General features: G+C 42.4%; 4 protein-coding genes across 8 annotated transcripts; 1 reads left to right on the top strand and 3 right to left on the bottom strand.

Annotated features, from left to right (window-relative positions):
• Positions 1–77,084: 77,084 nt before the first annotated feature.
• Positions 77,085–83,599, bottom strand: LOC121539486 (pinin). The gene is made up of 9 exons (XM_041848013.1): positions 83,430–83,599; positions 82,786–82,857; positions 82,615–82,692; positions 81,688–81,763; positions 81,503–81,597; positions 81,317–81,392; positions 79,416–79,571; positions 79,091–79,229; positions 77,085–78,969 (listed from the first exon to the last, which is right to left on the bottom strand). The coding sequence occupies exons 1-9, from the start codon at positions 83,540–83,542 to the stop codon at positions 77,693–77,695; spliced, it is 2,082 nt and encodes a 693-aa protein (XP_041703947.1). The 5' UTR covers positions 83,543–83,599; the 3' UTR covers positions 77,085–77,692.
• Positions 83,600–87,565: 3,966 nt separating this feature from the next.
• LOC121538859 (gem-associated protein 2) lies at positions 87,566–91,638 on the bottom strand. Of its 2 annotated transcripts, none has more exons than XM_041847034.1 (10): positions 91,327–91,638; positions 91,142–91,226; positions 89,244–89,333; positions 89,099–89,158; positions 88,897–89,010; positions 88,743–88,787; positions 88,550–88,618; positions 88,363–88,473; positions 88,124–88,182; positions 87,566–88,036 (listed from the first exon to the last, which is right to left on the bottom strand). In XM_041847034.1, the coding sequence occupies exons 1-10, from the start codon at positions 91,452–91,454 to the stop codon at positions 87,997–87,999; spliced, it is 801 nt and encodes a 266-aa protein (XP_041702968.1). In that variant the 5' UTR covers positions 91,455–91,638; the 3' UTR covers positions 87,566–87,996. The 2 variants fall into 2 exon arrangements, with proteins under 2 accessions (XP_041702968.1, XP_041702969.1); XM_041847035.1 differs by having other exon boundaries at positions 91,336–91,638.
• A 349-nt stretch (positions 91,639–91,987) lies between these two features.
• LOC121539485 (melanoma inhibitory activity protein 2-like) lies at positions 91,988–118,543 on the top strand. Of its 4 annotated transcripts, XM_041848009.1 has the most exons (26): positions 91,988–92,234; positions 92,413–92,499; positions 92,650–92,912; positions 96,162–96,418; positions 101,265–101,396; positions 101,507–101,617; positions 101,757–101,828; positions 101,966–102,076; positions 102,228–102,299; positions 102,446–102,550; positions 104,388–104,510; positions 106,414–106,525; positions 106,728–106,774; positions 106,860–106,950; positions 107,226–107,364; positions 107,749–107,850; positions 108,081–108,141; positions 108,256–108,291; positions 109,590–109,657; positions 109,789–109,868; positions 110,150–110,287; positions 110,749–110,877; positions 112,948–113,091; positions 114,459–114,508; positions 117,073–117,277; positions 117,504–118,543. In XM_041848009.1, the coding sequence occupies exons 3-26, from the start codon at positions 92,762–92,764 to the stop codon at positions 117,665–117,667; spliced, it is 2,700 nt and encodes an 899-aa protein (XP_041703943.1). In that variant the 5' UTR covers positions 91,988–92,234; positions 92,413–92,499; positions 92,650–92,761; the 3' UTR covers positions 117,668–118,543. The 4 variants fall into 4 exon arrangements, with proteins under 4 accessions (XP_041703943.1, XP_041703944.1, XP_041703945.1 ...); XM_041848010.1 differs by lacking the exon at positions 110,749–110,877; XM_041848011.2 differs by lacking the exons at positions 91,988–92,234; positions 92,413–92,499; positions 92,650–92,912 and adding an exon at positions 95,303–95,977.
• Positions 118,544–123,310: 4,767 nt separating this feature from the next.
• Positions 123,311–133,038, bottom strand: LOC121538858 (F-box only protein 33-like). The gene is made up of 4 exons (XM_041847033.2): positions 132,500–133,038; positions 131,452–131,562; positions 130,408–131,075; positions 123,311–125,961 (listed from the first exon to the last, which is right to left on the bottom strand). The coding sequence occupies exons 1-4, from the start codon at positions 132,925–132,927 to the stop codon at positions 125,696–125,698; spliced, it is 1,473 nt and encodes a 490-aa protein (XP_041702967.2). The 5' UTR covers positions 132,928–133,038; the 3' UTR covers positions 123,311–125,695.
• Positions 133,039–144,179: the final 11,141 nt, after the last annotated feature.

The raw sequence follows: 144,179 nt of genomic DNA, 5'->3' as shown, positions 1-144,179 counted from the left end.
TGCTGCAAATATGTTGCAAATTGGCCAAAGGTTTGCCACAAGCCTGTTTTTTCGGTAAGGGTGGAGGAAAAAGGAATCAAGTCTCAACTCTGATTCCTGGCAGTACTGTGGGTATGGAAGGGAACACAGAGAATGGAGTTCACAAGCACCGATGAAGCCCTGAACAGGCTGCAGGAAACCTTTCCAGTTGAAGGAGAGCCCAGTGCCCTGAGGAGAGGCAGAGGCGGGAAAAAATAGATAAGCACACTAGGCTACATACAGTGATGCCCAAGACCAGCTTATCATAAGTTGAGACAACATTCTTTCCCCCTCCTCCCAATACAATCTAGACCAGGGGTACTCAACTACTATTTGAGATGGTCCATTGACACAAATTTCCTAGGTGGCAAAGGTCCGGATAGATATCGTCCTTTATCGGCCCTGTGGTACAGCGTAGTAACAAACATAGTCGTCTACGACTTAGGAAACATGTTGTTATATAAAATGTACATTAAATACATTAAATGAGATGAATAATAATTACAACTTCTTTCGAATGTAAACATGTGCAACACTGCATCAACATTGCTGAAGAACAAAAGTGGTTGCATAATTGTCTTTGCAAAAAGTGCACTGTGAACCATTGTACATGGGCCTTGAATTATTATTTTTATTTTTAATTAAAATAAAGTACATGTTTTCTGGAGAACAAATGAGAGTTGAACAAAAATAAGAATCTGAATGCACAGAACGTCGCTGTGGGCTATGCAATATTCATGAATAAGTCACTCTGGGCCTTGCCCTGCATTAATGAGAGAAATGACACTTTCTGTCTCCTGCCAATGCTTTGAACTTTGGCACAAACGGTGTGAGAGCAACTCTGAGACACTGGTGCAGGTGTTCTTTGGTGAGCCGGGTGCTGTATTTGTTTTTAATGAAGTTCATTGTGAAGAAGGCTGATTCACAGCTGTATGTGGAGCCAAACATGGTCAGGATGTCTAGTGCCAGTTTCTTGAGAACAGGGGCATCAGCTGCAGGCACCATCTTTCCCCAGAAAGTGACAGGGTAACAATTACCAGCCTGCTCCTTCAAAGCCACATTTTCTTGCAGCTCAATCAACTCCATTTGCTGTGATGCAACATCTACCCATATGAAGATCTGTTTTGCTTCTTCTGACAACTTTGTCACATTTGTGACCAAGAAGGGGTTCTGGATGTGCAGCAGCAGTTATTTTCATCAAAGTCATCAAAGCGAGCCTTGAAGTTACCCATCAGCTTCTGGATGAAATCAACATGTTTGGGAACATCTTTGTCTCCCTGCGTTTGCACCAGAAGATTGGGGAAGTGGACAGGTTCTCCCTGGAGATGTCACACACTGTGTTGTCCCGTCCCTGCAGCTTAACATTCAGTTGATTAAGGAATGATGTCTGTCAAAAATGCAACTTTCCATCTTCTCATCTTCCAAAAACTCAGTTCCCTTGTCACTATTTTGCTCTGATAAGAAAGCTTTGATTTCCCCTTGAATGACCCAAAAGCGTTCCAAAACCCTGCCTTTGCTGAGCCATCTGACATTGTTGTGAAGTAGTAAGTCATCAAAACTGGCATTGACCTCTGTCAGAATGCCTCATTGCAGGCGGTGTTGTAGGGATGATGTTGCTCTCAAAAAGTTGATCAGTTTCATCATTACTGTCATGACCTCAGAATACTATTTTCCCAGAGTGGCACACAGGACAGATTGATGGATGATGCAGTGATATGATGTCAGGTCAGGGTGGTCCTCTTTCAAACGTGCAAGCAGTCCCCTCCCTCTTTCTATCATGGCTGGAGCTCCATCTGTGGTTATGGAAACCATTGACTTCAGATCTATCCCCCTTTTTGTCAGCATCCCTTTGATGCCCTCATGGATATCCTCTCCCCGCGTGTGTGCTTCTAGATTTGTTAAGCCCAACAGCTCCTCACAGAATTTCTTCTTTGTTTAATTATAAGATCAGACAAAAACCAGAAGCTGGGCATTATTGGTGTTGTCTGTTGATTAATCCACAGCTAATAAAATGCATGGTGCATTCTGAATGGCCTCATCAAGTTGTGAAGTGAAATCTTCAGCTAATATTTCAGTTCTCCTCATTGCTGTGGAATCTTCACACATGCATTATTTTACCATCTCAGCATCTGAAAATTGTTTTTTGTGTTTTCCCCAAACCCAAGCTATCCTCAGTGAACACACCATTGCACGTTGTTGGGCTGTCAGGGAATTGACAAGGACTTTGGTGGACCTCTCGTATTGGGATTTGAGTTGGTTAATCTTGTTTGTTCTCACCTCCGTGTGCAGGGGATACGTCTGATCAAATTGACTATGCCTGGTGTCATAATGGCGCTTAACATTGGCACTTTTCTCGAGAGCTACAGACTCACTGGATATCAGGCACATTGGTTTTGTGCTAGTTGAGGGGAGAATGAATAAATATTGTTCTGTCCACTAGTCTTTGAATATACGGTTTTCAGTCAACTTTTTATTTTTTTGGAACAAGCCATTTTAACAAAGATACTGATAACTAAGCTCCTTCTATCTGTGATATTTACAGTTGAACCGCTGTCAAATCTTTCTGTTTCTTTCTGCCTGCTTGTCCCAAGGTTCCGTGGAGGATGTTTGGATTAATGTGATTGGGTAAGACACAGCCTCTTGTATTTGCATATAACCACGCGATTGGATTAGACGGGGCACTAGTAGAGGCGGGCGTTGCTTCGAGAGAGAGAGCGAGAAAGAAAGAGAGGTTGCTGAGTTAAAGAGGCCGCTGCGCCTGGTAGATTTTTTTAAAGCTGTCTAAAAAATAATGTATTGACTTGTACATAACAAAATGCGATGTTGTCCGGATTGATCCTTCTCTGGGTCCGGACCCTGCGGTCCGCCAGTTGAGTTTGGCTGATCTAGACTCTATTCTCCCCAAGTAACTGTTCCCCTCTAGGAAAAAACAATATCATTATTCAATGCCAATGAGATACATGGTCACTGAAAAGACAATATAAAAGAGGAAATATAGTATGTAAGTCAATAACTGTCAATACAGTGTATTCGGAAAGTATTCAGACCACATTTTCCACATTTTGTTATGTTACAGCCTTATTCTAAAATGAATTAAATTAACATTTTTCCTCATTCATCTACACACAATACCCCATAATGACAAAGCAAAAACAGGTTTTTTTTATATTTTTTGCAAATGTATTAATAATTTGAATATAAATATGTGTATGAGGGAATGGGTGTGCGGAGGAATGGGGTGTATGTTGTGTGTGAATGAAGGAGAATGGATGAGTAAGTGCATGCGTAGAGGGGTGTGGGTGTGTCTGAGAAGAGGGGAGGGAGGGAGGAAAAGGGCGGTTGGGAAAACCTTGGCTTGGGTGGGTAAGGGGGAGTAAGGATGGGAGTTAGGGATAATCTTGGCTTGGGTGGGCTAAAGGGGGGAGAACAGGGAGTGGGTGATGGAGAGGAATGGATTTGGTTTGGTAGAAAGTGAAGGAAGGACTTAATATACTACAATGTAATTGTATTTGATTTTATTATTCATGACTTGTAAATCCGTTTTTAAATGAATAAGAGTTCTGGACAGATAGGAAAAGATGTCAAATTATTATAATTCCTTGCTTGTCATTACAACTAAGACTTAATGGTGGTTATTGGTGAGAATGGAGAGGGACTACAGTGCCTTGCAAAAGTATTCATCCCCCTTGCCGTTTTTCCTATTTTGTTGCATTACAACCTGTAATTTAAATTGATTTTTATTTGGATTTCATGTAATGGACATATTGTCCAAATTGGTGAAGTGAAAAAAATAACTTGTTTCAAAGAATTCTAAAAAATAAATAACGGAAAAGTGGTGCATGCATATGTATTCACCCCCTTTACTATGAAGCCCCTAAATAAGATCTGGTGCAACCAATTACCTTCAGAAGTCACATAATTAGTTAAATAAAGTCCACCTGTGTGCAATCTAAGTGTCACATAATCTGTCAAATGATCTCAGTATATATACACCTGTTCTGAAAGGCCCAGAGTCTGCAACACCACTAAGCAAGGGGCACCACCAAGCAAGCGGCACCATGAAGACCAACAGCTCTCCAAACTGGTCAGGGACAAAGTTGTGGAGAAGTACAGATCAGGGTTGGGTTATAAAAAAATATCAGAAACTTTGAACATGCCACGGAGCACCATTAAATCCATTATTAAAAAATGGAATGAATATGGCACCACAACAAACCTGCCAAGAGAGGGCCGCCCACCAAAACTCACGGACCAGGCAAGGAGGGCATTAATCAGAGAGGCAACAAAGAGACCAAAGATAACCGTGAAGGAGCTGCAAAGCTCCACAACGGAGATTTGAGTATCTGTCCATAGGACCACTTTAAGCCGTACACTCCACAGAGCTGGGCTTTGCGGAAGAGTGGCCAGAAAAAAGCCATTGCTTAAAGAAAAAAAATAAGCAAACACATTTGGTGTTCGCCAAAAACATGTGGGAGACTCCCCAAACATATGAAATAAGGTACTCTGGTCAGATGAGACTAAAATTGAGCTTTTTGGCCATCAAGGAAAACGCTATGTCTGGCGCAAACGCAACACCTCTCATCACCCCGAGAACACCACAGTGAAGCATGGTGGTGGCAGCATCATGCTGTGGGGAAGTTTTTCATCGGCAGGGACTGGGAAACTGGTTAGAATTGAAGGAATTATGGATGCCGCTAAATACAGGGAAATTCTTGAGGGAAACCTGTTTCAGTCTTCCAGATATTTGAGACTGGGACAGAGGTTCACCTTCCAGCAGGACAATGACCCTAAGCATACTGCTAAAGCAACACTTGAGTGGTTTAAGGGGAAACATTTCAATGTCTTGGAATGGCCAAGTCAAAGCCCAGACCTCAATCCAATTGAGAATCTGTGGTATGACTTAAAGATTGCTGTACACCAGCGGAACCCATCCAACTTGAAGGAGCTGGAGCAGTTATGCCTTGAAGAATGGGCAAAAATCCCAGTGGCTAGATGTGCCAAGCTTATAGAGACATACCCCAAGAGACTTGCAGCTGTAATTGCTGCTAAAGGTGGCTCTACAAAGTATTGACTTTGGGGGGGGGGTGAATAGCTATGCACGCTCAAGTTTTCTGTTTTTGTTGTCTTATTTCTTGTTTGTCTTACCCAAAAAAATATTTGGCATTTCAAAGTGGTAGGCATGATGTGTAAATCAAATGATACAAACCCCCAAAAAATCAATTTTAATTCCAGGTTGTTAGGCAACAAAATAGGAAAAATGCCAAGGGGGGTGAATAGTTTCGCAAGCCACTGTATATCCGGGGGATTGGGATGGGCTGACTGGGAGGGCATCAGATGCTTCTCTGAGGTCTGAGTGGGGCCGCCACTCATCCCATTTCAGTATCTCGGAGGACCCACTCACCGCAAGTAGACCCTCACCAGCCACTATATTTTAATTTAAGTTATAAGGTAATACAAACCAACCACACTACTTAACCCTCCCGTTGTCCTAGGGTCAAAATGACCCGCCACTGTGTTGAACCAACTTTATTTAATTTTTATATTTTGGGGATCATTTGTGAGAAGGAGGCAGTGAGACTTTAAAGAAAGTATCGCTGCCTCCTTCTCACAAATGATCCCAAAAATATAAAAATTAAATAAACTTGGTTCAACACAGTGGCGGGTCATTTTGACCCTAGGACAACGGGAGGGTTAAATGGAAGAAGTTTGGAACCACCAAGACTCTTCCTAGAGCTGGCCGCCCAGCCAAACTGGGCAATCGGGGGAGAAGGCCATTTGTCAAGGAGGTGACCAAGAACCCGATGGTCACTCTGACAGAGCTCCAGAGTTCCTCTGTGGAGATGGAAGAACCTTCCAGAAGAACAACCATCTCTGCAGCACTCCACCAATCAGGCCTTTATGATAGAGTGGCCAGACGGAAGCCACTCCTCAGCAAAAGGCACATGACAGCCCTCTTGGAGTTTGCCAAAAGGCATCTAAGAGAAACAAGATTCTCTGGTCTGATGAAACCAAGATTGAACTCTTTGGCCTGAAAGCCAAGCGTCACGTCTGGAGGAAACCTGGCACCGTCCCTACGGTGAAGCATGTTGTTAGCAGCATCATGCTGTGTGGATGTATTTCAGTGGCAGGAACTGGGAGACTAGTCAGGATCGAGGGAAAGATTAATGGAGCAAAGTACAGAGAGATCATTGATGAAAACTGATCCAGAGCGCTCAGGACCTCAGACTGGGGCGAAGGTTCACTTTCCAACAGGACAATGATGCTAAGCACACAGCCACGACAACGCAGGAGTGGCTTTGGGACAAGTCTCTAAATGTCCTTGAATGGCCCAGCCAGAGCCCAGACTTGAACCCGATCAAACATCTCTGGAGAGACCTGAAAATAGCTGTGCAGCGACGCTCCCCATCCAACCTGACAGAGCTTGAGAGGATCTGCAGAGAAGAATGGGAGAAACTCCCCAAATACAGGTGTGCCAAGCTTGTAGTGTCATACCCAAGAAGTAGTATTAAGCAGGGGTGTAGGCATCCTGATCAATAAGCATAAACCATTTTCCCTTATATCCCAGCACATGGACCAAGAAGGCGGTTTTCTAATGTTGAATTGTACCATTCATGGTGAAAAGTATACATTGATTTCATTATATATCCCACCAGGGGCATATCTGGTGTTTTTAGATAGAGTTCACACTATATTAGATTAAATCCAGACTGGAACTATTATTTTAGCAGGTTACCTAAATCATACATTCGTTAAGCATGGCAGTCGTAGTAATAAAAAAGGTATATTTAGGGAGCCTCCAAAGAGGATGAAAAATATAATCTCTACAAATAATTTACAGGACACCTGGAGATTACATTTTACATTTTAGTCATTTAGCAGACGCTCTTATCCAGAGCGACTTACAGTTAGTGAGTGCATACATGTTTTTTGTTTGTTTTGTTTTTTCATACTATTCCCAACTACAAAAGACTATTCATTTTTTTCTCAAAGTAAGAAAAGCTATTCAATAATTGGCTACACTTTTATTTCCAAAAATGCACTCAACAATTTACTTGACTCTAAAATTAATGATATAATGCTATCGGATCATTCTCCGGTATCATGCTTAATTACACCTTTAGATAATACAGTTAGTGACAGAATTGAAAGAATAAACAGAGTGCATTTATTAAATACGTAAACGAAAAAAGTAAAGCCTTTACCAACATGATTAATGACCATTTTAAAAGCTTCTATGAAAATGTAAATAAATCAGAATTAAACAATAGTTGGATCCTATAGCCTTCTTAGACTAAATAACCCTGAAGCAATTATCAGCAGACAAAAAATAATTATTAAAAACAGAGATCACCCAAAAAGTAATACTAGACACTGTTTAAATATTCACACAGAGAAAAGCACCAGGAATGGATGGCTTTCCCATAGAATTATATTCAAAATGTTTGGACAAAGGGGCGCCCCTATTTACACAAATGACAACACTGATCACTCAATTCAGTACTTCCCAGTTCCATGTTTCAAACAGTTATTTCAGTTATATTAAAACCAGGACAAACTGGAGAGTCCCCTACTGAATAGAGTCCCATAAGTTTAATAAACTGTGACAATGAAATAATAACAAAGCTTATAAGCAATAGAATGGCAAAAGTATTAACAGAATTGATACATATCAATCAAACAGGGTTTATAAAAAATGTACACTTACAAACAAATACAAGAACATGTTTCAGTTGAACACAATACACAGAAAATAAGATATAGATTTATCAATAATGGCAGTTGATGCCGAAAAGGCTTTCGGCCGTCTTGGAATTGCCTTTTCTATTCAAATCTTTGGAAACTTTAAATTTTCCAGCTGAAATTATAAATGTAATACAAATATTATATAAATGTCCTAAAGCAAAAATATATATTAATAATACATTATCTGATTAAATTGCTTTAGAAAGGGGTACAATACAGGGATGTCCCCTCTACCCCCTCATGTTTGTACTGGCAATTGAACCGCTTGCAGAAAAAATTTGACAGGACCCAAACGTAACAGGTATCAATATTAGTAAACATGAATATAAACTAAACTCATTTGCAGATGATCTCCTGATATACAGTGGGGGAAAAAAGTCTTTAGTCAGCCACCAATTGTGCAAGTTCTCCCACTTAAAAAGATGAGAGAGGCCTGTAATTTTCATCATAGGTACACGTCAACTATGACAGACAAATTGAGAAAAAAGAATCCAGAAAATCACATTGTAGGATTTTTAATGAATTTATTTGCAAATTATGGTGGAAAATAAGTATTTGGTCACCTACAAACAAGCAAGAGGAGATCTGCATGGAGGAATGGGCCAAAATACCAGCAACAGTGTGTGAAAACCTTGTGAAGACTTACAGAAAATGTTTGACCTGTGTCATTGCCAACAAAGGGTATATAACAAAGTATTGAGAAACTTTTGTTATTGACCAAATACTTACAGTGGGGAAAAAAAGTATTTAGTCAGCCACCAATTGTGCAAGTTTTCCCACTTAAAAAGATGAGAGAGGCCTGTAATTTTCATCATAGGTACACGTCAACTATGACAGACAAATTGAGAAAACAAAATCCAGAAAATCACATTGTAGGATTTTTAATGAATTTATTTGCAAATTATGGTGGAAAATAAGTATTTGGTCACCTACAAACAAGCAAGATTTCTGGCTCTCACAGACCTGTAACTTCTTCTTTAAGAGGCTCCTCTGTCCTCCACTCGTTACCTGTATTAATGGCACCTGTTTGAACTTGTTATCAGTATAAAAGACACCTGTCCACAACCTCAAACAGTCACACTCCAAACTCCACTATGGCCAAGACCAAAGAGCTGTCAAAGGACACCAGAAACAAAATTGTAGACCTGCACCAGGCTGGGAAGACTGAATCTGCAATAGGTAAGCAGCTTGGTTTGAAGAAATCAACTGTGGGAGCAATTATTAGGAAATGGAAGACATACAAGACCACTGCTAATCTCCCTCGATCTGGGGCTCCACGCAAGATCTCACCCCGTGGGGTCAAAATGATCAGAAGAACAGTGAGCAAAAATCCCAGAACCACACAGGGGGACCTAGTGAATGACCTGCAGAGAGCTGGGACCAAAGTAACAAAGCCTACCATCAGTAACACACTACGCCGCCAGGGACTCAAATCCTGCAGTGCAAGACGTGTCCCCCTGCTTAAGCCAGTACATGTCCAGGCCCGTCTGAAGTTTGCTAGAGTGCATTTGGATGATCCAGAAGAGGATTGGGAGAATGTCATATGGTCAGATGAAACCAAAATAGAACTTTTTGGTAAAAACTCAACTCGTCGTGTTTGGAGGACAAAGAATGCTGAGTTGCATCCAAAGAACACCATACCTACTGTGAAGCATTGGGATGGAAACATCATGCTTTGGGGCTGTTTTTCTGCAAAGGGACCAGGACGACTGATCCGTGTAAAGGAAAAATGAATGGGGCCATGTATCGTGAGATTTTGAGTGAAAACCTCCTTCCATCAGCAAGGGCATTGAAGATGAAACGTGGCTGGGTCTTTCAGCATGACAATGATCCCAAACACACCGCCCGGGCAACGAAGGAGTGGCTTCGTAAGAAGCATTTCAAGGTCCTGGAGTGGCCTAGCCAGTCTCCAGATCTCAACCCCATAGAAAATCTTTGGAGGGAATTGAAAGTCCGTGTTGCCCAGCGACAGCCCCAAAACATCACTGCTCTAGAGGAGTTCTGCATGGAGGAATGGGCCAAAATACCAGCAACAGTGTGTGAAAACCTTGTGAAGACTTACAGAAAACGTTTGACCTGTGTCATTGCCAACAAAGGGTATATAACAAAGTATTGAGAAACTTTTGTTATTGACCAAATACTTATTTTCCACCATAATTTGCAAATAAATTCATTAAAAATCCTACAATGTGATTTTCTGGATTCTTTTTTCTCAATAGTTGACGTGTACCTATGATGAAAATTACAGGCCTCTCTCATCTTTTTAAGTGGGAGAACTTGCACAATTGGTGGCTGACTAAATACTTTTTTCCCCACTGTATTTCCCACCATAATTTGCAAATAAATTCATTAAAAATCCTACAATGTGATTTTCTGGAGAAAAAAATTCTCACTTTGTCTGTCATAGTTGACGTGTACCTATGATGAAAATTACAGGCCTCTCTCATCTTTTTAAGTGGGAGAACTTGCACAATTGGTGGCTGACTAAATACTTTTTTTCCCCACTGTACCTGACCAATATTGAAAACTCAATGCCCCCTTTGTTAAAAATATTTTCAGAATACTAAAAAATCTCAGGACATCAAATTCAAGTGGAAAAAAATTATAATAATGGCAAGTGGACCATTAAAAAAATATGAAATACTTAGGATGCTTAATAAGTAACAACAAACACATATACAGTGGGGAGAACAAGTATTTGATACTCTGCCGATTGTGCAGGTTTTCCTACTTACAAAGCATGTAGAGGTCTGTAATTTTTTATCATAGGTACACTTCAACTGTGAGAGATGGGATCTAAAACAAAAATCCAGAAAATCACATTGTATGATTTTTAAGTAATTCATTTGCATTTTATTGCATGACATTAGTATTTGATACATCAGAAAAGCAGAACTTAATATTTGGTACAGAAACCTTTGTTTGCAATTACAGAGATCATACGTTTCCTGTAGGTCTTGACCAGGTTTGCACACACTGCAGTAGGGATTTTGGCCCACTCCTCCATACAGACCTTCTCCAGATCCTTCAGGTTTCGGGGCTGACTTTCAGCTCCCTCCAAAGATTTTCTATTGGATTCAGGTCTGGAGACTGGCTAGTCCACTCCAAGACCTTGAGATGCTTCTTACGGAGCCACTCCTTAGTTGCCCTGGCTGTGTTTCAGGTCGTTGTCATGCTAGGAAGACCCAGCCACGAACCATCTTCGAATGCTCTTACTGAGGGAAGGAGGTTGTTGGCCAAGATCTCGCGATACATGGCCCCATCCATCATCCCCTCAATACGGTGCAGTCGTCCTGTCCCCTTTGCAGAAAAGCATCCCCAAAGAATGATGCTTCACGGTTGGGATGGTGTTCTTGGGGTTGTACTTCACGTCATTGACCAGGTCCTGCCGTGTAGTTCTGGGCTGATCCCTCACCTTCCTCATGATCATTGATGCCCCACGAGGTGAGATCTTGCATGGAGCCCCAGACCGAGGGTGATTGACCGTCATCTTGAACTTCTTCAATTTTCTACTAATTGTGCCAACAGTTGTTGCCTTCTCACCAAGCTGCTTGCCTTTTGTCCTGTAGCCCATCCCATTCTTGTGCAGGTGTACAATTTTATCCCTGATGTCCTTACACAGCTCTCTGGTCTTGGCCATTGTGGAGAGGTTGGAGTCTGTTTGTTTGATTGAGTGTGTGGACAGGTGTCTTTTATGCAGGTAACGAGTTCAAACAGGTGCAGTTAATACAGGTAATGAGTGGAGAACAGGAGGGCTTCTTAAAGAAAAACAAACAGGTCTGTGAGAGCCGGAATTCTTACTGGTTGGTAGGTGATCAAATACTTATGTCATGCAATAAAATGCCAATTAATTACTTAAAAATCATAGAATGTGATTTTCTGGATTTTTGTTTTAGATTCCGTCTCTCACAGTTGAAGTGTACCTATGATAAAAATTACAGACCTCTACATGCTTTGTAAGTAGGAAAACCTGCAAAATCGGCAGTGTGTCAAATACTTGTTCTCCCCACTGTATAAAGATAACTTTATTCCATTACTTAACAATATGAAAGCCGATTTAATTTAATTGAATAATCTTCCCATAAATCTTACAGGTAGAATAAACCTCTTCAGAATGGCATGGCTCCCAAAGTTTTTGTATTTATTTCCGGTAATACCAATTACCCCACCGAAGACAGTCTTTTAAAAAGTATCCTCGGTCAAAACAGACTTTAAATGGGCAAATAAAATTAATAGAATAAAAATGTATTAATAATCCTGAATTAATTGTGAATAATGATGAGTGAGAAAGTCACAGAGGTTCAAAGATCATACCCCCAAGACATGCTAACCTCTCACCATTACCAATAACGGGAGGTTAGCATGTCTTGGGGGTATGATCTTTGACCTTCTGTAACTTTCTCACTCATCATTATTCACGAATCATTCAGGATTATTATCCATAATCATCATAGCATCCACATTAATGTAGAAGTGTCCTCCTCAAACCACGTGGGGGTTTGAGGAGGACATCATTTTAATCATCAATGAGCATATGTCCTTATTGACTGTTTTGAAGAATTTGAATAATATTTATTTTTGTGCGACAGGCCGGAGGGATTCTTATTACAGCCAATGAGCACACTGTTTATTAAGAAATCAAGAAATGTCAAGAAATGCTCTGTAATTTTGAGCTTTGTGTTAATCTTACATGATATTTACCAAGAGATTATTCGGAAATCTGATGGGTTGTTTGTTAATGTCTCAACTCATCAGCAGTGGTCAGAGGGCAAACATAGAGCAGGTGGCACCAAGATAACCTACGACAGCACAATAGATTGAACAATAGCCCAAACAGAGATGCTGGTTAGCGATTTTGCTTTCATATTGTTTACTATAGCGCGTAGTAAGCCATTGCAATCTGCTTGGAGATTTACACAGCTTTTCAAGCTCGAGCTGTAGCCACCTCATTCCCATTCTCTGGGCTACTCATTGTGTGCAGGCAGCTTTGCAGCTTTGTATTGTGTATTGTGTGGTTTATTGTTCTCTGAAAATAATTGAGTTTTGGTCAGTCTCTCTGGATGTTGTCGTAATGACAGAATACTGACGAAATTACTGGTAAATCAATCCAGAATGTCCCTCAGCACCTGCATGTGTAAAGGGAGGCAGATGACATGGTCCCTGCTTTTATCCCATGGTTTAGAGTGATTGAAAGAATCAACACTGTGTGTGACCTGAACTGCCCTGGCTTAATCTTAAAATGATAAAATCCCCTTGGCTAACCCGTGGATTACTCTTGGATTCAGACTTTGTTGTTCTTGTCATAGTGATGATAAAACTGCTGTAGTACAGTTGTGGTCAAAAGTTTTGAGAATGACACAAGTATTGGTCTTCACAAAGTTCGCTGCTTCAGTGTTATGAGATATTTTTGTCAGATGTTACTATGGTATACGGAAGTATAATTACAAGCATTCCATAAGTGTCAAAGGCTTTTATTGACAATTACAATAAGTTTATGCAAAGAGTCAATATTTGCAGTGTTTACCCTTCTTTTTCAAGGCATCTGCAAGCCGCCCTGGCATGCTGTCAATTAACTTCTGGGCCACATCCTGACTGATGGCAGCCCATTCTTGCATAATCAATGCTTGGAGTTTGTCAGAATTTGTGGGGTTTTGTTTGTCCACCCGCCTCTTGAGGATCGACCACAAGTTCTCAATGGAATTAAGGTCTGGGGAGTTTCCTGGCCATGGATCCAAAATGTCGATGTTTTGTTCCCAGAGCCACTTGGTTATCACTTTTGCCTTATGGCAAGGTGCTCCATCATGCTGGAAAAGGCATTGGTCGTCACCAAACTGTTCTTGGATGGTTGGGAGAAGTTGCTCTCGGAGGATGTGTTGGTACCATTCTTTATTCATGGCTGTGTTCTTAGGCAAACTTGTGAGTGAGCCCACTCCCTTGGCTGAGAAGCAACCCCACACATGAATGGTCTCAGGATGCTTTACTGTTGGCATGACACGGGACTGATGGTAGCGTTCACCTTGTCTTCTCCGGACAAGCTTTTTTCCGGATGCCCCAAACAATCGGAAAGGGGATCCATCAGAGAAAATGACTTTACCCCAGTCCTCAGCAGTCCAATCCCTGTACCTTTTGCAGAATATCAGTCTGTCCCTGATGTTTTTCCTGGAGAGAAGTGGCTTCTTTGCTGCCCTTCTTGACACCAGGCCATCCTCCAAAAGTATTTGCCTCACTGTGTGTGCAGATGCACTCACATCTGCCTGCTGCCATTCCTGAACAAGCTCTGCACTGGTGGTGCCCCGATCCCGCAGCTGAATCAACTTTAGGAGACGGTCCTGGCGCTTGCTGGACTTTCTTGGGCGCCCTGACGCCTTCTTCACAACAATTTAACCTCTCTCCTTGAAGTTCTTGATGATCCGATAAATGGTTGATTTAGGTGCAGTCTTACTAGCAGCAATATCCTTGCCTGTGAAGCTCTTTTTTTGCAAAGCAAAGATGACGGCAACTGTGTTTCCTTGCAGGTAACCATGGTTAACAGAGGAAGAACAATGATTTCAAGCACCACCCTTCTTTTAAAGCTTCCAGTCTATTATTCTAACTCAATCAGCATGACAGAGTGATCTCCAGCCTTGTCCTCGTCAACACTCTCACCTGTGTTAACGAGAGAATCACTGACATGATGTCAGCTGGTCCTTTTGTGACAGGGCTGAAATGCAGTGGAAATGTTTTGGGGGGGATTAAGTTCATTTTCATGGCAAAGACGGACTTTGCAATTAATCTGATCACTCTTCATGACATTTTGGAGTAAATGCAAATTGCCATCATCAAAACTGAGGCAGCAGACTTTGTGAAAATTAGTATTTGTGTCATTCTCAAAACTTGACCACGACTGTACATTGGTGTTTGTGAAGTGAAGTCTCTTTATTTCTTGTTTGTGAAGTCCCTTTTGTTCTTTCAGTTTCATCAATATACTGTATTACTTTGACAGAGTGTTTGAAGATGGCTGTCCTTACCTCCTCGCTGCCTGCCTTTTCACATTTCCCTGCTTTTTCACTTCTCTCTTCACTACCTCATACCTCTCAAGGGGAATTAAGCTTGAACAACAATACTATCGGACGTTGATGCTATCGATGGATATTAAATCAATGGAACTGATTCTTGTTGGTGTTTGTTGTGTTGTGATAATTTGAAGTTGCCACATACCAAACTTTGATGCTGTACCTGAACAACAAACAACACTTCTTACCAGTCCTTTTTATATGATTGATGTTTCAAGAGATGCTCTCAAACATCTCTACTTGCTTTGTCCATCAGAACATACAGTAATTGCACATTTACACATATGTTTGCATGTGGAATACTTGAAGAGGAAACCCTTGGGTAAGGGCCTCACTTATTTTTGCATGAATGTGCAATTTGTTGGTAAATACGGAACTGTGTAGCCTATGTGTGAACAAATATGCATACATCTACATTACAAAAGTATAAGATTGGTTTGATTGGTTTGGAATGATCATGTTGGCTTGATTTCGAAAGAATCCTAAAGAAACATATTTTTAAAAATTATTTTCTGCTCTTTTCTGCATATGATTCCTCTTTTCAACTCCAAATCCACCACTGGTGTTCATGGCCAAAGAGCTCTATTTTCATGTCATCCAACAAATGTAAACGCCTGGAGTTAGCTAAATGGGATTGGCACTTGGATTGAAACCAGTTCTATGGTCAGATGACATACTAAGAATGGAGGGTTGTAAACAGAAAAAGAGTATGGAGAAACCTCCCATAGCATTAAGCGAAGCCAGTTCAGAAGGGAACCCCGAGTGGGCTTCAGCGGATATTGCACCAATTGGATTCACTCTACTTAAATGCAGCCTATTTAAGTTGACCAGTTCTACACATGCTTCGTTGATGCCGGATGTCACGCGCACGCATGCGCTTGTGTCTCTTGCAGCCATTGTGTTGCGGTTGTTACTCGCTATGCTTGTTGTTTTTGGATATGCAATCACCACCCCTGCCTCCACCTGTCTGGGTTCTGTGTTCTTATTTTATCATCTTTATATGACGCTTCGCTCTGGCAGTGAGCTACCCTGAAGGAGCAGAGCCTAACGCCAAGACTATGCATTGTAATCTTTTCTAAATGTGTTAACGTACACGTGGTGTTTCCTTTCTGAACTGTATTTCCACTATTTTAAGTGCTTGGTGCTGTAACCGAAACAATTCACGCTGATAGAAGTTAAACTCAAAATGGAAGCAGAGTGCCCATTTATCAGAGTAGTTACCTTTTCATTTCAGATCTATTCTGAAAGAGAAGAGAGGGGATACATTCTTAATATGTTCAGGGATGTAGCTAGCTAGTACCCTGTTGGAAGTATTTCATGGGGGACCCCGTGAAGACACTAATAGCTGGCTGCTGTGTTGCGGTTCTTTCCTTAATGCCTCTCAGTCAAAGTGAAGGTCCAAGCGGCAGGGAAAGCCATTATTCATGCAGCTAAATATCCAGTGGAAAATAAACTTCCTCTCCTCTCCCTCTGTGACTATTTAAATATCACTTACTTGACTATACTGTCTGTATATGAGGCCATGGTGGAGCTATACATACATATCACTTACTTAACTATACTGTAGGCCTATGTACATTAAGAACGCCTTCATAATATTGAGTTGAACACATCAGATCAGGGTGAGTGTGACATCAATATAGTGAGTTATAACAAAGGCAAATAAACGTGATGGTCAACATAAATAAATTCCAATGTAAGCATTTTGACTGAACATGGATGTATGTTCATGTTTCAAGGATTAGGTAGCTTGATGATGTGAGACGTGCTTCAGATAGGCCTTGGATGTCATTAAAGTTGTGTTTGTGTGTTCATTGCTACATGGATGATTACATTAACATTTTAATCATTTATCAGACGCTCTTATCCAGAGCAACTTACAGGAGCAATTAGGGTTAAGTGCCTTGCTCAAGGGCACATTGGCAGATGTTTCACCTAGTTGGCTTGGGGATTCAAACCGGCAACCTTTCGGTTACTGGCCTAACACTCTTAACCGATAGGCTACCTACTGCAACTATATTTATCTCTTAAAGTACCTCTGGAATCTCTCAGGTATGTGTGGCACTTGCAATGCAATTTAAGAGAGAGTGAATCAACTTTTCGTGTTAATCCATTGTTTCAAATCAGTGCGTAAAACGTATAATCGGTCTTTTGAACATGGTTAGGGTACAATAACTTCTTCTACCCTGCAATTGTTTGTTACATCTGATTTCCTGTTGTTATTGAGATCTGTGACTACTAAAGGGGCGGCGATAGGTGGTAGGTAGAGCAGGCTATTGTATGAGCTCCAACCTGCCATTAACTGTTGGAATAATGAGTCTTCTCCTTACTGTTGAAATGGAGGTCCTCAAGCTTCTAAATAGAGCTTTTGCATGTAAAAGTATGTTTAAAAGCCTTCATTTACATTTTTAGCAGCTCTTATGAAAAGCATATATCCTGGAGTAATTCATTCCTGGCATGAAGAAGTCAGTAACACTGCTGAAAGGTAACTGCCAAAATAAAGGAAACACCAACATAAAGTGTCGTAATAGGGTGTTGGGCCACCACGAGCCGCCAGAACAGCAATGCGCCTTGGTATAGATTCTACAAGTGTCTGGAACTGTATTGGAGGGATGCGACACCATTCTTCCATGAGAAATTCCAGCATTTGGTGTTTTGTTGATGGTGGTGGAAAACACTGTCTCAGGCGCCGCTCCAGAATCTCCCGTAAGTGTTCAAATGGATTGAGATCTGGTGACTTAAACCCCCTACGCTCCTTTGAGACTCCGCTTTTGAAGTCACTGAGATCTCTTCTTCTAGCCATGAAAGGCAAAATAATGGGCAACTGGGCATTTTTATACATGACACTAAGCATGATGGGATGCTAATTGCTTAATTAACTCAGGTACCACACCTGTATGGAAGCACCTGCTTTCAATATACTTTGTATCCCTCATTTACTCAAGTGTTTCCTTTTATTTTGGCAATTACCTGTACCTCTGGGTTCCTATACTGGGGAAATGAGATGAGAAGAAGGTGCAATAGTGCTACCTGGATGTGTTTTGCAGTACTGCTTCATGCATCGTCAAGATGAATCAATGGTGGTTTATGATTTATGCAATACCCTTACTATTTATGCAATATCCACTGAGGAATAAATATTTACTGAGAGAGCGAGAGCACTACAGGCCTATCTGGGCACTTTCTCTGTTCTGTGACCTTGTCTGTGATAAGATAGTTAGTCTGGCCCCAATACCACTGTAGAATGCTGTACATGCCTACTCCAATATTCCTACATAATGTATCACTTTGACTTCAAGTGTACTCTCCATGAGCAAACCTCAACTCACAACCCCTTACTATTTTACTATCAGGGCTTGGATAGACAGACACAGTTCAGTTATGTGTTGTTCATACATGATAGACAGACACAGCCTGAACTGCACACAGAACAACCACAACCCAGTCCAGTTCAGTGTTGTTCATCTATAATAGACAACATGAACTGCACACTGAACCACAAGACTCTAGGGTCAAGTCCTATTTCTCTAAGAAGCAGCAACATCATTGCTTTCTGTAAACATGTCAGTAGCATGGGGTGCTTGTTGTAGAGTATGTGACAACAATGCTAGCTAGAGGTTATGTCATACGCCTGATGCCAGCAACCGCCAGCACATAGATGTTTAGTATGTGTATGTGATCACTGCAGAAATTGAACCCACAACCTTTGGCATTACTAGCACCACCATCTTACCAACTAAGCCACACAGGACCATCGTGTTGGAGGTTTATATGGTGCTGAAGAATGGAGATGTTGTAATACATTTCAAGCGGCCGCTAGACTCTCTAACCTATCCCTTCATGAGCCAGATGCCCTCCTGCTTCGCTCCCAGACAGGGTTCAATTGATTCACACTGTGGTGAGTGTGGTGAAAGCAGTCAGGCGCAGGAGGGTAATCACCGAATACAGAATTTATTCCTTCGTTGACACACAAATGCGCTCCAATAGCGATCAACGAAACAGGCACAGGGGAAACAAACATCCCTGGCAATTACACTGTAACGGAATCCAATAATACATAGGCACAGGGGAAGAATCTACCCTGGCAACACAATGTTATGAGTAGCTCCACCGAGCTACCTACTCTCACAATTAACAATCACCCACAAGGACAAGGGGCAGAGGGAACACTTATACACTGACTAATTAGGGGATTAGAACCAGGTGTGTGTGATTGACAAGACAATTGTGATGATGATTGGGGCGGCAGTGGTTAGTACTCCGGTGACGACGAACGCCGAAGCCTGCCCGAACAAGGAGGGGAGGCAGCCTCGGCCGAAGTCGTGACACACAGCAGCCTAAGAGGTGTCATTATAGATTGCCATCAGTGTTGGACAGCTCATATTGTTGATGTCAGCTCAATCTGGGAAAGGGAATAAAAGTCAGGGGAGGAGGGAGGGAGGGGGGTCAAGTGGGAAAGGGTAGCATACTGCAGGACAATCAGCCTTACACATCTGGCAGTTGACATTACGTTGTTATAACCCTGTTGTGCTTCATATCCCTCTGGCAGTGTGTGTGTGTGTGTGTGTGTGTGTGTGTGTGTGTGTGTGTGTGTGTGTGTGTGTGTGTGTGTGTGTGTGTGTGTGTGTGTGTGTGTGTGCATAAAGAATAAAGAACAGCTCATTAGTATAGGTTTTATAAACTGTCAGAGTCCTTTTAGGGAGACACGCCAGCATCCCAGAAACAGGACTGGTATTCTTTAATTTAAGTGAGGTCCTGCGCCACTGCTTGAATGTCATTCAGCTCATGGTTCTGACTCAGCCTAGAATTTGGTCGGTCAGTGGGCGATATCAGTGTAAAAAAGAGCATTGGGATTTAAATATTTAATCATTCAATTTCTCGCTATTGTTGCATATGTTGCTGAAATTAATATGTTTAAAACATGATTTTTCACAAATGGACACAGTAATTTATTGATGTCCGGCTGTGCACAGAGGAGACCTATTTGTGTAATGTAAGGCACCCAACTGTTCCCTCTGAGCCACTCTCTCATAACCAAAATAGTAAATACAGCTGGGTATTATGACCTGCCAAGATAATACAGTTTATTTGTGCTCTATATTATAAATGATTTGTCTATATTATAAATAGGATGCCTATAAACCATTATGCCCTTGTATGACCCAAAATATATGATAGAGCCTACTCTTACTGATAGTATAAATGTTGTTATTTGTTTGATCAAACATCATTTTGTGAATGTTTTTTTAGGTTATGCGTGTCCGTGACCATTTTTCCTATACCCTAGCCATTTAACTGGGCTCTAGAGAACTAGCAGACAAAAGGAGAGAGAGAGAGAACTAGCAGACAAAAGGAGAGAGAGAGAACTAGCAGACAAAAGGAGAGAGAGAGAGAACTAGCAGACAAAAGGAGAGAGAGAGAGAACTAGCAGACAAAAGGAGAGAGAGAGAGAGACTAGCAGACAAAAGGAGAGAGAGAGAGAACTAGCAGACAAAAGGAGAGAGAGAGAGAACTAGCAGACAAAATGGGAGAGAGAGCGAGAGCGAGAGAGAGAGAAGAACCCAGGATCAAACATATGTTCTAATGCTCTGTCCCCAGAGAGAGATGTCCCCATTCAGAGTTCAGCCCCTGAGGGAGTGAAGGATGATGGGCCTTGTTGAAATTCTTATCTGTCTCATAGCGGCTAGCTATGCCACGTTGGTATTCCATGGCCTTTATTCTGAGATTTACCTAGACAACGATGTATAACGCGCCTTCCCCTGAGACATGTATTCACTCTGTTTAGTTGGTTGGTTGGTAAGTTGGATGTCTGTTTGATTGCTCAGTTGCTATACTATAAGAGAGATTTCTAGTCTGATATACAGTAAGGCAGGTGCTCCATCGATGTGTCTAGTCCATTTGAAAACACTGCATCACCTGAGACATGTATTCAATCTGAATGATGGTTGATAAATTGTTCTCTGTTTAATCGTTAATTTGCTACCAATAAGAGTAATCACCAGGATAAAACAGGGACAGTAGGTGATGTAGGTCCATTTGGAGTCATTTAATCACCCAAGACATGTTTCCAAGGTTGGTTGATAAGTTGTTGTCTGTTTTATTGATCATTTGCTACCCATACAGTAAGAGTGATTACCAGTATGATAGAGGTGCTCAGTGTGTCTCCCAGGATAAGATGGATGTCTGGTCCATTTGGAGAACAGTTCATTTTGCAATGGCATATAATGAAGAGGCTATTCTGACTGTTCATCCATGCGTTATCCTCCTCACACACAAATAAAGAACTTCCTACCTTGACAGGAAAACATTTGATGTGTCTAAGAATTAAAAAGTAAAATGTCCAATTTGGTTGTTATAAAGGCGTGGGAGACTGAGACTGCATCCCAAATTGCATCGTATTCCCTATATACTGTAGTGCCCTACTTTTGACCAGGACCATTTGGGACACATCCTGAGACTGTTAAAGGGAATGACACATTCCTCCTCCCCCTCATTACAGCGACATCAGAGGCAGGAAACCTGAATGTGGCTCACGCTGCTATCTTAATTACCCCATTCCAATTCATGTGTCCTTTACTCTAAGGACATATGAGTCAGAGTGACACTAAAATGAGGGCTGTAAAGTAAAAATCTGCTACTATTCTATTCTTACCTAGCTAGGCTATGGTGGGAAAGTACATTGGAGTGAAGTGTGGCCATGACATTTTATTGAACATCATCATGATGAGTGATGCACCCTGAATACCTTGACAAGATTGGTTTGAGCAGCACGTATTCAGAAGGTAAATGCTGGATACAGGAAGATGTACTGTCATGTTCAGAGGAATGACATGATGATGTTGACCTTTTCTATAGGAACATGTCAAATTGTATTTTCTTGCTTTTGCCAGGTGTTTGTCACTGGTTTGTTAGCTGTCACTATAAAAGCTCACTCATTAATTAAAGCTAGGTTAATCTTATCAGTCAGTTAATGTCTTCATATAATGCAATGATTAGAGTTTAATCTATTACACTGATAATATGAGCATTGGTATTATGTCATTATGACTGTTAAATGACCCATCTGCTCCACTGTTAGTGAGAGAGAGCTCCTTGTGCTCGCAATTCTGCCCCTCCTTTGATATGGCACCATATTCCCTATATAGTGCACTACTTGTAGTACTACAAATGTAGTGCACTAAATAGGGAATAGGGTGCCATTTGGGACGAAGCCCATGATTGGCCTCTCTATTGCCTTTTTTAGACAAAAAATACACTGCCTTTCTTTACAACATATATATTTTAAACTAATTTTCATAAACAATCTGTTCATGTAGCACACTGATTATTTTGAGTATGTCAGACCAAGTAATTTACTATGCAAAAAAAGACAAGGCCTTTCTCCTTTAATGGTACGCTCTCAAGTTAATCTGTGATGTCTCTCATTAACTATGAGAAAGCCATAGGAGCAGCTTACTATCGTCTCTGTAACAACCTGATCTGTTTCACCTGTCTTGTGCTTGTCTCCACCCACCTCCAGGTGTCACCTATTTTCCCCATTATCCCCTGTGCATTTACACCTGTGTTTTCTGTTTGTCTGTTGCCAGTTCATCTTGTCTCGTCAAGCCTACCAGAGTGGTTTTCCAGTACTCCTGTTTTCCTCTAGCCCCTGTTTTTCTAGTTTTTCCGGTTTTGACCACTCTGCCTGCCCTGACTCTGACTGCCATTCTGTACCTGTCTGACACTGCCCTGGATTACTGACCTCTGCCTGCCCTGACCCTGAGCTTGCCTGCCATTCTGTAATTACTGACTCTGCCCTGGATTACCGACCTCTGCCTGGACTGACCTGTCATCTGCCTGCCCCCTGTTTTGTTAATAAACATCTGTAATTCGAACTGTCTGGGTCTTATCCTGAGTTCTGATAGTCTCAAACCAAGGTAGTCAATATGAAGGTCATGAGCATGGCTCTAGTGTACGCACTACACAGAGGCCTGGCAGCTGTACAGATTAACAGCTCCTCCAGAATAGTGCAGTGCACTGAGTTCTCCATCCCCATCCTCAGTAGGACCCTATCACTGTGACAGGATAGGGGACGTGCAGAGAGACATTTTACATTTACATTTTAGTCATTTAGCAGACGCTCTAATCCAGAGCGATTTACAGTTAGTGAATACATTATTTAATTTTTTTCATGCTGGCCCCCCATGGGAATCGAACCCACAACCCTGGCGTTGCAAACGCCATGCTCTACCAACTGAGCTACATCCCTGCCGGCCATTCCCTCCCCTACCCTGGACGACGCTGGGCCAATTGTGCGCCGCCCCATGGGTCTCCCGGTCGCGGCCGGCTACGACAGAGCCTGGATTCGAACCAGGATCTCTAGTGGCACAGCTAGCACTGCGATGCAGTGCCTTAGACCACTGTGCCACTCGGGAGACATTTGAGAAAGATTATACGATAATGAACGGTGGCAGAGTTCTAACAGCTTCCATGGTATTATACCAACCAATCTGAACTTTATGCATTTGAAGTGATGAAATATGTGCTTGTAAGTGTGTGTGTGTACAGTATGTACTGTATGTGCAGTATGTGTGTGTGGCTAGGTTGGTGGCTATAGCAATACAGTGGGGGAAAAAAGTATTTAGTCAGCCACCAATTGTGCAAGTTCTCCCACTTAAAAAGATGAGAGAGGCCTGTAATTTTCATCATAGGTACACGTCAACTATGACAGACAAATTGAGAAAAAGAAATCCAGAAAATCACATTGTAGGATTTTTAATGAATTTATTTGCAAATTATGGTGGAAAATAAGTATTTGGTCACCTACAAACATGCAAGATTTCTGGCTCTCACAGACCTGTAACTTCTTCTTTAAGAGGCTCCTCTGAACTCCACTCGTTACCTGTATTAATGGCACCTGTTTGAACTTGTTATCAGTATAAAAGACACCTGTCCACAACCTCAAACAGTCACACTCCAAACTCCACTATGGCCAAGACCAAAGAGCTGTCAAAGGACACCAGAAACAAAATGGTAGACCTGCACCAGGCTCGGAAGACTGAATCTGCAATAGGTAAGCAGCTTGGTTTGAAGAAATCAACTGTGGGAGCAATTATTAGGAAATGGAAGACATACAAGACCACTGATAATCTCCCTCGATCTGGGGCTCCACGCAAGATCTCACCCCGTGGGGTCAAAATGATCACAAGAACGGTGAGCAAAAATCCCAGAACCACACGGGGGGACCTAGTGAATGACCTGCAGAGAGCTGGGACCAAAGTAACAAAGCCTACCATCAGTAACACACTACGCCGCTAGGGACTCAAATCCTGCAGTGGCAGACGTGTCCCCCTGCTTAAGCCAGTACATGTCCAGGCCCATCTGAAGTTTGCTAGAGTGCATTTGGATGATCCAGAAGAGGATTGGGAGAATGTCAGATGAAACCAAAATAGAACTTTTTGGTAAAAACTAAACTTGTTGTGTTTGGAGGACAAAGAATGGTGAGTTGCATCCAAAGAACACCATACCTACTGTGAAGCATGGGGGTGGAAACATCATGCTTTGGGGCTGTTTTTCTGCAAAGGGACTAGGACGACTGATCCGTGTAAAGGAAAGAATGAATGGGGCCATGTATCGTGAGATTTTGAGTGAAAACCTCCTTCCATCAGCAAGGGCATTGAAGATGAAACGTGGCTGGGTCTTTCAGCATGACAATGATCCCAAACACACCGCCCGGGCAACGAAGGAGTGGCTTCGTAAGAAGCATTTCAAGGTCCTGGAGTGGCCTAGCCAGTCTCCAGATCTCAACCCCATAGAAAATCTTTGGAGGGAGTTGAAAGTCTGTGTTGCCCAGCGACAGCCCCAAAACATCACTGCTCTAGAGGAGATCTGCATGGACGAATGGGCCAATATACCAGCAACAGTGTGTGAAAACCTTGTGAAGACTTACAGAAAACGTTTGACCTGTGTCAATGCCAACAAAGGGTATATAACAAAGTATTGAGAAACTTTTGTTATTGACCAAATACTTATTTTCCACCATAATTTGCAAATAAATTCATTAAAAATCCTACAATGTGATTTTCTGGAATTATTTTTCTCATTTTCTCTGTCATAGTTGACGTGTACCTATGATGAAAATTACAGGCGTCTCTCATCTTTTTAAGTGGGAGAACTTGCACAATTGGTGGCTGACTAAATACTTTTTTTCCCCACTGTATATAGACAGAGAGAAATCACTACACTCAATCACAGGCTGAACAGGAAGGAAATAACTAATGGCACAGAATCTCAGAGAAAGTGTTTCTCTAATCAGAACTCTACCACAGACAATTATTGTTTTCTAGATTAATGTTTCACAACAGAGTGATTTTCAAGACATATTTCACAACACAATGGGTGTTTTCGCAGAGAAGTAAAACAGTCTTCACATAATTTTTTTTTTTGACGTTTCAACTAAGATAATGTGTTTTTAAAGCCATGCTCTGGTAGAGTGCTCCGGACAGCCTTATCTACAGGGACTCAAGTCTCTTCTTCCTAGAAATGTTCCACTACAGATCAAATAGTATTTCCAGAGTCACGCAGGTTGCCTGGAGGTATAGGCTGTGAAAGGTCTCTCCCCCTTAAAGAGATTGGAAAAATCTGTTCGGAGTCAATGACTGGGAGTGGGAGTTACAAGGTTATGTGACGGAAAGGCTGTCATATATGTGACGTGATGTAGAGTGCATTCGGAAGGTTTTCAGACCCCTTCACTTTTTCCACATTTTGTTACGTTACAGCCTTATTCTAAAATGGATTAAATAGTTTTTTCCCCTCATCAATCTACACACAATGCCCCATAATGACAAAGCAAAAACAGGATTTTATACATTTTTGCAAATGTACTTTGTTGAAGCACCTTTGGCAGCGATTACAGCCTTGAGTCTTCTTGGGTATGATGCTACAAGCTTGGCACACCTGTATTTGGGGAGTTTCTCCCGTTCTTCTCTGCAGATCCTCTTAAGCTCTGTCAGGTTGGATGGGGAGCATCGCTGCACAGCTAATTTCAGATCTCTCTAGAGATGTTCGATCAGGTTCAAGTCCGGGCTCTGGCTGGGCCACTCAAGGACATTCAGAGACTTGTCCCGAAGACAGTCCTGCGTTGTCTTGGCTGTGTGCTTAGGGTGGTTGTCCTGTTGGAAGGTTAACCTTCACCCCAGTCTGAGATCCTGAGCGCTCTGGAGCAGGATTTCATCAAGGATTTTTCGGTACTTTACTCCGATCATCTTTCCCTCGATCCTGACTAGTCTCCCAGTCCCTGCCGCTGAAAAACATCCCCACAGCATGATGCTGCCATCACCATGCTTCACCTTAGGGATGGTGCCAGGTTTCCTCCATCCGTCTGAAGCATCCTTCTCTTCCACACATCCACTTTCATCTTCCCTTCATCATCACTGAAGCATGTGTCATCTTAGATATAGAGTTTTGCACTCTCAACTCTCCCTCTTTTCCTCCCCCTCTACCACATACTATCAACTTCACTCCCCCAATTCCTCCCTCCGTCTACTCCTCTAGTTAATTGTACAACGCCTCCCCCTTCATCCCCTTTCCCCATCTCCACCTATTTCACCTCGTAAAGATGCTATTCACACTCATGATCAATGATACACCACCAGATGCTTTAGTATACATCTATGTCTGAAGATGATTCAATCCACTGTTTGATTCAACTCTGGCCTCTGAAAGAGTATGTATGCGTTCCAAATGGCACCCTATTCCCTACATAGTGCACTACCTTTGACCAAAGTCCTATATGGGCCCTGGACAAAAGTAGTGCACTACATAGGGAAACGGGTGCTATTTGGAAGGCAGCCCATGTCTATCTGCCAGGTTTTATAAATCAGTACCTGACGGAGTTGAGTCTCATGTTCCAACCACTATTTAATGACTTTATTAACACAATCCTTCACTCAGTGACAGTTCTGATAGTTACATGTAAATGTAAAAATGAAGGAAACACCAACATAAAGCGTCTTAATAGGGCGTTGGGCCACCACTAGCCAAAACAGCTTCAATGTGCCTCGGCATAGATTCTACAAGTGTCTGTGTCTCTATTGGAGGGATGCAACACCATTCTTCAACAATAAATTCCATAATTTGGTGTTTTATTGATGGTGGTGGAAAACGCTTTCTCAGGTGCCACTCCAGAATCTCCCATAAGTGTTCAATGGGGTTGAGATGTGGTGACTGATACGGCCATGGCATATGGTTTACATAGTTTTCATGCTCATCAAACCATTTCGGTGAACACTCGTGCCCTGTGGATGGGGGCATTGTCATCCTATGTGGGCATAGCCATGACAGCCAAAATAATGGCCTGCCCAGCATTTTTATACATGACCCTAAGCATGATGGGATGTTAATTGCTTAATTCACTCAAGAACCACACCTGTGTGGAAGCTCCTTCTTTAAATATACTTTGTATCCCTCATTTACTCAAGTGATACATTATTTTGGCAGTTACAGTACCTATAGATAGCCTCTATCACTACCAATACTCTCACAATATTAATATAGGATGTGTAGTGTAGACTAGAGGTATGCAATTATGTATCGTCTAGTAAATGCACGTACCAGCTTTTAGTCTGTTTAATTTTAATCAGTGTGGCAGATTTGATATCCTTCACACAGGTGCTGAAAGAGAACTGGTAAACACGGTGCCAGTTCCAGATTTCAGATTTGTTTTTAAAGTGCAGAACCAGCAGGTTACTTCCTCCCCAAAGCTGGAGAAAACTGGGAGGCTTGTTTGAACACACGCTTTGCATCCCCGCTGCCTTGCCATATCATGTATCTGCTACAAATGAGATATACTCTGTTATGATACCCTGCTTTGACAATCCCCTCCAAAAGTCACTCTTGGCAGCTCGTGGCTGTTTGCAGTGAGAGTGAATGGAGTTTATCGCTCAACTTATCAGCAGGCGTCCACTCTCCACTTTGCAGCCGGCAGGGGATTGTTGTGGTGTGTGAGTGTGTCAGTTTGACTCTCTCTCTCATGCACGCATAGAAAATAGGGTTGGTGTCAAAAGCGCTCCAATGTGTTCAAATTCAGATAAGCCTTTCTCTGGAACACCCCATGACAGACAAAGTAGGTTAAGCCTAAGTATTCATGCAAATAAATATTGTATCATAATAATAAATCATACGCAGACTCTTATCTTAGTCTTTAGATTCAGACTTTATCTTATCATTCAAAGCAGGCTACAACAGCCAATTATGGAAATAGATGAGAGGCCAGTGTGAAAGCATTCTTAAGGACCATTATTATTATTTCCTTGGAATGCCCCATTTTGAACAGACATGGTTCAACTGCCGCAGTGGTGACTCCTGTTAGTCATCCACACACACACACACAGAGACAGAGAGAGAGAGAGAAGAGAGAGAGAGATGGTGGAGCTTGAGCAGGAAAACTACTGTATGTCAGAGGATGTGAGGACAGATTAGCCATTTTAAAGTAAAATACATTGAAAAGGGTTCCACCTGAACTACTTAAACTGCTTGGCAGAACTGGATCAGTGACAGTAAATCTGTCACAGTAGTTTCATAAGATGCAGAACAGGTCTGAGTTTTCATATAAGAGATGCAGAATGAAAAATGCAGAGTTAAAGCTGCAAATGACAGCATGTTGCAGTGGTGCATACTGTGTGTAAACTATCTGTAATTAGTTTGTGGCATAGTAGTGCAATAATGAACAAGGTGTCCTCTCCACTCCAAACCCAGTTACATCCTAATCTTAACAAACCCAGTTGCTTGGGGATAACTTTGTTGGCTCCTGCTCTCCTGCCTGTGCTAATGTTGTCATGAACATCATCTTCCAAAATCTGAATTATCCATTAATCTGCATTTTTTATGGCCCGACACTAGCCTAGCAGGGACACGCTAACGCAAACAAGCCTCCCCTCGGTTTCAGCTGGTTTAATTTGGAACAGGATGCGATACGGTATTTAAACCCCGACACACACATACACATGCACGAATGCACGCACCCACGCGCACACACACACTCATACACTCACAAACACACACACACACACACAATCATAAACAGACAGAGGGGACCTGCACTGCAGCTGTGGAAATGAATTGTTTTTTTGGGGTGGAAGGAATCGAAACTCAAAGAGACAAATTCCACACACAACTTAATGACTGTGAACAGGAGGGAAGCGGGGAGAGCACATTATCTCACTCAGTGTGACTTTCCTTACCATTCCCTTCCTAAACACACAGATTTACATAATGTACACACACGCACATACATAGTCAAAAACCTCCAGGGTCCCATCTCTCCAGCAGTGATACTCATTAACTACTATGTTAAGAGTGCTAACTGACAAGCTCTCCATCTCTCCATCTTTCTCTCTCCAACTCTCATCACCTCTCCTTTCCATCCCTCCCGCCCCACATTTCTCCACCCCTCCATCTTTCCCTCCTTCTCTCCCTCAATCTCTCTGTGATCTGTGGGCTGTAGAAATAGAGGACTGGCTGCTTCGCTTGCTACAGTCTCTCTCTCTCTCTCTCTCTCTCTCTCTCTCTCTCTCTCTCTCTCTCTCTCTCTCTCTCTCTCCCTCCCTCAATCTCCGTCTCCATCCCTCCCTCCATCTCTTCCTGTGATCTGTAGGCTGTAGAGAGGAGGAATAGCCGCTCCACTTGCTGCAGGCCTCTCTCTGTACCCTCCTCATGAATGAGAATCACTCCTCTCCTTCCCACAATCCCCCAGGAGTGTATCTATAAGAGCACAATTCTTCCTGCAGCTTGTTACTGCACAGCAAGGATGTTAAAGCTACAGTGTGGGATTCAGGGAGCCGTTCAGTCTTTTCCCAAAAAATAAATAAAAAATATCACATTTACATAAGTATTCAGACCCTTTACTCAGTACTTTGTGGAAGCACCTTTGGCAGCGATTACAGCCTTGCGTCTTCTTTTTTTTCTTTTTTTTTTCTTTTTTGGGGGGGGGGGGATGGATCAGCTTAATATTGCAGATAGATTGTATCTTCTATCAATGTAATTGTCTGCATCACTTCCAATCCCCCATGTTTTTTTTTTTTTTTTATTATTATTTTTATATATATATATATTCCCCTTTATTACTTTTCAACCCCACCATCCTTTCCCTACTTGGAGTAAATTAGTGAACAACAATGCCCAGGCCTCTACTTCCGGTCTATACTTACTATCTACACCTTATGGACAGAGTTAATTTTACAATAATTCTATTATATATATATATATATATATATATATATATATATATATATATTATTTATTTATTTTTTTTTGCTCCTGAACTTCTTCTACTCTCAACCTCTCCGATCATTTTCATGATGTCCATCCGGTTTGCTTCTAAATGCCATATCTTTCTAACTGTGCTCTTTCCCAAAAGCTCCCAACATACAACCTATATACTTATTATGGACACAGTATGCTTACATTATTAGCTATCTTTTTTATTATTTGTTGTTATTTGTTATTAGTCCCATCCTTCAACTCTATTCAATACCTCCCATCTATCTCTTAACACCATCCATATAGGATTTCTATTTGCCATATATATTTCAACCGTACTGTGATGTTTTACAAAAGTTCTGAACCTTTCTATTCTCATTGCTTCTACAGATTGTGAATTAAAAATAAACATTTTTGCTAAAAGTATTATTATATTATTGATTGATTGACTATGACTTTTCAGATCACCCAGTAATGCTATCTGCAAGGTTAGTTCCAGGTAAATATTGCAATCCTTTAGCCATTCCTGGACCTGTGTCCAAAAACAAGCTACAAATGGACAGAACCAAAACAAATGATCTAATGATTCTGTCTCTTCACAGCAAAATCTGCAGAGCTGGGAAGATTGTATCCCCCATATAAATAACATTCTATTGGTAGCAAGAATTTTATATAATAATTTAAATTGAAAGATTCAAATTTTTGAATCCGGTGTCGTTGGCCAATTTTGTAAATGGACTGGATCTTTATATTTTCCACTTGTATCCTGTTTCAGTAATAATGAGATCAGACCTTCTTCTTGAGTGTCAGATAATCTACCATTTACATAGGAGTGGTTAAAACATGCTCTTAATGGTCCTCTTAGTATATCAAAAAAGGTTTGGTATACCTCGACTGGTATGCCATCCAACCCAAGAGTTTTCCCGGACTTAAAGTCTTTAATTGCATCCAGAAGTTCCTCCTCTGTAATTTCACCTTCACATGAGTCTTTCTGTGTGGCTTATCAATAGAAAAAAAAGCTCTACAATTAGCTTCAGTTAGAGGAGATGGAGGCGACTGAAAATAAAACATATATGCTTAAAGTACTTTGTTTCTTCCTTCAAAATATAATTTGGTGAATTATGGGTGACTCCGTCAATTGTAACCAGTTTCATGAAGTTATTTTTAGTAGCATTCCTATGTTGAAGATTAAAAAAGAATTTTGTGCATTTTTCCCCATATTCCATCCAGTTTTTTGATCTTTCTTGAATAAGTTTACCATTTCTTTTTGTTTTTCCTCTAATTTATTCTGAGCCTCTATGTTACAGTTTTTATTGCCATCTATCTGTTCTGTTAGACTTTCTATTTCCTTTCTTAGTATAAACTCTTTTGACCTAAATTGCTTTTGTTTTCGAGATGAGTACTGAATTGCATGGCCTCTAAAGGCACATTTAAAGGTGTCCCATACAATAAGGGATTCGCTGTACCTATGTTATGTTGGAAAAAGTCAGTTATAAATTCCTTTGTTCTAATTATAAATAAATTATCATCCAATAGGCTTTGATAAAATTTCCAATATCCTCGCCCACGTGGAAATTCAGTAAGAGTAATGTATATGCCTATTATATGATGGTCCGACCGCATTCTGTCCCCTATCAACACTTTTTTTACTTTTGGTGCCAACGAGAATGAGATAAGAAAGAAGTCAAGACGACTAGCTTGATTCAGTCTCCGCCATGTATATCTCACTAGATCAGTATATTTAAGCCTCCATATATCTACTAGTTCTAATGTATCCATGACATTCACAATTTCCTTAAGAGCATGTGGGTGATTGTTTGTGGTGTGATTTCCTTTTCGGTCCATTGAGCTATTTAAAACAGTATTATAATCACCCACCATAATAATATTGTCTTGAGTTGCTTGCAGGCTTGATAATTTATTATATATATTGTCAAAGAATTGTGGATCATCATTATTTGGTCCGTAAAGGTTAATGAGCCATATCTGTTTATGGTCCAATAACATATTTAAAATAATCCATCTACCTTGCGTATCTATTTGGACAATTTGCACATTCGGATCGAAATTACTATTAATTAATATCATCACCCCTTTTGAATTTCTTTGCCCATGGGAGAAGTATATTCCCCCCTCCCCATTCTTTTTTCCACGCTACTTCATCTCGAATTGTTGAATGAGTTTCCTGTATACAATAGATATTATATTCCTTCTCTTTGAGCCATGTAAATATTGTTCTTCTTTTGTTATTATCAGCTAAGCCATTACAATTATAACTGGCTATACTTATTTCACCATACACCATAATGAGATACAAGTTTCAAGTCTATTTATCATTATATATGTTTGTAAATTTACCAATAGAAAATAGCGTAATGATTGAGTGTCCATATAGCTGTACCGTGATATTTGCATTGCTACGGAGTAACCCTTCAATTGTTCTCCACTAATTCCCCCGCTAAAGCCCCTCCCCATCCCAAGTTGAGCCGTCATCCCAGTGATCAGCATCCCACCCACGTCCCTCCGTATCCCTAAGGCCCCGAGAGGCCAGGACCCATCCATCGAAAACAGCACACAGTGCCACCCACAAAACAGAAGCAGATTAACCGCCAAAAGCATTTCCAATGCTTTCACCTCTCTCTCTCTATATATATATATATATATATATAACTATTTTTTTATTTATTATGCATATCCTATTTTCCATCATTATCAATTAATATGCGTAATAATGTCGGCAGTTCAAGCATTGGATTCTAACATATAACCCGGATTGCCATTGTATTACATTTAATTCATTGACAAGCAATTATTATCCTAGCAAATAATTCCCGTGGTCCATCCCATACCCTCCCCCCCAACATCCCCACCCCCCCACAACAGATGCCAGACAAGCACACACGCACATACTCACATACTCCAACACACTCAACCCCCCTCCTCCACAATCCACCATAAAATCAGATACTCAACGGCTGTTATATCCCAGAGCCCAACTCGAGAAATAACTTGATCTACGAGTGCACATACAGTTAAAGCTGATTGAGAAAGCATGCAGATTGAGCAGAAATTGATAACAATGTGAGATTTGATTAATCTACTTAATCTATGTCAAGTCCTAGGTGATGGAGATCAGATCCACCCTCTTCACCTGAGACACAAACACTCTGATCCCCTGTTGTAACCATTTTCCCAAGCATCTCTGATTATTTTGTGCCACCTGGGCCACAATGATAAACCCCCTCTCTGATTGTCCGAGTGTGACCCCCTCCCCATGGGTTACTGCAGCCAGTGTAGCCAGCACTGCCACTACCTGGGTGGGCGTACCCCACCGGAATCCCCACCGGCTAGGTAAAAGGTCGTCAAGGTTCTCATTAGCAGCTTTGAGAATTTCCTTGTATATTATGCTCTCCCATCAGGGGGCTCTGGCTTTGTAGGACCAACCCTGCCAGGCAGGCTCAGAATCTTGAGGGGGCGGTGCTGCTCAAGTAGGTCTCTGACAGCCTTGAGTCTTCTTTATTTGGGGAGTTTCTCCCATTCTTCTCTGCAGATCCTCTTAAGCTCTGTCAGGATGGATGGGGGGAGTGGCTGCACAGATATTTTCAGGTCTCTCCAGAGATGTCTGATCGGGTTCAAGTCCGGGCTGTGGCTGAGCCACCCAAGGACATTCAGAGACTTGTTTCGAGGCAATTCTGCGTTGTCTTTGCTGTGTGCTTAGGGTTGTTGTCCTGTTGGAAGGTGAACCTTCGCCCCAGTCTGAGATCCTGAATGCTATGGAGCAGGTTTTCATCAAGGATCTCTCTGTACTTTGCTCCGATCAGCTTTCCCTCGATCCTGACTAGTCTCCCAGTCCCTGCCGCTGAAAAACATCCCCACAGCATGATGCTGCCATCACCATGCTTCACCGTAGGGATGGTGCCAGGTTTCCTCCAGACGTGACGCTTGGTATTCAGGCCAAAGAGTTCAATCTTTGTTTCATCAGACCAGAGAATCTTGTTTCTCATGGTCTGAGAGTCCTTTAGATGCCTTTTGGCAAACTCCAAGAGGGCTGTCATGTGCCTTTTACTGAGGAGTGGCTTCTGTCTGGCCACTCTACCATAAAGGCCTGATTGGTGGAGTGCTGCAGAGATGGTTGTCCTTCTGTAAGGTTCTCCAATCTCCACAGAGGAACTCTGGAGCTCTGTCAGAGTGACCATCTGGTTCTTTGTCAACTCCCTGACCAAGGCCCTTCTCTCCCGATTGCTCAGTCTTGGTGGTTCCAAACTTCTTCCATTTAAGAATGATGGAGGCCACTGTGTTCTTGGGGACCTACAATGCTGCAGAAATGTTTTGGTACCCTTCCCCAGATCTGTGCCTCAACACAATCCTGTCTCGGAGCTCTACGGACATTTCCTTCGACCTCATGGCTTGGTTTTTACTCTGACATGCACTGTCAACTGTGGGACCTTATGCAGACTGTCACGGATTCAGCCGAGGCTGCCCCTTCTCCTTGCTCGGGCAGGCTTCGGCGTTCGTCGTCACCGGAGTACTAGCTGCTACCGATCCATGTATCTATGTTCGACTTGTTTTGTCTTTATTGGTCACACCTGTTTCCCATTATGTAGTTATGTCTTCCCTATTTAACCCTCTGTCTCACACTGTGTGTTGTGCGTGTTTGTTCATGTTTCGGTTGTCATTAGTGTGCAGGTTTGTTCCCTCCCTGCGTGGAGGTTGTTGTTCATTCTTTTACCTTCGAGTAAAGTACGCCTTTTGATTAGCTCTGTGTCCTGCGCCTGACTTCGCCTACCGTATTACACTGACGCCTTGACACAGACAGTTATGTGCTTTTCCAAATCATGTCCAATCAATTGAATTTACCACAGGTGGACTCCAATCAATTGTAGAAACATCTCAAGGATGACCAATGGAAACAGGATGCACCTGAGCTCAATTTCGAGTTTCATAGCATAGGCTTAGAATACTTATGTAAATAAGGATATTTTCTACTTATTTTTAAATAAATTTGCAAACATTTCTAAAAAACAATTTTCGCTTTGTCATTGTGGGGTATTGTGTGTAGATTCATGAGGAAAAACATTAATTTAATCCATTTTAGAATAACGCTGTAACGTAACAAAATGTGGAAAATGTATACACTACCAGTCAAAAGTTTGGACACACCTACTCATTCAAGGGTTTTTCTTTATTTTTACTATTTTCTACATTGTAGAATAATAGTGAAGACATCAAAACTATGAAATAACACATATGGAATCATGTAGTAATCAAAAAAGTGTTAAACAAATCAAAATATATTATATATATGTGGTCCTCTGTAGCTCAGCTGGTAGAGCACGGCGCTTGTAACGCCAAGGTAGTGGGTTCGATCCCCGGGACCACCCATACACAAAAATGTATGCACGCATGACTGTAAGTCGCTTTGGATAAAAGCGTCTGCTAAATGGCATATTATTATTATTATTATATATTTGAGATTCTTCAAATAGCCACCCTTTGCCTTGATGACAGCTTTGCACACTCTTGGCATTCTCTCAACCAGCTTCATGAGGTAAACACCTGGAACGCATTTAAATTAACAGGTGTGCCTTCCTAAAAGTTAATTTGTGTAATTTTTTTCCTTCTTAATGTGTTTCAGCCTATTAGTTGTGTTGTGACAAGTTAGGGTGGGGGGGGTATACAGAAGATAGCTCTATTTGGTAAAAGACCAAGTCCATATTATGGCAAGAACAGCTCAAATAAGCAAAGAGAAATTACAGTCCATCATTACTTTAAGACATAAAGGTCAGTCAATACGGAACATTTCAAGTACTTTGAAAGTTTCTTCAAGTGCAGTTGCTAAAACCATCAAGCGCTATGATGAAACTGGCTCTCATGAGGACCACCACAGAAATGGAAGACCCAGAGTTACAGTGAGGGAAAAAAGTATTTGATCCCCTGCTGATTTTGTACGTTTGCACACTGACAAAGACATGATCAGTCTATAATTTTAATAGTAGGTTTATTTGAACAGTGAGAGACAGAATAACAACAACAAAATCCAGAAAAACGCATGTCAAAAATTTTATGAATTGATTTGCATTTTAATGAGAGAAATAAGTATTTGACCCCTCTGCAAAACATGACTTAGTACTTGGTGGCAAAACCCTTGTTGGCAATCACAGAGGTCAGACGTTTCTTGTAGTTGGCCACCAGGATTGCACACATCTCAGGAGGGATTTTGTCGCACTCCTCTTTGCAGATCTTCTCCAAGTCATTAAGGTTTCGAGGCTGACGTTTGGCAACTCGAACCTTCAGCTCCCTCCACAGATTTTCTATGGGATTATGGTCTGGAGACTGGCTAGGCCACTCCAGGACCTTAATGTGCTTCTTCTTGAGCCACTCCTTTGTTGCCTAGGCCGTGTGTTTTGGGTCATTGTCATGCTGGAATACCCATCCACGACCCATTTTCAATGCCCTGGCTGAGGGAAGGAGGTTCTCACCCAAGATTTGACGGTACATGGCCCGTCCATCGTCCCTTTGATGGGGTGAAGTTGTCCTGTCCCCTTAGCAGGAAAACACCCCCAAAGCATAATGTTTCCACCTCCATGTTTGACGGTGGGGATGTTGTTCTTGGGGTCATAGGCAGCATTCCTCCTCCTCCAAACACGGCGAGTTGAGTTGATGCCAAAGAGCTCGATTTTGGTCTCATCTGACCACAACACTTTCACCCAGTTCTCCTCTGAATCATTCAGATGTTCATTGGCAAACTTCAGACGGGCCTGTATATGTGCTTTCTTGAGCAGGGGGACCTTGCGGGCGCTGCAGGATTTCAGTCCTTCACGGCGTAGTGTGTTACCAATTGTTTTCTTGGTGACTATGGTCCCAGCTGCCTTAAGATCATTGACAAGATCCTCCCGTGTAATTCTGGGCTGATTCCTCACCGTTCTCATGATCATTGCAACTCCACGAGGTGAGATCTTGCATGGAGCCCCAGGCCGAGGGAGATTGACAGTTATTTTGTGTTTCTTCCATTTGCGAATAATCGCACAAACTGTTGTCACCATCTCTCCAAGCTGCTTGGCGATGGTCTTGTAGCCAATTCCAGCCTTGTGTAGGTCTACAATCTTGTCCCTGACATCCTTGGAGAGCTCTTTGGTCTTGGCCATGGTGGAGAGTTTGGAATCTGATTGATTGATTGCTTCTTTGGACAGGTGTCTTTTATACAGGTAACAAGCTGAGATTGGGAGCACTCCCTTGAAGAGTGTGCTCCTAATCTCAGCTCGTTACCTGTATAAAAGACACCTGGGAGACAGAAATCTTTCTGATTGAGAGGGGTGTTTAAATACTTATTTCCCTCATTAAAATGCAAATCAATTTATAACATTTTCGACATGCGTTTTTCTGGATTATTTTGTTGTTATTCTGTCTCTCACTGTTCAAATAAACCTACCATTAAAATTATAGACTGATCATTTCTTTGTCAGTGGGCAAACGTACAAAATCAGCAGGGGATCAAATACTTTTTTCCCTCACTGTACCTCTGCTGCAGAGGATAAGTTCATTAGAGTTACCAACCTCAGAAACTGCAGCCCAAATAAATGCTTCACAGAGTTCAAGTTACAGACACATCTCAACATCAACTGTTCAGAGGGGACTGTGTGAATCAGGCCTTCATGGTCGAATTTCGGCAAAGAAACCACTACTAAAGGACACCAATAAGAAGAAGAGACCAAGTTGGGCCAAGAAACACGACTAATGGACATTAGAGTCCACATTTGAGATTTTTGGTTCAAACCACCGTGTCTTTTTGAGACATGGTGTGGGTGAACGGATGATCTCTGCATGTGTAATTCCCACCGTAAAGCATGGAGGAGGTGTTATGGTGTAGGGGTGCTTTGCTGGTGACACTGTCTGTGATTTATTTAGAATTCAAGGCACACTTAACTAGCATGGCTACCACAGCATTCTGCAGCGATACGCCATCCCATCTGGTCTGGGCTAAGTGGGACTATCATTTGTTTTTCAACAGGACAATAACCCAACACACCTCCAGGCTGTGTAAGGGCTATTTTACCAAGAAGGAGAGTGATGGAGGGCTGCATCAGATGACCTGGCCCCGACAATCCCCCGACCTCAACCCAATTGAGATGGTTTGGGATGAGTCGGACGGCAGAGTGAAGGAAAAGCAGCCAACAAGTGCTCAGCAAATGTGGGAACTCCTTCAAGACTGTTGTAAAAGCATTCCACGTCAAGCTGGTTGAAAGAATGCTAAGAGTGTGCAAAGCTGTCATCAAGGCAAAGGGTGGCTATTTGAAGAATCTCAAATATAAAACATATTTTGATTTGTTTAACACTTTTTTGGTTACTACATGATTCCTGTTACGGATACATGTATCCTGTATGTGTATTTGTGTTTTTCCTCTCCTTCTGCCCTAATCACAGGTGTCCCTTGTGAGTATGTATTACTGTGGTGTTTTGTTTGCTATTGTCTAGTCACTCGTTTGCTGTTTACTCCCTATTTTACGAATGTTGTTTGTTTGTGCCTGGGAAAAGGGGATTTTTAGCAAGTCGCCCTTGGGCATACACTACCCGTAGGAAAACCTTGTCTAAAAACACTAGTTAGACCTGAGCGAACCACCCACTGTATTTTTGTATAGTTAGTAGCAAGCTAAGCTGTTCTTGAGGCAGGCAGGATCAGTTTAGGGGTTTTTGAATTTATTATTTCATTCCTTGGGTCCAGCTCAGCCCCTTTCCCCAGACCGTTTACCGTGTGTTTAAAATAAACGTTTTGTGTTTGATGGTAGGATTGGTTGTCAGTGTATTTTGTTCTCACTGTTCCTTTTCACTATTCTAATTCGCATGAGTTATGTTACGGGTCTCTTTACCATCCACCCTAGACTTTTAAAGCCACAGGGTTCTTAACAATTCCATATGTTTTATTTCATAGTTTTGATGTCTTCACTATTATTCTACAATGCAGAAAATAGTAAAAATAAAGAAAAACCCTTGAATGAGTAGGTGTGTCCAAACTTTTGACTAATACTGTACATAAGAAAAACAACATACAGACGCACACAAACAATGACTACATCTCATCTGCCCATAACCGCATGCTCACACCCCCATCCTTAGTGCCTGCATTATTGTTTGCCACTTGACCTTAAATTATATCAATTTGTTTTTCTCGGATGCCCATTATATTTCAATAATAAATCATTTGATTTTTCAATTGTATTAAGGATTGTAGGAATGTTTTTGTATACGTTTTTTTCAAGATGAGTGATTAAGAGAATCGTCCAGCCTATTGGGTATCGCACTACACCCCCATATGCCATATCTTGAAATGTGCAGACAGACTGATTCAAAGTAACTATAAACTTGGGTGGTTCAAGCCCTGAATGTCCCCTGTAGCTCAGTTGGTAGAGCATGGCGCTTGCAACGCCAGGGTTGTGGGTTCGTTTCCCATGGGGGGCCAGTATGAAAATGTATGCACTCCCTAACTGTAACATTAGCCATCGAGAACTACAAAAGTTTTGCTACTTTTCTCAACAACATTGATGCCCTGAATTTAGCAGGCGCTATCGACAGATCAGTTGGAAAAAGTGATGAGCTACTTTCTGCACATGCCACGGTCAGTGTGAACCAGAGTGACTTGACAAAACGCTGGCCAAACAAGATGTAGCTACAAACAAAACAAAGTTAAATGGTGCCAGTCTGCCGGAGTGCCAAGTCTAGGTCCAAAAGACTTCTCAACAGCTTCTACCCCCAAGCCATAAGACTCCTGAACAGCTAATCATGGCTACCCGGACTATTTGCACTGCCCCCCCACCCCATCCTTTTTACGCTGCTGCTACTCTGTTAATTATTTATGCATAGTCACTTTAACTCTACCCACATGTACATATTACCTCAACTACCTCAACTAGCCGGTGCCCCCGCACATTGACTCTGCAACGGTACCCCCCTGTATATATATAGCCTCCCTACTGTCACTTTATTTTACTTCTGCTCTTTTTTTTTCTCAACACTTTTTTTGTTGTTGTTTTAACTGTTGGTTAAGGGCTGTAAGTAAGCATTTCACTGTAATGTCTGCACCTGTTGTATTCGGCGCATGTGACCAATACAATTTGATTTGATTTGATTTGATTTGATGAACATGTGTACATGTCTAGACAATAGTGACCCATCCACTTAGCTAGATGCGGCTGGGGGGTGGATATAGCATTTCCTTCACATGACCCATCAATTTAGACAAGTGTGTCGGGTAAGCGTCATCTAATAATGATAAAATATTGATAACAAATTTTTATCTGGACACTTTCTGTTTTTGATATTGCTACTATGCAAGTAACCACGTCACTGTACTGTTTACACCTTCTGTATCCTGTGCATGTGACAAATAAACTTGGATTTTATTTTGATATAGCATGTGTTTACCACATGGCCTCACATGTCATTAAAAAGATGGGTGGGGCTAAGGCTTAAGAGAGTGTGAACGATGTTGAATGGGTGTAGACAAAGAAGACCTCTCCAGTACGTGTACCAAAACATTCAAGGATCATTTTCTCAAAAGTGGGGTTGCAAGTTTATCAACTTTCAAAGCAGAATTACTTTCCCATTGTTCCTCAACTGCAGTGTATGATATACAGTGGGGAAAAAAGTATTTAGACAGCCACCAATTGTGCAAATTCTCCCACTTAAAAAGATGAGTGAGGCCTGTAATTTTCATCATAGGTACACGTCAACTATGACAGTCAAAATGAGAAAGAATAATCCAGAAAATCACATTGTAGGATTTTTTATGAATTTATTTGCAAATTATGGTGGAAAATAAGTATTTGGTCACCTACAAACAAGCAAGATTTCTGGCTCTCACAGACCTGTAACTTCTTCTTTAAGAGGCTCCTCTGTCCTCCACTCGTTACCTGTATTAATGGCACCTGTTTGAACTTGTTATCAGTATAAAAGACACCTGTCCACAACCTCAAACAGTCACACTCCAAACTCCACTATGGCCAAGACCAAAGAGCTGTCAAAGGACACCAGAAACACAATTGTAGACCTGCACCAGGCTGGGAAGACTGAATCTGCAATAGGTAAGCAGCTTGGTTTGAAGAAATCAACTGTGGGAGCAATTATTAGGAAATGGAAGACATACAAGACCACTGATAATCTCCCTCGATCTGGTGCTCCACACAAGATCTCACCCGGTGGGGTCAAAATGATCACAAGAACGGTGAGCAAAAATCCCAGAACCACACAGGGGGACCTAGTGAATGACCTGCAGAGAGCTGGGACCAAAGTAACAAAGCGTACCATCAGTAACACACTACGCCGCCAGGGACTCAAATCCTGCAGTGCCAGACGTGTCCCCCTGCTTAAGCCAGTACATGTCCAGGCCCGTCTGAAGTTTGCTAGAGTGCATTTGGATGATCCAGAAGAGGATTGGGAGAATGTCATATGGTCAGATGAAACCAAAATAGAACCTTTTGGTAAAAACTCAACTCGTCGTGTTTGGAGGACAAAGAATGCTAAGTTGCATCCAAAGAACACCATACCTACTGTGAAGCATGGGGGTGGAAACATCATGCTTTGGGGCTGTTTTTCTGCAAAGGGACCAGGACGACTGATCCGTGTAAAGGAAATAATGAATGGGGCCATGTATCGTGAGATTTTGAGTGAAAACCTCCTTCCATCAGCAAGGGCATTGAAGATGAAACGTGGCTGGGTCTTTCAGCATGACAATGATCCCAAACACACCGCCTGGGCAATGAAGCAGTGGCTTCGTAAGAAGCATTTCAAGGTCCTGGAGTGGCCTTGCCAGTCTCCAGATCTCAACCCCATAGAAAATCTTTGGAGGGAGTTGAAAGTCCGTGTTGCCCAGCGACAGCCCCAAAACATCACCGCTCTAGAGGAGATCTGCATGGAGGAATGGGCCAAAATACCAGCAACAGTGTGTGAAAACCTTGTGAAGACTTACAGATAACATTTGACCTGTGTCATTGCCAACAAAGGGTATATAGCAAAGTATTGAGAAACCTTTGTTATTGACCAAATACTTATTTTCCACCATAATTTGCAAATAAATTCATTAAAAATCCTACAATGTGATTTTCCGGATTTTTTTCCTCAATTTGTCTGTCATAGTTGACGTGTACCTATGATGAAAATTACAGACCTCTCTCATCTTTTTAAGTGGGAGAACTTGCACAATTGGTGGCTGACTAAATACTTTTTCCCCCCACTGTATTACAGACTGGGTCAGGGAGAGGTTGAAAATGTCAGTGAAGACACTTGCCACGTGCTCTGAGTACATGTTCTGGTAATCGGTCTGAATGTTAACCTGTTTAAAGGTCTTACTCACATCAGCTACGGAGAGCGGGATCACAAAGTCGTCCGGAACAACTGGTGCTCTCATCCATGGCGGCTGGGTTTCCCTTTGTAATCTGTGATAGTTTGCAAGCCCTGTTACATCCGATGTGCATTAGAGCCGGTGTAGTAGGATTCGGTCTTGGTCTTGTATTGACGCTTTGCCTGTTTGATGGTAGGTCGGAGAATGTAGCACATAGCGGGATTTCTTAAGAGCGTCCGGGTTAGCTTCCCATTCCTTGAAAGCGGCAGCTCTAGCCTTTAGTTCATGGCGAATGTTGCCTGTAATCCATGGCTTCTTGTTGGGATATGTACGTACGTTCAATGTGGGGACAAGGTCGTCAATGTACTTATTAAATGAAGCCGGTGACCAATGTGGTAAACTCCTCAATCCCATCGGATGAATCCCGGAACATGTTCCAGTCTGTGTAGCTTAGCATCCGCTTTATCGGACCACTTCCGTATTGAGCGCGTCACTGGTACTTCCTGTTTGAGTTTTTGCTTCTAAGCAGGAATCAGGAAGATAGAGTTATGGTCAGATGTACCAAATGGAGGGCGAGGGAGAGCTTTGTATGAGTCTCTGTGTGTAGAGTAAAGGTGATCTAGAGTTGTTTCGCCTCTAGTTGCACAGGTGACATGCTGGTAGAAATTTCAGTTTTCCTGCATTAAAGTCACGGGCCACTAGGAGCGCCGCCTCTAGGTGAGCATTTTCTTGTTTGCTTATGGCCCCATACAGCTCGTTGAGTGCGGTCTTAGTGCCAGCATTGGTTTGTGGTGGTAAATAGACAGCTAAGAAAAATATAGATGAAAACCTTCTTGGTAAATAGTGTTGTCTACAGCTTATCGTGAGGTATTATAACTCAGGTGAGCAGAACCTCAAGACTTCCTTTATATTAGGAATCGCACACCAGTTGTTGTTAACAAAAAGACACACACCCTCCTCTGATCTTCCCCGACGCAGCCACTCTATCCTTACGATGTATAGAAAAACCAGCTAGATTTATATTTACCATGTCCTTGTTATGCCACAACTCAGAGAAACATAAGATATTACAGTTCTTCAGATCACATTAAAAGGCTAGTCTCAAACGGAGCTCATCCAGTTTATTCTCCATTTTGATTGGACGTTTGCAAATAGAACGGAGGTAAGAGGCAATTTATCCCCTCACCGACATAGTCTCATCAGGTATCCCACACGCCGTCCTCTATAGCGCCGTCTCCTCCTTCGAGTGTCGGGGATTTGGGCCTGGCCCACGATAATCAATATGTATTTCGCCTCCCACTCATTGAAGTAGAAGTCCTCATCCAAATCGAGGTTAGTGATAGCTGTTCTGATGTCCAGAAGCTCTTTTCGGTCATAGGAAACGATGGCGGAAACATTATGTACAAAAAAGTTACGATCAGCGCAAACAAATACACAAAATAGCACAATTGCATGTACATTGATTGATTTATTAATCTTATGCTACACAAAGTTTTAAAAAACGAAACACCAATCCAGTCAGTTATTTAGATTTTATGCACCCATTACTGAAATGGTTGTTCCAGTTTAAAATGGTTTAGGTAGTCTACTTAATCAATGTTCCTAACCCTGACAGTCATTCTGAATGCAGGTTGCGGGTGAATAAAAAATCAAACTACTGAATATCCTAACTCTGGCTGGATTCCAATAGGAATTACACATCACTTTGCAAACCAGCATAACGTGACTTGCAGGTGGGTTGCAAAATTCAGGTAACTTTCCCAAAATTCCCAGGTTTTCCAGAAATCCCGGTTGGGAGATGACAGGGACGTCGATTAAGGCAGCCCCCCGCACCTCTGATTCAGAGTGGTTGGGTTAAATGCGGAAGACACATTTTGATTGAATGCATTCAGTTGTGCAACTGACTAGGTATCCCCTTTCCCTTTCCCTTCCCTTCCTTGAAACGGGAGGGTATAAGCAGGAAATCCGTAATCCTTCAGCCAGGATTTCTGGGAAAGTTACTGGAATTTTGCAACCCTACTTGCAGGCCTGATGTGGCCTATAAACCATGAGTTTCAGGCCACTGCATTAGGGTAAAATAAGCCTAAAAATAAGGTTTTATAAGATATGTAATGTATTTTCATAAAGATTTGAAGTGTTCTTTTTGGCCACCTGTGGGTCAGTTGCTGGACCCAGGTTAGAGTGAAGGAATTACAGTAACAGTAGTTCATGCGAAATGTACACTGAGTGTACAAGACATTAGGGACACCTGCTCTTTCCATGACATAGACTGACCAGGTGAATCCAGGTGAAAGCTATGATCCCTTTTTGATGTCACTTGTTAAATCCACTTCAATCACTGTAGATGAAGGGGAGGAGAAAAGTTAAAGAAGGATTTTTAAGCCTTGAGACAATTGAGACATGGATTGTGTATGTGTGCCATTCAGAGGGTGAATGGGCAAGACAAAATATTTAAGTGCCTTTGAAGGGGGTATGGTAGTAGGTGCCAGGCGCACCGGTTTGTGTCAAGAACTGCAACGCTGCTGGATTTTTCAAGCTCAACAGTTTCACATGTGTATCAAGATTGGTCCCCCACCCAAAGGACATCCAGCAAACTTGACACAACTGTGGGAAGCATTGGAGTCAACATGGGCCAGCATCCCTGTGGAACATTTTTGTCACCTCGTAGAGTACATGCCTGACTAATTGAGGCTGTTCTGAGGGCAAAAGGGGGGGGGGTGCAGCTCAATATTAGGAAGGTGTCCTTAATGTTTTGTACACTCAGTGTATATTCAAGTAGGAATGAATGAAACACACAGGGCTTAGACCGAAAGCACTGCATTTCCCTTTGTTCTGTGGCAGTGGCACTGTTTCTTTATGCAGTGCTACCAAACATCAAAACACACAGCCCTGGCCAGACAACACAGTCTGGTTCCAAACATCTGCTGAATGTGTGTGTCGGGGGGGGTTAGACAATGCTCTAACAGCTGGTTAATTGCTGATTCAATGTGGGCTGTAAATAGAACTCAGTACATAATGTACAATTTGAACAAGAGATAAGAGAACATGCGTAGACTACAATAACACTGACAAAGCCCAAATAATTACTTAATTAGCTACATGTAGGTTTCCTTCCAATTTGCAACAGATTTTCATGTGAATATTCTAAAATCTGCATAAAACAGTAAGCACATTTTCCCAACAGAGATGTGTTTCCATCAACTTTTTGCAGATAAAAGGTTGTGCATGATGACATAGTGCACATAAAAATAACTTTTGCTGTTAAATTATCATGTACCGAATGAAAAATACAAGTTAAGTGGGATTCCATCACATTTTCAACTCAACTGATGGTTTTGACAAAAAAACTGTTGCGTTATATAGCACATGTGCCCACTCTGGTCTTGGCACATGTGCTCTAGCCAACAGCTAGCAGATACAGTGTGGGTAGGCTACCTACATTATGAGATTATCATGGACAGAGCGATACTATTTGTATTTGTCAAACGGCAGCCAAGCATCGATCATCATGTCACCAGAATAAGACCCTCGATATTGATTGGAAAGGAGCATCAAGCTCATCACCTTGCACATTCACCACCCTGTGAAGTTCATCATAAGTTATTTCATCTGTAGCCTAATAAACTGCATGTTTTGGCAGCCAAATGTGTGTCCTCCTGCCACAGGGACAGCCAGTGAAAAGATGTTGTGTGAGTGTGACTATTAATATTTGCCTATTTTTACTATTCTCATTAATATAATTTTTTTAAGGGAGTGAACTTTATTTATAATAAAGGTTACATGGAGAAAATTGGGCCTCTCTGAAATGAAAATGGTGGCCCCCCTTCAGCAAAATATATTTGACCTGTATCCTCCCTGAACGCTTGAAAAAAAACAAGTGACCCTCCCCTATACCCAGAATAATAATTAAAACATAAAGTGGATAGCAGAGAACATGCCTACCATTTACCCTCACTACTAGGACAGACCAGAGCCTTAGATATGCAGTTTTAGAAACTGTCCTGTAAGCATTGTATGGCAACGCAGGAATTTTGATAGAGCACAGGGCTGGGGGCGAGAAGGTTGTGGGTTCACAGACCACCGTGGACAAGAGTAGGGGTGGAAATATCTCCTTTATAGTAAAAGCATTGTGTGAATCCATCATCGTATTTGCAAGTCCGAGAAAATATATCCTTTTATAAACATTTCATGCAATTCTAAGTCATTTTACATATACGCAGAATATTTTTTAATACCACACAAATTACCGAAATTATAGGCTAAGAATGGACAGAGAGATAGGCCTGTGTTAATCTTATCATATTTCTCCAATGCCAAATCAGTGTGTCATGTTTGCAATGAAACTGTCCCTGTTTGCAAATAATGTAATCTGAGACATCATTAGGATTCTGAGCATGGTACTTTCAAAAGTTAGGCCTACCTTTCCACCCCAGACAAACTATGCCAACCGACGCATAAAAATGTAAGCTTTAATTTACATTTTACATTTTAGTCATTTAGCAGACGCTCTTATCCAGAGCGACTTACAGTTAGTGAGTGCATACATTTTCATACTAATGCTGTGTACTCTTCTTCTGTGGCTTAACCCAACGAGAGAAGGTCACAAGTGTTTCCCTAAAAGCTGTCTGGGTTTAAACATATTCTATTGTACAGAAAGTGAATAGCTTAATCAAGTACAGCCCATTACATCACTGGGGCCAAGCTTCCTGTCATTCGGGCCTATATACTAGGCGGTGTCAGAGGAAGACTCCAGTCACCCAAGTCATAGACTGTTCTCTCTGCTACCGCACAGCAAGCGGTACCGGAGCGCCAAGTCTAGGTCCAAAAGGCTCCTTAACAGCTTCTACCGCCAAGCCATAAGACTGCTGAACAATTAATCAAATGTCTCAGACCAGTAGAGTAGTAGTAGAGCTCATATTCTTGCTTCTAAGTATTGTTTTTTTTTACTTTAGTTTATTTAGTAAATATTTTCTTAACTCTATTTCTTGAACTGCATTGTTGGTTAAAGGCTTGTAAGTAAGCATTTCACGGTAAGGTCTACACCTGTTGTATTCGGCGCATGTGACAAATACAATTTGATTTGATTTGATTGATAGTAACCGAATTCGATTACTTCCCAAGCAAAGTCATTTTTTTGTCTCCTCGGCTATAGAAGGTTGTAACTAAGCCTCTGAATGTCAAAGAAGCTATCCCCATATGCATCGGAGTCACGACTTTCCCCGGTATTTTACAGCTTGTTTCTAGCTTAAAGCATCGCGGACCAAAGGGATGTTTTTGATCACTCTACATAATCGGATCTGTTTTTAGGCCTAATCAAAAATGTTAGGGGAATAATTATTTGACTCTCCTCCTGAACTGCCACTGTAGGCCTACACAGCACAGAAATGGTTAAGCAGCACACAAAGTTTGGATCAGCAAGAGCAGAGCAGGCCAGGGCTCAGGGTTGGAATATCCATTGCAGTGTGTAATACAGTGTAGTTTTATTTACACCATCCCAGCTGCGCAAAAGACTCAGTGCTTCTGTGCTTCTCCGAGCATACACTTCATAGCCTATAGCCTATAGGCTATGGATCCTTTGATTGAGACCACACTAAATAGCCTATAGGCGCACTTGATATTCCGCACTCTGCAGAGAATCAGAGATGAGGGGAGGCATTGGGCACACATCGATATATAGCCTAATGAGCAACTAATTCTAAAACACTGAGAAATATTGAAATATCATAAATTACAAATTACATGACCCTCCCCTGGGCTAGATTAAAAAAATACTAAACCCTCCCCTTGACTGAAATTGAAAAAGCATGACCATCCCCCATTTTCCTCCAGGTACCCATTCTGTAAATTTCGATCCATCCCTAATTGCTGTTAAAATGATTACCACTATCATTATTATTGCTTTATTACAGTCAGTCTTTGTTATTTTGTCAGCTCAGACCAGAGGTACACAACAGATCCATCGAGTAGAGCTCATATTCTTGCTTCTAAGTATTGTTGGTTTGTTTTTTCATTTGGACACTTGAAAACGAGATGGTGCATCATAAGAGATTTGATCCTGCAAAATGTCATATAAATAAATAACACCAACCTGGTCAAAATCACCCGGCTTCCTCTATGATAAATGAATAGACCAGAACAAAACCCACTGAATCAGCATACGACCCTACTGAGGAAGGGAGGGGAATTTTTCACCAGGTGACAGTGGAGCGATTAAGGCTGGCTGCCTGACAGTGCTTGTAGTGGCTGGCTGGCTTGGACCCTAATGACTCTGGGAGCAGCAAGTGGTAGCAGAGAGAGCTAGGATGAGGAAGAGTTATGGGATTCAGGGCCACAACAAGAGTCTTACCACCAGAACAAAGTCTCCCTCCAAAGACTATGGTCGTGAGAGTGATCAATTGTCCTGAAAGGACGAGGTAAGCAAAGTGAGGGTTAGAGGGTTAGAAAGCAAAGGCACTTCTGTTGAATAATCGCTGTTGTTGGAGGAGCAGGGTGTTTTCAAGTGGTGATTTTTCACACACGTTAACTAAATGCATGAACAATGTTGTTTGGGTCTATTCTTCTACCTGGGTGTTTCTATACATTGTTGTGCCATGTCACCGATGTTTCCTCTAATTCTTTGGGGCACTGAGGAAAATCCAAGTATCCTGTTTGGAAAATGCAGGTCTATGAGAAATTTGTGCGGAAACAACGTATTAAAATAAATAATGACAGTAAATGTATTTTGTATCCAAATGTATTGAATTCAGGTATTATGTGGCACTGGCATAACATCATGCCATAACATGTCCTTACATGTTCTCTGTTTTACTTGTACTCTGGTAATCTAGCCTAGTTGTACAGCATAGCTTTGTACAAATCAACATAGCTATCAATAGCATTTTGCTTTTACAATATATTTTCTCCTTGAACAGTAGTTTTTGGATACATGGGCTTACTGTTACTGGTGGTAGTGATTAACATACTAACTGTACATGTGTCAACCATGTATTTCTGTGTTGATCTTCTTGTTAAATATAACTTAGCTTTTTCTTATATTTAGTTACTCAAACTTCAGAATTAAGGATGCATGGTGTGTGGGTGGTCTCTTGGAAAACGGGGTCTTCCCTGGCTGAAACTCAATGCTGATTGGATCACTGTCTAGCTGCCTTTACATTAACCACCTTTATTATTTATTTACTTTTCTTAATTGTTTTGATTGCCTAGTCACTTTTACCCCTACCCACATGTACAGTGCCATGAAAAAGTATTTGCCCCCTTTCTAATTTTCTCTATTTTCGCATATTTTTGACACTGAATGTTATCAGATCTTCAACCAAAACCTAATATTAGATAAAGGGAATCTGAGTGAACAAATAACACAACAATTACATACTTATTTAATTTATTTCATAAACAAAGTTATGCAACACCAATGCCCCGTGTGAAAAAAGAATTGCCCGCTTACACTCAATAACTTGTTGTGCCCACCTTTAGCTGCAATGACTCCAACCAAACGCTTGGACGACATGGGTCCCATTATGCCTGGCGAAAACCAAACACTGCATTCCACAGTAAGAACCTTATACCAACGGTCAAGCATGGTGGTGGTAGTGTCATGGTTTGGGGATGCTTTGTTGCCTCAGGACATGGATGACTTGTCTTAATAGAAGGAACCATGAATTCAGCTCTGTATCAGAGAATTTTACGGGAGAATGTCAGGCCATCCGTCTATGAGCTGAAGCTGAAGCACAGCTGGGTCATGCAGCAAGACAATGATCCAAAACACACAATCAAGTCTACATGAAAATGGCTAAAAAGCAACAAATTTGAAGTTTTGGAATGGCCTAGTCAAAGTCCAGACCTAATCCCAATTAAGATGTTGTGGCAGGACTTGAAATGAGTAGTTCATGCTTGAAAACCCACAAATGTCGCTGAGTTAAAGCAGTTCTGCATGCAAGAGCGGGCCAAAATTCCTCCACAGCGATGTGAGAGACTGATCAACAACTACAGGAAGCATTTGGTTGCAGTCAGCTAAAGGTGGCACAACCAGTTATTGAGTGTAAGGGGGTAATTACTTTTTCACACAGGGTGTTGCATAACTTTGTTAATTAAATAAATAAAAATAAGTATCTTTTTTTGTTGTTGTTATTTGTAAACTCAGGTTGCCTTTATCTAATATTAGGTTTTGGTTGAATATCTGATAACATTCAGTATCAAAAATGTGCAAAAATAAAGAAAATCAGAAAGGGGCAATTACTTTTTCACGGCACTGTACATACTGTATTACCTCAATTACTTTTTAACTCTGCATTGTTGGGAATGGGCACGTAAGCATTTCACTGTAAAGTCTACACCTGTTGTATTCGGCTCATGTTGTATTCGGCTCATTATTTTATTTGACTCTGGTAGTACTGTCTGGAAATCAACTGTATTTTTCTGTGTGGGTGTGCTGCATCTGAAAAACACACACCAAAAGCACAAAAGACTAGAGTTAGAGACTGAAATTGTGAAATTGATTATAGCAATTGCAATGTCAATGCATCACGTATTATGCCACCACAAAGTCATGCTATTTTAATAATTGTAAAAGTATTATTGTCCACTAATCAAGCAGATCACTCATGTTTTGAACAGTTCACCTTAAAACCTCTTGCACATGTCCTTTTTATTTTTCCAGTGGTTGTATAGACCCTTTCCACTGGCACTCTGGTACTGTCTGGAAATCAGCTGTCTGTCTCTGTGTGGGTCTGTATGTGTGCTGCATCTGAAGAACACACACAAAAGCACAACAGCAGACTAGAGTTAATTTAAACAGACTAAAATGCTTAAATTATAGTAAAATGTCAGTGCTTAAGGTTTATTTACTTTGCAGCACAAAGTTATGCAACTTTAACTGTTCCATTTGTTGTCCACTAATCAAGCAGATCACTCATGTTTTGGACAGTTCACCTTAAAACTTATTTCACTTGTCCTTTCCATTGTCCACTGGCCCTATGGTACTGGGAATCATGCTTTGTGTGCCTGGATTTGTGTGCAGCATCTGGACAAACACACACAACAAGCACAACATAGTTGCCTTTAAACATATTAAATATTCAGTAACAAAAAAAGCAATTATAAATTGAGCACATAGTCAAGTTAAATCTTTGTTCAATCAAAATCAATGTAAAATCAAACAGATAATAATGGAAAGGGTTGGTTTTGTACCTTATAAGTTCTGTATTCTGTTCTTACCACTTTTCCAGTGATTGTAGTCTCTGTCCGTGTTTATTCCCCCCTCTTCTCGTATGGTAGACTTTATTCTCATGAGCTGATCCAAGTGCTTCACCTGAAGGCAGTTCCTCGATTTAGTTTTGATCCGGTTCATTAGACTGAACCCGCGTTCAATGTCTGTGCTCGTTGCTTGGAAAGTACCACAAATGTCAACAAGTTTAGCCAGATCTTCCAACTCCTTACACTTCAACGTCATCATTATCATATATGAAAATGTATTCAACACTCCCATTTTCATTTTCTTCTTTTACAATAAACGTGTAATCTGAGTGTTGCTTGCTGATGCTCTCTGACTCTGACCTCAGTAGTGCTGTGTATTTCTGGGTCAGGCGTGGTGACAGCAGCGGGGCCAAACTGAAAGTCCTTGGATGCACACGGAGGTTCGAACTCAAATGCTGACCATTCATTTAGCTCCACTTCGAGAAACCGGGCCTCAAAATGCTCACACACCTTGAGGACAAACAGGATGATATCTGTTGTGTTTACCACATCTGTTTCCATCAGTTCTTGCACATGACTGCTCCAATGAACATCTTCTCCTAGGTACTGACAGCGCAATTTTGTGATTTTTGCTCTGGCAAGGCAATACCTTTCGATCGCAGAAATATTATTTATCTGTAAAGCTTTTCCAGCACTGTCACGGCTATTCTGTCTTTTGGATCAGTAATTCTTATGTTTTTTGTTGTTGTTGCTCCCACGCTTCTCTGTCCTGAAAGAAAGCAGGAATGCTTCCATGCTTCCGTTGCTGCAGGGCCTTAACAGGATCCAAGTGTATTTTCTTAGGATAGACAACATTGTTATCCGTTAGACAGGGATGGATTTTTCTTCTGTCTAACTTTCTTTATTGCGACAAATGATGATGGAAACAATGTTTTTTGAACAAGGTATGCAGGGCACGTGATGTCGCCGCGTAGCCTAACTATAAAGCTCCACTCCACATTTAATTGAAAATGCCTTGCTAAATCCATTTTTTAAACTATAATTTTTTTGGTCCTGACTTTCAACAATGCCTGAATTGCTTCGCCTTGCTTTTCTGATTGGCTGGAAAGTTTCACCATCCAATTATTTCAGATCTACAGGAGTGCAAGTTTCACCATGACACGGACCGTGGCGACACATTGGCACATGAGAATTATTAGACTTTGTCAAATATTGGTCAATTATTGCATTCTATCCATGCTGGCTTTCGCGGCCTACCTGAGACATGAAGCAGATAGGTGGGAGGGTATACAGGCTCTCAACTATTTATTAATGTGCAATTTGCCTCAATTGGTAATGGAAACACTTACATTTTTATTCGACACTGTAGGTTTTTGCGACACTGAGGTGTGACGTCATTATGTCCAGCTGTTTTCATCGACACAAGATAGTGAAATGGAAATGCACCTTAGCAGGCAATTGTCTCATCTATTTTCTATGCAAATTTTAGTTTAAAATATTTTATAAACAATACAAAACATACATAGAAACAACAACATCATACAAATATCCACTACATCACACCTGCACAGATCCACTCACACACACCCCCATCTCCAGCGCCTGCATCACTTTCCGCCACATGGCCTGAAACTGCACCATTTTGTTTATCTCCATAGCCCACACACTTTCAATATTTAAATGACAAATCATTATATTTTTCCATTGTGTTAATGATGGCAGATTGATTGATTTCCACGTTTTTAGTATACTTTTTTCAAGACGAGTGATGAGAAGAGAATCGTCCAACCCATCGGACATCTCATTACACCCCCATATGGCATGTCTTGAAATATGCAGGCAGACGGATTAAAAGTAAGTTTACATTGTAATACTTCTGACAGCCAACTTTCTAGCTCCGCCCACAACTTCTGGACTTTATAGCATTCCCAGAAAGCATGGATTATTGAGTCATTATTAGTTTTACACTTAAGACATGACTCTGCCATTGTGCTGTACAATTTGTGAATTTTGTCTCTTGTATAATACATTCTATAACTTAGTTTATATTGGATTAAGCGTACATTGTCGTTAACTGTAATTTCATTAGTTATGCTCCAACTTTCCCTCCATCTTGTGCCAACATCAGTTCTTTTAAAGTCTTGGTTCCAATAGTTTATATTTTTTTCCAAGAGATTGTCAGTTGGATATGCTCTCTGCAAGGTTTTGGATATCTGCAAATGTTCTAAATGTCGACAAAAAATGACTGGACAAGTTAATGGAATCATAGCTTGTTACTTCTCCACACTGCCAGTTTATAATTGGGGAACAGAGTACCGAGAACAGAGATATATCCTAATCACATCAACTGCTAGTGGAGATCCGTTACAAAGCTATAGGGCTAGATTGAACCATTTACACAATCCAAAAACCAAGGAGAAAGAAAAAAACATACAAATCCATTTTCAACCACACTTTAAAAAAATCTTTGCAGTGGTTTGTGATGTAGAACTTAATGGTGGATTGGTTTCCAAGGCAACCAGCATTATTTCTTTATTTGATAGGAGCTGGCTGGCTGGCTAGAACCACTCAATCACACACAGGAATTATACTTACCTGAGGCTTTCGGATGTTTAAAAATAGAACGCCATCGAATTAGAAGCCGTATGCAGAACCTGTCGTATGGGCGGTAGGCACTCAGGAAAGAAAAACAGACAGAGCCTCAGTCAGAACACGTTATCCGATGTTAACGTCAATAGACTAGAGTCTCAGCTAGAGAAACATGGTGATGAATCAAGAGTTTGTAAAAAAACGAAATGGTTATTTTCTTCAAGCAGCCGTGCTACTTTTCAGACCAAAAGGCGAAATACAGAAATAACAAAGCTTAAGTATTATATACACTACCTGTCAAATGTTTTAGAACACCTACTCATTCAAGAGTATGTCTTTATTTTTACAATTTTTTACATTGTAGAATAATAGCGAAGACATCAAAACTTTGAAATAACACATATGGAATCATGTAGTAACCACAAAAGTGTTAAACAAATCAAAATATATTTTATATATGATTCAAATAGCCACCCTTTACCTTGAAGACAGCTTTGCACACTCTTGGCATTCTCTCAACCAGCTTCATGAGGTAGTCACCTGGAATGCATTTCAATTAACAGGTGTGCCTTCTTAAAAGTTAATTTGTGGAATTACATTTACATTTACATTTACGTCATTTAGCAGACGCTCTTATCCAGAGCGACTTACATTTACAGACACATCTCAACATCAACTGTTCAGAGGAGACTGTGTGAATCAGGCCTTCATGGTCGAATTGCTGCAAAGAAACCACTACTAAAGGACACCAATAAGAAGAAGAGACTTGCTTGGACCAAGAAACGCGAGCAATGGACATTAGACCGGTGGAAATTAGTCCTTTGGTCTGGATTCCAAATTTGAGATTTTTGGTTACAACCACAGTGTCTTTGTGAGACGCGGTGCGGGTGAACGGAAGATCTCCGCATGTGTATTTCCCACCGTCAAGCATGGAGGAAGAGGTGTGATGGTGTGGGGGTGCTTTGTTGGTGACACTGTCTGTGATTTATTTAGAATTCAAGGCACACTTAACCAGCATGGCTACCACAGCATTCTGCAGCGATACGCCATCCCATCGGGTTTGGGCTTAGTGGGACTATCATTTGTTTTTCAACAGGACAATGACTCAACACACCTCCAGGCTGTGTAAGGGCTATTTTACCTAGGAGTGATGGAGGGCTGCATCAGATGACCTGGCCTCCACAATCCCCTGACCTCAACCCATTTGAGATGGTTTGGTATGAGTCGGACCGCAGAGTGAAGGAAAAGCAGCCAACAAGTGCTCAGCATATGTGGGAACTCCTTCAAGACTGTTGGAAAAGCATTCCAGGTGAAGCTGGTTGAGAGAATGCCAAGAGTGTGCATAGCTGTCATCAAGGCAAAGGGTGGCTATTTGAAGAATCTCAACTATAAAATATATTTTGATTTGTTTATGTGAGGACAGACGCTGGGAGACGAGAAGCAGGTACAGGGAGTGAATATTTAAACAAAACACGGACAGCGTCTGGACAGGGGAAACATAATGACATTAATGCAGACACGGGGAACAAACTGAGGAACAGACAGATATAGGGGAGGTAATCAAGCAGTGATGAAGTTCAGGTGAGTCCAATAAAGTGCTGATGCACGTAACGATGGTGACAGGTGTGCGTAATGATGGGCAGCCTGGCACCCTCGAGTGCCAGGGAGGGGGAGCGAGAGCAGGCGTGACAGTTTAACACTTTTTTGGTTATTACATGATTCCATATGTGTTATTTAATCGTTTTGATGTCTTCACTATTATTCTACAATGTAGAAATAGTAAAAATAAAGAAAAACCCTTGAATGAGTAGGTGTTCTAAAACGTTTAACCGGTAGTGTATACATTAACAAAATTATCTAAAAACAGGATACTTCATTTGATTTAAACTTTGAAACAGACAGCAAAAGTCTGAGTAATAACAGTATTTTGAGAGGTGCCGTACTGTAAGAAAAACTATAGAAAAGTGATGTAGAACTGACACTCTCACCTTGTAGCACAGAGATAACAGGGATTTGTTTGCCACTGACTGTTCCCATATGAGCAGGATGGCTCTGGTAGACTGCTAATAGAGCCAAAGTTGCTAAGAAAACACTCCTATTTCTCAGTGGAGAAGAGATTAGCTCAAAAACGTTATCTCTGGCCAACATTCCACAACAACCCTCACCTCCACACATTTAAAACCCTTACAAAGGTACCGTTTTCTCTCTCTACATTGACAACTTCTTTCCTTACTGAAAAGAAGCACCACATTCTTCACTTGAAAGCATTAAAACCCTCACATAAAGATGATGTAACCTGGGGAGTATGGTTGCTATTCCCTATTGGCCCTAGTCAAAAGTAGGGCACTATATTAGGAATAGGGTGCCATTTAGGACACACTCTATGTGTCCTCCTTGGGCTCTTAATGCAGCCCTCTGAGGATATCTAACATGAGACAGGGACATGGGCACAGGATTCAGATTAGAAACGGACACATTTTCTTATGTTAATATTCCTCATCCTATAACCGGCTGTGACATACAGTACACAGTAGACCTGCAGTAGATTACCCAAGTGATCAATACCCCACTGCCACGACTGTCACGCCCTGACTCTGGGGACTCTTATTTGTTGAGTCAGGGTGTGATTTTCTATGTGGTGTAGATCTATGTTTATAGTCTAGTATGTCTAGATCTATGTTGGCCGGTGTGGTTCCCAATCAGAGGCAGCTGTCGCTCGTTGTCTCTGATTGGGGACCATACTTAGGCAGCCTATTGGCACTAGTGGGTTGTGGGATCTTGTTCCGTGTGAGGTATGTTGTTTGTGTACCTTGGACTTCATGTTTCATTTAGTTTGTTGTTTTGTCGTTGTTTATTCGGTTCAAATAAACATGTATGCATATCACGCTGCGCCTTGGTCTGACCCGTCAATTAACGAACGTGACAACGACACAAAATCATCACCCAAATTGAGTTAAAGGTCAAGAAACTCAAACTGGTGGACAAATCCCACAGACCCAACTAGACTAGATTAACTCTATTCCAAGGTGAAAAGAGCTCTGATCTGGCAGCTCATTCTTTAACACCGTATCCAGCTACAGCTACAGCAGTGTGAACAGCACAGCTGTCTCCATCACTCACTATAAGATATTATTCTGTGACTGAATATGTACAGTACATACACACGTCATACATATAGATACATAAATGTATGGCTTCACTGAAACATGCAGTTGGTCTGTTAAGAATGTGTAGCTTTCCCAGTCTAATTTCACATTGAACATTACCATTCTTTACTTATTTATAAGACTGCACGATTTACATAAGGTAATAGTAATGCTTAATAACTGTGGCTAACTCCAAGAAAATCGAATGGACATTGTTCTATGAAAAAGCTAACAGAAACATGGTCCACTGCACTGGAGCTGACAAAAGCAAGCTAGTAACACAAAAGCACAAGAAGAGGGTTTTTCATTTTGACTGCCCTCCCTGATACTGTATATCAAACGGTGGCCCAGATTACACTTTGCCCTGCTATCCTACTGCTCCCCTCTTCCTGACTTGGTGTCTCAGCCAAAGTGGTCAGAGCAGAGGATAGGCTACAGTACCCCTGGATCCCATGGCTCAGCCACTGGCTTTGATTCCCATCCCACCCAACAGGCCCAGGCTTTGTGGTGCGATCTGTCATAAAGACAATGAGAAAATGAGTTACTCCTCCACTCTGCCTGGCTGGAGCTTCCCTTTGTGGGAGAGGGCCAGTACCGCCTACTTCAGCTGGCCAATACTACAAATGGAATAGGATATTAATGTCTCTCTTTCTCTCTCGGTTATTTGCAGGCCTGTGTGTATGCATGTGTGTTACTAAGAGAGAAATAATACACACAATTGAGTGGTGTGTGTGTGCGTGTGTGTGCGTGTGCGTGTGAGTGCGTGCGTGCTTGTGTATGTAAGTTATGCGTGGGGAAAATACACACTGAGGAATGTTAATGGGTTATCTGCCAAAAAGTATGTGGCTCAGGAATCCATTTTACAGAATATCATTAAACACAGATAGCTGCAGTAATTCAATGCAGCACCAAGTGATGGGTCAGTGATGGGTCAGTTTCAGTTTAAACTTTTTCCCTTTCTCAAAATGCGCATTAGCCAATTAAAATTGTCAACGTAGTTGCACGTGATACAACGTTACATGTATAGTGCATTCGGAAAGTATTCAGACCCCTTGACTTTTTCCACATTTTGTTAAGTTACAGCCTTTTTTCCTCATCAATCTACACACAACACGCCATAATGGCAAAGCAAAAACTTATTTACATAAGTATTCAGACCCTTTGCTATTAGACTCGATAATTGAGCTCAGGGGCATCCTGTTTCCATTGATCATCCTTGAGATGTTTCTACAACTTGATTGGAGTCCACCTGTGGTAAATTCAATTGATTGGACATGATTTGGAAAGGCACACACCTGTCTATATAAAGTCCCACAGTTGACAGTGCATGTCAGAGCAAAAACCAAGCCATGAGGTCGAAGGAATTGTCCGTAGAGCTCCGAGGCAGGATTGTGTCGAGGCACAGATCTGGGGAAGGGTACTAAAAAATGTCTACAGCATTGAAGGTCCCCAAGAACACAGTGGCCTCCATCATTCTTAAATGGAAGAAGTTTGGAAGACTCTTCCTAGAGCTGGCTGCCCGGCCAAACTGAGCAATCAGGGGAGAAGGGCCTTGGTCAGAGAGGTGACCAAGAACCCGATGGTCACTCTGACATAGCTTCAGAGTTCCTCTGTGGAGATGGGAGAACCTTCCAGAAGGACAACCATCTCTGCAGCACTCAACCAATCAGGCACATGGCGGAAGCCACTCCTCAGTAAAAGGCACATGACAGCCGCTTGGAGTTTGCTAAAAAGGCACCTAAAGGACTCTCTGGTCTGATGAAACCAAGATTGAACTCTTTGGCCTGAATGCCAAGCGTCACGTCTGGAGGAAACCTGGCACCATCCCAACAGTGGAGTATTGTGGTGGCAGCATCATGCTGTGGGGATGTTTTTCAGCGGCAGGGACTGGGAGACTAGTCAGGATCGAGGGAAAGATGAACAGAGCAAAGTACAGAGAGATCCTTGATGAATACCTGCTCCAGAGCACTCAGGACCTCAGACTGGGGCGAAGGTTCACCTTCCATCAGGACAACGACCCTAAACACACAGCCAAGACAATGCAGGAGTGGCTTCGGGATAAGTCTCTGAATGTCCTTGAGTGATATTTCCGTTTTCTATTTTTCATACATTTCTAAAAACCTGTTTTTGCTTTTTCATTATGGGGTATTGTGTGTACAATTTAATCAATTTTAGAATAAGGCTGTAACGTAACAAAATGTGGAAAAAGTCAAGGGGTCTGAATACTTTCCGAATGCACTGCATAGCTGTTCCCATAAGATAACCTGCCATTTTTCACTATGCTAACCTGACAAGCTGGCCGGTGATTATTTCCTGTAACAAATTCCGCATTAGTCTATCAAAGATTCTAGACTTTATATCCACCAACTAATGGCATTTTTTTAGGTCAACTTGGCCACGAGAGGGATATTTTAAACCTCCAAATTCAAGGTTTACTTTTGTTCCACTTGGTCTGTCACAATTGTAGTGTGCCAATATTGCATGATGCATCCTTGACTAAGCTATTAGCTATCCATTTGATGCATCCTTGACTAAGCTATTAGCTATCTGTTTCACACACTTAAATCTTTTGTCTTGCCCTTTCACCCGCTGAATGGCACACGTACACAATCCATGTTTTAATTGTCTCAAGGCTTAAAAATCCATCTTTAACCTGTCTCCTCCCCTTCATCTACACTGATTGAAGTGGATTTAGCAAGTGTCATCAATAAGGGATCATAGCGTTCACCTGGATTCACCTGGTCAGTCTGTCATCGAAAGAGCAGGTGCTCTTAATCAAATAACATTTTATTTGTCACATACGCGTGTTTAGCAGATGTTATTGCAGGTGTAGCGAAATGCTAATGTTTTGTACACTCAGTGTATGTAGGCCTAATAAACTTGATTATTAGCAGTGTGCTTAATTGTTTACAAGGCTGAAGAAAGATGCAGCTCCTCATTAAATGTCGGCTATTCTTAATCTTCATTTTCAATGTGTTGGCTGTATTTCCCTTCACAACACACTAAGACAAAAATGTAATTCTACATTTCAAAGGAAAAAACTATATCTCACCTGGGATTCAAATTTGCCGCAAATTGCAAAAATTACCGGGAACCAGGCTCGCAACATTGTGAGCTATTCGTCCAGTTGAAATATCACGCTTTTAGTAACTTTGATTATCAGATGGTGCAGTTTGACTTCTGTTAAGGACGCTCTAATGGAAAGTGTTTGATCACGCCCACTACATTAACATTTGTAACTGGCGGATGCAGAATTTGTTACTGGACATAATCACTGCCACCTGGTCAGGTTAGCATAGGGCTAAATGTGGCAGGTTATGTAATGGGAACAGCAAACATTTTATCACGTGCAATTACATTTTAATTGTCTGATTCGCATTTGAAACTTTTTGTAATGTTCGCAAGTATGGACCCAATATGTGCAATTCACTGGAATGTTTGCTCAGTAAATAACATTATTTCTGGGGAACGTTTTAATACTCACAGGCAACATAAGAAGACCTTAATAGCTTTCAAAACCTTATAACCATTTAAGAGTGCCACAGAATGGTATGACATTTAAATGCACTACACACAGATGGAGGGGCTATACATTATAAAGTGAGCGTCAAGCTTGTTATCACTACATCCACACTCTCTCTGCTGACATGTTAGTGCTGAAGCACTATAAGTGGAGCTGATCTAAGTGCCTACACACGCAAAGCAGTTGGGTATACAGTAGTTGGGATGGATGATGATGGGTGGTACAAGTTGAGGAAATTCAACATAATGGTAGCTCTTTATTGTCCCAATCCTGCTGTTGCCATGGCACTGTCTGCAGGTGAGGTCTGCATAGTTCTGTAAGGAACTCCTGGAGTCTGTATAGTGCAATTCTACAGTATGGTTTTATCCTTTTAACCAGGCAAGTCACATTGAGATTCACATATAGTGGCTTGCGAAAGTATTCACCCCCTTGGCATTTTCCAATTCTGTTGCCTTACAACCTGGAATTAAAATGGATTTTTTGGAGGTTTGTATCATTTGATTTACACAACATGCCTACCACTTTGAAGATGCAAAATAAAAAAAATTGTGAAACAAACAAGAAATAAGACAAAAAAAACTGAAAACTTGAGCGTGCATAACTATTCACCCGCCCAAAGTCAATACTTTGAAGAGCCACCTTTTGCAGCAATTTCAGCTGCAAGTCTCTTGGGGTATGTCTCTATAAGCTTGGCAAATCTAACCACTGGGATTTTTACCCATTCTTCAAAGCAAAACTGCTCCAGCTCCTTCAAATTAGATGGTGTAGAGCAATCTTTAAGTCATACCACAGATTCTCAATTGGATTGAGGTCTGGGCTTTGACTAGGCCATTCCAAGACATTTAAATGTTTCCCCTTAAATCACTTAGGGTCATTGTCCTGCTGGAAGGTGAATCTCCGTCCAAGTCTAAAATCTCTGGAAGACTGAAACAGGTTTCCCTCATGAATTTCCATGTATTTAGCGCCCTCCATCATTCCTTCAATTCTGACCAGTTTCCCAGTCCCTGCCGATGAAAAACATCCCCACAGCATGATGCTGCCACCACTATGCTTCACTGTGGGGATGGTGTTCTCGGGGTGATGAGAGGTGTTGGGTTTGCGCCAGACGTAGGATTTTCCTTGATGGCCAAAAAGCTCAATTTTAGTCTCATCTGACCAGAGTACCTTCTTCCATATGTTTGGGGAGTCTCCCACATGCCTTTTGGCGAACACCAAACGTGTTTGCTTATTGTTTTCTTTAAGCAATGGCTTTTTTCGGGCCACTCTTCTGTAAAGCCCAGCTCTGTGGAGTGTATGGCTTAAAGTGGTCCTATGGACAGATACTCCAATCTCCACTGTGGAGCTTTGCAGCTCCTTCAGGGTTATCTTTGGTCTCTTTGTTGCCTCTCTGATTAATGCCCTCCTTGCCTGGTCCGTGAGTTTCGGTGGGCAGCCCTCTATTGGCAGGTTTGTTGTGGTGCCATATTCTTTCCATTTTTTTATAATGGATTTAATGGTGCTCCGTGGGATGTTCAAAGTTTCTGATATTTTTTTATAACCCAACCCTGATCTGTACATCTCCACAACTTTGTGCCTGAACTGTTTGGAGAGCTCCTTGGTCTTCATGGTGCCGCTTGCTTGGTGGTGCCCCTTGCTTAGTGGTGTTGCAGACTCTGGGGCCTTTCAGAACAGGTGTATACAGTTGAAGTCGGAAGTTTACATATGCTTAGGTTGGAGTCATTAAAACTCCTTTTTCAACCATATACAAATGTCTTGTTAACAAACTATAGTTTTGGCAAGTCGTTTAGGACATCTGCTTTGTGCATGACACAAGTCATTTTTCCGACAATTGTTTACAGACAGATTATTTCACTTATAATTCACTGTATCACAATTCCAGTGGGTCAGATGTTTACATACACTAAGATGACTGTGCCTTTAAACAGTTTGGAAAATTCCAGAAAATGATGTAATGGCTTTAGAAGCTTCTGATAGGCTAATTTACATCATTTGAGTCAATTGGAGGTGTACCTGTGGATGTATTTCAAGGCCTACCTTCAAACTCAGTGCCTCTTCGCTTGACATCATGGGAAAATCAAATGAAATGCAAATCAATCCCAGATTAACAGCAAAGGACCTTGTGAAGATGCTGGAGGAAACAGGTACAAAAGTATTTATATCCACAGTAAAACGAGTCCTATATCGACATAACCTGAAATGGCGCTCAGCAAGGAAGAAGCCACTGCTCCAAAACCACCATAAAAAACCAGACTACAGTTTGCAACTGCACATGGGGACAAAGATTGTACTTTTTGAAGAAATGTCCTCTGGTCTGATGAAACAAAAATAGAACTGTTTGGCCATAATGACCATCGTTATGTTTGGAGGAAAAAGGAGGTAGCTTGCAAGCCAAAGAACACCATCCCAACCGTGAAGCACGGGGGTGGCAGCATCATGCTGTGGGGGTGCTTTGCTGCAGGAGGGACTGGTGCACTTCACAAAATAGATGGCATCATGAGGAAGGAAAATTATGTGGATATAGTGAAGCAACATCTCAAGAGATCAGTCAGGAAGTTAAAGCTTGGTCGCAAATGGGTCTTCCAAATGGACAATGACCCCAAGCATGCTTCCAAAGTTGTGGCAAAATGGCTTAAGGACAACAAAGTCAAGGTATTGGAGTGGCCATCACAAAGCCCTGACCTCAATCCTATAGAACATTTGTGGGCAGAACTGAAAAGGCGTGTGCGAGCAAGGAGGCCTACAAACCTGACTCAGTTACACCAAGTCTGTCAGGAGGAATGGGCCAAAATTCACCCAACTTATTGTGGGAAGCTTGTGGAAGGCTACCTGAAACGTTTGACCCAAGTTAAACAATTTAAAGGCAATGCTACCAAATACTAATTGAGTGTATGTAAACTTCTAACCAACTGGGAATTTTACATTTTACATTTACATTTTAGGGAATGTGATGAAATAAATAAAAGCTGAAATAAATAATTCTCTCTACTATTACTCTGACATTTCACATTCTTAAAATAAAGTGGTGATCCTAACTGACCTAAGACAGGGAATTTTTACTAGGATTAAATGTCAGGAATTGTGAAAAACTGAGTTTAAATGTATTTGGCTAAGGTGTATGTAAACTTCCAACTTCAACTGTTTATACTGAGATCATGTGACAGATCATGTGACACTTAGATTGCACACAGGTGGACTATATTTAACTAATTATGTGACTTCTGAAGGTAATTGGTTGCACCAGATCTTATTTAGGGGCTTCATAGCAAAGGGGTGAATACATATGCACACACCACTTTTACGTTATTTATTTTTTAGAATTTTTTGAAACAAGTTATTTTTTTCATTTCACTTCACCAATTTGGACTATTTTGTGTATGTCCATTACATGAAATCCAAATAAAAATCGATTTAAATTACAGGTTGTAATGCAACAAAATAGGAAAAACGGCAAGGGGGATGAATACTTTTTCAAGGCACTGTATCCTTTTAAGGTGATCCCTAATTCGAAGTGTGACCTGAGGACGGTAGGCAAGGTATGGTATGGCTCAGCAGCACCAAGACATTTAGTCAGACTCTCATTTAGCCAGGTAAACAGTAAAAATGTATTTCTAGCTTCAGCATCTTCTCGGATGACAGAACTGGGTAGACAAATCTGGAGAGTTGCTATTACACACTGGCTGGAATGAAAAAGACATCCCTGTGTCATGACTCTCTCCTTGGTGAGGATCAAAGGTGCCAGATCAGCTTGGCAAATGGCTGACAGATAGCCAGACCCTCCCTCTCTCCCACAGGAGAGGAGAAGGGGGAGTTGGGCCGGTTTTATGACTTAAAAGCCGGTCATATATAGTTTTCAGAAAATGACTCCTTTTGGTCACTACTATGGGAAGAAAGAAATCTCTTTGTTACAGAGAGACTCTTGCCACCTAAAAACTAACATCAACTAACAAAAGATTGGACATTGGAACATTGTTGTTGAGATCCAAATGTTTGGAATGGTCGGTGGGGATCTAAATAATAATCATGTCATATTGTTTATTGTTTTGTGATGTCATTAAGGATGGTATTACTAAATAACTGTATTTCTGAAAGTGTACACATTTCAGTTATCAGGTTTGCATCTAAATGTTGTTTGTTAGATAGCAATGTGATTTTAGCCTTCTAAATGATCATTGTTTTTCATTTAAACTTTTGCCAGTCAGTAACCACGCCCAAGTGAGCACATACATTGGGTCGGTGTGATGGAATGCCCCTTTTTTCCCGAGCATCAAAAGCCTTGAAAAACAAATCAACCTTTAGACCAGGAAGCGTGAAGCGGTGGCTACATGGCTTAAAATGGTTAGACCAGGAAGCGTGGCGACTGCACATTTAGAATGGTTAGAACTTTGAATGAGAAAGACCAGCCGACGTGAAGCGTGAGCTCACGTTACAAATGGTTGAACCTCTACAGACCAGCCGACGTGCAGCGGGAGCTGAACCTTACAAACGGTTGACACTCTACAGACCAGGAAGCGTGGAGCGGTGGCTACACGGCTTAAAATGATTAGACCAGAAAGACCAGAAAACATGAGAGTGGCGACTGCATGTTTGAAATGGTGAGAAACTCTGAAACTCTCAATCTCTACCCGAGAAGAAGACCACGCACTAGACCTTATCATATCAGTCTGCAGCTGTACATGTAAAGTACTAGAAATGTGACTAAAGACACGAGGTGGGAAGGACAATCCCTCTCAGACAACCGTTGGTACATCTGAAGTATCTATTCTAACGAACACTCCTCTCAAAGACAAGCCGAGTCTCACCGAAGTGGGATAGGACACTAAAACCCTTTTTGTGAAAGTGGTTCAACAGAGATACGACGATCAAGGACAGCTACGAGTAAATATATACATTGCATTTCTCATCCGAATGAGCGGTGGTTAGGGTGCTAAGTATTATGATTACTGTGAGCGTAGTTTCCAAATGTAACAACGATAGTTTGAATCTCTTTGTCTCTCCCTTTCACTCTCTTTCTATTGACCCCTCCCTTTTAGATAACCTATACCGTGTGTGTGTGTTTATATATTCTGTGTTATTTAGTTAGTTAGTAAATAAATAATTAAGCCAATTTGTGTATTGCTGATTCATCAATAAGGCTAGGGTTCTTGCAGGTTCAAGGATTATGCGACGTTCAGAATGAGACTGGTGAGGTATTGATTTAATAAATGACTGTTATCGATATATAACATATATTTATCTTCTAAGAGTTTAATTCGGGAGATGGCAACTCATTAAACAACTTCTTCGTGGTGCCCCAAATTCCTAATGAGTTAATTGTTACATGATTAATTTAATCGAGTGACAATTAAACATAGTTAGTTGATTTGATAAATAACAGTCATCACATTAATGCAAGTCACGTCACGACACCTGTCTCTTGGAGTAAAGGGTGTTCTGTTGAATGGACAGCATATTTAATGGTTCTGCAAGCAATGACAGCAGCAAGAATGAAACCAAGCTGATAGGTATGTGAGCCTGTCTGTCACAAATACTGCAGTATACTGTCAATTCTTAAATGGATTCCTCACATTTCACAGAATATACTATGCAACCCACCCACTGGGTGCACCACGTCATTTGAACATGGACATTTTGATAATATTTGGTTGAGATGTTGATCAATGTGATTTCAACCTTTATTCACCCACTCAAAAAGACAGCCAGAAGTTTGCTGAATTCCTGATGTGTTATCACATGCTTTCAACCATCTAAAAGCGCAACCAAATTCCAATGGAAATATAATGTCTGATTTTTGGTTTAGCTGTTTGGTTCAGTGTTTCCTTCCTGCAGGGGGATTGGTATAGCATACCTTGCACTTGGCCTGTAATTATTATTATCTTAACATTGTGTATGCTCTGGCAGTGAGCTACCCACAAACAGCAGAGCCTAACGCCAAGACTAACGTATTGCATGTATGGTCATATTTTCTAATAAGTGGTTAAACAAAACACATGGCATTTCCTGTCTGAACCACAACAAAGTTCAAATGGGAATAGATATGTTGTATTCATACAGTACAACAACTTAATGTGTAATCACTGTGCTTTATCTAATATCACAACCAAATGACCTGGATTGCAGTTGAGATTACATTAAATGTACAAGGGCAAGTGATCAATGGCATGCTGTTCCGAGATTCTGTGCATATTATAATAGCAATTGTGAAGATCTCCACAGACCTGCGACCTTTGCATGCTATCTTGAACAGGCACGCTTTCTATGATTACATAAGAATACATTTATATACTGAACAAGAATATAAACGCAACATTAAATTATCTGGCAAAAGCTCTGGTGGACATTCCTGCAGTCAGCATGCCAATTGCACGCTCCCTCAAAACTTGAGACATCTATGGCATTGTGTTGTGTGACAAAACTGCACATTTTAGAGTGGCCTTTTATTGTCCCCAGCAGAAGGTGCATCTGTGTAATGATCATGCTGTTTAATCAGCTTCTTTATATGCCACACCTGTCAGGTGCATAGATTATCTTGGCAAAGGAGAAATGCTTACTAACAGGGATGTAAACAAATTTGTGCAAAAAAATGTAGATAAATAATATTTTTGTGCGTATGGAACATTTCTGGGATATTTTATGTCAGCGCATGAAACATGGGACCAACACTTTACATGTTGCGTTTATATTTAGGTTCAATGTAATTATTAACTTGAAGATTCCATTTGAAATCAAGTTTCAAGTTTTATTAGTCGTATGTACGGGATACGCATGGTATACACCAGGGGTATTCAACTCTTACCCTACGAGGTCCGGAGCCTGCTGGTTTTCTGTACTACCTGATAATTAATTGGTGTCCCAGGTCAAAATCAGTCCCTGATTAGAGGGGAACAATGAATGAAATGCAGTAGAACTGGCTTTGAGGTTCAGAGTTGATTTTGAAGGGTAAACACCGCCCAACAAAATGGGCCCATCCATGGTCAAAAGTAGCACGCTAGGAATAGACTGCCATTTCGGACACAACCAAAATGAATGTGTGATGAATCTACCAATACCCCACCCGGTCAGCATATATAGCTAGCAGCATATTTGGGTTGTGTTCCAAAATTCACACTAGCGTTCTCCTGTTCTTTCAAAACTGATCTTCCAAGAACACCTGAGAGAGCATACCGTCTAGTGTGGGACAGAATATGTGAGTGGAGCGGAGCATGCCCAATTTGATTGGAGCGTGGAGCAAGAGTCCCAAAGGCTGGAGCGTCGACCTTCTCGCCCACTCCAATTTCGCTCCAGTAGCACTCAATTCACAAGCTCAGGACATGCCAGCCCCAGCAGGCATTTGTAGTCTACTTGTGTGCTGCTATAGCCCCTTGCTTTAGCTACTGTCATGGAGTTCACTAAATATTTTCATAAAGAAACGGATAAAACACACAGGTGCTAAATCAAGGTGACTTACAAAGATGAGGACCAAGAGCAGTGATGTAGTGTCCACAACTAAATAATCATTGTGGAATCTGAAAGACACGTATCCCAAAAGCATGATGGTGTACTTACTAAAAGAAAGGAACCAGGTGTGTGGATAACTAAGTGTCATTGTAGCAAAGTATTTATAAACTTAAAATCAGATCTCTTAAATGTTTCATTCATTTTCGTTCTATTATCTATACAATAGGCCATAATTTATTTTGGCCCAATAGGCCTGGCATATTCCCACGTTCAAGGACCTTTCCGTTTTGATTGGGTTATTTTGCCTAAAAAACCTTTAGGCCTACCTATAGAACTCTGCATCTCTGCCCAGCCTGGCAAAAGTGGCCAAAAGGGTGTTTAGCATCCCCAGTGGCTCTGCAAGTGTGGAGAGGATATTCTCTGCTGCTGGCCGGCTCTCCAGGCAGTGCTTAATTTGAGCCAGATCCTGGCACCTCTCAGATTTTACTTTGTTCGTTCCGGCACCATCATGTAAAAGCACGGTGATCCTTCTGTGTAATCATTCTGTCCTGCCACACTGATTCCAGACCTGCTCTCTTATTTGTACATAGAGGTTATGCGGGGGGCCAGTGGGGTAAGTAACTGATCTTGACACAGGTCTTGGTAGTGGTGCTCAGCTATTGGAGAGGTCCCTACGTAATCACGTCACGTAGCCTAAGGCTAGTCGTCTCCCTACTGAATTTGAAACGTGGGAAAGCCAAATAAAAAATTTATAAGAAAAGGCAATTGAGTTTGATTACATTTTTCAAGTCCAAAAATCCAGAGAAAGATGGTGAATCGAACCCAGACCGAGCCAGAGAACTGTCAGTGCCGGAGGAGAGGAGTGAGGGGCAAACTGTTCCTGATGGCGATACCTTAGCTAGCAACGCTGCTAATCCCGCCAGTTCAGCATCACCACCGGCACCTCCACTAGCTAGTAGGCCTACTAGCGAGTCAGACTCAGTGGGAGAGGAAGACGGGGAGCTGGGGGGGACAGTGCATCATCCACCAACGAAGTGCACGGAGTTGGTGCAATTTGAAGTTTAAGAACAAGCAAACGTATAACCTCTGGCTTGTCATGCAGAATTCAAAGCTGGGCTGTACAACATGCGAAAGGGTAGGGAGCTAGCAAAAGAGTGGGTGGAATGTACAGTAACATCCTCTGCCTCAGACAAAACAAAAATAACAAAAAGAAGAGCCCTCAGAAAAAAGGTTTTTGAACATGCCCAAACCAAGGCGCATTTGGTGGCAGCAAGCCTTGTAGACTAGGCTAAAGAGGACACACAGGTTATAGTTAAAAAAAAGAGACTCTACAGCCGGAGTCTTCCGAACAGCCTTAGAAGGAGGCTAAACGTCACAGGCCCGCTCATGGCTTTGAGCAAGAAATTGACTGTCAGGAGTTAAATGGACTTGACATGGGGAGAGTCATTGTGGGAGGTTTTGAAAACAAAGGTAGGAATTTTTTTTTTCTTTACAAACTTGTTCTGTACTGTGAAGTTAATCTGAATATGTGTGTCATATTATCACATAGGCAGGAGGCCTATATATTCTCATGTGTTCTGCTGTAGCCTACATTGATCTATTTTATTTGAAGTTATATTCCAATATTGTGATATTTGTTCTACTGCTACATTGACGTCTTGAAAATTATATGAAATTCGGGTCTTGTAAACCCCACAGCTGAGTATGTAGCATATGCATATGACCGGTGATCTACAGTGACGTCTACACATTTTGCTGGACATTGATGTCTAGAAAATTAGGCTATAAGAAATTCTGACATGTGTAAGCCCCACAGCTATACTCAAGTATGTGGGCATACTGCAGTGATGTCTAAAATGCTTTGAATTAATCAGCACCTTGGAGAGGGCTGTCCGTTTCACCATCATAGATAGTAGGCTACTAGGCTGTTTACTCTGTCTGCTCTGCTGCTAAGTTGGGTTTGACACTTTTTTTCTCAATGTGTTCTGGTACCTCAGAGTCCCCCGGATAACTCCCCGCTCGCGCTCAGTATGTTTTCCGGGACCTCCCGATTTACAAATTAAGCACTGTATCGAGGCACCATCGCATGAGCCTGAAGCCACAGACTGGCCAAACTCGTGTTTCTAAAAATGAATTCTAAAAATTAACTCAAAGGCACTAATAACGAATTTTTCGTTTAATTTGTATTTAATTCTAAGTCACAGCCTATATGCGCAATTTATAGACTATAATTATTTAATACAACGAAATGTTGTTTAAATGCTGCACACTTTATGTCCCTACCAGCCTATTGTGTCGCACTCGCAAATGCTTCACAATGTATTTCTTTGTAGGCTATAGCCTTGAAATAATATAAATAATATAGCCTAAATAATTATTTTTTGTTCATTCTTAGGTCCCTTACTGACCTATTTAGAGTGTTTATATGCTGTTTAACATGACAGGTAGCCTATTTTAAATTATGTTCGCTTCTTACATTCACCTTCTCATGTTTATTGAAATAGTTCTCATTCAAATCCATATGGTTTGGTTTCAATACTTTCCAACCGCTCAACTCCGCTCACATACTCTGGTATGGGAGAATGCAGAGCGCTTAAAATCCGCTAACAAAGCTAACAAATCCGCCAACAAAGCTAGCTTTTATGCTAGCTAGCTACATCTGTTTACATTATACCCAATGTAGCAGCGTGAGCAACTAGTGCTAGCAATTCAGTGAAGAACTATCCCAGAATGAAAATATTTAACACGAATAACAAGTAACACAATTGATTTTCTCAGTACCTGTTAGTGAATTAAGCTGACACAATAATTTTACATGGGGTCCTCTCGCAAATTGCTTGGTCTGCTGCTACATCGTTGTGGACGTATAACAGGTAAGCTTTCATGCATTGCACAGAGGCTGAAACTAAACCATTTTTCTTAGAGCTAAATAAGCTATTTTGCTTACTGTTTAAGAATGATAAATAGCCAGAACAGTGGTGTTTCACTGTGAAGCTAATATTGCATTGCATTAGGACTGCTGGTGTTAGATTTCCAATGAGCAGGCTTGCATTGTGATAAATAACAGCCATGCTATTACACCCATGCATATTATTAAATGACACTGATGTTTAAGATAGCTTGGTTTTATATTCACCTTATGCATTGATAACTAATTGATAGGTGATATGATGCAATACTAGATTAGAAGGCCTAGACTACTTCATCCTAATGTAAGCTAAATGCATTGGATACAAATCAAACACTGGCATATTATAAAGGAGAACATTTATATTTAATTATATGCATGCATATCAAACAGGTTAAAAGAATACATTATTGAAATATTATTAATGCTTTTCTCTCCTTACAGGGGATTAGACAGATGAAATGCAGTCCCGAGATGACTAAACCTCAAAATCTGAACCGTGGGGAGACAATATGAACCCTTTTATTGGTTTTCCTGTATTTGTGTATGAACCCTTACAACACAGTCCATTGTACAAAAGAAGTCAAGTTTCATTATTCGTATATACAGAATAAAAATGTATACAGAATGCAGTACCCTGGGGAAGAAATCATTTCAGAATGAGCTTCATGTTACAATGAGCTGACAATGCTGCATGATAGAGAATAAAGTGTGGATCTACTTCTAACATAATGATGTTTCAAGTTCGGGAAAGAGGTTCGCAAGTTCTTTACATCTGTCTGGGTGATGGGGTGGGATGTGCTTAAACCTGAACAGAACAGAAACATAAGGCCAAGGGAGGAGAAATTAACCTCGCGGCTCAAATTTCAGTGCTGGTTCAAGTTGCTGAGAACCACAACTACCTTGTTAATGTGCAATGGTTTTGTAAACAGTTTTACATATTCATAGGCTTGATCAAGTTGTCACTGATTTACTTTTACTTTATCATTTCATTATTTAAAACATTTTCTTTATATGCAATGGTGAAATACGAGGGGAGGGGAAAGTAACAAGAAAGTTAGCATGCATGTAAGAATGCACAAATAACTTGGCTGGCTAGCAAGCCTAGATTGAACAGAACACAGCTAGCTGCATTTCCTACATTTTTTAAATGTTCAAATGTCTTGCCTCCAAACCAGTCGGGAACGACTATTTTGTCCTGCCAAGCCAATGCCATGGAGTGAAATGAACGCATCAGTTGCCATCTGTCCCTGAAAACAAATGTTAAAAAACTATTTGCTACATTTGTAATTAGCTGGCTAGCAAGTTCACCAATTCAGGATAAAAAAAACTGCTGATTTTAAGATTAGTTTGTTTAGTTGTTCATCCCTAAACAGCTAATAACCAGGACGAGATCTCCTGCTAGCAAGCCATCGTGTCCAACCAGCTAACTTAGCTTGACTAGCGGGCTGATAAACACCAGTGACTTAACATTTGAATTCAAAATTCATATTAAACATATTGTTGAACATTTTAACCAAATTTGGTGAATAAATAAACGTAATACTTACATTTAACAAAGTTATTCCTTATTCCTTACATTTTCTCCCAAGCAGGATAATTTTTTTAATTTTCGCTGTGTCCCAAGGTGTTATGGGAAGGGAACGAAAAAGTATGCTGCCATGCGTGCTTTGTTTTCCAGACCTCCCAAGTACGCTTATAGAACTTCCAATAAATGTAGTACTTCCCTTTTCGCATTCTTATGCACTTTGGACCCCCACCATTATTCCTCATCCATCAAACTTTACAGTTGGCACTATGCATTTGGGCAGGTTGCGTTCTCCTGGCATCCTCCAAACCCAGATTCGTCCGTCGGACTGCCAGATGGTGAAGCGTGATTCATCACTCTAGAGAATGCATTTCCACTGCTCCAGAGTCCAATGGTGGCGAGCTTTACACCACTCCAGCCAACGCTTGGCATTGTGCATGGTGATCTTAGGCTTGTGTGCGCCTGCTCGGCCATGGAAACCTATTTCAGCTCCCAACTAACAGTTATTGTGCTGACACTTCACCAATTTGGACTATTTTGTGTATGTCCATTACATGAAATCCAAATAAAAATCCATTTAAATTACAGGTTGTAATGCAACAAAATAGGAAAAACGCCAAGGGGGATGAATACTTTTGCAAGGCACTGTAACTGTATGTATTTTTGTCAGGCAGGACCATACAGCACTGAATGAGAGCAAATCTGACTTGGAAAGTTGTCTATTCATCAGCTACCAAAAAGTAAAGCTTATATTCATCATTAATATTCAAAGTTGATATTTCCGCCTTTGTGTTTACCAGTGCTGGGGAGTAGATCAACTAGTAATGTAACTACATTTTGCAGTAGCTTCATGGTAGTTGAACTAAATTCAAATATAGGTATTGTTTTCGGTTCTTAATTACTTTTCTGCTATGTAGTTAACTACTGGAACTACACACTACTCTTTTTTCCCTTGCCACTAGCCTATTATTCCACATCTGTTTATCAGGCTGTTCACTCACTGTCCCTCCCTCACCCAGCACTCCCTGACTCCACTTCTGTAATATTCAGACCTGGGTTTAACTATTTGAAATCTTTCAAATACTTTGACCCTTTTCTCTAGCCAGCCTGGAGTGCCAGGGTGCAGTTTTAACACTATCCTATTGGTTCCATTGTGCCAGGCAAGCTCAAATAGTATTTGAACCCAGGTCTGGTACTGTTTATCCAGCAGTTTTCCTCCAGTGGGTCAGTCAGTGGGCTGTTGGGTGGAGGGAGGGAGTATGAGGATCAATAGAAGGGCTGCATTATCCGGCCTCATCAGAGATGCAGGACGCTAAGGAGCCGGGAGAAAGAACAGCTGACTACTCACTTTTGTCTCGTACACAACCTGGTCTTCTCCAGAGAATCATGCACATCTTCTGGCTAAACACAATATCAAACACCAACCTCCTTAGACAAATGAAGCAAGAAGCCATGGATGCCATACTCAAGAGACGCCGCTGGATTGGACAGGTCCTGAGAAAGAGTACAGACTCCATCCCAAGAATAGCTGTCCATTGGACTCCAGTGGGCAGAAAGTATTCATACCCCTTGACTTATTCCACATTTTGTTGAATTCAAAATGGATTACATGTATTTTTTTACTCACACATCTACACACAATTTAAAATGTATTGAAAATTAAATATAGAAATATATAACTTACATAAGTATTCACACCCCTGAGTCCCCAATACATGTTAGAATCACCGTTGGCAGTGATTACAGCTGTGAGTCTTTCTGGGTAAGTCTCTAAGAGCTTTACACACCTGGATTGTATAATATTTGCACATTTGCACAAGTTCTGTCAAGTTGGTTGTTGATCATTGCTAGACAGCCATTTTCAAGTCTTGCCATAGATTCTCAAGCCGATTTAAGTCAAAACTGTAACTAGGCTAATCAGGAACATTCAATGTCGTCTTGGTAAGCAACTCGTGTATATTTGGCCTTGTGTTTTAGGTTATTTTCCTGCTGAAGGTGAATTTGTCTCCCAGTGTCTGTTAAAAAGCAGAGTGAACCAGGTTTTCCTCTAGGATTTTGTTTATTTGTATCCTAAAAAACTCCCTAGTCCTTGCCGATGACAAGCATACCCATAACATGATGCAGCCACCACCATGCTTGAAAATATGAAGAGTGGTACAGTGATGTGTTGGATTTGCCCCAAACATAACACTTTGTATTCAGGACATAATGGTGAAATCCCTGAAATCCTTCCTCGCTGGCAACTGAGTTAGGAAGGACGCCTGTATGTTTGTAGTGACTGGGTGTATTGATACACCATCTAAAGTGTAATTCATAACTTCATCATGCTCAAAGGGATATTCAATGTCTGCTTTTTTATTTTTACCCATCTACCAATAGGCACCCTTCTTTGCGAGGCATTGGAAAACCTCCCTGGTCTTTGTGGATGAATCTGTGGTTGAAATTCACTGCTCGACTGAGTGACCATACAGATAATCGTATGTGTGGGGTACAGTGATGAGGTAGTCATTCAAAAGCATGTTAAACACTATTATTGCACACAGAGTGAGTCTTATGTGACTTAATCACATTTTTACTCCTGAATTTATTCAGGCTTTTTCTCCCCAATTTCGTGATATCCAATTAGTAGTTACAGTCTTGTCCCATTGCTGCAACTCCCCTGCGGACTCGGGAGAGGCGAAGGTTGAGAGCCGTGTGTCCTCCGAAACACGATCTTGCCAAGCCGCACGGCTTCTTGACACACTGCTCGCTTAACCCCGAAGCCAGCCGCACCAATGTGTCGGAGGAAACACCATCCAGCTGGCGACCGAAGTCAGCTTGCAGGTGCCCGGCCCGCCACAAGGAGTCCGGTTGAATACTTTTGACTCAAGACATTACTGCTTTTCATTTAAAAAAATGTTTTAATTACATGTCTAAAAACATTATTAAACTTTGACATTATGGGTTATTGTAATTTTATCCATTTTAAATTCAGGCTGTAAAACAACAAAATGTGGATAAATAATGGGTGTGAATACTTTTTGAAGCCACTAAGATGGGGAGGACCAAGACAACGTGGTGGAGAACAATCGAGACCGAGCGCCAACAACATCAGCAGAGATGGGGCACGGTGGAGAAGATGACAAAAATTTAGTGCCTTTGTTGCTTCAAATGCACCAGCCGGCGCCAAGGGGATGAGTGGGCCATGGAGGAGAAAAAAAGTTAGTGATAGTAAAGGAGTCTTGTTTAGATTTATTGTATTATAGACATGACAACACAGTATATGGTTTCAACAAGAACAACTCAGAGCAAAGGGTTAGTTAAAGGGCAATATCTGCCTGACTACAGGGATTCATGGGGGAGATCTTGGGGCCACAGCTGGACCTCACTATAAACTAGTAGGCCTAGTAAATAACCTTTATCCTTGCACTGACCCCAAATCAAAAGTAAATGTTCTATACTCTTAAAGATTATAATGAACAACGTTGCAGTTGTTTATGTGTAGCCAAGAGATTCTAGCATTCATATTGTTTGTCCACGAGTGCTCAGTGGCTGCATTTACACATGGAGCACAACCTAATTATTGGCATGAGCCGATGCGATTGTTCCAAAGTTCAATTAGTGGAAAGAAATCTGAATTGGGCTACCTGTGTAAATACAGCCAGTGAGTCAGCAACAAAAACGCAAGACTCCTGAGGCACTACTGACACCAAGCGGACATTACAAGTACTGTGCCTCTGGTATAACTAGAATGAAGTACTGACCACACAGAACATCTATAAAATCAAAATGTCACAACTTTCTGGGATTTTACATTTCAGACATCTTTAATGCCTTTGCGTCATGTTGTACAGTTTAACTACATTTGTGTCCAGTCACTGTCCAATAACCTCATGTCTATATTTCCATTTATATGCCAGTTATTAAGAGGCTGGTCAGTCAGTCATCTGTGAGCTTAAATTGTGCATATGTACATTTAGTACTGGACTCATTCAAGTCACTTGATCTAAATAATATAACTATTGTTACCATTTGAGAAACACATGGTTCTTTGCCTGCAGCATGTTTAAATAGGACTACCTTCAATCAAGTCATTTTGCAAACAGCAGCATGAAGGCTGGGAACTATGGCAATGAATGACGTATGACAGATTGAATGACTAGAACGCCATCCTTCATATCTATTTTATTTTTTTAAAGGTCCTAGTCTGCCAGAGGGTCCAGGTCCATCCACAAATTATACGAAACATGTTTAATCAGTTATTTATCTAAAAACATTCTAAAGTGACATTCCAAAATACATGTAGAGTCAGGAGTTCAGCATCCTAATGACCATGAGGCTGTAAGCACTGAAAATACCTTGGAACAATAACATGGAGCCATTTCAGTCAACCCAGTCAAAAAGTAATCTCCAGTTTATTTTTATTGAAGATGCTTAGGTTTCATTTGGACAAAAAAATAATAACATTACTTTCCAAAACAAGTGTCTTGCACAACGCAGAGCTAGACATTGTGCATGGTCAGACTGGCTTTATATGGATCAAAAAGCTGTAAGTTACAAGTGTTCAACATTACACAACTGAAAATGCACAACTACTACCTTCTACCATTACAACACTGGATTCAGAGAATACACCAGTATGCAACACACCCTCTTCTCATTGCTCCTATGCTTTAGAACAATTAAAGACCACATTTATGGGGGAGAAAATGTCAACTTGATTCATCAATTACAGTAAAAGCAGGCAATAGAAAAGTCTAATAAAATAAAAATCGAGGTAAAAGAAGTCCAGAAACCGGAGCGGCAGGACTACGACAAAACTGACTGGTGACTAGAGAAAAAGCTTTGATGATTAAAAACCCACATTGTGCCAAGAAAATACACTAAGGCAGTTTAGCTTCTCTTCTGGAGAATTGCATTAAAGGAAATCAACAACATCTCAGTTATGAAAATGTATTTATCAAAAGTAGAAATAAAACTAAGCATGACATGACAGCAGAACTAACTCAACTTTAACGCCTTTTTTCCTTCCTATCTGACTTGCGATCCCGGTCACCGCGAGAAGGCCTCTTCCCTGACCGGCTGCCTTCAGAGGTGGTCCTCTTCCTGTCAGACTTGGAGCCCTTATCTTTGGAACCTTTAGATTCCCGACCACTGCCCTTGGACGACTTGTGGCTCCTCTCAACTACTGCCTTCTTCCTCTCCCGGTCTCTCTCGGACGGCCTCCTACGCTTCTTGTCCTTCTTCCCCCGGCTGCGACTCCTGCTAGAGGAGCTGGAGGAGGAGCTGCCACTGGAGGAGCTGCTCATGCTGGAGGAGCCACTAGAGGACGAGCCGGAGCTCCCGCTGGACGAGGAGCCGGAGGAGCTGCTAGATGAGCTACTGCTGCTTCTGCCACCACCACCTCCCTTCTTGTCCTTTGACTTTTTACGTCCCCTGCTGGCTTCCTCGCTCGGCGGCACCTGCTCCTTGGGAGCCGCATCATCCTGGGCCTGGGCGGGCTGGGCATCAGTGGTCTGCTTTATGGCACCTTGATCAGCCTCTTGGCTCTGCTTTGTTGTGAGCAGCTCTGGCTCCGTTCCAGCATCCAGCAGGGGGATCTGAACCTCAGGGGCCATAGATGCTACATCAGAGACTTCCACACTAGGGTTGGGCTCTGAGAGCAGGGGTGTGGCCACTTCTGTACGTGCCTCATCTTCGGTTGGTTGCATTTCAATGCTCTTCTCCTGGTTGTCTGACACAGCTGTGGGGTCCTGATCGTGAAGGGGCTCCTTTTCCTTTTCTACCTTAACCAGTTGCTGCTCTTCTACTCCCTTCTCATTACCTACCTCCACTGGACTATCCTCCATCTTCTGATCCCCATCCCTGGCCTGCCCCTCAGCCTCCCTCACTACTGCAGTACCCTCCATCTGCTCCACCTCTCTGAACTCCACTATTCTAGTGTCTTGACTGTCTTCCTCAGCCTCTTCCATCTCATCTGCTTTAGTCCCCCCCTTCTTAGACTCCTGCTCCCCGACTTTCTCTACTGGCTTTTTCTTTCTGTCCTCCTTACGCTCAACCCCCTCTTCCTTCTTTTCCTCCTCTATTGTTGCCTCGTCTTCCTCCTCCATCTCCACATCAAACCGGTTACCTGTCACTTTGACTACCTGACCCGTGGGCTTACCCTCCTCTCGATCTTCTTTCTTCAGGTCCTTACCCAGAGCGTTGTCCTTCTGAGACTGGCGCCGAGGCCGAGCCTCCATCTTATTCAGATGCTCAGCAAATGCCTCACGTCTCTCCTCAAACATAACTGGAAAAAGTGATCAAATAAAACAGATTCAGTAACACCACAATGCACACCAAGGATAGGAAGTGTATTATGGCTACTTGTTGGAGGGCAGAAGAATTTGGCTAATTGCACAATTGCTTACCATTCATTTTTTTCTGAGACTCATCTAAGAGCTTCTGAGTGGCTGAGCACATCCTCCCAGGGAGAAAGAAGATGGGTGGCTTGGTCTTTGTGCGGATGTACTTGACAATTTTTGTGTTGTGCACATTCCACTCCTCTTGCTAGAATACAAAAATGTGAATGAGCATGCAATCTTCCCATCTACATATGGGGGAAACTGTCACACACAAGAGTTTCATTTCACCTCAGTGCAATGTTATTACAGGTTAAACATTTGTTTTTTTTTGGCACCAGCACAACCAATGAGGTTGAATATTGCTTTAAAAAGTTTCAAAAAAGGTCCTTACCAACTGAGCAAGCTCCACTTTCTGTTCCAACAGTCTCAGCTCTGTCTGTTTGGCACGCCTCTCCTCAAAGAGCTCTCGTCTTTCACCCTCTACTTTTTTGCGCTCTTGTTCAGCTTGAACTTCCAATTTTTGTTCAATCTCAATCCGTTTCTTTTGCTGAGAAGAGATACTTTTTTTATATACACATACGTATATACATACACTACCGTTCAAAAGTTTGGGGTCACTTAGAAATGTCCTTGTTTTCCAGGAAAACATACATGAAATTAGTTTGAATAGGAAATATAGCAAATGAATAGGAAATGTAGTCATTGACAAGGTTAGAAATAATGATTTTTAATTGAAATAATAATGGCACTTCTTACATACCATACGGTCAAGCTGCTCCCACAACAGCTCAATAGGGCTGAGATCCAGTGACTGTGCTGGCCACTCCATTATAGACAGAATACCAGCTGACTGCTTGTTCCCTAAATAGTTATTGCATAGTTTGGAGCTGTGCTTTGGGTCATTGACCTGTTGTATGAGGAAATTGGCTCCAATCAAGCGCCGTCCACAGGGTATGGCATGGTGTTGCAAAATGGAGTGATAGCCTTCCTTCTTCAAGATCCCTTTTACCCTGTACAAATCTCCCACTTTACCAACACCAAAGCACCCTCAGACCATCACATTGCCTCCACCATACTTGACAGATGGCATCAAACATTCCTCCAGCTTCTTTTCATTTGGTCTGCATCTCACAAATGTTATTTGTGATCCGAACACCTCAAACTTAGATTTGTCTGTCCATAACACTTTTTTCCAATCTTCCTCTGTCCAGTGTCTGTTCTTTTGCCCATCTTAATATTTTATTGGCCAGTCTGAGATATGGATTTTTCTTTGCAACTCTGCCTAGAAGGTCAGCATCCCGGAGTCGCTTCTTCACTGTTGACGTTGAGACTGGTGTTTTGCAGGTACTATTTAATGAAGCTGCCAGTTGAGGACCTGTGAGGCGTCTGTTTCTCAAACTAGACACTAATGCATTTGTCCTCTTGCTCAGTTGTGCACCGGGGCCTCCCACTCCTCTTTATATTCTGGTTAGAGCTAGTTTGCGCTGTTCTGTTCTGTTCTGTGCGCTGTTCTCTGTAGTACACAGCGTTGTACGAGATCTTCAGTTTCTTGGCAATTTCTCGCATGGAATAGCCTTCAGAACAAGAATAGGCTGACGCGTTTCAGAAGAAAGTTCTTTGTTTCTGGCCATTTTGAGCCTGTAATCGAACCCACAATTGTTGATGCTCCAGATACTCAACTAGTCTCAAGGCGGCCAGTTTTATTGCTTCTTTAATCAGCACAACAGTTTTAAGCTGTGCCAACATAATTGCAAAAGGGTTTTCTAATGATCAATTAGCCTTTTAAAATGATAAACTTGGATTAGCAAACACAATGTGACATTGGAACACAGGACTGATGGTTGCTGATAATGGGCCTCTGTACGCCTATGTAGATATTCCATAAAAAATCTGCCATTTCCAGCTACAATAGCCATTTACAACATTAACAATGTCTACACTGTATTTCTGATCAATTTGATGTTATTTTAATGGACAAAAAATTTGCTTTTCTTTCTAAAACAAGGAAATTTCTAAGTGACCCCAAACTTTTGAACAGTAGTGTACATACATACACACACACAATTTCCCATTGGCAAATATTCCAAACTATAGCCTAACGGCTGGAATTATTTTCACCAAGCTAGCTCGAAGGCTAATTCTGTAAGGCGACTTTTACATTTTAGTCATTTAGCAGACGCTCTTATCCAGAGCGACTTACAGTTAATGAGTGCATACATTTTTCATACTTTTCATGCATTTGCTGTATTAGAGCACTAGTTCACCAGTGTTAAAGTAAAGGGATATTCCTACCCTATCCGTTGCCACATTAGATTCCTGCTTGAATTTCTGTAATGTTCCCATCAACAGGCCAAACATGCGTCGATTCCTATAGGGAAAAAGGACAAAACAAACACAATGAATAACATTTACATGATTTCGTGGAGATAAACAAACTAAAGACCATTATTTCCCTACGCATGTATAATTACATGTTACCTTTGTTTTCCCCTCTCATCCATGGTCTGATCCTGGATAAGGTCTCGACGCGTACGCTCCTTGGAGGTAGCTACTACTGATGACTGCAACACTGGCTGTGTTTGGACAAAGGCAAGTGGAGAGTTGCTTTTAAAACATCGAGGCAAAACATTCATTCAGACATTGAGTGTATAATGATGGTCTACCTTTTTGACATCGTCATCATCCTCAGCGTCGCTGTCATGGCGTGAATCTCTCCTCCCTCGCTGGTCACCGGCCAGCCTATACAACAGACACGAGGAACAAATATGTTATTTACCGGCCACATCAAATAGAAACCCATTTGAATGCCACCAGGTGTAGCGCAATGCCTTTTTAGGAGTGCCCACTGCCGATTCATTTACACCATATGGAAGTGACTGCAATAATTATGCAACAAAAAATGACAGCCTACCAAGTGAACGTTGGGTTCTTGCACAATACACGTCTCCCTCTGTCTATCTGGCTTGTCAATATCCTTGGTGTCGATTTATTAGTTTCACTTGTCTGTGCAGCTACAGAGGGTGGTCCTCTGTAGCTCAGCTGGTAGAGCACGGCGCTTGTAACGCCAAGGTAGTGGGTTCGATCCCCGGGACCACCCATACACAAAAATGTATGCACGCATGACTGTAAGTCGCTTTGGATAAAAGCGTCTGCTAAATGGCATATTATTATTATTATTATCCTGTGTACGGTAACTAGTAGCTAGCTGATTTGCAGTGGTTTTAGAATTGTTTTGCTAACTACTCAACCAGAGAGAGGTTGAGGGAAGCAAAAATTACTTAATCTCCTTAGAGGACTTATGAGATTTCTGTAAATTGTCTTTTAGGGATATTAATCTTGCAAGATGTCCTAAAACACTGCGAGCCAGTACCAGTTGATAAATTGTTGCAAGCGAGAGCGCAAGCTCAAGACAGTGGACAGGCAGAGTATGGAGATTATGCAATTGAAAGAAAACCTGACCCAACCTCCCTGCATAGCCAGTGTGATTTATAAAGGATATTTACTTTTAATAATGATATGTTCTGACAATGTCATGTTTTAATTTGCCTACTCTCCTCTGGAAATGGGCCAGATCTCTAGATTACTCTTACCTCAGGAGGGCCCCTTCAATATCCCTCTGTTTCACTGGGGGTCCTCCCGGTCCACCGCCGATGTCAGAGAGTCCACGTCTGCAGACAAATATAAATATTACATAAAGCTCAAAGACATACAAACATCACACATACTGTTGGAGAGAAAGCCTAATAGGACATTTGTTTTACCTCAACAAGTTGATTCCTCGCCCCCTACCTCCTCCAACACCTGGGATGGTTGGCCGTCTAACTTGGCCCGGTCTGTAAGGAAAGCAGAGAAATGACATACATTTAGCTGTAACGTTAACATAGATCGACCAGAGCTAGTTGTAACTAATTGTTTTTAGAAAAACGTAGCTAACGTTACATAGGTGGGTGTAAATCCAGTAAGAATAAAGAAAAGCAAACATAAATCAATGTGGCATAGCTAACTACTTCAAGAAACGTTAGTTTCTCTGACTAGCCTGGACATGAAACTGAATCGAAACTAGCCAGCCAAACGACACTGGCAAGCAGACGGAGTAGCTAGCCAACTCGCTAACTTTATCAGTTTAACAAGAATGAATGGACATAGCTAAGTAAAAACACTAACGTTAGTTACCTAACTCTAGTTATTGCATAAGTATTTGTACTTGCAGCTAGCTAGCCAACTAGCACAAGGCCGATTCATTCAACAGCACAGGCACGCGGCTAGCTGGTTATGCACGAGAATGGGAGATTCCATTTTTGTCGTGGGATTGGTATTTGTAGCTATTCAGCATAGTTAGCTAGAGGACGAACGAATGCTGACATTTTTTATACAATTTACGTTTTAAAATGCTTTTTTGTCATACCTCAATTCATTAGGATCCCGACCAGTTAATTTACGAATATTATCGTCTACATTTTTCAAACTCTCTTTAGCTTTCTCAAGCTGGGCTTGCAAAGATCCCACTGCCACCGCCATCTTAGCTACAGTAACTAGCTTTCTTCACCGGCACGTCAGTCAAGTGTTCGTCGCTCTTCGCAAAGCATCACTGGGTGATAAGCGCGTTTCACTACCTTGATTAACAACTCAAAAGCCCAATCGGCAACTTCGTTATCTAAATGCACACGCCCATAAATTGTTAAACTTCTCTAGTCAAGACGTCCAGTAATTTGTTGATCAATGAATGATTCTGATAATGACAAATAATTAAAGTAATTTGGTTGTTTTGGTCCTAGAGTTACACCACAGAAAAGTGGAGCCTAAAATATCTGGTAATAGTCAATAAAACACTCCTTCAGAATAAATGATACTTTTTTTTCACCTTTATTTAACCAGGTAAGCGAGAACAAGTTCTCATTTACAACTGCGACCTGGCCAAGATAAAGCAAAGCGATAAAAACAACAACACAGAGTTACATATGGGGTAAACAAAACATAAAGTCAAAAATACAACAGAAAAAAAATATATACAGTGTGTGCGAATGTAGTAAGTTATGGAAGTAAGGCAATAAATAGGTCATAGTGCAAAATAGTTACAATTTCGTATTAACACTGGAATGATAGATGTGCAAAAGATGATGTGCGGGTGCAAATTAGCAAAATAAATAACAATATGGGGATGAGGTAGTTGGGTGGGCTAATTTCAGAATGGCAGTGTACAGGTGCAGTGATCAGTAAGCTGCTCTGACAACTGACGCTTGAAGTTAGTGAGGGAGATAAGAGTCTCCAGCTTCAGAGATTTTTGCAGTTCGTTCCAGTCATTAGCAGCATAGAACTGTAAGGAATGGCAGCCAAATGAGGTGTTGGCTTTGGGGATGACCAGTGAGATATACCTGCTGGAGCGCAGACTACGGGTGGGTGATGCTATGGTGACCAGTGAGCTAAGATAAGGCGGGGATTTGCCTAGCAGTGATTTATAGATGACCTGGAGCCAGAACGAATATGTAGTGAGGGCCAGCAAACAAGAGCGTACAGGTCACAATGGTGTGTTATATATGGGGCTTTGGTGACAAAACGGATGGCACTGTGATAGACTACATCCAATTTGCTGAGTAGAGTGTTGGAGGCTATTTTGTAAATGACATCGCCGAAGTCAAGGATCGGTAGGATAGTCAGTTTAACGAGGGCATGTTTGGCAGCATGAGTGAAGGAGGCTTTGTTGCGAAATAGGAAGCCGATTCTAGATTTAACTTTGGATTGGAGATTCTTAATGTGAGTCTGGAAGGATATGTAGTATCTGAACAGTTTATAATTTTGGCTGACGTTTGCAAATGGTGTTAGATGAACTTAACTTTGCCTTGCTGAAACATCTGGAAAGCATTACTATAGGGGCCCCCCGAAACAGAGGAGACTTGGATATGTGGAAGCCAGGGATTGGTCTATTCAAAACACCCATATTATGTTACATAGGATAAATATCATGTTTGAACAAAGGACTGGGAGAATAATCATTTATAGATTGTGTTAGTTGTTCTCCGGATTTTTGCAGAAATCTGTAAATTGACGCTGGAACCTTTGCTATAATAAACCTTTATAATCAAGTACAGTGTTAGCGGATTCCTTGTCTACACAGCATATCAGCATCGTTGTCTCGACACCACAGAGTTTACAGTCTAACCAGACACCTAGGTATTTGTAGTTGTCCACATACTCTAGGTCAGACCCGCCGAGAGTAGTGATTCTAGTCGGGTGGGCAGGTGCAAGCATCGTTCGGTTGAAGAGCATGCTTTTAGTTTTACTAGTGTTTAAGAGCAGTTGGAGGCTACGGAAGGAGTGTTGTATGACGTTGAAGCTAGTTTGGAGGTTTGTTAACACAGTGTCCAATGAAGGGCCAGATGTATACAAAATGGTGTCGTCCTCATAGAGGTGGATCCGAGCGTCACCAGCAGCAAGAGCGACATCATTGATATACACAGAGAATAGAGTCAGCCCGAGATTTGAACCCTGTGGCACCCCTATAGAGACTGCCAGAGGTCCAGACAACAGGCCCTCCGATTTGACACATTGAACTCTATCTGAGAAGTAGTTGGTGAACCAGGCGAGGCAGTCATTTGAGAAACCAAGGCTATTTAGTCTGCCAATAAGAATGCGGTGGTTGACAGAGTCGAAAGCCTTGGCCAGGTCGATGAAGATGGCTGCGCAGTACTGTCTTTTATCGATCGCGGTTATAATATCGTTTAGGACCTTGAGCGTGGCTGAGGGGCACCCATGACCAGCTCGGAAACCGGATTGCATAGCGGAGGAGGTACGGTTGGATTCGAAATGGTCGGTGATCTGTTTGTTAAGTTGGCTTTCAAATACTTTCGAAAGGCAGGGCAGGATGGATATAGGTCTGTAACAGTTTGGATCTAGAGTGTCACCCCCTTTGAAGAGGGGGATGACCGCGGCAGCTTTCCAATCTCTGGGGATCTCAGACGTTACGAAAGAGAGGTTGAACAGGCAAATAATAAGGGTTGCAACAATTTCGGCGGCTAATTTTAGAAAAAAAGGGTCCAGATTGTCTAGCCCAGCTGATTTGTAGGGGTTTCAGCTCTTTCAAATCATCAGCTGTCTGAATTTGTGTGAAGGAGAAGCGGGGGGCATGGTCCTCTGTAGCTCAATTGGTAGAGAATGGCGCTTGTAACGCCAGGGTAGTGGGTTCGATCCCCAGGACCACCCATACGTAAAAATGTATGCACACATGACTGTAAGTCGCTTTGGATAAAAGCGTCTGCTAAATGGCATATTATATTATTATAATAAGTTGCAGCGGAGGGTGCAGAGCTGGTGGCAGCCAGGTGGAAAGCATGGCCAACCGTAGCAAAATGCTTGTTGAAATTCTCGATTATTGTAGATGTATCGGTGGTGACAGTGTTTCCTAGCCTCAGTGCAGTGGGCAGTTGGGAGGAGGTGCTCTTATTCTCCATGGACTTTAGTGTCCCAAAACTTTTTGGAGTTAGTGCTACAGGATGCAAATTTCTGTTTGAAAAAGCTAGCCTTTGCTTTCCTAACTGATTGTGTATATTGGTTCCTGACTTCCCTGAAAAGTTGCATATCGCGGGGGCTATTCGATGCTAATGCAGTACGCCACAGGATGTTTTTGTGCTGGTCAAGGGCAGTCAAGTCTGAGGAGAACCAGGGGCTATATCTGTTCTTAGTTCTGAATTTGTTGAATGGGGCATGCTTATTTAAGATTGAGAGGAAAGCACTTTTAAAGAACAACCAGGCATCCTCTACTGACGGAATGAGGTCAATATCCATCAAGGATACCTGGGCCACGTCAATTAGAAAGGCCTGCTCGCTAAAGTGTTTTAGGGAGCGTTTGACAGTGATGAGGGGTGGTCGTTTGACCGCGGACCCATTATGGACGCAGGCAATAAGGCAGTGATCGCTGAGATCCTGGTTGAAGACAGCAGAGGTGTATTTAGAGGGTACATTTGTCAGGACGATATCTATGAGGGTGCCCATGTTTACAGATTTAGGGTTGTACCTGGTAGGTTAGTTGATAATTTGTGAGAGATTGAGGGCATCTAGTTTAGATTGTAGGTTGGCTGGAGTGTGAAGCATATCCCAGTTTAGGTCACCAAGCAGTACGAACTCTGAGGATAGATGGGGGGCAATCAGTTCACATATGGTGTCCAGGGCACAGCTCAGGGCTGAGGGGGGTCTGTAGCAAGCGGCAACAGTGAGAGACTTATTTCTGGAAAGGTGGATTTTTAGAAGTAGAAGCTCAAACTGTTTGGGCACAGACCTGGATAGTATGATAGAGCTCTGCAGGCTATCTCTACAGTAGATTGCAACCCCACCCCCTTTGGCGTTCTATCGAGACTCTATCGGGATTCAGAGACTGCTAGAACATCAGGGTTGGCGGAGTGTGCTAACGCAGTGAATAACTCAAACTTAGGGCGGAGGCTTCGGATGTTAACGTGCAAGAAACCGATGTCCGATGTCTTTATGGCATACAGTTTTTCTTGATGGTACATAGCAGTGGTGGGCATGTAGAGTTGGAAGCCACAACAATCGTGGACGCAAATTTTTTATTTCATTCCTGAAATAGCAGAAGGTGAACACAATCTATAATATAATAAAATAAACTGTCCAATTGCACCAGAGCAGCAGGTTGCCTAGCAGTCTAGAGCTTTGGGCCAGTAACCGAAAGTCGCTGGTTTGAATCCTGAGCAGACTAGGTAAAGAAATATGCCAATGTACCCTTGAGCAAGGTACTTGACCCTAATTGCTCCTGTAAGTCGGTTAAGAGTGTCTGCTAAATGACAAATGTAAATTTATTGGGTCTAATGTTCTCCATAAGACTCAATAGTTGCTTTATCTAAATGCTTCAAATCGCCACAGTACAACTCCCCGTGGATCCTAAATCTGAGCATGGAGATGGGTTCATAGAGCTACAGTTCATGGGGTGATGAGTTTCAGCCTCATCGTAGATTTCATCAACCCGTTTAGTCCTCCTTATCGGCCAAGTCGTTTTGATCGAAGTACCTATGTAAAAAAAACAAAAAAAAAACATGAGCAATCAAATGACATGGTTTCCTGGCTGTGAGTGTTTGTGAAGTCAAATAAACTTACCTTGCAACAAGGCAGATCATCAAGTTGAGAGGAGACAAACTTTCATCTTCCTGGCGTTCCTGTAATGGGAAAGAAAACAAACAAAATAATGACTATAATACTCTGTTCATCATGATCAAACATTATCATGCAAACATTTGAGCATCTAATGTAGTTACATTTAAATTCTCTCCATAAGGAAGTTGGTTTGCAACCTCTCATCTCAACATCCATTAATACAAGCCACTATATCACCCTACCAGATTGGCCCGCACTTCAGAACTCCGTCTGGCCAGCTGTCTTATTAGAGAATGTGCTTCAGGGAGGAGAGGTTTCTCAAGGCAAGCCAGTAGTGCATACTGCCATCTTCCCTAGAGAAGTTGAGCACATATTAGCCATGAAAGCATAAAAATGCACAAACTGTGTTGATACTGAAACTGAACTTACTAACTGTGGGACAAACTCTCTCTCTTCAAACCAGTTGATCAAGTACTCCAAAACTGCAGAGACTGTGGCCTAGTAGGGAAGAATAATTTAGTTGTGTCAAACACGAGTATCATCATTGAGGTAATGAAAGAAAGCATAAATTGATGAGAAATTAGTGTAGTAAGTATCATGCCAATGCTGTGAAAACACTCACCTGATTTAACCTGCTCACTATGCTAAGGAAAGGTGGAAAACCAACCTGGTGAAACAGATGGGTAAATGTCAGACATGATTAATGGCAAAATCTTTACACAAATCTTACATGATGCCTCACTTAGATATTTCCTCTATGGTCTATATACAGTTACCTTTACATAATCAAGGCCTGGATCGTCACTACCAGGGTCAGTGGGAGGAGAGTTCAGATAAACATTTTCACCCAGGCAGAACTTTTTCCACTGTTCCTCTGAGTCCTGTTTTGGCTGGAGATAGACAGAACACATGCTTAAAGGTTGTTGTATTTTACAATTCACTTTTACCAACAACAAAAAATCATAATCTCATACTTACCATTAACACATTGTCATCTAAAGCCTGACCACTCCAGTGTTGTCTGTGCTTACTGATACTCTGCAAGCAGTAAAACATTATCAGAAAAATTCACTTCAAAACAAAGTGACAAACAACTCGAAAGGGTAGTGAAATCTATAATTACCCGTCTTATTTCTGAGAAGTTGCTGACTTGCTGTCGCTGCCATTTTAAACTCGGTGAAAATCCTTGTGGAGCAGCTTGGCAACCCGTGAGCTACCAAATAGAAGATTTGACAGGTTTAACAGCGGTCGGCATCCAATTTGTTGCATTACCACCACCTACTAGACTGGAGTACAACTCCTTTATATTTTGCTTGAAAAATAAAGAAATACCCTACCATCTAACGCTACACTCACAAATTCAAAAATATCATTAATAATTAACACCACCCTACTCCACTATTTAAATATATTCATTCCTACCTCATGCCCTCAAACTGAAATGAAGGAACATCACCACTTAACACTCCCTGTAACTCTTCTGATGTCAAGTCTCGCACACCCAAATACCTCTCTGCAGCTGCCACCACAACCTCAATTTTCTTAGACTTACGTTCCATCCCTGCAGTACAATTAATAACCATTATTATAAATGCTAAAAATCCAATCTTACTGAAACATATATCACTTGCTGGCCTATCCCTCTGTACTGGTACATCTCTACTACTCTCACCACTCCTCCCCCTTGACCCATCTTCCTCTACTTTCTTCACTGTCTCAGCATATGACAACTTCTTGACTACTCTTACCCTGGAAACCTCAACCTGCCTCTCTCGCACGGGACATTTCTGATCCCCAGCCCCATGGGCACCCCTACAATTAGCACATACCACTACTTTCCCCATTGCTACACATTCCTTTGTCTCATGCCCTTCTGCACACTTCTCACACCTTGGAACCTCCCTCCTACACACTGCTGCCACATGCCCATAAGTTTGACACCTGTAACATCGTAATGTATTCGGCACAAACTCGTACAGGATAACTTATATATCCTAACTTCACTTTGTCAGGCAAAGACTCAACTTCAAAACTCTAAAGAACAGACAATGACTATTCTGTTTCCCCACTCTCGCCACCCTGTTTGCGTCGCACCAAACGACGAGCATCACAAACACCGGGAATCTTCCCCTTCAGTTTGTCAACTTTTACATTTACTGTTACCCCAGTAATCACTCCTTTCAATGGCGCCCTTTTCTTGAGAGCGAAACAATTCACAATTATTTCCCCCATTTGTTTAACTCTGAGCGCCTTCTCCCACTGACCAACAGAAACACAAACAATTATCACCAGACCACTTCTGGTAACACTCACCGATTCGACTATACCCAACTCTTTTTTCACCCATCCTGAAACCACAAATGAATCAGCCAAAAGGCAAGGGTCCACTTTTTCCAAAAACGTAACTGCTACTGTCACAGACTCATCTTTATCCTGACCCTCTGTGCAAGCCTCGGGCTCCGAGTACTTCACCACACCTACCACCGCCTATACTTCACCCTCATTCACTTCCATTTCTCCTCCTATCTCCAGCTCACTTTGCTTACATTTCCTACCATTCTTCTTTAACAAACCTTCTCCCTTTTATCCACCATTTTTTACCGACTCAAGCTCACAATCTTCCTCCCTCTCTTAGACCTCCTCTGCATCTCTTTTTCCCTCCATTCCTCCTCCGTCATCCATGTATACGTCTCCTTATGATAATACTGCACTTCTCCTGACAGACATCTGTTTCTTGCTTTCTGAAGGGACTCCATTTACGAGGCGCTCCCCCTTCACGCCCATCGGCCAGCTTTTCCGTGCCGTCTACGCTAAAGTCAACTGTAGTTCTTTGTATTGAACAGCTAAAGATAGTTTACTTGCTAGCTTTGTCCGTGTATCTAGCCAGTTCTTTCCTTCACCTGTTTCAACCTTTCTGAAAACTCCATCCATACAGACAGACTCTCTCTCGCTCTCCCCTTTATACATCAAGACTGAAGGCTACATTTAATTTGTGGCAGTGGCGCCTGTGGTGAAACTTACCGACACGTTCACTGTCTGTTTCCTTCTCAATTTCTTTGGATCAATCTTCGCCACCACAACATCTGGACAGAGAGACGCTTCTAATCTGAAAATGAGAAAGGCAGTGTTGTTTTTACTTACATGAATGCGTGTTTCCTGATCATATGCGTGAAAAATATCAAAAGACAGAGCTATGAGGGACTTACTGAACCTGCCTCAGATATTCCTGGGGATTTCTTGGAGGCTCGTTCAGATTTAAGTCTTCCCCAGTGTCAGTGCCGCATGTTTCCACAGGCAGAAGCCTGGGCATCAGTTCCTCCACGTCAGATTTCATGCTGATGCTGCAAACTATATGCTCAGTGTCAGACTGATATAATGTTAGATTAACATGCAACCAATGACCGTAGCATTTACTATTGTACTTATTAAAATATCACATTATAAAGGTTTTATAAAGGTTTTGTTGGATAACGACACAAGTCTCACGTCAAAACAAACTTTGGCGCCATCTTGTTCGACGTGCGAATCAATCATGACACGCATAGAATGCGCCCGTTGTCATGGCGATTTAAAGAAAACGCTGCACGTATTTTGCGTTCCAAATTCCACAGTTCATAGTCTAAAATATAATTTTCCACATATTTTTTTCTAACAAAATCTACTACGCCATAATGACTGTACAAATAGTTCAAATCACTTAAAGGGAGATAATTATCTAATTATTGGTTGTTTGTGTTTCTTATTGATCAGCTCTTGATAAATTAAATTGGTATCTTGTTACAAGTGCACCAAGTTAATCATTACCCCTCAGTTACATTGTATCTTGAATCCCTCATTTAGCTATTGAAACGTCCATACTTGTTGAGATGTGACAGCAACAGCTTGAAGGCAATGTCCATTTGACACTATGGAATTCAATGCAACCTGACTGTTCACCTCAAGCACTGTTTTAGTCAGGTTTTAGTATATGGACCATTTTACATGACTGGACTTTCCAACATCAATATGGCTATTTAAATGATATACCTTTGGACATTTACTATTTACATTTTTCCAACTCTAACTTGGGGATTGTTGTCTGACTTCAAAATGTGTGGAGACTCCGAGTGTGAAAGTAAGTACACAACAAGAGAAAAAAGAAATATGCAGCACATATAACAAATTCGTTTTTTCTATCCTATCCTGTAAAGTAAAAATTCCTATGATTACCTTATGTGACTTTTCATAGGCTTGCTGAGTCGGGTCAGGGCCAGAAATATACAATAATGTTTGTACCCTATACTGTATTTCAGATTGACAGACGATTTGGGTATTTCCCAAAATATGCTGTGAAAGTTGATGAAATTTATGCAAACACAGAGAAAGAAGTAGCCACACAGGTAATCTTTACACAGCAGTACTCTATGCATTTTAGTTTTGGGAATGTATTTGTGTACTGAAAATATATGTGCATTAAAGGGTGAATAATCGGTGCTGTAAACCTTGCTGTTAAAGACATTCTGTTAAAGCTATTCTTCTGTTCCTTTCAGAAACATGACTTCTTCTGCATTGATGAGTATGGCATATTAATTGATAATGACTCCAGTGAGTGGGACAATGAAGATTATATAGTTTCAGAATTTCAAGAGATCGCCACCAATAATGCTAAAAAATCTAAAACTTCCAAAGATGCCTTTGTGTCCAAACATTGAAAACAGGAAACAGGAAACTGATGAAACAGGAAACAAAGATGCCAATCAGGCCGGAATGGAAGACTTCTCAGAGGATACCAAACCTGCACCTAGCAAACAAGGTGGGTCTCAGTGGATTGACTACAGTAACTGGATGCCTTGGTTTAGGTGGTGAAAGCCCTGATGATCCCAAAGAAGACAACCCAGAACAGTCTTTCAGGAGCAGGAAACTTGCTTTGGACATTGATGGGAACCAATTTGAGGAAGAGACGGAACAGACTGAAAAGTCTGTCTGATTTGGAGATGGACTGACTAGTGTCTTCAGTTTTGGTGAAAAAGCTCCAGAGGAGGAGAAGCCCATTGAAAAGGAAGTGGAAGAGCAACCCCCACCTTCTAACTACTGGTTGAATATTGGCATTAGAGATGTCTTAAATTTTGGTCAGTCTAATCAGAATAAAGTTGAAGAGAGAGTACCAGCAGCAGGCAGAGAGGAAAACATCGATCCAGAAGAAATGACAGGTACAACAGACCCACATGACCTTGACTTAAGTCAGTCTCATCATGATGCTACAGTGGAGCAAATAAAAGAAACAGAGCACCACAGAGATGATGACACTGGTAAGGAGACAGAGAACAGACACACACCCCTCAAAACCTGTTGGGGATTATGACGACGGTCAAGAGGACCATCAGGAAGAAATCACCAAATATGGCGAATTTAGAAAAGAGGAAGATGCAGGGTGGTATGGCAGCATCTATAATAATATTGCAGGCCTTTATGGGGAACAGGATAATGAGGAGGAGGAGGAGGAGGAGGATACAGTTATAGACAAGGATAAAGAGTCTAAAGATATCAGCCTTCAGTCAGAAACAGAGTCTCACCCTGTGTTCTCGTCCATGTTTGACACTCTGGCATCACTGTTTCAGGCAGATACCGATGATAAAAATGCTCCAAGTGATGAGGTAACAGATATAAAACCGGCAGACGCAGATGCCAATAGAGAGATCTCCCCTACTCCTCAGACGGCTATCCCATATGATTCTTCTGAGGTATCTGTAGGGAGGAAGGATGATAATGATGGTAATGACAGCAATGAGGCTCCACATCCCCCTCGATTAGATCTAGGTAAGGTTCAGAGTGCTAATGAAATACAGGAGGCATTCAAACAGCTACTTGACACTAGCAAGAATATTTCATTGTCCCACGACCCTCAATTACAGAACACAACTGGAATACTGAATCTTGAAGTTGATCCTGAAAAAGCTATTGCTGAGATCAATGAAAATGATGAGCATAACTCTGCAGGTAGATTAGAGTTAGATGATGTCACCACCACTAATGAACTTTTCAGTTCCCATGGAGATGTAGAGCCAAACCAATTAGTGTCGGACAATGAGGACATGCAAAAATCAACTGTGCTCCTCAATGGGCTTTTGCATTCATGTGATGAAGATGCCTCTAATCACCATCAAGAGAGTCCTGCTGCTGACGTCTCTGAAAATAGCCTGGATGATGTTGAGACTGATCATTCAGTTGGTCGGGACGCTTTAGAAGGCTCAGGGATTCCAAATCTATCTGATTTGACTCTTATTCAGACAAAAGCAGAAATACTGACAGAGGAGCTACCTGATGTATCGGAGGACATGTCTGTAATGCATGCTAAGGTGGAGGACATTGACAGTACAGGTATTGAAGTGGTCTCATCCAATCAGACAGGAGAGGACAGTATTCTAGTGTCTCAGAGCCAGGCAGAAGAGGACAGTGATAATCAGACAAACCCACCAGCAACTGATGATGCTTCAGTCCTGGGGACGATCACACAGACACCTGACCCCTATCTGCATGATGCTCAGGAGGCTGAAATAGCTGAACCTATCCTGAATCTATCCCTAGCTGAACCTGTCACTGAAAATGTCTCAGGAGAGGAAGGACATAATTTGATTACCTCATGTGAGGAGGGGGAAAGTAAGGATAAGAATGAGAATACATTCGAGGCACCAGATAAGAATGTTCATGTTGAAGATATCGACAAAGATTCCGTTTCGCTGAAAGACTCGTTCTCTTCTAACTATGAGGGATGTAATTCCAATGTAATGGAAGTTGTTGATCAAGAGGAATTTCTTTCCTCTGATCATTCCAAGGATTGGCACATTGAGGCCGATCCCATAGATAAAGTAGGGTTGATAAACATTACCTATGACCCAGTGTTAGACTCAACTATACTAAATGATGACACTACAAGTAACAAACTTTTATCTGATAAAGCCAATGATGATGGGGAAAGTAATATAGTGGGCAAAGCATCTGTGATAGGTTCAAATATTGAAGTTACTGAGACAGAGTGGATAGAACCAGGGAAAATAGTTGAAGTTGAGCAAGACAATGGGGGTCAAGCTACTCTCCCTACACATGTCTTTGAGAATGATGAAACACAGAGCCGTTCCAGACATGATGCTAAAATCAAAAGTTATCCTGACAGCTGAGAGCTAGTTCCCCCTGAGACAGTAACAGGAAGTGAACAAAGACATACAGCAATCCTTGAGGAGGCAGATACAGAAAACTTGTCAGTGGAAGATTTCATTCATGAACAAGGGGAGTCCAATGAATCTAAAAAAGACAGTGACGAGGAAAACGTCGTGAAGGATAGATCCAGGATGATGCATGACCAGACGACAGCAATTGAGGACAATAATCTGCCACTAGAAGACAGGAATCAGATGGATGACAGTAATCACATCTCATCAGTCAGTAGCCAGGAAATACTTGACTTGGACCTCCATGAACCAGAACCACAGTCTCAGTCACCTTCAATAGAGGACTCTCACAGAGCTACAACATTTCTGAAAGAATACAAGAATATTGAAAAGCACCTAAGTGCAGATGAGATAACTACTTTGTTGGATTTGTTTGGGAAGCACAAACTCCTGTGGCTTGACTACAGCCTAGGATGCTCACAGACTTTGAATTAGGGCCAAGATGGTGATAATGACCTTGCTATAATGTCAGACTTTGAGAGGCTCCTGCAGTATCACATGGATGAGACAAAAGCTCCATCTGGTGGATTTCTGGAGGATGAAGATAAATCCACAAAACGCATGTCACTACAAAAACTAGAAATACTCTTGTCAAACATTTAAAAAAGATTCCTACCATTGAAAGCAACTGTCAGTATGAAAGACAATCAAGGTACTACTAAAGTAGTATGAGAAACGTTTATTGATTTTGTTCGCATGTCTCTTGCATGTCAATATAGGAAAGGTTAGCATATTTTGTCAAAGTTTTTATATTTGGTCATTGTTAGAAGTGTGCTAAATCTGTCTTCATGTTTTAAGAATGATATGGTGTCATAATACAATATGTTCTCCTGCAGATACAGACAAGACAATCTGCGTCAATGACGATTGTTTTACTCGCAAGGAAAACAAAGACCTAACCAACCTGAAAGGAGAAGATATCTCTACTGAGGTGGGCCATTCAGACTGGCAGATGGATGGGCAAACCAGGGAGGGAGTTAAAGATAAGCCTGCAGTGGTGGAATATCTTTTGACTTCTGCATGTCAAGTCACTGGTGATATTATTGCTCATATGCAGACAGTTAAGGCGCTTCTGAAATGGCTCACTGTAAAGGTAAGAATGTTTACATGACTGTTTTTAAGTATACCCCTTTGTCATCTATTGAGATGTAATGAGACCACATTTAAAAGGATTGGACTGCACTGTGGATGTGTCAATATGAATGCCCCCTCTTCAACATCAATAGAATAGACTAGCTTAATTCTTCCAAGAGGGAACTTTGGTTGTGGCATTTGAATTTGACATAACAGCACAATACACACAATACACTATTAATTGACCTGATAGCTGAAGAAGCTGGTCCTTTAGAACCTCTGGTATGTTTCTCTGGTATGCAACATGTCATCTGTCACTGTCATCACCCAACACTTTGAGGAGTTGGCTTTGGTGACTAAGCTATTCACTGCACTGTGGTAGTGCAATAACATGAGCATTTTATATTGAGAATAGAGATGGAGGTTCAGGATGTTGACCAGGTGAGTGAGAAGTAGTGTTTTGGACATGCACTGAAAAGTTAGCTGAAAGGTGAACACCCAACCAACAACAACTTCTGGGCCTACTCTGATAGGGCAGGGCAGGTGACAGCAGAGGGACTTTGGTGACAATTAGTCTCAGCTGGAGGGAAAGGTAACTTATTCCATGTTTATAGATTATTTGAGAATAGGTATAGAGGTTGGATATGTGTTGTTTTCAAAACATTTTGTAGGGTACCACAATTTGCATTTGTTTCATTCAGGTTTCATCAGTTTGAGTGTCACCAAAGATTGCCTATTATATTGACCTGCTCTAACAATGGAAATACATGTCCTCAAAGATGGAAGGCAGGTCGGAAGGAGAGATCAGGTGGGACCATTTTAGCCAATGATAGGGCAGATATGCATGTGAACAACAGGCCATAGAGATAGGTAGAGGACTCATCTTTGTATCTGTGACATTATAGCATCTGTGACAGCATGGGCAGCGCCATTGAGGCTATCTCCATTTTAAAGTATTCCATTTTCTTCTTCTTCATTGGCTGATTGCTCCCAATTCATAGGAATCCCCATCCAGTTGACTACTTTAAAATGGTGGAACCCTCAATGGCAGTGTCCATGCTAAAAAGGGTTATGTCCATGCTAAAAGTGGTTATGTCCATGCTAAAACAGGTTATAGCCATGATAAGCACCTGCAATAACATCTGCAAAATGTGTACCAGACCAATAACATTTTATTTGATGAGTCCTCTATCTATCTCTATTACAACAGGGACAACCCCGATATAAAGTCGTTTTTTTCAAAGATGCCAAAATGCCAGGTGCCTCCACTTATATCAGTGCATTTGTAACAAACTAACCACGAAGCCTCACATAGAAAATTAGCAATTAAATTTTTTGTTGACCAAATTAGACACTCTCTCATTGACCTCCATACAAAAATTCTTACACTTCGTGCATTATTTTCGTGGACAGATTTTTGGCTGAGTAACACCTCTTGTTTCGCCTCTTCCTCTCTGGTGTCAGTTTAAATGCGCCCCGGTGTGGCGTTCCCAGTGTGTGCTATTAAGAATCCTTGGGACGTCCATAGACTAAATACTAACCCTAACCTTAACCTCTACTCTAACCCTAACAATTTAAAATGTCAACGTCATGGGGTAGGGGCGTCCAAAGGATCCCACATAGCATGGATAGTTCAACAATTGGTGACGTTGAGAATATACCAACTCAACATTAAAGCAGGAAGTGGGGGCGTTGTAACGTTTACCAATACTCATTTTGAGTGAAAAGTCAAATAAGATAAGATTGTGTAGGATTAGAATTATATAAATCAACCAATATTTGTTTTAGGAAAATATAAACGAAAGTGAGTCGTTTTAGCGAGTTCTGGGTGCATAAAATAGCATCAACCTCCGTACGTTTGAGCGTCATGACGTGTCCCAACTCTCCAGCTTCATGTTGCCACCGATACTTCAAAGTGACAGCTGGGCATTCGTTTTTTTCAATGTTAACCTAATCCTGGAAATAATATTTCAATGAAATATTCGACAAATGGAAGATCAATCAAGTGGTGAGGCAGTTGCTACCCAAGTGGCTGATTATAAAATGACAGCAAGGACCTATTACACTCTAGCCGTGGAGAAAGTGAGAGATGTGAGTGTCAAATCAAATGAGCATGCTAGCTAGTTAGCTAGCTTGGACTCGTCAATGCTAAAAACATCAACTGGTGTATCTAGCTAGCCAATTTTGTAATTTGTGTTAATTCAATGATTTCAATGTGTAGGACTATCAGATATGGCTTATCTATATTGTTTAGTTAACTAGCTAGCTAGTGTCTCGTTGACCACGAGAACACTGTTTCCTGGTAAGATAACGTAACTAAGCTAATGTTAGCTAATTTAGTCAGCTAACTAACGTAAGCAACAGTTGTATCCTAATTTAAGGGTGTTTTCACACTTCTTGGTCCTTTTAAGCCAATTTTTGTGAACTCCGTGCGGTTCGCTTAATTCAGACTCAGACCCCTCAAAAGAGCCCCAGAAGCGAACCGAACTGAACTGAGACCATCTCGAGAGGTGGTCTGAGTTCGGTTCGCTAGAATTCCGCGTACCGGTTCACTTTTTTTAGGGCAATGTGAACGCAAAACTCCCCAGGTTCGCTAGTAATTATTCACGCAACACTGTTCCTCCTGCAATAAATCCTCACATTGGTGCCACAAACGAGAGAAGATGATGATGTGCAGATTCGCGGAAAAAAAGCGTGCTGCAATTATATATTGATTAGCGATTGTCAAGGATGCGCAGAAATGTGTGTGGTGCGGGAATAATGACAAGCGAACCTGGAGAGCTTTGTGTTCACATTGCCCTAAAAAAAGTGAACCGGTACGCGGAATTCTAGCAAACCGAACTCGGAACAAAAAAAATAAGCGATCTGCACTGAGTTCACAAAGTGTGAAAACACCCTAAGTAGCTACATAGCTGGCTAGTTAGTTTGAAGTTTTAATGTCACATGCACAAGTATAGTGAAATGCCTTTCTTGCAAACTCACCACAACAATGCAATAATCAATAACAATGTAATACAACAACAAAAAAGAGGTATGACGAACACAATAAGTAAGTTAGCATACTATATACAGGGTCAGTTCCAATACCATATTTCCAATGTGCAGGGATACTGGAGTGATGGAGGTAGATATGTATACGGGTAAGGTGACTAGGCATCAGGATATAAGATAAACAGAGTAGCAGCAGCTTGTATGTGAGTGTGTGTGTGTGTGTGTGTGTACAGTCAGTACAAGTGTATGTGCATATTATGTGTGCGTGAGCAGATGATCGTGTGAGTGTGTGGGCCCTGTGAGTGTGCATAGACAGTGCAAAAATAAAAAGGTCAGTGCGGATACAAGGTTAACTCAGATACTCTGTGTAGCTATTTTGTTAGCTATTTATCAGTCTTATTGCTTGAGGACAGAAGCTGTTCAAGAGCCTGTTGGTGCCAGACTTGATGCACCGGTACCGCTTGCCGTGCGGAAGCAGAGATAATAGTCTATGGCTTGGGTGGTTGGAGTCTTTAACGATGTCCTGGATGGCAGGGAGCTCGGCCCCAGTGATGTACTGGGCTGTCCGCACCACCCTCTGTGCGCCATGCGATCGAGGGCAGTGCTATTGCCATACCAGGTAGTGATGCAGCCAGTCAAAATGCTCTCAATGGTACAGCTGTATAACTTTTTGAGGGCCCATGCCAAACCTTTTCAATCTCCTGAGAGGGAGACTGTGCGCGTGTGTTTGGACCATTTTAAGTCTTTAGTGATTTGGACACCAAGGAACTTGAAGCTCTTGACCTGCTCCACTGCGGCCCCGTCGATGTGGATGGGGGCGTGCTCGCTCCTCCTGTTTCCTGTAGTCCACGATCGGCTCCTTGGTCTTACTGGGGTTGAGGGATAGGTTGTTGTTCTGGCACTACACTGCCAGGTCCCTGACCTCCTCCCTGTAGGCTGACTCATCATCACCGGTGGTCAGGCCTACCACCGTCGTGTTGTCAGCAAACTTGATGATTGTGTTGGAGTCGTACGTGGCCACGCAGTCGTGGTTGAACAGGGAGTACAGGAGGGGACTAAGCACACCTCTGTGGGGCCCCTATGTTGAGGGTCAGTGTGGCGGAGGTGATGTTGCCTACCCTCACCACCTGTGTTTGGATCACAAAGAAGAACATTTGTGAGACTCAGACCAAATGAAAATATGCTGGACGAGTGTTTGATGCCATCTGTCAAGCATGGTGGAGGCAATGTGATGGTCTGGGGGTGCTTTGGTGTTGGTAAAGTGGGAGATTTGTACAGAGTGAAAGGGATCATGAAGAAGGAAGGCTATCACTCCATTTTGCAACGCCATGCCATACCCTGTGGACGGCTCTTGATTGGAGCCAATTTCCTCCTACAACAGGAAAATGACCCAACGCACAGCTCCAAACTATGCAATAACTATTTAGGGAAGAAGCAGTCAGCTGTATTCTGTCTATAATGGAGTGGCCAGCACAGTCACCGGACCTCAACCCTATTGAGCTGTTGTGGGAGTAGCTTGACCGTATGGTACGTAAGAAGTGCCATCAAGCCAATCAAACTTGTGGGAGGTGCTTCAGGAAGCATGGGGTGAAATCTCTTCAGATTACATCAACAAATTGACAACTAGAATGCCAAAGGTCTGCAAGGCTGTATTTGCTGCAAATGGAGGATTCTTTGACGAAAGCAAAGTTTGAAGGACACAATTATTATTTCTATAAAAAATCATTATTTCTAACCTTGTCAATGACTACATTTCCTATGCATTTTGCTATATTTCCTATTCAAACTCATGTATGTTTTCATGGAAAACAAGGACATATCTAAGTGATCCCAAACTTTTGAATGGAAGTGTAAGTATTTTATTTTCTACCCAGGTCGTGTCGTCCCTTCCTGATGACGTAAGGCCAGGTCCTGACCTGTATGGACTGCCATGGGAAGCTGTCATCGTCACTGCCTTACTGGGGTTAGGCACCCTCCTATTGTTCAGCTGCAGGTTCTACCAATGTGTAAGTTGACTGTCTGATATTATACCAGCATGCAAGTATAGGGATGAACAACAGCATTCTTACTTTTGATTGGGGAGTGACCAAGCTCACTAAATTGTTCTTGTTTCCAGATAAAGAGCAGACTGTATTCAGGCAAAGAGAGGCGGATGGGCCAGAAGGTGGCTGAACTATTAGATGAAAAGTGCAAAGTCCTTAAGACTTTGAGTGAGGTTCAACAAAAGGTGAGTCCTATGTCAAAGAATGCAGTGTGTGTGTGTCTGACTGACTGACTGCCTTCTGAAATTACATGTTTTGTATGAACCTGTGTGCTATGAATGCCTTTGCTACTGTTTGTTTATGTTTATTTATGTACCTTTTTAGTATGAAAAACTGGATTCTGCCTTGTGGAATAGTGGTATTTTGGCTCAAGCTTCAGAGCGAGAGAATCTGGAGGTAAGACACACAAATTATACAGTATGATTGTTCTCAATACTGAATAAACATTCCCATATTTCACCTCTAAATTACACTGGCAAATGGTATAAAAGGACTTTCAAGTCCGAGTAAACCTTTAATGGTCTCCTCTTCAGGTGATGTCCCAGAGGCTGAAACAGTCAAATGCACAGCTTGGAGAGGATATAGAAAAGTTAAAGGAGGACCTGAATATCCAGAGAGCGAGGAGGTTGCAGCAGGAGAAGACAGTGAGTTTGACTTCGGACTAGACATTTTTCTCGTCACCTTTTGCTGTGTTTTGATGTTTATGCGTTGACATCTTTTATTTTTTGTTTCACTCTTTGCTCTCATATTTCAGTTAATTCTTTTTGAGATGTGGTGTTTTGTGCAATTTTACAGATTGCAGATATGCAGGAAACCTTGAAAACCGTAGAAGAAGAAACCAGGGACCTCAAGTCCCAGACAGAGCAGGTAAAATCTGACGCTGACACAAGTCCCCATTTAGTGTTATGTATCATGAACATCATGTTAATTGTAATTCCTTCCTGTTTGGCATGTTAATCATGTCGACACACTCAGAGCCAGGTTAGATGTAACACATTTTGCTCTCTTTTCAGGCACAGACAACCCTGAAAATATATGACATGAACAGTGAGAGGAATCAGAATAATCTGGAGGCAGCAAAAGAAGAGAAGGCCTTGCTCCAGGAGAAAAATTTGCAGGTATGTAACCTGACCTATAAGATGTCCATTTACAGCTATACAGTACCCACTAATCAGAGCCATTAATATCTACAGTGAGGGGAAAAAAGTATTTGATCCCCTGCTGATTTTGTACGTTTGACCACTGACAAAGACATGATCAGTCTATCATTTTAATGGTAGGTTTATTTGAACAGTGAGAGACAGAATAACAACAAAAAAATCCAGAAAAACACATGTCAAAAATGTTATAAATTCATTTGCATTTTAATGAGGGAAATAAGTATTTGACCCCTCTGCAAAACATGACTTAGTACTTGGTGGCAAAACCCTTGTTGGCAATCACAGAGGTCAGACGTTTCTTGTAGTTGGCCACCAGGTTTGCACACATCTCAGGAGGGATTTTGTCGCACTCCTCTTTGCAGATCTTCTCCAAGTCATTAAGGTTTCGAGGCTGACGTTTGGCAACTCAAACCTTCAGCTCCCTCCACAGATTTTCTATGGGATTATGGTCTGGAGACTGGCTAGGCCACTCCAGGACCTTAATGTGCTTCTTCTTGAGCCACTCCTTTGTTGCCTTGGTCGTGTGTTTTGGGTCATTGTCATGCTGGACTACCCATACACAACCCATTTTCAATGCCCTGGCTGAGGGAAGGAGGTTCTCACCCAAGATTTGAAGGTACATGGCCCCGTCCATCGTCCCTTTGATGCGGTGAAGTTGTCCTGTCCCCTTAGCAGAAACCCCCCCCCCCCAAAGTATAATGTTTCCACCTCCATGTTTGACAGTGGGGATGGTGTTCTTGGGGTCATAGGCAGCATTCCTCCTCCTCCAAACACGGCGAGTTGAGTTGATGCCAAAGAGCTCGATTTTGGTCTCATCTGACCACAACACTGTCACCCAGTTCTCCTCTGAATCATTCAGATGTTCATTGGCAAACTTCAGACGGGCCTGTATATGTGCTTTCTTGAGCAGGGGGACCTTGCGGGCGCTGCAGGATTTCAGTCCTTCACGGCATAGTGTGTTACCAATTGTTTTCTTGGTGACTATGGTCCCAGCTGCCTTGAGATCATTGACAAGATCCTCCTGTGTAGTTCTGGGCTGATTCCTCACCGTTCTCATGATCATTGCAACTCCATGAGGTGAGATCTTGCATGGAGCCCCAGGCCGAGGGAGATTGACAGTTATTTTGTGTTTCTTCCATGTGCGAATAATCGCACCAACTGTTGTCACCTTCTCACCAAGCTGCTTGGCGATGGTCTTGTAGCCCATTCCTGCCTTGTGTAGGTCTACAATCTTGTCCCTGACATCCTTGGAGAGCTCTTTGGTCTTGTCCATGGTGGAGAGTTTAGAATCTGATTGATTGCTTCTATGGACAGGTGTCTTTTATACAGGTAACAAGCTGAGATTAGGAGCACTCCCTTTAAGAGTGTGCTCCTAATCTCAGCTCATTACCTGTATAAAAGACACCTGGGAGCCAGAAATCTTTCTGATTGAGAGGGGGTCAAATACTTATTTCCCTCATTAAAATACAAATCAATTTATAACATTTTTGACATGCGTTTTTCTGGATTCTTTTGTTGTTATTCTGTCTCTCACTGTTCAAATAAACCTACCAATAAAAGTATAGACTGATCATTTCTTTGTCAGTGGGCAAACGTACAAAATCAGCAGGGGATGAAATACTTTTTTCCCTCACTGTATATGTATGGCTTTGTCACTAATATTGTTGTATACTCCAGTTCCATATCAGCCTTGGTTGCGGTTGTTACAAAGAACCTGCATGGGTTGTCCTGAAGAGAAAGCAGAAAGTGTCCTATATTCTGGTGGGATCCTCAACCTCTCCCCCTCTTCCCACAGCTGGTCCAGGAAGCAGAGGGCTGGGGGGAGCGGATGAGCGAACTGGAAGAGGAGATGAGGATGTGTGAGAGCTCCTATACTGGAATGGTGCAGGATGCTGCCACCAAAGACGAGAGCATCAAGGTTTGCATTCATATTACTGCACTGGCAAAAACCACATACAGCAAGATGTGTGCCTACAACAAACATTTTGCTATTCTGCCCTGTACTGGGAAAACCCAGTCACCACACACATTAGTTAGGTGACACCCTAAGTGGCCCAGCCTGTTTGAGGCTATGTTCATAATGGTAATCCTCTATTGCCTGTTATTTATTATAAATTACATACACCTTAGCCAAATACATTTAAACTCAGTTTTTCACAATTCCTGACATTTAATCCTAGTAAAAATTCCCAGTCTTAGGTCAGTTAGGATGACCACTTTATTTTAAGAATGTGAAATGTCAGAATAATAGTAGAGAATTATTTATTTCAGCTTTTATTTATTTCATTACATTCCCAGTGGGTCAGAAGTTTACATGCTACCAAATACTAATTGAGTGTATTGCCTTTTAAATTGTTTAACTTGGGTCAAACGTTTCGGGTAGCCTTCCACAAGCTTCCCACAATAAGTTGGGTGAATTTTGTCCCATTCCTCCAGACAGAGCTGGTGTAACTGAGTCAGGTTTGTAGGCCTCCTTGCTCGCACACGCTTTTTCAGTTCTGCCCACACATTTTCTATAGGATTGAGGTCAGGGCTTTGTGATGGCCACTCCAATACCTTGACTTTGTTGTCCTTAAGCCATTTTGCCACAGCTTTGGAAGTATGCTTGGGGTCATTGTCCATTTGGAAGACCCATTTGCGACCAAGCATTAACTTCCTGACTGATGTCTTGAGATATTGCTTCAATATATCCACATAATTTTCCTTCCTCATGATGCCATCTATTTTGTGAAGTGCACCAGTCCCTCCTGCAGCAAAGCAACCCCACAGCATGATGCTGCCACCCCCGTGCTTCACGTTTGGAATGGTGTTCTTCGGCTTGCAAGCAACCCCCGTTTTCCTCCAAACATAACAATGGTCATTATGGCCAAACAGTTCTATTTTTGTTTCATCAGACCAGAGGACATTTCTCCAAAAAGTACAATCTTTGTCCCCATGTGCAGTTGCAAACCGTAGTCTGGCTTTTTTAATGGCGGTTTTGGAGCAGTGGCTTCTTCCTTGCTGAGCGGCCTTTCAGGTTATGTCGATATAGGACTCGTTTTACTGTGGATATAGATACTTTTGTACCTGTTTCCTCCAGCATCTTCACAAGGTCCTTTGCTGTTGTTCTGGGAATGATTTGCACTTTTCGCACTAAGGTACGTTCATCTCTAGGAGACAGAACGAGTCTCCTTCCTGAGCGGTATGACGGCTGTGTGGTCCGATGGTGTTTATACTTGCGTATTATTGTTTGTACAGATGAACGTGGTACCTTCAGGCGTTTGGAAATTGCTCCCAAGGATGAACCAGACTTGTGGAGGTCTACACATTTTATTCTGACATCTTAGCTGATTTCTTTTGATTTTCCCATGATGTCAAGCAAAGAGGCACTGAGTTTGAAGGTAGGCCTTGCAATACATCCACAGGTACACCTCCAATTGACTCAAATTATGTCAATTAGCCTATCAGAAGCTTCTAAAGCCATGACATCATTTTCTGGAATTTTCCAAGTTGTTTAAAAGCACAGTCAACTTAGTGTATGTAAACTTCTGACCCACTGGAATTGTGATACAGTGAATTATAAATCAAATAATCTGTCTGTAAACAATTGTTGGAAAAATTACTTGTCATGCACAAAATAGATGTCCTAACCGACTTGCCAAAACTATAGTTTGTTAACAAGAAATTTGTGGAGTGGTTGAAAAACGAGTTTTAATGACTCCAACCTAAGTGTATGTAAACTTCCGACTTCAACTGTATGTACCACTCAACAAAATACGTTTCCTTGGGGGAAAAACTATAGTTATTTGAATGGTAAAGCCTTTTCTCTCTCTCTCCATTAGTCCCTGACAGACTGCCTGTTGAAGATAAAGGACTGGGACTCAGTGCTGGAGGACGGAGCCAACGGAGAGGAGATAAACAGGACACGAGGGGAGGAAAATGGAGAGGGGCCAGGTGAGGTTCTGGTAGATAAGGCTATAACCGCCAGTAGGTATGAAGTATGATCAACTGGCCTTCGCTCACCATCTCTTGGTATTATTATGCAAGGTCATATATGGGATTTTAAAAAACATTTGAGTCAGGATATTGACTGAGTGGGAGTGGGATATCTGCGTTTTCCCAGATGTTACTTTTTTTGTTAATTCTTTATACACAGATAACCATCAACGACACAGAATACAGAAACTAATTCATGCGGCAAAGGTATGTCTTCACTTAAATCAAATTCTGTCTTAAGAACAAAACTTGTCAGCGATAGATGGAAAATGTTAGTTCTTTTTCTTTTTAGATGAATGCAGACTTGAAGTCGGTGGATGAAGACAAGGACAGAGTGTTTGCCAAGCTAGCGGATGAAGTCAAGGCCAAGGAGGATCTCCAAGGTAAGCGGAGTATGATGCTGTTCAGTAGTAACTTATCACGGTGGAGAATAAAACAACATTCATTTTATAATGTACATAAATGTATTGAAATGAGCTTCAGTTGCTGTTTTCATGATACAACAGACACAAAGGGTTGGTTTCCCAGACGCATATTAAGCCTTGTACTCATGGACTAAAAAGGACATGCGTCTGTGTCCAGGAAACCGGCCTAAACCTCTGACTTTTAATGAAAATCATGTCTAGTTTTTAACACCAGCTTGACTCTTGGGTTGCAGAGCGGATTAAGAAACTGGAGAATGAGAAGGACTCTCTGCAGACAGAGAGTGAGAAGTACACGGGCCAGGTGCAGAAACTCCAGCAGAAACTGCAGATCATGACGGAGATGTACCAGGAGAATGAACTCAAACTACACAGGTACTGTACGAGACTTAGAGTGGCTGACCCAAATGCACAGCTTCATCCATGAAGGATTTATATGCATTTATAATGGCTTATTTATGAAAGTTATTATGAAGTGTAACCAAACTATCTTCAATGAGTGGGGCTAATGAACTGCTGTATGCCTGGTAATATAATAATATATGCCATTTAGCAGACACTTTTATCCAAAGCGACTTACAGTCATGCGTGCATGCCGTTTTACGTATGGGTGGCCCCAATGGGAATCGAACCCACGACCTGTGGCGTTGCAAGCGCCATGCTCTACTGACTGAGCTGCACAGGGCCTAGTAATGTTTGTCTGATCATGGCTGTTCCACTCTGTGGTATGCATATAATGGGTGTTCTCCCTGGTGTCAGGTTGCTGACGGTGGAGGAGAGGGAGCGTCAGCAGAAGGAGGCGAAGCTGACCAAGGCTGACAGGAGCATCAGCCTGGCCGTGGAGGAGCTCAGCAGCTACAGGTCGGCTACTGGACACACACACACACACCATCCCTGACTCCAGATATCAACTGTCTCTTGTTTACAGTGTTTTAATACAGGCCTTAAATTAAATGTATACTTTCAGTACACTTGCTGTCAATCGAATAGATGCAATTCATTTTGTGAAACATGAAGAGTTGCACATGTCCAAAATATTCGCAGGGTGTTTTGTATTGTGAGTCAGGGTGCTGTTTTGCTTTCACACAAAGGCAAAGAGCACAAGACCTCGAGGATGAGCTGGAGAAGACCAACCAGGCCTACAAAATCCAGGTGGGAGATCTGACAGTCTGTCGTAAGAGACTGGAAGAGGGGGGAAAACATTCACCACATGCAATTATCTGATGTATAGCCAATGACAAATGTCATTCTCCCTCCATCTTTCAGATAACTTCCCAGGAAAAGAAGGCACACAATAACTGGGTAAGTATGTAGTAGTAACATACATACACTATGGAGCACACCTCAGCTCATAGTCATGTTAAAGAGCAATTGAACGAATCTCTGGTTGAAAACAGCCTATGTGGAATCGATATTAGAAACGTTTATTCCGGTGCCAAAATTGACTAAAGTGTAAGTACGATCATTTTGGTTATAAAGTCAGTATATTCCAAAACTGAGTTTTGTGAGATTTGTGTAACTGAGGTCGCCACAATTTATGTAAGGGCTGGGTTTGGATTACAACCATGCCCACTAACACGAGATGGTAACGCCAAAGGAGGTTGTCATGCATGGATAAACATCTGCGCTGATTGCGCTCTATCCAATCGCAGAACCTCCAGACAGTGAGACAGACCTGCCAATTACGCAGCGCATGTTTACATAAGACAACATGTCGCCAATGTTATGTTGAAAGAACGCTTGGCCCCTAAGCTCTTTATGGAGTGGCCACTTGCTGATGTGTTTGATAGTGATCACTCAAGTCTGCCACTGTTTTGGGCAAAATGAGAACTAAGACGATGCACACTTGCATCCCAACTGCCACTTGTCAATATTCCGAAATTCGAAACCCATTCGTGAGCATCTTGTGACCCGCCGTGACCTGTTTTGTAACATAATTTGCTATGAAACACTGCCAGACAGACGCAAACTCTGGTAATAGATTGTAAAAAAAATAAAACGGCACTGAAGCACACACGTCGCCACTCGCCAGTGACTTGATAAGCTGACAGCTTGCTGATGAAGTTGTAGAAATGTTCTCAGAAATCAGTCCTGAGTGCAGCCAGCAGCAGCTGACTCGGTACTCATACTGTCTGCAGTGCACTGACTAGTTAAAAAAATAATTGAGAAATACTGCACCAAACACCAGCCCTCCTGTAGCTCAGTTGGTAGAGCATGGCGCTTGCAACGCCAGGGTTGTGGGTTAGTTTCCCACGGGGGGCCAGTATGAAAAATGTATGCACTCACTAAACTGTAAGTCGCTCTGGATAAGAGCATCTGCTAAATGACTAAAATGTAGATGTAAAATTGTGCAATCAATTCAGACTATTTTGAGGAAGTGATAGTGGCTATGTTGTTGCCACGGTGTCTCAAGAGGGACAAACAACAGTAACTGCCAGGGTACGATATACAAACATAACACACCCACATCGAACCACACCCCCAAGACCCACATCTCATTTTTCTTAATGAGCAGCAGAAAGACACATGCGGAATCAGTGCTTAAATGTGATTTCCTCAGCCTGGCGACTCATCTGTAATCTCTGTTGTCTGCATTGTAGCTAGCAGCACGAGCTGCCGACCGTGACCTGGCTGACATTAAAAGAGAGAATGCACACCTCAGGCAGAAGTAAGTACTAAAGAATACTTTTCTATTGAAGTGCAGTCAGTTTCACCAGACTTGATGGGATGTGTTGGTACAAAATAGTATTTCCCTGCAGTGTGGAAAGTATTCTTCAGCTGTGGTGTGTCTCCATGCAGATTGACTGATACTCAGTTCAAGCTGGATGTGGTGGAGAAAGGCCCCTATGCTCTGGACAACATGGGCAGACCGTTCAGAGGTGAGTCTATAATAACCCTCCTATCACCCTAACTATAATGATATCCTCTGCTGACTCCCAACTCGCCCCCTAGCCCCTACTCCCTACATTGAGAGGATTGGATAGGTGAAAGCAATATGGTGACAATCCGAAAGGCAAGATGAAGTTATTAACAGAACTACTTACATTATATCCATGCAATCCTCTCAGGTCTACAGGAGTGCCTATCGTGTACTAGGGACTAGGTGTTGAATAGGTCATTATTCTGATATTTGAACTTTCTGTCTCTCCCTGTCCTGCAGGTGAAAGGTCACCGTATGGCCCCTCCCCCCTGGGTCGCCCCGCCTCTGAGAACAGAGCCTTCCTGTCTCCGCCCACCCTGATGGATGGCCCGCCACACCTCTCTCCAAACTTCCCTCCCATGGGACCGGGAGGCAGAGGTGACTTCTCCAGTACAAACCCCCTCCTCAGTGAATGTGCCATGACATGGTGAAAATGCCATTAAGAAAAATAATCAGCAGGATAAATGGATTATTATTTAACCTACTGTCAATTAATTCACTTTAGATTATTATTGAATCTCCTGTCAATTAAGTTATTGAGTAAAGCAATGCTGAAATCTGTTCTTAATCACCTGATACAAGTACATGCTAAATCTTAATTTACTGGAAGGTAGGCACATCTGTTACAGAGCTTATCTTTATAGTCTAAATTGCCTTGGCGGCGAGCATGCACAGCAAGATGGGGAATGATGTGCAGCTGTATCGCCTACAGAGGGAGCATTGTCTTTGCGCATGATGTATTCTGGTCTTGTCATCCTAGCTTCATGAACTCATTGACATTATGCTGGCTCTTTCTCTCTCTCTCTCTCACTCTCACTCTCACACTCATAAATAACCAGTATCCCGAGGCCTGGTAGATCCCCCTGGTGGGGTGGACTCTGATCGGAGTGGTGGTCCTCACTCTGACAGTGGCTCGATATCTCCCTCCTGGGAAAGGGATCGCAGGGACCCACCTATACCCCCTCCAGGTACGGTGATGACCACCTGCTATCGCCCCCCCCCAATGATCTCAGCAGCCCCTCCAATCACTACAGACAGAAGTTATTCTATTCTTCTGTTTTAATCTTCTAGTCTACTATATTGTGTTATTGTGTGTGACAAATACTTATTTGCATTCAGTATCAGTCCTAAAGAGTGTGTGTTCGTTATTTATTTGCTTCATTGTGTTTTACCATCTTTTGCTATGTAAAGATGTCCTGACTTTCTTTTGGGTTGTAGAGAAATATAATTAGTTATAGGGTGAGAATATTATATTTGTTAATCAACTGTCAGAGATTTGTTCACAACTAAATAATTCCCCTCAGTTGGTTACTATTGTGGTACTCTGTTGTGGTCAGCCGGCCCTGTGAGAGGTTTGAGATTCTCTTTATTGGTTCAAATCACTGTTGTCAGTCTGAGGTACAGACCTAGTTGTGGTCAGTGAGTGTATGACTACTACACTATATATACAGAAGTATGTGGACACCCCTTCAAATGAATGGATTCAGCTATTTCAGCCACACCCGTTGTTGACAGGTGTATAAAATTGAGCACACAGCCATGCCATCTCCATAGACAAACATTGGCAGTAGAATGGCCTTACTGAAGAGCTCAGTGACTTTCAACATGGCACCGTCATAGGATGCCACCTTTCCAACAAGTCAGTTTGTCAAATTTCTGTCCTGCTAGAGCTGCCCCGGTCAACTGTAAGCGCTGTTATTGTGAAGTGGAAACGTCTAGGAGCAACAACGGCTCAGCCGCGAAGTGGTAGGCCACACAAGCTCACAAAACGGTACCGCCGAGTGCTGAAGCGCACAGCGTGTAAAAATCATATGTCCTCGGTTGCAACACTCACTACCGACTTCCAAACTGCCTCTGGAAGCAACGTCAGCACAAGAACTGTTCGTCGGGAGCTTCATTAAATGTTTTTTTTTTTTTTTACAACGCTACCTGCCCGAATGCATAGTGCCAACTGTAAAGATGAGGAATAATGGTCTGGGGCTGTTTTTCATGGTTTGTGCTAGGCCCCTTAGTTCCAGTGAAGGGAAATCACTACAGCATACAATGAAATTCTAGACGATTCTGTGCTTCCAACTTTGTGGCAACAGTTTGGGGAAGGTCCTTTCCTGTTTTAGCATGACAATGCCCCCGTGCACAAAGCGAGATCCATACAGAAATGGTTTGTTGAGATCGGTGTGGAAGAACTTGACTGGCCTGCACAGAGCCCTGACCTCAACCCTATCGAACACCTTTGGGATGAATTGGAACGCCGACTGCGGGCCTAATCGCCCAATGTCAGTGCCCGACCTCACTAATGCTCTTGTGGCTGAATGGAAGCAAGTCCCCGCAGCAATGTTCCAACATATAGTGGAAAGCCTTCCCAGAAGAGTGGAGGCTGTTATAGCTGCAAAGGGGGGACCAACTCTATATTAATGCCCATGGTTTTGGAATGAGATGTTCGATGAGGAGGTGTCCACATACTTTTGGTCATGTAGTGTATGTGGTCAGCTGTAGTGGTTCCAGCCTCACCTCTGAGTCACGCAGCAGGGCCACACAGACTGCAGGCCGCTGCATTGAGGAGTCAGACCCTGAGTCGCCACTGGTTTGTTCCAGAGTTTTCTCCACACTCACTTTGGCCTTGTTCCCCTGGGCCCCTGCTGCTTCCCAACTCTGGCCTCCGCCTGGTTTAAGATGTCTAAAATTCACTGGAACTAGGAACCTTTTAACCATTTAGTTCAGTTATCATGGGGGAGCGATTTAGCATGTGGCATCACTGTATTTTGATTAGTCAACGACAATTCCATCATACCCATTCTACTACTGTCACTGTTTTGTTGTGTACTAACTAAATGCATCATGATTTAAATGTATGTTTCTTTTTTTGTTTCGTGATCTGCAAAGAGGCTTCTATTTTTTTGCTCCAGTCCCCTTTGGACAGCAGAGTGGTTGTTTTGATTTGGACATTTCTGTTCTGATCCCCCACTGTGTGATCCCCATCCTTTGCGCAGCTGGTCTGAATAAGGCTGATGAAACAGTGCTCTCTCTCTCTGCTCATAAAGGGTATATGTATCGAGACCCAGGTCTTCTCTACAGGAGACCCCTGCCCGGAGCGTTTCCCCTTGGGCCTATGGGCCCCCTCCCATCCAGGGGCCCCGGTCCTGCTGAGCCCCACAGCTTTGGGCCCCACCCTGGAGATCAATCTGGTGAGAACCCTCCTTTTACCGTTCTTTCTGTATTACAGCACCATATAATTAGTTTTTAAAAAGTGATTGATACTGCATCTCTGCACCATAGCCACTCTGTCATATAAACTTCAAAAGGATGTTTAGTGCTTGGGAGTATGTAACTGAAGTGATGAAATACATTTCAGGACGTGACTCAGACCAAGCTCCTTCATCAGCAGCACACTGAATAGTAGGAGTGTAGATGATTAGTATACCTCTGAAGAACTATCTAGTGTTAGGTAGAGAATGAGCAGGATAGTTTGCCCAGTGTTGGGGGTTACGTAATCAGATTACTTTATGAGTACGGAGTAAAGTAACAAGTACATTTTTCAAATTGGGTTCTTGGTCCCCAAGAACACAGTGGCCTCCATCACTCTTAAATGGAAGAAGTTTGGAACCACCAAGACTCTTCCTAGAGCTGGCCACCCAGCTAAATTGAGCAATTGGGGGAGAAGGGCCTTGGTCAGGGAGGACAACGACCCTAAGCACACAGCCAAGACAATGCAGGAGTGGCTTCGGTACAAGTCTCTGAATGTCCTTGAGTGGCCCAGCCAGAGCCCGGACTTGAACCCGATCGAACATCTCTGGAGAGACCTGAAAATAGCTGTGCAGCGACGCTCCCCATCCAACCTGACAGAGCTTGAGAGGATCTGCAGAGAAGAACGGGAGAAACTCCCCAAATACATGTGTGCCAAGCTTGTAGCGTCATACCTAAGAAGACTTGAGGCTGTAATCGCTGCCGAAGGTACTTCAACAAAGTACTGAGTAAAGGGTCTTAATACTTCTGTAAATGTGATATTTCAGTATTTATTTATTTTTGGCAAAAAATGCAAAAAACTGTTTTTGCTTTGTCATTATGGGTTATTGTGTGTAGATTGATAAGTGGATTTAAAAAAAGAAGTTTATTTTAGAATAAGGCTGCAACGTAACAATGTGGGAAAAGTCAAGGGGTCTGAATACTTTCCGAATGCACTGTGTGTGCAGATATGGCTAAGTAAGCAGCCCATATGATAGAGCAGCTTTTGTAGACTAGCACAGGAAAGCAGCGCCACAGATGAAAGGAGAAACTTGTGATCAAACTTGAGTTACTAAGTAGCCTATCTTTGGTAGAGTAACACAAAGTAATGTGTAATATGTAATGTATTACTTTTTCAAGTAACTAATCACAACACTGATTGTGCCCAATGTGGAAACTCCCTTGTTTTGACAGTTAAGCTAATAGCATTAAAGAGCATGAATGAACCCTCTTCATCAAGTTCTTAAGGATTGAATGAAATAAACCCACCAAAGCTTGAAGTGGATCTAGCTAGGTTCTTACTGTGTGTTTTTTTTTTGTGTTCTTGCAGACTCATCATTTATGGAAAACAGCATGGGTCCTGGTGAAAATGAAAGAGATGTAAGTATTCTAACCCTTCTATTAACAATACATTGGACCATTCATGTACTGTCTCTCGCTCTCTCTCTCTCTCTGTCCATGGATACATATATATTTTTCTCTTTTTTTTTGGGGGGTAGATCACCTTTAATATTGCAGATAGATTGTAATTTCCATCAATGTAATTGTCTGCATCACTTCCAATCCCCCTTGTTTATATATATATATATATATACACACACACACACAGTGGGGGAAAAAAGTATTTAGTCAGCCACCAATTGTGCAAGTTCTCCCACTTAAAAAGATGAGAGAGGCCTGTAATTTTCATCATAGGTACACGTCAACTATGACAGACAAATTGAGGAAAAAAAATCCAGAAAATCACATTATAGGATTTTTAATGAATTTATTTGCAAATGATGGTGGAAAATAAGTATTTGGTCACCTACAAACAAGCAAGATTTCTGGCTCTCACAGACCTGTAACTTCTTCTTTAAGAGGCTCCTCTGTCCTCCACTCGTTACCTGTATTAATGGCACCTGTTTGAACTTGTTATCAGTATAAAATACACCTGTCCACAACCTCAAACAGTCACACTCCAAACTCCACTATGGCCAAGACCAAAGAGCTGTCAAAGGACACCAGAAACAAAATTGTAGACCTGCACCAGGCTGGGAAGACTGAATCTGCAATAGGTAAGCAGCTTGGTTTGAAGAAATCAACTGTGGGAGCAATTATTAGGAAATGGAAGATATACAAGACCACTGATAATCTCCCTCGATCTGGGGCTCCACGCAAGATCTCACCCCGTGGGGACAAAATGATCACAAGAACAGAGAGCAAAAATCCCAGAACCACACAGGAGGACCTAGTGAATGACCTGCAGAGAGCTGGGACCAAAGTAACAAAGCCTACCATCAGTAACACACTACGCCGCCAGGTACTCAAATCCTGCAGTGCTAGATGTGTCCCCCTGCTTAAGCCAGTACATGTCCAGGCCCGTCTGAAGTTTGGATGATCCAGAAGAGGATTGGGAGAATGTCATATGGTCAGATGAAACCAAAATAGAACTTTTTGGTAAAAACTCAACTCATCGTGTTTGGAGGACAAATAATGCTGAGTTGCATCCAAAGAACACCATACCTACTGTGAAGCATGGGGGTGGAAACATCATACTTTGGGGCTGTTTTTCTGCAAAGGGACCAGGACGACTGATCCGTGTAAAGGAAAGAATGAATGGGGCCATGTATCGTGAGATTTTGAGTGAAAACCTCCTTCCATCAGCAAGGGCATTGAAGATGAAATGTGGCTGGGTCTTTCAGCATGACAATGATCCCAAACACACCACCCGGGCAATGAAGGAGTGGCTACGTAAGAAGCATTTCAAGGTCCTGGAGTGGCCTAGCCAGTCTCCAGATCTCAACCCCATAGAAAATCTTTGGAGGGAGTTGAAAGTCTGTGTTGCCCAGCGACAGCCCCAAAACATCACTGCTCTAGAGGAGATCTGCATGGAGGAATGGGACAAAATACCAGCAACAGTGTGTGAAAACCTTGTGAAGACTTACAGAAAACGTTTGACCTGTGTCATTGCCAACAAAGGGTATATAACAAAGTATTGAGAAACTTTTGTTATTGACCAAATACTTATTTTCCACCATAATTTGCAAATAAATTCATTAAAAATCCTACAATGTGATTTTCTGGATTTTTTTCCCTCATTTTGTCTGTCATAGTTCACGTTTACCTATGATGAAAATTACAGGCCTCTCATCTTTTTAATTGGGAGAACTTGCACAATTGGTGGCTGACTAAATACTTTTTTCCCCCACTGTATATACTCCCATTTTATTACTTTTCAACCCCGGCATCCTTTCCCTACTTGGGGTAAGTTAGTGAACAACAATGCTTACATATTTTACATATTACATAGGTACATATTTTGCTGCAAAACCAATTTCCCATTGGGGATAATAAAATGTTCTACTACTGGGATGGGCAACTTTGATGGGGGTGTGGGATTACAAAAAGTCTGAACTCGTCATTATGGCCGCAGTGGCTCGCGGGTCTGCGTACCCACATTCATACCCACACATGCAGTCAGAGCCAGTCCTAGCCATTTGGGGGCCCTAAGTGAAAGAAATCCCCCCCCCCTGGATAGAAAAACAGCGGTTTGCTGCAATTCTACTTATTCTGCCATGGGGCGGAGAGAAAAATTAACAGTTTCACAGATGATTTTCTGCAATTGCACTTGTATTTGACTATCAGACCCCGACTGAGTTTCCTTCTTTCTTCTTCCTTTTGGATTTCAGAGTGTGATGTCAGTTCAATCTTTGTCTAAATGTGTACAGATGTAGGGTCTTAATTTGAGCCAGTTTGCTACAGCAGGAAAATAATCCTGCAGCTACAGGAAATGTGAATTACTATATGGATTATAATTCATGGACATTTTTGTGGAAATTACAAACTTCAGAAGCCTTTCTAAACCTCAAATACATTGCAAGTTTTTAATTTCCTGAAAGTTTTCCTGCAACAGGGTGATCAAATTAAGATCCTACATCTGTATTTGAAATGTGTTCCCTCAGTCCCACCTGTCAGCACCTGGAGATCTGAGAGACATGAGAATGCCCCCTGATGTAGACATGAGGATGGGGCCTCCTCCCTTAGGACCCCCTGGTATGGGTCCCCTCCCACCCATGGACCCTTACTTTGCACGCAGAGGCCCCCCAGGCCCTTACGGACCCCCAGACTTCTTCCCCCCACGAGGTCCAGCAGGGCCCCCCATGGGCAGTAAGTATTAGTCTCTGTATCCTTTACACATTAAAGGCTCATATGTGCTTTGTAGTTATAATGCATTTATAACTGAAGGTTTTAAGTAGTGTTACAGAATGTTTTAATGTAATAATAATAACATAAACTATGGGTGGGAGATGAGGATTATCATTCTATACTGCATTCACTACATCAATACTGTTAATGACTAAATGTAAACCTTTCCCCCTTGTTTCCCCTGAAGTGCGAGGGCCACCTCCCCCGGGAATGTTTGGGCGATTTCCACCTCCGTTGCATATGGGCTACCCTCCCATGAGGCCCCACCCTGACAGTTTCCCCCCTGGAACCCCTCCACCAGACAGCGAACAGCCTCCCGACCAGTCCCCTTCTCCACATGATGTCATCTGAGCCATCTCTTTCTCCCTCTTCGGGGGAGAAACTCTCTCTGCCTGCTTCCTGTGTGGCACTTCACTTCCTGTTGTGCTAGTAGTGAGCGACTGAGGATGTGCTCAGGGACTGGTTCATGAAGTGTAACCTTGAGTCATGTGACTGTCTTTCCGTTTTTTTAGAGGCCGACAGTGGAATTGTTTCCCCCCCAGTCTTTCGCACACAAAAATGGATTAGTGGCATAGGACTGTTATGAGAGAATACAATACCACCAGGAGTTTTACACAACTGGAAGTACTTAGTGATCATCTATGTAACAGTTCAGTACTGTTGCTATGTGTTTTTCTGATGTTGAATGCAGTGTCTTTTTGAAGCAGTTCTATAGTTATGTGAATCTGCTGATGTTAAACTGTCTGTGAGACTGCCTTGTTCTGAGTGGTGACTTGGACTAATTTGAGAAGGGTGTGTTTGCTTGCAATGTCAAAGCCTTTTTATTTTAACTTTGAAATAAGTCCCTAATTTCTCCCTCGCATTCTTCCCATGTATATAAAGAGAAAAATCCAATATTGTGAAAAGGGAAGTGTGTATGTATACCAGCCGTAGTCCATTCACATGTCCTGTCAATTGAGCTGAAAGATGTTCATTACCTTTTAGCTGTGAGGTCTTGACCGTCCATAGTTTGATCATTGAATGTCATGAAATTACGGTAGTGTTATTAGCCTTGAAGGAATATGGAAATGTGATATTGTAAAAGTGTAATAAATTATGCTCAAGTGTTTAGTTGTCTTAGATTTTCATAGATCAAATAATTTAGGGGATAATCATGGAAGAGGATGAAATCGCTTCAAAACAGATTATAGAATGAATTGCATTAAATAATAAATGAATGCCAGCTCACTGCTCTGTCTAATTAAGTAATTTTGTCTACTTAAGTCATATTTACATATTTTCAACTGGCATGCCATATTGGTCCTCTTCAGGTATATCTAACCCTTACATGACCTGAAAAGGACAATCAAATCAAATGTTATTTGCCACATGCGCCGATTACAACAGATGTAGACATTAGTGATATGCTTACTTACAAGCCCTTAACCAATAATGCAGTTTAAAAATATATATATATATTTTAACGGTATTAAGTAAAAAGGAGAAAATAAGCAAATAATTAAAGAGCAGCAGTAAAATAAAATGACAGTAGGGAGGCTATATACAGGGGGTACCGGTACAGAGTCAATGTGCGGGGGCACCGGTTAGTCGAGGTAATATGTACATGTGGGTAGAGTTAAAGTGACTATGCATAAATAATAAACAGAGTAGCAGCAGTGTAATAGAGGGGGTAGGGGTGGGGGGGGCAATGCAAATAGTCCGGGTAGCCATGATTAGCTGTTCAGGAGTCTTATGGCTTGGGGGTAGAAGCTGTTAAGAAGCCTTTTGGACCTAGACATGGCGCTCCGGTACCGCTTGCCGTGCGGTAGCAGAGAGAACAGTCTATGACTAGGGTGGCTGGAGTCTTTGATAATTTTTAGGGCCTTCCTCTGACATCGCCTGGCATAGAGGTCCTGGATGGCAGGAAGCTTGGCCCCAGTGATGTACCGGGCCGTACGCACTACCCTCTGTAGTGCCTTGCGGTCGGACGGCCGAGCAGTTGCCATACCAGGCGGTGATGCAACCAGTCAGGATGCTCTCGATTGTGCAGCTGTAGAACCTTTTGAGGATCTGAGGACCCATGGCAAATCTTTTCAGTCTCCTGAGGGGGACTAGGTGTTGTCGTGCCCTCTTCATGGTCCTCTGTAGCTCAGCTGGTAGAGCACGGCGCTTGTAACGCCAAGGTAGTGGGTTCGATCCCCGGGACCACCCATACACAAAAATGTATGCACGCATGACTGTAAGTCGCTTTGGATAAAAGCGTCTGCTAAATGGCATATTATTATTATTATTATGACTGTCTTGGTGTGACCATGATAGTTTGTTGGTGATGTGAACACCAAGGAACTTGAAGCTCTCAACCTGTTCCACTACAACCCCGTCGATGAGAACGGGGGCGTGCTCAGTCCTCTTTTTTTTCCCTGTAGTCCACAATCATCTCCTTTGTCTTGATCACGTTGAGGGAGAGGTTGTTATCCTGGCACCACACGGCCAGGTCACTGACCTCCTCCCTATAGGCTGTCTCATCGTTGTCTGTGATCAGGCCTACCACTGTTGTGTCGTCGGCAAACTTAATGATGGTGTTGGAGTCGTGCCTGGCCATGCCGTCATGGGTGAACAGGGAGTACAGGAGGGTTCTGAGCATGCACCCCTGAGGGTCCCCCGTGTTGAGGATCAGCGTGGCAGATGTGTTGTTACCTACCCTTACCACCTGGGGGCGGCCCGTCAGGAAGTTCCTTTTGTCCAGGTGGGAAAGGGCAGTGTGGAGTGCAATCGAGATTCCATCATCTGTGGATCTGTTGGGGCGGTATGCAAATTGGAGTGGGTCTAGGGTTTCTGGGATAATGGTGTTGTGAGCCATGACCAGCCTTTCAAAGCACTTCATGGCTACAGTCGTGAGTGCTACGGGTCGGTAGTCATTTAGGCAGGTTATCTTAGTGTTCCTGGGCACAGGGACTATGGTGGTCTGCTTGAAACATGTTGGTATTACAGAGTCAGTCAGGGACATGTTGAAAATGTCAGTGGTGACACTTGCCAGTTGGTCAGCGCATGCTCGGAGTACACGTCCTGGTAATCCGTCTGGTCCTGAGGCCTTGTGAATGTTGACCTGCTTAAAAGTCTTACTCACATCGGCTACAGAGAGCGTTATCACAGTCCAGAACAGCTGATGCTCTCATGCATGCTTCAGTGTTGCTTGCCTCGAAGCGAGCATAGAAGTGATTTAGCTAATCTGGTAGGCTTGTGTCACTGGGCAGCTCGCGGCTGTGCTTCCCTTTGTAGTCTGTAATAGTTTTCAAGCCCTGCCACATCCGACGAGCGTCAGAGCCAGTGTAGTATGATTCAATCTTGGTCCTGTATTGACTCTTTGCATGTTTGATGGTTCGTCGGAGGGCATAGCGGGATTTCTTATAAGCGTCCGGGTTAGAGTCCCGCTCCTTGAAAGCGGCAGCTCTACCCCTTAGCTCAGTGTGGATGTTGCCTGTAATCCATGGCTTCTGGTTGGGGTATGTACATACGGTCACTGTGGGGACGACGTCATTGATGCACTTATTGATGAAGCCAGTGACTGATGTGGTGTACTCCTCAATGCTATCGGAAGAATCTCTGAACATATTCCAGTCTGTGCTAGCAAAACAGTCCTGTAGCTTAACATCTGCATCATCTGACCACTTCCTTATTAACCGAGTCACTGGTGCTTACTGCTTTAGTTTTTGCTTGTAAGCAGGAATCAGAAGGATAGAGTTATGGTCAGATTTGCCAAATGGAGGGCGAGGGAGAGCTTTGCACGCGTCTCTGTGTGTGGAGTAAAGGTGGTCTAGAGTTTATTTTCCTCTGGTTGCACATTTAACATGCTGGTAGAAATTAGGTAGAACGGATTTAAGTTTCCCTGCATTAAAGTCCCCAGCCACTAGGAGTGCTGCCTCTGGATGAGCGTTTTCCTGTTTACTTATGGCCTTATACAGCTCATTGAGTGCAATCTTTGTGCCAGCATTGGTTTGTGGTGGTAAATAGACAGCTACGAAAAAATATAGATAAACTCTCTTGGTAAATAGTGTGGTCTACAGCTTATCATGAGATACTCTACCTCAGGCAAGCAAAACCTTGAGACTTCCTTAGTATTAGATTTTATGCACCAGCTGTTTAGCTCTGACATGTTCCTGTACACTGGGTCATGGAAGGTAAAATTACACCCGACATAAAAGGTAAAGCACTGCAAAAAAAACTAGGATCAGCAAAGGATTATTGCAACTCAAACTAAGCCTCCATGAATAACACAAAAACCATGTTTGTCTTTATAATGCTTTTATTCACTGGTTTAAAAGAAGAACCATTCAACATTCAGCTGGTTTATCCAATATCTGTCAGTTAAGTTTTTTCATAGGCTTTTCCTTTAGCTATCTTGGAATCTAGGATCACTTTTCAAATAAAAATTCTCTCCACACAGGCATTTTCACACCTGCGCCAGTTGAGTTCCCATTTGCAGATGTACTGTACATATAAAATCCAATGCTATGCGCTCACTTGAGACAAACAGTTGACAGAACACACCTGTCCAAATATTTAAACATTTAAGATGGTTTTACCATGGTGGCCACTTGTAATATACGGTGCCTTCGGAAAGTATTCAGACCCCTTTACTTTTTCCACTTTGTTACGTTACAGCATTATTCTAAAGTTGATTAAATAAATAAAAAATCTCAGCAATCTACACAACACTCCATAATGACAAAGCGAACAGGTTTCTACACATTTTTACAAATTCCAAAAAACTGAAATACCTTATTTACATAAGTATTCAGACCCTTTGCTATGAGACTCGAAATTGAGCTCAGGTGCATCCTGTTTCCACTGATCATCCTTGAGATGTTTCTGCAACTTGATTGGAGTCCACCAATTAAATTGATTAGACATGATTTGGAAAGGCACACACCTGTCTATATAAGGTCCCACAGTTGACAGTGCATGTCAGAGCAAAACCAAAGCCATGAGGTTGAAGGAATTGTCCATAGAGCTCAGAGACAGGATGGTGTCGAGGCACAGATCTGGGGAAGGGTACCAAAACATTTCTGCAGCATTGAAGGTCCCCAAGAACACAGTGACCTCCATCATTCTTAAATGGAAGAAGTTTGGAACCGCCAAGACTTCCTAGAGCTGGCCGCCCAGCCAAACTGAGCAATCGGGGGAGAAGGGCCTTGGTCAGGGAGGTGACCAAGAACACGATGGTCACTCTGACAGAGCTCCAGAGTTCCTCTGTGGAGATGTGAGAACCTTCCAAAAGGACAACCATCTCTGCAGCACTCCACCAATCAGGCCTTTATGGTAGAGGGGCCAGATGGAAGCCACTCCTCAGTAAAAGGCACATGACAGCCCGCTTGGAGTTTGCCAAAAGGCACCTAAAGACTCTCAGACCATGATTCTCTGGTCTGATGAAACCAAGATTGAACTCTTTGTCCTGAATGCCAAGCGTCACATCTGGAGGAAACCTGGCACCACCCCTACGGTGAAGCATGGTGGTGGCAGCATCATGCTGTGGAGATGTTTTTCAGCGGCAGGGACTGGGAGACTAGTCAGGATCGAGGCAAAGATGAACAGAGCAAAGTACAGAGATCCTTGATGAAAACCTGCTCAGGACCTCAGACTGGGGCGAAGGTTCACCTTCCAACAGGACAACGACCCTAAGCACACAGCCAAGACAACGCAGGAGTGGCTTCGGGATAAGTCTCAATGTGCTTGAGTGGCCCAGCCAGAGCCCGGACTTGAACCCGATCGAACATCTCTGGAGAGACCTGAAAATACAGGTGTGCCAAGCTTATAGAGCTACACCCAAGAAGATTCGGGGCTGTAATCGCTGTCAAAGGTGCTTCAACAAAGTACTGAGTAAAGGGTCTGAATACTTATGTAAATGTGATCAGTTTATTTTTAATACATTTGCAAACATTTCTAAAAACCTGTTTTTGCTTCGTCATTATGGAGTATTGTGTGTGATTGATGAAGGGAAAAAAACCGATTTAATCATTTTTAGAATAAGGCTGTAACCTAACAAAATGTGGAAAAAGTCAAGTGGTCTGAACACTTTCCGAAGGCACTGTTTGACTTATTTTGCTATAAAATATCCTGATTTTAAACAAATGCACAACATTCATACCACTTAAAACTAGGGCCTGCTGGCCAGTCTCATAGAGACCATGTCTGTAACCCACAGTAGCCTTTGAAACAGAGTTTGGCTTCTGAAGAATCAAGATCTTAAAACAATAATAATAATAATCATAATAAATTGTTATTTCCATTTGTAAGTGACAGAAAAATAAAAGCCACTGGATTATATGCATTCCACTTGCATAGTTTGACTTGGCTGTAATGCAAGCCAGCCATTAAGAGATGTGGCATGTTTCAAGCTCGCCTCCCTCCTGACCCCCACAACAGTGGACCTGTGATATGATAGTGGTTCAGGTTTTTAATAATGGAATAAAACCAAACAGAATTCTCCTCACTCAGGTCTCTTGACTTCAAGCGTTTACAATCTTAATAAGGCTGGTATGTAAGGTCCTGTAGCTTTCTCAGCTCAATGAGCTTCTACAGGCAACAGTTAACTCTCTGCGATGGACCTGCCCTCAAGCAGCTCTCTATAGCTACATAGCTTCCTCCTATTCAACAAGAGAGATGTTATTTATGATTCCATATAAAGTGTCAAGAAAAAGGGATCCAACTGGATAGTAGACAACTTTACACATTAAAAAAGGTTGTTAGCTTCACATTTACATTCTACCACTGAGCAATCAACCTCAGATTCCCTCTACTACACTGAGCTCTAAAACGTCAAATACACAATAGAAAACGTAATTAAAAGTATTTTCACAGACACGCATCAAGGATGTTAACCTTCTTAAAAGTTAAGAGAAAATTAGAAGGCGGGGCTAGAAAAAGAAAACCAACAACCTCTGGTGTGCGTAGTGTTGGAAGAGCTCTTTCCACAGTATTAGTTTCCAGTATTCAGCCACACCACCACGCACACTGGCCCGCAGATCAACATACAGTTTTATATTAAAAGAAAGCCTTCATTGGACAAATTTACTGAAGGTGCAAAAATCCTGAGATTTGGAACAAGCAAACCAATGCCTCCCTCCATCCAACGCTCAGCAGGTGAAATACTGTGGGCCTGTAGAGAAACATGTGCAAGGAGTAGCTTTTTGCCATTCTTTAAACACCTTCATCTTAAAACAAATGTATGACTAAGTTTGTTTACCCCATGGTAAAAGGGGCAGATTTGATGGCAAAAACTACTGAATCCAGAGAACAAGGGGTTTTCCAAGGCAACTGTGACAATAAAAACTGGATTAAACTGACAGACTAGCTGATTGTTTCATAGTATATACATCCTCATCATCACCATCTTCAAAATCATGTTTTGCCCACCTGAGACAAAGGATTTTTCTGAGAGCAAACTGCAGCGTATGACTCGCAATGCTGACCCCTGACTTAAGTACTGCAGCAGAACGTAGGAAGCTCACAGGGTCTCAGCATGAGTGTGTCAGTGTGGAAACCTCAGCAATCGGTTTCACCAGCAGAAGTGTATCATATCCCACCTCTGGGTTAAGAAGAACCAGCAGGATCTTAGTCCCGTTACATAGCAACAATATAATCTCCAAAACACAAAAGTAAAGAGCAGACAGGATCTTGTTGGGCTGAGGGGGGCCTAACCACACTCCATCAGCACTGTCCCTCCCTCTGCCGGAAGACTACTAGACTAATCTCCCCTAAAAAAATGTGAACGAACAAGTACACAGGATTCCATCATTGCAAAAAGCCAAGGTGGATTAACTGATAGTTAGTTTACGGTAACTCTGCACTTGCTAAGAGAAAAAACAACAGACAGACAAAACACAAAGCAAAAAAGAAAACTTGCAATACAACTAAATAAGCTAGCTGTGTAAAAAAGCCCCCTTGCAACACCAATCGCAATCGCTCATTTAGCTACTAAACAAATACTTGACTATACTCATTCATAAGCAGGATATATATATATATATATATATATATATATATATATATATACACACACACATACACATACACATATAGATATAGAGCTAATACTGATAAACATGGCACATACAAAGGATAAGTTCATGCTACAGAGAAGAAAATATAAACAAACAAAAGTAAATGAGATAGGACCTATAAGGTGATTAGATCATCAAGACAAGCACTGAGCATGTGCAGCAGGCCAGACCAGACCAGGGTCGTGTTCATTAGGGCACGCAATGGAAAACTTTTTGTAGCAGAAAATTAGCGTTTATTGGACAAGTGTGGTCCCTCCCTGTTTAGGTCTTGTTTTCTTTTGTTTGATGCCTAATGAACACGACCCAGATGACTGCCTGGTCTGGCGGCTGTAGCTCTAGCCTACATGCCCAGGCTGAAGCTCTGCATCTCCCTGTGGAAGTGCTGGGTGGGCTCGCTGAGGACCAGGTTGGAGTCCATAGAGGGGTGCCAGACGCGCCCCAGGCCCAGGGACACCTCCTTCACCAGGTTGTGGACGGGGTCACCCTCCATGAAGACCCTCTGGTCTGGGTCGAAGTCGATGCTCTCCTCGGACACGGCCAGGACCTTGAGGCTGGAGCCACGCAGACGGGAGATGGCCACCAGATTGTGGGACCACACAGTGTAGCCTGTAGTGTTCAGACAGAGGAGAATCACATTGAAAGCCACTGTAGAAAGAACATACTGCATACTGAATGTAAACCAACTCCATTTGATCTGTGCTATACATATCAACATGCTGCCAATATGACCTCTACAATACACACATTAGGGCTGTCCCCCCCAAAAAAAAAAATAATCTTGCTCGACCAATCGATTGGTCAATTTAAAAATGTGAAATGTTTCCATATACTGACACATCCTATGTGTTTTAATCAAATCAATTATCTGCACTGAGCTTGTCTGATGCTTTAAGGAAACTGTTTGATGAAATAATTAAGACACACAAATGACTAAAGGGAGTCCGACCGCAATTGATTTGATTGTGCCAGGCCTGGCTCAGACTTGCTGCGCTGTGTTAAAAAAAAAAGACAACGCGTGACTGTGACTAGCATCTGTTGTCCCTCTCGCTCCTCCCTGCTGCAGCGACCACCACAGAACATCAACAGTGTGTATCGCACTGTCCGTGTTGCTGAAGCAGCATCATAATTACAGCCATTTCTGACTGAAGTGTTAAGTTACCGAAATCCTTAATTTGTGTAGGAAAAACATTCCCTATTCCCTCAACCCTTATAATATAATAATATGCCATTTAGCAGACGCTTTTATCCAAAGCGACTTACAGTCATGCGTGCATACATTTTTGTGTATGGGTGGTCCCGGGGATCGAACCCACTACCTTGGCGTTACAAGCGCCGTGCTCTACCAGCTGAGCTACAGAGGACCACCCATACACCCTTGCTCTCGTTACGTGACATGTAAGCATCGCATGCATGTGACCAATAGGGCCTGACCTATAGCATATCATAATCACATCAATAAATTGGTTATAAACTCTGAACACCGTAACTCGTGAAGGGCCTTGGTCAGGGAGGTGAAGAATGGGAGAAACCCCCCAAATACAGGTGTGCCAAGCTTATAGCATCATACCCAAGATGACTTGAGGCTGTAATCGCTGCCAAAGGTGCTTCAACAAAGTACAGACTAAAGGGTCTGAATACTGTTTTTTATTTTTAAGACATTTGCAAACATTTCTAAAAACCTGTTTTAGCTTTGTCATTATGGGGTATTGTGTGTCGATTGATGAGGAAAAACATGTATTTAATCAATTTTAGAATAAGGCTGTAACGTAACAAAATGTGGAAAAAGTCAAGGGGTCTGAATACTTTCCAAATGCACTGTAAGTACTGAAATATAGGCCGAAGTAAGTTACGGTATTAAGACTAAACAGGATGAGATCTTAGGCCTACAGCTCGATAGTGGTTATACAAGGCTTTTATACTAAGCCTACTAATGAGAATTACATTACTTATAATTATAATTATCATAATAATAATAAAAAATAAGAAGGAGATCAAGGAAAAAGGAGGGTTATTATTATTATCAATATAATTCTTCTGACAATTTGGAACAGTGCAAACACTAAATGAATTATAAATAATACCAGAGGCTGGTATAACGATAAAAAAAGTGTAAAGCCTTTATTACATCATAGCAAAGATTAAAAATAGCCTAAAAATAGCCATATTTGTTTATCTGACATGTTGTTGCTTGAGGCTTGGTGCTCACGGAATCAGTAGGCTATTAAACAAGCACTCAAACAGGCAACAGAAGCAGGATGAGTCTTATTTATGTAGATATACAGTGAGCTCCATAATTCATTGGACAGTAACGATTTTTTTGTTATTTTAGTTCAGTACTCTAGCACTTTGAGTTTGAAAGGATACAATGACAATGAGGGTGAAGTGCAGACTGTCAGCTTTAATTTGAGGGTATTTTCATACATATCGGATGAATAGTTTAGAAATGACAGCACCTTTTGTACATGGTCCCCCCCATTTTAAGGTACTACAAGTATTTGTTAAATTGGCTTCACAGATGTGTGTCATTAGGCAGGTGTATTAATTTGTGTCGTTAGTGAATGCAGGAGAGCTGTTGATGAATAGTATTGATTCTAGACTTTGCTATTGCCTTTGGAGGTTGTTGTTGGGGTGTGACAACATGAGGAAGACAGCAGTGTCGATGCAAATGAAGCTGGCCGTCATAAGGCTCAGAAATGAAAATCAATCAATCAGGAACATTGCAAAAACCCTGGCCATGCCCAAGTCAACAGTTTGGTTCATCATTAACAAGAAAAAAACAACCGGTGAACTCAATTATGTCAAAAGACCCGGTAGACTGAGGAAGACCACTGTAGTGGATGACCGGAGAATACTCTCTATGGTGAAGAAAACCCCCCTGACAACAGCCCAACAGATCAAAAACACTCTCCTGGATGCAGGTGTAGATGTGTCAAAGTCTACCATACGTAGAAGACTACACCAGCAGGACTACAGAGGGTACACTACAAGATGCAAACCACTGATAAGCCTGAAGAACAGAAAGGTGAGATTACAGTTTGCTAAAAAGCACCTAAAAGAGCCCCAAGAGTTCTGGAAAAAAGTATTGTGGACAGATGAGACAAAGACTAACATGTACCAGAGGGATGGAAAGAGGAAAGTGTGGAGAAAAAAAAGAAATTCCCATGATCCAAAGCATACCACCTCATCCGTGGAGGGGGTGTTATGGCTTGGGCCTGTATGGCTGCCAGTGTAACAGGCTCACTTGTCTTTATCGATGATGTGACTGCAGACAGAAGTAGAACAATGAATGAAAGTCTACAGAAATATTTTATCTGCTCAGATAAAACCAAATGCCTCCAAACTCATTGGACGGCACTTCATCATGCAACAAGACAATGACCCTAAACATACTGCTAGAGCAACAAAGGGGTTTTTGATGGAAAATCCTTGACTGGCCGAGTCAATCACCGGATCTGAATCCAATTGAACATGCATTTTACATGCTGAAGAGGAGACTGAAGGCAATAAGTCCCCAAAATAAGCAGGAACTGAAGATGGCTGCAGTACAGGCCTGGCAGAGCATCACCAGGAAGATACCCAGCGTCTGGTGATGTCAATGCATCGCAGACTTCAAGCAGTCATTGCATGCAAAGGATATGCGACCAAATATTAACAATGATTACTTTATTCTACATTATGTTAAACTGTCCAATGTTTTTTGATGCCCGAAAATGGGGGGGACCATGTACAAAAGCTTCTATAATTTCTAAACGGTTCATCCGATATGTATGAAAATACCCTCAAATGAAAGCTGACAGTCTACACTCCACCCTCATTGTCATTGTATTCTTTCAAACTCAAAGTGCTAGAGTACAGAACCAAAATAACAAAAACATGGTCACTGTCCAATGAATTATGGAGCTCACTGTATATGGATGTTATTATTTTTTACCTCCTTTTTGTCCCCAATTTCCTGATATCCAATTACGATCTTGTCTCATCGCTGCAACTCCCCAACGGGCTCGGGAGAGGCGAAGGTAGAGTCATGCGTCCTTCTTAACACCTGCCCGCTTAACCCGGAAGCCAGCCGCACCAATGTGTCGGAGGAAACACTGTTCAACTGACGACCGAAGTCAGCCTGCAGGCGCCCGGCCTGCCACAAGGAGTTGCTAGAGCACGATCAGCCAAGTAAAGCCCCCCCGGCCAAACCTTCCCCTAACCCAGACAACGCTGGGCCAATTGTGCGCCGCCCTATGGGACTCCCGGTCACGGCCGGTTGTGACACAGCCTGGGATCGAACCCGGGTCTGTAGTGATGCCTCAAGCGCTGCGATGCAGTGCCTTAGACCGCTGTGCCACTCGGGAGGCTTATGGATGATTTATAAAGTCAGGCACATTAACAGTTAGGCCTATAGACCTAATTAAGTTCGGGTTTCCTCTCTTCTCACTTTTCTTGGACAATTAAGGCAAGGTCTGTTTTCTCATCTCCTAACTTGGCTGCTGCCTCCACCGCATTGTTCTCAACACCAATATGCTGGTTAACTTTGCTATTACGCACTTAGCAACATGGTCTAGGAAAAAGTGCCAATTCAACAGCGCACTGATGTGTTTCAGAACCGCGGACAGCGACCACTATCCAACGTGGGAGAAAGCGCACGTTATAAAATTATATTTTTATTTGTGTTGCACCATTGTTCTTACATAATATAACCATATACAATTTCAGTATTACATCTCTTAGCCTGCTGGACTGTGCCATCCCCACGGCCTCCACAATTGATCAGTCCACTCAGACAGGCGCAAATCATACCGGTGTCTTTTTTGTTGTTGCTACTGCTCAACTAAAGAAATATTGGTCGACCAACAGCCTATCGACCAAACAATCAACCAGTCGACTAAATGGGGTCAGCCCTACTAGACATAACATTCCTCCCAGAAATAACCAGTAATAAATATTTCTATCAGAACATCTTGTAGAACCCATGCCACTGGAAATCAATCACTCCTATTAAAAAGTTAGGCTACACTAAAACAGTTGTGAGCTATGTAATGCTAGCTTCTGGGCCAGGCTCACCGTGGATGACCAGGACAGAGAGGTGTACGCAGCGCCAGGCCAGTAGGACCAGCGGGTCCTCGTTGCGGTTGATGCTGAGGTCAGGGAAGCTGGTGTCATCCCTCATCAGGACGAAGTGGCTCAGGGTCTTGTTGTACTGCTGGGCAATGAGCTCCAGGGTGCCGTCTGTGACCAAGGTGGAGTAGCTGTCAAGGTGGATCCTCTCCAGGGGCAGGCTGGGTTTTAGCACCCTCAGCAGGTCCTGGCTGCAAACATCCAGGGCCATCATGTAGACCCGCAGGTTAGCGCTGCGGTGGACCAGGGCCTTCCAGTCATCCTCACTGGCGGTGCCATCCAGCGGCTTAGCCTCCAGAGCAGCGCCGTTGAGCATCAGGGAGAGGCGATGTAGTGGAGCACGGTCTCCTCCAGCCAGTAGGTGGCTCAACTCAGAGGTGAAGTCACAGAAGTCGAGGGCCAGGGAACGCAGGTGGACCAGCCGCTCCAGCTCCACAGGTGAGACCAGGCAAGGCAGCTGGTTGTCCAGCAGGCCGAGGTGCTCCAGGGAGCCGGCGCTGGGGTTGGACAGAGAGGCCAGGGAGCATGGGGTCACCACGCCCAGCATGAAGGCAGAGGACAGCCACTTTATCTGCCTGCTGTTAGACAGAACCTCCACTAACAGCTGCTGGATCCTACCCCGGCCCAGAGGAAAACACAGAAATAAAGTTTGAAAACGTTTGTAAAATTTTGTATCTCTTCCATATCTGCAAATAAAGGCCTACTCACTGACAATCAATACAGAAACAAAAACTGTATGGGCAGAACAGAGATCCTATTAAAGTACCTATGTGTTCTATGTAATTATATGAGGCTGAATTTCAACTGAGTATTTTTCTGTGCGACCTGGAAGAAAAATTAACGATTCTAGCTTCATAATTTCTTTGTGTGTGCCTACATTTTTCAACTTAGGTGCAGACGTGCTCCTTGTAAAAAAGGTCAGTGTAGAGCCCTGCTGTATGCCCTTTTGTCTCCCTGGGCAAGATGTAGCCTTGCCTAAAAGCTACTCACTCTTTGATTTTCTTGCCTCCTTGGTCAACCTGGTTGAGATAGGCACTGTCCAGAATGCCCTCATCCTGAAGAATGCAGGTATCCCCATACAGACTCAGCTTCTGGATATTTCTGAGACAGGGAGCGAGAGAGAACGGGCCGAGAGAGAGGGGTGGGAGGGGGTGAGAGAGATATGAGCTTTAGTCAAAATCGGACACAATCAGCCATAGTGGAGGTCAGTGACAGTATGTTCTAATTGTGGTCTGCAACAAACAACTGCAAGCACAATCAAACAGTATGTCCTCACCAATTTGCCAGAAGGCCTCTGACAATCAGCACCTTTCAACATCACACACTGGTGTCCACCACAAACCTGGCGGACTAAATTCCACTCCATGGTGACTTCCTTCACCATTGAGTGGAGTTTGGTCCACTACCACAAACCCAGCTTTCCTCATTTGACTGTGCCACTAAAATCTCTTGAACTCTCTTTCACAAGTGTGCTGTTATTGAATGAACACTGGAATTAGTTACCATCAAAGAAATGCCTCAAGACACCTTTAAGCCATCTCTGTGGCAGTGCAAGTGGAACTTTTCAGGACACAAATGTGTCCAAAAGATATTGGCATATTGCAAGTACAGGTTTGAAAAGACAAGAGTTGCATTTGACAGCATGCTGCCAATGTCATTGTTGACCTCAGTGGTTCAGCCTGAGCATGACCACCACTGATGCAATGTTGTTCAAATGTAATTGTAAAAAATCCTTGCAACATTCTCTGCATAGCAAGCAGAAAAACACACTTCAAACTGACATGCCCTATACCAAGTAGTTAGATTATAGCTTCAACAGATTGAAAACCACACAAGCAGTGTAACGTTAAATAGAAATCCGTAGATTAACCACATGACCCGATTACGTAATGACATGGGTTTGTTTATAGGTAGGCTAAACTAGCTACTAAACGTTAGCTGACTTCGACCCGACAAACACTCAAATTGACAAGTATGGAGTTGCTGACGCACTTTGCTTTAAACATGCATTGAATAATTGTTGTAACTATCCAACTACCTGTTGTTTCGAATACATCCGAGCACACACAACACCTGTTCCAAATAGGTGATCATTGCGTTTTTCCAGCGGTCAGGCAAAGGAGGGTCGCTTTCTACAGGTTCCATCCTGCCCTCAACTCCGCTCAGTGGGCTTAGATATCCTTCCACAGCCGCAACCTCGAGATGTAGCTCGCGCACGAAAGAGCCAAACTTCCTCATGAGAAATTCTAATCTTGGGGTCTGTTCGGTGCCAGAGCCTCCCCAGTTTGCACCACCTCCGACACGCAACTTCAGCTCCGTCCAAAGCGATGGGTAAAACAGACACTCCCTCCAGCGAGAGCACACTGACGAGGCCCGAAGCTTGTCACGGTCGGACAAGAAGGAAAATATATGGACGATAAGCTCGCTAGGTAAAGCCATGGCTCCGACACCCCCGTACAGAGCCATGGCGCAGACCACTAAACTACGGTATTAATCGCGGACAGAAAGTGTAAACATAACCGTTAAACGATTGTTCGACACCAGTACAGTTCCGGTACTCGCGCTCTGTAAAAACAAACATCATCCAACAGATTTGCTTTCAATACTATTGGATCATACCACTTATGACTACGTGGCAATGAAAACAATACTCTGCAACATTCCACTTTTTGAAACAGGCCGACATAATTTGTTTTCCTTATTCATTCATATGTTTGATATACTTTCATTTTCTCTAGAATATGTTGTTCATTTAGTTGTCATCTGCAAATGTAGTGTTATTTTATCAAACCATTTCCGATAATGGTTTGGCCCAATGACTGTTATTTTTGCCATACCTCTCAAGTGTGCAAGGGGGAGAACTTTCACTGCGGTTGAATCCCCCACATGAGGGGTGATTTTATTTAATTCTCTGCCCACGCAAAGACCACGTCGTTTTCTCTTTGCACACTCTTTACCGTTATAGTGTAGGATACCATATTATTGACCTTATAACAAGCATAGCCTTTTCCAATGCTGTAGAAATGTAAAAGCAATTATTTTTCACGGACATTATATCCAATAGCAGATATGAATGCCATATACACACAATTGGTTGCATCCCACAATTTCTTATCTGTAAACTGATGGCATGGGAAAGAAGAACCAATCAGGTCGAGGCAGGAATCATGGCCGAAGTGAATGCCGAGTTTGAAACGAGAAGTGCATCGAGTAGAGTTGGAGAAGGAGAGAGAAAAAATGGCATCTTAGGGCTGGATGAGGAAAGTGGAACGTGAGGAAAGTGGAACGTATGAGTAAATATGGAGTGGGGGATTTCAGAAGCCTTCTGCAAGATCTGATGAAGGAGAAGATGGTGGACAAGAAAAAAGAAGGAAAAATTGAACATGTTTTGAGTGAATATGGAATAGAGGATCATACAGAACTTTTGGAAGAGCTACAGAAGGAAATTGAACGTGACGAGAGTGAGGATGAAGTACCTGCGGTGAGGACCGTAGAATTCAATCCTTGTCCAGATGATGACAAGGATAATTCTGGCCCAGTGGGAGTGAGATTTGTGGAGAGAATGGATCCTTGTATTCTGGCTGATACATATGTGGTGTCAGGTTGGATGGAGAAGAGGTTGGGGACTGTCGAGTTGGTGAAAGTAACTAAGTGGACTTGTGATGATTTATTGTGTTTCTTCCGTCCAGAGGGAGCGGGCGCTCTGAACCATGCGACTAGGGACAAGAACCGTGACTTGCTTTGCTCTTCGGAGCAGGGCGCTGTTGAAAGGCGTGATAATGGGGGTGGCATTAAGTATTGCTGAAGATCAGCTGAAATGGAAGATTCCTGGTGTCTGTGACACCCGCCGTTTGGTGCGACGCAGACCCGGTGGAGAGCGTGGTGAAACAGAGAAGACAGTCTGTTCTGCTGAGTTTTGATGCAGAATCTTTGCCCAACAAGGTCAAGTTAGGATGTGTTAGTTATCCTTCCAAAAATACTACAGTGTTATAGGTGCCAAGCTTATGGTCATGTCGCAGCAGTGTGTAGGAGGGAGATTCCAAGATGTGGGAAGTGTGCAGGAGGGGCATGAGATGAAGGAATGTGTAGTATCGGTGGAGAAAGTTGTGTGTGTAAGCTGTGGAGGGTGCCCATGGGGCTGGAGATCGGAGGTGTCCGGTGAGAGAAAGGCAGGTTGAGGTTTCCAGGCGTCAGAGTAGTACAGAAAGTGTCATATGCTGAAGCAGTGAAGAGAGTGGTAGAGGAAGATGGGTACATGGTGAGGGATCCTGAGAGGATTCCTGTGAGTAGGCAGAGACCAATAGAGAGGGATGGGAATAATATGTGAGGGATCCTGAGAGGATGTTACTAATCATGTCATTGCTACATGTCATTGCTACATTGGATGGACATACTATAGAGCAAGTCAAAGTGTACAAATATTTGGGAGTGTGGGTGGATGACAAGCTGAGCTTCACTGTTCATGTGGAGAACTTGATAAAGAAGCTCAAGCTGAGAATAGGTTTTTATTACCGGCATAAGGCTTGTTTTTCTCTGGACGCCAGGAAGGAGCTGGTACGATGTACATTACTGGCGGGTTTTTTACATTTTCTATTTTTTATTTAACCTTTATTTAACCAGTTAAGCCAGTTGAGAACAAGTTCTCATTTGGTGGTCCTCTGTAGCTCAGCTGGTAGAGCACGCCGCTTGTAACGCCAGGGTAGTGGGTTCGATCCCCGGGACAAAAATGTATGCACGCATGACTGTAAGTCGCTTTGGATAAAAGCGTCTGCTAAATGGCATATTATTATTATTATTATTTACAACTGCGACCTGGCCAAGATAAAGCAAAGCAGTGCGATAAAAAAAAAAAAAACATAGTCAAAAATACAACAGAAAATATATATACAGTGTGTGCAAATGTAGCAAGTTATGGAGGTAAGTCAATAAATAGGCCATAGTGCAAAATAATTACAATTTAGTATTAACACTGGAATGATAGATGTGCAAGAGATGATGTGCAAATAGAGATACTGGGGTGCAAATGAGCAAAATAAATAACAATATGGGGATGAGGTAGTTGGGTGGGCTAATTTCAGATGGGCTGTGTACAGGTGCAGTGATCGGTAAGGTGCTCTGACAACTGATGCTTATAGTTAGTGAGGAGATAAGAGTCTCCAGATTCAGAGATTTTTGCAGTTCGTTCCAGTCATTGGCAGCAGAGAACTGGAAGGAATGGCGGCCAAAGGAGGTGTTGGCTTTGGGGATAACCAGTGAGATATACCTGCTGGAGCGCATACTACGGGTGGGTGTTGCTATGGTGACCAATGAGCTAAGATAAGGCGGGGATTTGCCTAGCAGTGATTTATAGATGACCTGGAGCCAGTGGGTTTGGCGACGAATATGTAGTGAGGACCAGCCAACAAGAGCGTACAGGTCACAGTGGTGGGTAGTATATGGGGCTTTGGTGACAAAACGAATGGCACTGTGATAGACTACATCCAATTTGCTGAGTAGAGTGTTGGAGGCTATTTTGTAAATGACATCGCCGAAGTCAAGGATCGGTAGGATAGTCAGTTTAACGAGGGCATGTTTGGCAGCATGAGTGAAGGAGGCTTTGTTTGCGAAATAGGAAGCCGATTCTAGATTTAACTTTGGATTGGAGATGCTTAATGTGAGTCTGGAAGGATAGTTTACAATCTAACCAGACACCTAGGTATTTGTAGTTGTCCACATACTCTAGGTCAGACCCGCCGAGAGTAGTGATTCTAGTTGGGTGGGCGGGTACCAGCAGCGTTCGATTGAAGAGCATGCATTTAGATTTACTAGTGTTTAAGAGCAGTTGGAGGCTACGGAAGGAGTGTTGTATGGCATTGAAGCTCGTTTGGAGGTTTGTTAACACAGTGTCCAATGAAGGGCCAGATGTATACAAAATGGTGTCGTCTGCGTAGAGGTGGATCTGAGAGTCACCAGCAGCAAGAGCGACATCATTGATATACACAGAGAAAAGAGTCGGCCCGAGAATTGAACCCTGTGGCACCCCCATAGAGACTGCCAGAGGTCCAGACAACAGTCCCTCCGATTTGACACATTGAACTCTATCTGAGAAGTAGTTGGTGAACCAGGCGAGGCAGTCATTTGAGAAACCAAGGCTATTTAGTCTGCCAATAAGAATGCGGTGGTTGACAGAGTCGAAAGCCTTGACCAGGTCGATGAAGACGGCTGCACAGTACTGTCTATTATCGATCGCGGTTATAATATCGTTTAGGATCTTGAGCGTGGCTGAGGTGCACCCATGACCAGCTCGGAAACCAGATTGCATTGCGGAGAAGGTATGGTGGGATTCGAAATGGTCGGTGATCTGTTTGTTAACTTGGCTTTGAAAAGCTTTCGAAAGGCACGGCAGGATGGATATAGGTCTGTAACAGTTTGGATCTAGAGTGTCACCCCCTTTGAAGAGGGGGATGACCGCGGCAGCTTTCCAATCTCTGGGGATCTCAGACTTTACGAAAGAGAGGTTGCGACAATTTCAGCTGCTAATTTTAGAAAGAAAGGGTCCAGATTGTCTAGCCCAGATGATTTGTAGGGGTCCAGATTTTGCAGCTCTTTCAGAACATCAGCTGTCTGAATTTGTGTGAAGGAGAAGTGGGAGGGGGGGGGGCATGGGCAAGTTTTAGGGGAGGGTGCAGAGCTGGTGGCCGGGGTAGTGGTAGCCAGGTGAAAAGCATGGCCAGCCGTAGCAAAATGCTTGTTGAAATTCTCGATTATTGTAGATTTATCGGTGGTGATAGTGTTTCCTAGCCTCAGTGCAGTGGGCAGCTGGGAGGAGGTGCTCTTATTCTCCATGGACTTTACAGTGTCCCAAAACGTTTTGGAGTTAGTGCTACAGGAAGCACATTTCTGTTTGAAAAAGCTAGCCTTTGCTTTCCTAACTGCTTGTGTATATTGGTTCCTAACTTCCCTGAAAAGTTGCATATCGCGGGGGCTATTCAATGCTAATGCAGTACGCCACAGGATGTTTTTGTGCTGGTCAAGGGCAGTCAAGTCTGAGGAGAACCAGGGGCTATATCTGTTCTTAGTTCTGAATTTGTTGAATGGGGCATGCTTATTTAAGATTGAGAGGAAAGCACTTTTAAAGAACAACCAGGCATACTCTACTGACGGAATGAGATCGATATCCATCCAGGATACCTGGGCCAGGTCAATTAGGAAGGCCTGCTCGCTAAAGTGTTTTAGGGAGCGTTTGACAGTGATGAGGGGTGGTCGTTTGACCACGGACCCGTTACGGACGCAGGCAATAAGGCAGTGATCGCTGAGATCCTGGTTGAAGACAGCGGAGGTGTATTTAGAGGGTAAATTAGTCAGGATGATATCTATGAGGGTGCCCATGTTTACGGATTTAGGGTTGTACCTGGTAGGTTCCTTGATAATTTGTGTGAGATTGAGGGCATTTAGTTTGGATTGTAGGATGGCCGGGGTGTTAAGCATATCCCAGTTTAGGTCACCAAGCAGTACGAACTCTGAGGGTAGATAGGGGGAAATCAATTCACATATGGTGTCCAGGGCACAGCTGGGGGCTGAGGGGGGTCTGTAGCAAGCGGCAACAGTGAGAGACTTATTTCTGGAAAGGTGGATTTTTAGAAGTAGGAGCTCAAACTGTTTGGGCACAGACCTGGATAGTATGATAGAGATTAGATTTTAGTGATGTTATATACACTACTGTTCAAAAGTTTGGGGTCACTTACACATTTCCTTGTTTTCGAAAAAAACATTTGATTAAAATAACATCAAATTGATCAGAAATATAGTGTAGACATTGTTAATGTTGTAAATGGCTATTGTAGCTAGAAACTGCAGATTTTTTATGGAATATCTACATAGGCGTACAGAGGGCCATTATCAGCAACCATCAGTCCTGTGTTCCAAAGGCACGTTGTGTTTGCTAATCCAAGTTTATAATTTTAAAAGGCTAATTGATCATCAGAAAACCCTTTTGCAATTATGTTAGCACAGCTGAAAATTGTTGTGCTGATTAAAGAAGCAATAAAACTGGCCGCCTTGAGACTAGTTGAGTATCTGGAGCATCAGCAATTGTGGGTTCGATTACAGGCTCAAAATGGCCAGAAACAAATAACTTTCTTCTGAAATTCGTCAGTCTATTCTTGTTCTGAGAAATGAAGGCTATTCCATGCGAGAAATTGCCAAGAAACTGAAGATCTCGTACAACGCTGTGTACAAACTGTCTCTAACCAGAATAGAAAGAGGAGTGGGGGGCCCCAGTGCACAACTGAGCAAGAGGACAAATACATTATAGTGTCTAGTTCGAGAAACAGACGCCTCACAGGTCCTCAACTGGCAGCTTCATTAAATAGTACCCGCCAAACACCAGTCTCAACGTCAACAGTGAAGAGGCGACTCCGGGATGCTGACCTTCTAGGCAGAGTTGCAAAGAAAAAGCCATATCTCAGACTGGCCAATAAAAAGAAAAGATTAAGATGGGCAGTCTGAGATATGGCTTTTTCTTTGCAACTCTGCCTCGAAGGTCAGCATCCCGGAGTCGCCTCTTCACTGTTGACGTTGAGACTGGTGATTTGCGGGTACTATTTAATGAAGCTGCCAATATGCTGCACGTGTGTCTATAGTTTTGTTCAATGTTGTGTTAGTGTATGCAAGTAGTTTTGTCTGAAACTTTGTTCCCCCTGCTGCTGTTGGACCAGGTCTCTTTTGAAAAATAGATTTTATCTCAATGAGAAAAACCTGTATAAATAAAGGTTAAAATAAAATAAAAAATAAAAAATGTGCTTCAGTAAGGTGGGTTTCTTAGCATTCATAGCCATGGTTGTCAACTGTACTGCAGAAATGGAACGTAAATAAAAGAAAATAGAGTTTGTGGTGGCAGCTGCAGAGAAGTACTAGGTTTGCAGGGGGTGTTGAGTGGTAGTGTTCTATCCTCCCAGACCATTGGCCTGGAGTAGGATTAAATAGGGTTAAATAGTGGAATGGGGTGGTGAGTTTTTTAGTGAGGGTTAATAGTTGGCAGGGTAATGTTCCTTTTTCCCTATGTTGAATTACCGGAAGTTAATGTATTTAGGCTGTGAATGGCCTCACACTCCAGTACAGTAGGTGGCGGTGTATGCACGTAAAAGTTGGTTGCGATCCGCCAACCCAATCCCGAAGAAGAAGAATGGACAACAGTAGTGGCGAAGAATGTAATGAAAAATGTGTCGATAATTGAAGGGGATTTACATTTTTACATTTTACGTCATTTAGCAGACACTCTTATCCAGAGCGACTTACAGTTAGTGCATACATTTACATTACATACATTATTCTTTTTAATTTTCATACCCCATGGGAATCGAACCCACAACCCTGGCGTTGCAAACGCCATGCTCTACCAACTGAGCTACCTCCCTGCCGGCCATTCCCTCCCCTACCCTGGACGACGCTGGGCCAATTGTGCGCCGCCCCATTGGTCTCCCGGTCGCGGCCGGCTACAGCAGAGCCTGGATTCGAACCAGGATCTCTAGTGGCACAGCTAGCACTGCGATGCAGTGCCTTAGACCACTGCGCCACTCGGGAGACATATCAGACAAGGATTTGTTTCTTGTTTCTTGTTTCTTGTTGGGATGCGATTTTTTGATGAGGGTGTTTATCTGGGAAATCCGTTTGGGGTCTCAAAGACGGTGAATCGTAGCCTATGTTGGGAAAAGTTAAATCAAATCAGTGACCAGGAGTGGGCTTGTCCTGATTAATTTTGTGTCTGAGGAACAGGGCAGTGGGCCTCACAAGAATCGAGTCACCCAAAGTATCATGCTTCAAACACCGGAGTAGGGGTAGGGCACCTGTTAAGGGAGTCATCTCCGGGGTGTCGATGGATGGAAGTTAAGGAGGAAAACCCTTGCGACAGGAATCCCAGGTGTGGTTGGTGCCCGTCACTTGTCCCGCATGCTGGATGGAAGAAAGGAAGAAAGTTTGTCGGTTCAATTTTTTTATGATGAGCACCTCCCTACGCATGTACAATGCATTCGTAAAGTATTCAGAATCCTTCACTTTTTCCACATTTTGTTATGTTACAGCCTAATTCTAAAATAGATTAAATTGTGTTTTTCCCTCATCAATCTACACACAATACCCCATAATGACAATGCAAAAACAGGTTTTTAGAAATGTTAGCAAATGTATTAAAAATAAAAAAACAGATACCTTTATTTACATAAGTATTCAAACCCTTTGCTATGAGACTGGAAATTGAGCTCAGGTGCATCCTGTTTCCATTGATCATCCTTGATGTTTCTACAACTTGATTGGAGTCCACCTGTGGTAAATTCAATTGATTGGACATGATTTGGAAAGGCACACACCAGTCTATATAAGGTCCCACAGTTGACAGTGCATGTCAGAGCAAAAACCAAGCCATGAGGTCGAAGGAATTGTCCGTAGAGCTCTGAGACAGGATTGTGTCGAGGCACAGATCTGGGGAAGGGTACCAAAAAACGTCTGCCGCATTGAATGGCGGCAAGAATGGCGCCCGAGGAGATGGCTGCAGTTTTACGGGCTACTAACCAATTGTGCTATTTTGTGTGTTTTTTCGCGTTATTTGTAACTTATTTTGTATTACGACCGAAAAGAGCTACCCGACCAGGCCCAAATCCCCGTCATTCGCATGAAGAGAAGACGCTGATACAGGGGACACAGGTCGGGGTGCTTTGTGAGAATTCTTCGGCAAGTGGGTAACCCACCTCTACCATCCGTCCTAATGGTCAATGTGCAATCATTGGAGAATAAACTGGATGAGCTCCGTTCAAGACTATACTACCAAAGGGACATTAAAAACGTTCACCGAGTCATGGCTGAACGACGACATGGATAATAAACAGTTGGCTGGTTTTCCGTGCATCGGCAAGACAGAACAGCTGTCTCCGGTAAGAGAAGGGGTGGCGGTCTGTGTCTATTTGTCAATAACAGCTGGTGTGCGAAATCAAATATTAAGGAAGTCTCTAAGTTTTGCTCACCTGAGGTAGAGTATCTCATGATAAGTTGTAGACCACACTATTTACCAAGAGAGTTTTCATCTATATTTTTCGTAGCTGTCTATTTACCACCACACACCGATGCTGGCACTAAGACCGCACTCAACGATCTGTATAAAGCCATAAGCAAACAAGAAAATGCTCATCCAGAGGCGGCGCTCCTAGTGGCCAGGGACTTTAATGCAGGGAAACTTAAATCCGTTTTACCTCATTTCTACCAGCATGTTACATGTGCATCAAGAGGAGGAAAAGAAACTGTAGACCACCTTTACTCCACACACAGAGACGCGCACAAAGCTCTCCCTCACCTTCCATTTGGCAAATCTGACGAAAGTTCTATCCTCCTGATTCCTGCTTACAAGCAAAAACTCAAGCAGGAAGTACCAGTGACTCGCTTAATATGATAGTGGTCAGATGACGCAGATGCTAAGCTACAGGACTGTTTTGCTAGCACAGACTGGAATATGTTCCTGGACTCATCTGATTGCATTGAGGAGTATACCACATCAGTCACCGGCTTCATCAATAAGTGCATCGATGACATTGTCCACACATTGACCGTACGTACCCCAACCAGAAGCCATGGATTACAGGCAACATCTGCACTGAGCTAGAGGGTAGAGCTGCCGCTTTCAAGGAGCGGGACTCTAACCCGGACGCTTATAAGAAATCCCGCTATGCCCTCCGATGAACCATCAAACATGCAAAGAGAAAATACAGGACTAAGATTGAATCCTACTACACCGGCTCTGATGCTCGTCGGATGTGGCAGGGCTTGCAAACTATTACGGACTACAAAGGGAAGCCCAGCCGCAAGCTTCTCAGTGACACAAGCCTACCAGACAAGCTAAATGAGGTATATGCGTGCTTTGAGGCAAGCAACATTTAAGCATGCATGAGAGCACCAGCTGTTCCGGACGACTGTGTGATCACGCTCGCTGTAGCCGATGTGAGCAAGACCTTTAAACAGGTCAACATTCACAAGGCCACAGGGCCAGATGGATTACCAGGACGTGTACTCAGAGCATGCGCTGACCAACTGGCAAGTGTCTTCACTGACATTTTCAACCTGTCCCTGTACGAGTCTATAATACCTACATGTTTCAAGCAGACCACCATAGTCCCTGTGCCCAAGAACACCAAGGTAACCTGCCTAAATGACTACCGACCCGTAGCACTCACGTCTGTAGCCATGAAGTGCTTTGAAAGGCTGGTCATGGCTCACATCAACACCATCATCCCAGAAACCCTACACCCACTCCAATTTGCATACCGCCCCAACAGATCCACAGATTATGCAATCTCTATTGCACTCCACACTGCCCTTTCCCACCTGGACAAAAGGAACATCTACGTGAGAATGCTGTTCATTGACTACAGCTCAGCGTTCAACACCATAGTGCCCTCAAAGCTCATCACTAAGCTAAGGACCCTGGGACTAAACACCTCCCTCTGCAACTAGATCCTGGACTTCCTGATGGGCTGCCCCCAGGTGGTAAGGGTAGGCAACAACACATCTGCCACGCTCATCCTCAACACGAGGGCCCCTCAGGGATGCGTGCTTAGTCGCCTCCTGTACTCCCTGTTCACCCATGACTGTGTGGCCAAGCACGACTCCAACACCATCATTAAGTTTGCTGACGACACAACGGTGGTAGGCCTGATCATCGACAACGATGACACAGCCTATAGGGAGGAAGTCAGAGACCTGGAAGTGTGGTGCCAGGACAACAACCTCTCCCTCAACGTGATCAAGACATAAGAGATGATCGTGGACTACAGGAAAAGGAGGGCCAAGCACGTCCCCATTCTCATTGATGGGGCTGTAGTGGAGCAGGTTGAGAGCTTCAAATTCCTCGGTGTCCACATCACCAACAAAATATCATAGTCCAAACACACCAAGACAGTCGTGAAGAGGGCACGACAACACCTATTCCACCTCAGGAGACTGAAAAGATTTGGCATGGATCCTCAGGTAGTGCGTACGACTCAGTACATCACTGGGGCCAAGCTTCCTGCCATCCAGGACCTCTATACCAGGCGGTGTCAGAGGAAGGCCCTAAAAATTATCAAAGACTCCAGCCACCCTAGTCATAGACTGTTCTCTCTGCTACCGCACGGCAAGCGGTACAAGACCACCATGTCAAGGTCCAAAAGGATTCTTAACAGATTCTACCCCCAAGCCATAAGACTGCTGAACAGCTAATCAAATGGCTACTCTGACTATTTGTATTAACCCCCCCTTTTTTTTTGGTTTATTATCTATGCATAGTCACTTTACCCCTACCTGGATATACAGTACCAGTCAAATGTTTGGACACACCTACTCATTCAAGGGTTCTTTTTTATTTTTACATAGTAGAATAATAGTGAAGACATCAAAACTGTGAAATAACACATATGGAATCATGTAGTAACCCAAAAAGGGTTAAACAAATCAAAATATATTTTATATAGCCACCCTTTGCCTTGATGACAGCTTTGCACACTCTTGGTATTCTCTCAACCAGCTTCACCTGGAATGCTTTTCCAACAGTCTTGAAGGAGTTCCCACATATGCTGAGCACGTTGGCTGCTTTTCCTTCACTCTGCCGTTCGACTCATCCCAAACCATCTCAATTGGGGTCAGGGGATTGTGGAGGCCAGGTCATCTGATGCATCATCTGATGCAGCACTCCATCACTCTCCTTATTGATAAAAAAAAGC

Source organism: Coregonus clupeaformis, chromosome 25 (genome assembly GCF_020615455.1).
Source record: "Coregonus clupeaformis isolate EN_2021a chromosome 25, ASM2061545v1, whole genome shotgun sequence".
Classification (NCBI taxonomy): domain Eukaryota; kingdom Metazoa; phylum Chordata; class Actinopteri; order Salmoniformes; family Salmonidae; genus Coregonus; species Coregonus clupeaformis.
This window is presented reverse-complemented; position numbering and strand designations above follow the sequence as displayed.

Excerpts from the sequence above, each read along its gene's own strand:
- LOC121539486 (XM_041848013.1), bottom strand. The coding sequence starts at position 83,542 with ATGGCGGTGGCAGTGGGATCTTTGCAAGCCCAGCTTGAGAAAGCTAAA. Across the intron at positions 82,858-83,429 it reads CGGGATCCTAATGAATTGAG|ACCGGGCCAAGTTAGACGGC; the intron begins GTATGACAAAAA and ends CTTTCCTTACAG. Across the intron at positions 82,693-82,785 it reads CGAGGAATCAACTTGTTGAG|ACGTGGACTCTCTGACATCG; the intron begins GTAAAACAAATG and ends ATTTGTCTGCAG.
- LOC121538859 (XM_041847034.1), bottom strand. The coding sequence starts at position 91,454 with ATGAAATCTGACGTGGAGGAACTGATGCCCAGGCTTCTGCCTGTGGAA. Across the intron at positions 91,227-91,326 it reads GAATATCTGAGGCAGGTTCA|ATTAGAAGCGTCTCTCTGTC; the intron begins GTAAGTCCCTCA and ends TCTCATTTTCAG. Across the intron at positions 89,011-89,098 it reads TAGATGACAATGTGTTAATG|CCAAAACAGGACTCAGAGGA; the intron begins GTAAGTATGAGA and ends GTCTATCTCCAG.
- LOC121539485 (XM_041848009.1), top strand. The coding sequence starts at position 92,762 with ATGCTAAAAAATCTAAAACTTCCAAAGATGCCTTTGTGTCCAAACATT. Across the intron at positions 106,951-107,225 it reads GGCCAAGGAGGATCTCCAAG|AGCGGATTAAGAAACTGGAG; the intron begins GTAAGCGGAGTA and ends CTTGGGTTGCAG. Across the intron at positions 114,509-117,072 it reads CTGGTGAAAATGAAAGAGAT|TCCCACCTGTCAGCACCTGG; the intron begins GTAAGTATTCTA and ends GTGTTCCCTCAG.
- LOC121538858 (XM_041847033.2), bottom strand. The coding sequence starts at position 132,927 with ATGGCTCTGTACGGGGGTGTCGGAGCCATGGCTTTACCTAGCGAGCTT. Across the intron at positions 131,563-132,499 it reads GGATGTATTCGAAACAACAG|AAATATCCAGAAGCTGAGTC; the intron begins GTAGTTGGATAG and ends TCCCTGTCTCAG. Across the intron at positions 125,962-130,407 it reads CTCTGTCCTGGTCATCCACG|GCTACACTGTGTGGTCCCAC; the intron begins GTGAGCCTGGCC and ends TGAACACTACAG.